At 36.7% G+C, this 123,266-nt stretch overlaps 6 protein-coding genes and 1 pseudogene across 7 annotated transcripts; 2 read left to right on the top strand and 5 right to left on the bottom strand.

The window, feature by feature from the left end:
- The first annotated feature begins 16,476 nt into the window (after positions 1 to 16,476).
- LOC102808434 (uncharacterized) lies at positions 16,477 to 17,675 on the top strand. The gene is made up of 2 exons (XM_078014136.1): positions 16,477 to 16,640; positions 17,348 to 17,675. Exons 1-2 carry the CDS (start codon positions 16,553 to 16,555, stop codon positions 17,599 to 17,601), a joined length of 342 nt encoding a protein of 113 aa, XP_077870262.1. The 5' UTR covers positions 16,477 to 16,552; the 3' UTR covers positions 17,602 to 17,675.
- A 15,048-nt stretch (positions 17,676 to 32,723) lies between these two features.
- On the bottom strand, positions 32,724 to 40,152 carry LOC146737911 (uncharacterized). 2 transcript variants are annotated; one of them, XM_085504315.1, is made up of 6 exons: positions 39,922 to 40,152; positions 36,027 to 39,803; positions 35,204 to 35,365; positions 35,011 to 35,078; positions 34,832 to 34,922; positions 32,724 to 34,729 (listed from the first exon to the last, which is right to left on the bottom strand). In XM_085504315.1, the coding sequence occupies exons 1-6, from the start codon at positions 40,076 to 40,078 to the stop codon at positions 34,632 to 34,634; spliced, it is 4,353 nt and encodes a 1,450-aa protein (XP_085360441.1). In that variant the 5' UTR covers positions 40,079 to 40,152; the 3' UTR covers positions 32,724 to 34,631. The 2 variants fall into 2 exon arrangements, with proteins under 2 accessions (XP_085360441.1, XP_085360442.1); XM_085504316.1 differs by lacking the exons at positions 32,724 to 34,729; positions 34,832 to 34,922; positions 35,011 to 35,078 and having other exon boundaries at positions 35,325 to 35,365; positions 36,005 to 39,803.
- On the bottom strand, positions 40,151 to 46,986 carry LOC146737910 (uncharacterized; the record flags this gene model as incomplete). Its single annotated transcript, XM_085504601.1, has 8 exons — positions 40,151 to 41,535; positions 41,752 to 41,871; positions 45,021 to 45,143; positions 45,493 to 45,615; positions 45,792 to 45,911; positions 46,064 to 46,186; positions 46,594 to 46,713; positions 46,860 to 46,986. Coding segments are annotated over 8 exons (2,241 nt in total), but the record flags the coding sequence as incomplete, so codon positions are not given.
- A 22,834-nt stretch (positions 46,987 to 69,820) lies between these two features.
- Positions 69,821 to 70,681, top strand: LOC102808544 (zinc finger X-chromosomal protein-like). The gene has a single exon (XM_006812460.1). It carries the CDS (start codon positions 69,821 to 69,823, stop codon positions 70,679 to 70,681), a length of 861 nt encoding a protein of 286 aa, XP_006812523.1.
- Positions 70,682 to 72,441: 1,760 nt separating this feature from the next.
- Positions 72,442 to 75,226, bottom strand: LOC144363530 (uncharacterized). Its single transcript, XM_085504730.1, has 4 exons — positions 74,568 to 75,226; positions 73,732 to 74,034; positions 73,232 to 73,352; positions 72,442 to 72,618 (listed from the first exon to the last, which is right to left on the bottom strand). The coding sequence occupies exons 1-4, from the start codon at positions 75,209 to 75,211 to the stop codon at positions 72,442 to 72,444; spliced, it is 1,245 nt and encodes a 414-aa protein (XP_085360856.1). The 5' UTR covers positions 75,212 to 75,226.
- Positions 75,227 to 75,329: 103 nt separating this feature from the next.
- On the bottom strand, positions 75,330 to 80,370 carry LOC146737909 (uncharacterized; annotated as a pseudogene).
- Positions 80,371 to 91,202: 10,832 nt separating this feature from the next.
- On the bottom strand, positions 91,203 to 93,246 carry LOC146737908 (uncharacterized). Its single transcript, XM_085504729.1, has 3 exons — positions 92,143 to 93,246; positions 91,884 to 92,040; positions 91,203 to 91,775 (listed from the first exon to the last, which is right to left on the bottom strand). Exons 1-3 carry the CDS (start codon positions 93,130 to 93,132, stop codon positions 91,690 to 91,692), a joined length of 1,233 nt encoding a protein of 410 aa, XP_085360855.1. The 5' UTR covers positions 93,133 to 93,246; the 3' UTR covers positions 91,203 to 91,689.
- Between the last annotated feature and the right edge of the window lie 30,020 nt (positions 93,247 to 123,266).

Genomic DNA, 123,266 nt, shown 5'->3' with positions numbered 1-123,266 from the left:
GGGCCAAACAAAGGAAAGAACATGTCACACTAACATGTTCGCGGGAAGTAATATGACCTTTATTAGGTTAAATTAATTGATATATGGTAACGTCATTGCTCAGTAAATTACTCGTAAAGAGCGCCCGTAATGGGACTATTTGCATTAAACTGATATTTCTATGCAAGCCATGTATGATAAATGTCCCGTGGGATAGGTAGTATATAGTGTAGAGAACTCATAAATAGTATAGATCGATAACAATAAAACACATTCAGTGTAATGCATATTCACTGTGAATGTATATTGTGGTCAAAAACATAATTTATGACATGGAGCTTGATTTAAACTAAAGAACCAAGATTTGTCAATTTGTCTTTAGTATTGTTCCACAAATGCCACTTAACGTTATACAACGCTGTGATAAAAATAATGAGTACATCTCATGGATATAACACGGACATGTCCGCGGTTAAAAACATAATGATATATATATATATACATTCACAAAAAATATTCCATTAAATGACTTTCGTCACATGTACATGTAAGAAAACATTCATCTAATCCGCATGCTGCAACTTTACATTGCAATACAAAGCCAGTAAGAAACACATTATAAATAGTATATAGAACGTTGGCACCATCAATCACTACTAAGAGAAATACAGGAACATATCAAAATACTGACAGGCGAGTAACGATAACACGAGAACTGTCAGATTATTTTTAAACGCTGATCTATGGGTTTGTTTATTACATTCGATTGACTTTGGAATTGGGGAAGGATGAACATTATTTAGCCAATTAACTACAGTTATACGTAGCACGTATTGATGATAACATATCGACATATATTGCAGGCATCTTTGTCAAAAAATCAAAATTATAATTACCTTGTCATGCTGCCTTGGCAATGGTTACATAGAAAACGATACATTCGATTAATGTGTAATTTATCTGACATTTGGTACGTGCATGCATAACTGCAGCATTTTCTTGAAATCATAATCGAGCACTTAGAAATGTAATAAAGTTAGTTGAATAACGTTAAACGAAATTTAATGTTGACTATAGAAAGATATGTGTATTCTCCTCATATATCAACATTCGACTGCATTTTGTAATAAGAATTGTTTAGGTTTAACTAATAACGCATAAGGTAATAACTGCTGTAATGTACACCGTTAAATTATTTAGTTTCATAAATCACTATGGATTATAAGTAATAATGCAAAATCCCGAAATAGACTCTAATATACATATAACACACACGGGCTGCTTTGGGGTATATCAAATATAGAACTTATTTCAAATAATGCCGCATTTGATCAGTCAGTTCGAATATCGAGAAAATGTCAATGAGATAAAGCAGTGAATATTACACATAATATATAATATTCTATGTTCTTTGTGTAATTAGATGTTTGTATGCAAGAGATTAATCCACACAAAAACACACATTCGACCAATGGATTGTTTGGCTGTGAAAGTTTGTTATATCCCTTGACTTGTAGGAATCTTGTAAGAATCAACTTGTTTCTTTATTTAGTTCCATGGCTTATCCAAGGTGGTTGCCCCATAAAGTAAATATCGGTAAATTGAACGCATTTAAGATGGTTATCGCTTGTACGCAAGCTGACACATGGCAAACATTTATTACATGTACAATAGGAAAGTTCTTCAGTGAATTATAATCACGGAGATAATTTTGAATGAAGAGCAAATATCCGTTTTCTTCAAATACCAACCCAGTTAGCATAATCCGGTTGTATAATATTGGTATAATGTAGGCATAATTTAGTGAAATCTGACAGCTCAAAATGACAGCCTGCTCGATCATTTGCACTTAGTTACATACGTTTATTTCAACCATATATTACAATGTTTCTGCATCCAATGTAAACAAAGAAATGTGTTTGAAAAAGACATAAATAATACGCACATGTTTCATAATGAGGAAGACATCCATCACACAGGAATTTATAGACGGGTAAATTCACTGTTGTCACTTCGAGATTTATAATATTACATTAATCCCAGTGTCACAGAAAATAGATTACTGAATAGTTATATATGCATTCAATGTTTTTATTTTATTAAACAAAAAAAAGTGTTCATGATAAACACTGATTCCCAGTATTAAGTTTTTTAAAATTCGTATACCAATAACATTACACTAAGTAAAATAAATGGAAACTAACATTCCTTCATTGAAAATCATTAAATATTTACTGCAATGTTGTCGTGTAATCTAAGATGATTGGCTTCCTGTGGTACTCTACAAGTATCTATTTGCCACACGGTGTTGTCAAGTGTACTTCATCAAATACACCATCTTGTTTGTCTTGGTTCAAAACTAGTTACACACTAATCACTTAAATAGTTCTCCAAGAATATCTTTATCACTTGTTGTCAGAGTATTTGATCAAATCCACCATCTTGTTTATCCTGAATCATTACTTGTTATGTAATACTCAATTAAATAGTTTTACAAGTATCTATTTACCACACAATTTTGTTGTCATGGTGTACTCCATCAAATACTCCATCTAGTCACGTAATAATTTAAACATTTTAAACGTCAGTGGTAATATTAACAAACACAGTAATGAGAACTATAACTTTTATATGCATACAAGGGCACACGCAGTGCGCTCTATTATTTACAGCGCCCTCTATAACCACCACGATTTTACTCAATATGTTAGTAAGTCTTTTCTACAACACTAAACAGGTTATCCAACAACTCACTAGAGACCTTCACACTACCAAAAATGTAATCCAACAACTCAAAATTTCCCTTTCAAGGCTGAATATTTGATCCAAAAACTCACAGCGCCCTCTACAATATCAGGCAATATCCAACAGCTTACAGCATCGTCTGCAATACCAGGCATGTGTTCCAACAACTTACAACGCCCTCTGCATTACCAGGCGTGTGTTCCAAAAACGTACAGCGCCTTCTACAATCCTCGGGGGCGGAGCTACGTCACAAGAAGTTCCACGTTGCTAAGACGCGCACTAATGTACATGCATTTCTTCTTTGTGCGCGCTGCTGTGGAACGCCGGTCGAGCCGGTGAAAATTCGAGAAAACAACACAAACTCAACTTTGAAGTAATCCTGAACAACCAAATTTATATAAGTTACACACATAGGGCCAATTTTGTTACACTGTTCTATGGAGTCTCAACACCCATCCCAAAGTACCATTTTCAGAGAGTTTTTGGCCTTTGTTTTCACCGCCAGGGTTGCCAAGCGGTGAAAATGCCCGGATGTCCGCCCTCGAGGATACCAGGCATGTGATCCAACAACTCACAGCGCCCTCTACAATACCAGGCATGTGATCCAACAATTTACAGCGTCCTCTGCATTACCAGGCGTGTGTTCCAAAAACGTACTGCGCCCTCTACAATACCAGGCATGTGATCCAACAACTTACAGCGTCCTCTACATTACCAAGCGTGTGTTCCAAAAACGTACAGCGCCTTCTACAATACCAGGCATGTAATCCAACAACTTACAGCGTCCTCTACATTACCAAGCGTGTGTTCCAAAAACGTACAGCGTCCTCTACATTACCAAGCGTGTGTTCCAAAAACGTACAGCGCCTTCTACAATACTAGGCATGTGATCCAACAACTTACAGCGTCCTCTACATTACCAAGCGTGTGTTCCAAAAACGTACAGCGCCTTCTACAAGACCAAGCATGTGATCCAACAACTTACAGCGTCCTCTACATTACCAAGCGTGTGTTCCAAAAAACGTACAGCGCCCTCTACAATATGAGGCATGTAATCCAACAACTTACAGCGTCCTCTACATTACCAAGCGTGTGTTCCGAAAAACGTACAGCGCCCTCTACAATACCAGGCATGTGATCCAACAACTTACAGCGTCCTCTACATGACCAAGCGCGTGTTCCAAATACGTACAGCGCCTTCTACAATACTAGGCATGTGATCCAACAACTTCCAGCGTCCTCTACATTACCAAGCGCGTGTTCCAAATACGTACAGTGCCTTCTACAATACTAGGCATGTGATCCAACAACTTACAGCGTCCTCTACATTACCAAGCGTGTGTTCCAAAAAACGTACAGCGCCTTCTACAATACTAGGCATGTGATCCAACAACTTACAGCGTCCTCTACATTACCAAGCGTGTGTTCCAAAAAACGTACAGCGCCTTCTACAATACTAGGCATGTGATCCAACAACTTAAAGCGTCCTCTACATTACCAAGCGTGTGTTCCAAAAAACGTACAGCGCCTTCTACAATACTGGGCATGTGATCCGACAACTTACAGCGTCCACGTCTAAATGCAGAAATTTTTTTTGCGATGAGGCATTTATTTTTGTACTAAAATATCTGAATTACTTTGAATACAACTGGAAATTATGTCCCTTAAAATAATTAAACAAATAAGGCACCAATGTTTTTGTAAGATATTTACATCTTACATTCGGTAGACTGATTCCCCACTGTTGGTTCAACCCAAAAACTTGTTTGTATTCAAAATTAATTATGACAATGCATATTTATATTGAAACAAACTGTGATAAAGGGAATTATATTATATAACAAAGGGCAAAGTCACCAGAGTTCAACTATGTTATTATATTGTGGTGGATATTCTTACGATTTTCGTTTTGTTCAACAATTTTTGTTATCACAGCTCTGACTGAAACTAGCGTAAATTTGTTATTTTACTAAAATTGTCATTTTTATTGTAAGCTGTAGATATTAGTTTATATTTTATTTGTTATGATTGAAATATCCCCAATTTTTTTCACAATTTGTTCATTAATATAAACAACTACTATTTTTTCATATTTGGAAATATTTTTTTATTTTTGATCATGGTTTGAACTTCATGGAGGTGAAATTAAACCTATCAAACATTTTGTAGGAGTTTTGGAATAAAAACAATTGTAGACAACTTAAGGGGATGTTTTAATAATTTTTTTTGAATAGAGCATGGAGCTAAATAAAAAAAAATAATTTGAATGGCATGCAATTAAATTAATGATAACATTAAGAGCTGTGTTATGCTAACTGGTTTAACTCCTGCATTAACTCAATTCTGTGTTGTAATGCTCCCTGGTTGTTGTTTGGGTCATTTAGATGATTTTCACCCATTTCTTCGTGGTATTTTTCAATAAGTTCATCATCATTGAGAATGCAGATGTTATGCATAACACAGGCACTCAATGCACTCAATGAATCATTCACAATTAATTGCATGTCATTAGCATGAAAATCTCTCAATTTTCGAAACCTACCCTTAAGTTGGCCAAAAGCTCGCTTAATGGTTTGTTGGGCTCTTGAGTGAGTTCATAATTAAATATTGTTTGTGCTCTACTCAATTTACCATAATCACGGAAAGGTGTAAGTAATCTAACTGAAAGAGGGTAGGCACTATCACCAACAAGATGTGTATTAGGTCGCATGATAACAGTAAGAGACCCAAAGGGTGGAGAATTTCTCCAGACTCTGGCGTCATGTGTGATTCCAGGCCATCCTGCATAAACATCAATAATAGTCCAGTCATTTTAGCAAAAAAAGGGGGCCAACCCGTCACAAATCGCAACAGAAATAATTTCTTCACAGTACTTTTCGGAAAGGTACCTAGATTGACATACTAAAAGTCTAGGAAAATCTAGACTTCCGAAATATACCTAATTTGCATATATTCAAAATGGCCGTTTTGCATATTTTTACAACATAGAAATATAACTATTTTGATATATCTTTAATTGTAAGATGAGGTATTTTAAAAATTCATGATGCTATGGTACTGTTTTGAGTCAGGGAAGGTATGAGAGTGCTAATTGTGTTGATTGGGTAACTGAAAATTTGCATAAATCTAATATGGCCGCGATAATATAGTTATTTAATGTAACTTCTCTTCCGGCTTCTCTTCTATGTGGCATAAGTAATAAGTTTAAGATGCTAGAATGCTAGAATATTTTAAACAGATCGTACAGTACAGAAAAGATGTAAAGATGTTTCCTGGGTAGACGGATGCTTCATCTGCATAAATCCAACATGGTCGTCCCATCTAAAAGAAAAACTAGAGGAATGAAACACCTTGTTGGATCTACAAATCTGCTATACTATATACACAATAGACCATTTAAACGTAAATTTTCAACTCTATAAACTATAGTTTTGATTTAACAAACTGTATTAAATAGTTATAATTCTGTCCAAAAGTTTATTGTTTGATTAATGTAATGGCTAATCATCATCGCTATTTTCATCAGATATCTGAACCACATTTGTCATCCAGATCTTCGATATTGACCACAAACTGCAGGACATTCAAGGTTGTGCTTTCTGCAGGTACATCTGAGAATGCGACAGCCTGAGGAGCAGTTGCATCTCACTATCCTCAAGAGAAATTCAGGGGCTGTCAGTCATTACAGGAATGACGATCGGTTGTGGGTCGTGTCCTGGGATTTGCTTCCTGGCGAGAAACACAATTCGTGTCTTTATCATGACTTGATTGTCCATTAAGACGACACACCTGTCCAAGAATGACAGGGCCCCTAGTTCAGCCCGACGCCTACCTGAGGCGAGGGTGAGTAGGAAGATTGTTTTCCACGTCAAAAGTTTGAGTGGTGCTGATCAGAGAGGTTCAATAGGCAGTCTGCTTAGAGCGCCCAGCACAACCGATAAGTTCCAATTGGTTGGTTCCCTCATTCGGGCTCTCGGTCTCTGATTAAACAGTAAACAGTCTCCTAATGGTAGGACAACCAGCTAGCCTAGTCCCCAGAGAATCCCAATGGTGGGTGACGAGGCTGACCTTTGCTAACAATCGCTGAAAGGACAAGTCCATTTCGTTCAATCGATAGACGAAAATTCAGCTGTCAGGCCAACAAAAGGATGACATGGATCTCCCTTCCACTACTCCAATCAGTGTACGCACGTCATCCCTATTCACCCTGGCCCGAACGTTGGCAGCCCACTGAGTGAGTCAACGAAGAGCATCGATGCATGTAAGTGGTACACCGCTGGGCTCAAAGGCAGAATGCCGTCCAATTGGGACAGCAGATTTGGAAGTCCTGATTCATCCCTGGTGTTTCGACTAACATTTCCAACAGTAGTGGAAACCAGACCTTGCTTGGCCCATTGGGCACCACCCGCGTCAAAGTGCAGATGCGCTCTTGTCGAAGTTTCTCCAGTACCCGTGAATAGCAGGAAGGGAGGAAGGGCTTACACATCCATGTGGCTTCACGGGGGTCGACAAAGGCTCCTGGAGTCGGCAGGAGTGTCGTGTACATCGGGAGCTTGGCGTTCTGGGGTGTGAGGAATAGGTCTAACATTGGACCGTCCCACCACCAAAACAGTTTGAAGGTTACCCATTGGGGTATCCGCCACTCCTTGTTCTGGAGATGGAGCCGTCATGAGAGGGCGTCCACTTGACAGTTTCCCACCCCTGTAAGGTAGTGTGCGGCTAGCTCCACATTGTATTCTAGGTACTAAAAGGGTATTTTCTCCGCTAGGACTGACAATGATGGGGATCTGGTCCCCCTTCTTGTAGCTATAGGAGACCACCACTATGTTGTCCGTGCGAAGCAAGACTCTGTGGTCTCGAACTAAGTGAAGTAGTACTAAGCACACTTCGTTCAGTTCAAGCCATTTGATATGGCAGTCCTGAATCTAATGCAGGGGCCATAATTTCCATTGGGCTTGTTTGTGCAATAGGTGCGCTCCCCAACATGTGAGAGAGGTATCCGTTTGCAGAGTCATAGCCGTGGCGAGCGGGTCCAAGGAAACCCCCTGACTGAGGTTGGCAATTGCCGAACACCAGGGCAAGGCATTCCTCGTTTGGTCCGAGAGTGTTACTCACCTCTCCAGTTTCCGGTGTTGCAACAAAAGTGCGCTGTAACTGGTGGCAGCATAACGCGGCCTGGGGAACTACGCTGCGAACTGCTGTCATCATTCTGATGATCCGCATTAGTTCTCGGAGAGACACAGAGGGAACGCTGACTAGGTCATTTAGGCAAGGCAATGAACCTGAGGTGATCGTACCAAGCCCACCTCCGTGTTGAACTCCCTGGCCAGGAACACCAACTGTTGTGTTGGCTAAGGGTGGGACTTGTTTGATTTACTAGGAAGCACAACTGGTCTAGAAAATCTGGTGTTAGCCTTACTATTTGACTAACCCCTTGTTGGGTTGTGTAGCAACCAGCCATCTAGTACACGTTGATGTGTATCGATGTGATGTGTACCGGCACAGCAGTAGCACCACCTGTTTCCACAATCTGGTGAATACGTATGAAGCCATGCAAAACCTCGAGGGGAGCACCCTGCACTCAACTACTTGGCCCAACTAGGCGAAGTATAGCTCTAATCTAGCGAGGCTAACCAGTAGAAACAGAGCACAGAGAATAATATGGTGCTTGGAGTTTCCAGGAAGCTCATACTTATTTGGTCTGCTTAAGTCCATGGGCACAGCCACCTGTAGTCTCAGTTATAGTCTTTGGAACCACCAATACTTGCGAGTAGAAGCCGGGACTTAACGCCGAGTTCCCTATCCTGTGTATAGCGCCCTTTGTAAGCAAACTATCTACCTCCTGTCGGAGTCCAGGGATCGATTATGCGCTGCCTCTAAACTGGAATACAGCATTGCAATGAGTGCGATAGAAATGTGTGGGTTCCACATTGGGGTGATCAGAGTGATCTCTCTTCCGCCGAGGCGAGACCCCGCGAGACATGTAGAAGTCGCTAGGTTCCACAAGCCGAAGCATCAAACCTGCTTCCCCTGTGAGCTGGGTAGGCCACCCCTAAGGAAGAAAGGGGGACCAACACCTGGTCCCTTCTCTCTGGGGCGCGTTGCCACTCATCCCTCCCCCAGAAGAGATGGGAACCTTGACTCCTGGCCACTTCTGGCCAGTGGGTGCCGAAGTTGGTCGTTTTGTTTTCTCAGCATGGGGTCATTACCGTTTGCCCTTGGCAGAAGCCAAACTGGCTCACAGGTCCCACCTGTACTAACTGGTCAGTGGATCTAGGAGGCTGGTGCGTTCCGCCATTGAGACTTCAGAATGCTGGTGGCGCAAAACAATTCATTTCAGTGTGCTGGCCACAACTCGAAGGTTGAGGGTCGCCACTCTGCATTCAGTTCATTGATTTTTCCGAATAACCGATCGAAATATTCGATAAACGCGGCCACCCATTTTGCCCGTCCCACCGAACCCAAAAAAATCGTACCAGGGTCGGGAGAGGAACCAAAGGATCCGATCAGAACGCCAGATTTGACTCCAGACTCTGCTGGCTCCTGTCTCAAACACTTCCCGATTGGGTAGCGCTTGGTCCAGTGGAAAAGGTTGAGCATAAAATTCACCTACCCTAAGGACTTAGGCCTCTACCCCGCGGGGGATCATGGTACGCCCATCAACACCGTCTATGCATTGCCCCTATGTCCATCACTCGGCGGGATCCAAAGCAAGACCGGAAGCAGGACTCTGGATCCCGGAAGTGACAGTCCTACCGAGAGTGATTGTTCCAGAATCGAGGGTGGGGTGGGGGGTTTGGTTCAATATCGGGTAACTAGGATCGATGTTCCCCCCTCACCCCACGGCGTGGCTTTCGGAGTCAATTCGAGGGGCCGCCCAAGGTTGCACATTTAAATGACACTATTTTGAAGGCCATATTGGATTTATGCAAATGGAATTGTTAATTCACACACACAAAACCATATCGCAGCAACTTGAATATCTAAAAAATGTCATCTAGAATTAAAGATGTGTCCTAATAGTTATATTTTCCATATATGCAAATTAGGTATATTTCCGAAGTCTAGATTTTCCTAGACTTTTAGTATGTCAATCTAGGCACCTCCCCGGAATGTATTGTGAAGAAATTATTTCTGTTGCAATTTGTGATGGGTCAAACCATAAATTGACTGGACTAATAAACAATAATCTAGAATTACATACTGCCTGTAGAATGATAGAGTGAAATTTCTTTCTATTTGTATATGAATCTGAATTCAAATGGGGGGCTTTGATTCTAATGTGTGCTCCATCAACAGCACCCAGGATTGAATGGAGCCTTGAAATGTGGCCATACCACTGTATGGTCCGGTTTCTGGTGTCTGTTGCATGTGGCCATTTGATGTAGCGTGGCATCAACTTCTCAACTTCTCAACAACTACCTTGTTTATCCTTTTCCAACATGTATGTATATTTGAAAGTGACACTCCAAATCTATCGGCTATGGATCTGAATGTTCCATTATTCCCTAAAAAAAATTTGGTAACTATAAATATGTTTATAAAAATTAGTAGAGGGGTTGTATTAAACAGGATATTGCAGATGGAGGGATAATGCTGCAGATATGTAATTTTCAGGAAAAATCTGTATATATAAAATCTTATAAACGGTTTGTGACTACAGTCGAAAACAACTATTTTTACTGGCATTTATTTTAATACTTTAATATATTGTGATCATGTTCACATATATTTCAAGTTCACATAACTGTATTTACTATTTTACATATTCATATTAATTTAATTATGGAGCTTCTATGAAAACACATTATTGAGCAAATTTCAATTAATTATATAATACTTGGACCAAACAACTAAAAAAATGATTGTGACTACAGTTCCTATGTATTACAAACTAGGCTATTTCGAATAGGATGTTGGGAGAGACTGATGTTAAAGATAAAAAAAGATGTACACATCAAAACTAGATGAATTTACATGTTTATCTGTTTCCTCGATTTATAATGCCTGTTCAAACACCGAAACACAATTTGGGACAATTACTAAAATAAAATAAACTTACCTAAATACCACAGAAAAATCAATAACTGTTTCTCTATGGTAACTGCCACTTTTCCCCGCATCCCAGGCAAGTCGGGTTCAGGCAATTCATAAGCAGCTATAACATAATAAAAGTGGGTCTGAGATGTTTACTTCCGCTTGGGTCATGAACTTGCTGTAAATTTACATAACAGCTGTAACCAATGAACGAATGAGTGCAAATAGAAAATTTGCATATGTAAACAAAAGTTTAACTCACGTTTAAAATAATATCAAAACTCGACCTTTCCAACCTAAAGTGGCTTTTAAAGTCATCTGGTTCATATCGCGGAACAACGGTTTCCGCGTATCCCTGGTTGCGCGGAACTGCTACTCTTCTCGCAAATAGCAGCCCAAATTTAAATGCATCGTCATTATTCATGATGAGAGCCAACATTAGCATCTCAGTTTGCTGCACAAATATTGGCACCAACACTCCTAAAATACGGCGAATATGTTCACGGTCTGCCATTTTGTTTAACTGACCTTAGTTCCTCGAGACAGTTTATTTCCTTGCCTCGAGGCACCTCGAGCTGACTCGAGGAATAGTTTCTACGTCACTCGGGCGCCCCAAGGCGAATAATCGAAAACGCTCCAGCGCCTTCTACAATACCAGGCATGTGATCCAACAACTTACAGCGTTCTCTACATTACCAAGCGTGTGTTCCAAAAACGTGCAGCGTCAATGCGTACAGCGATTTCTACAATCATCGGGGGCGGAGCTACGTCACAATAATACGCGCAACACTGTACATGTATTTCTATGGGTTCTTTTCGCGCTGCTGTGGAACGCCGGTCGAGCTGGTGAAAATTCGAGAAAACACCACAAACTTTGAAGTAATCCTGAACAACCAAATTTATATATGTTACACGCGTAGAGCTAATTTTGTTAAACTGTTCAGGGGAGTCTCAACAACCATCCCAAAGTACCGTTTTCTGCGTTTTTGGCCTTTGTTTTCACCGCCAGGGTTGTTAAGCGCTGAAAATGTCGGGATGTCCGCCCGAGGATACCAGGCATGTGATCCAACAATTTACAGCGCCCTCTACATTACCAGGTGTGTGTTCCCAAAACGTACAGCGCCTTCTACAATACCAGGCATGTGGTCCAACAACCCACAGCATCCTTTACAATACCAGGCATGTGATCCAACAATTTACAGCGCCCTCTACAATATCAGGCAATATCCAACAACTTACAGCATCCAACACAATACCAGGCATGTGCACGTTATCCAACAACTCACAGCGCTCTCTACATTACCAGGCGTGTATTCCAAAAACTTACAGCTCCCTATACAGCATGTGATCAAAAAACTCCTAGCGTCCTCTACAATACCAGGCATGTGACCAAACAACTTACAGCGCCCTCTTAAATATATAATCTAAGGAGGCGGACTGAATGGGCATGACATTATTGCAGTAGTACGAACTTATTAACGGAGAATGAAAATTGGATTGTTTTCAAATTACATCACTTAGTCAAATGTATTTTGGACGGAATCACGGCTGGTGGAACAATATGACAATTACTAGCTACGTTTGTTCTATTTGCAAGGAAGCCAGCAAAACAACTTACAGAGCCCAGTACAATGTCAACGAACCTTTTCAACACCCAATTGAACTCAATAGTCAACAGTGAAATTGTTGTTTACGAAATGAGCCAGCAATCCTGCAATGTTTTTCTACATCTTTATGCCAACAACTCCCCTTTGATCATTTATAGCTCATCTAAGATTAAGCCTTCAAAATGGAGTGGTATTTCAGAAAATCAAAATGAAAAAACCAAAACTAAAACCATCAATAAGATACTGAGTCTGAATAGGATCACGGACATGTAAGATTTAGTTGTAACTGCTCAATATTCATTGGGATGGGTGATGGGACAGGTTGTAAAAATTGTGATTAGTTGAGCTAAACCATTGGCTGGCCTTTTTCGAAAACCTAGTTTGTGGATTTTGCATTCCAAACCTTGGTGTGATCAGCACCAGCAAGGTAGGTACACATTGTTCCCCCTCGGTGCTTACAACATGTCTCTTTTGGGAGGAAGCCTTGCAAAAAAAAAAAAAAAACTGACCTCAAAGAAAAGCATTTTGTTCTTTAAAATATGCCATGATTGAGGCTAGCATTTTGAAAAAAAAAATCAAAAGTTGAAATAGCACTTGCTGCCACAACGAACTGTGAGTCAACCGATCGAGGAGCTCAAGAAACGCTTCCTATTGCACTGTACAAGGACTCAACGTATGAAATTTACAGGGTATTTATTCATGACAGTGTTGCTGTAATTGTTTTTCTTTGTGTGTGTGTGTGTGTGTGTGTGTGTGTGTGTGTGTGTGTGTGTACATTCACCCCTTAATTTGTGATATATATTTGTGATTCAGGAAATCATTATCAATATACAATAAATGAATCAGTTATGTATGCTTAAATTTGAAATTGTTTCTAGTCGTGAAGATACAATTTTTGTTTTTCTAGTGACAGATCTCTGCCAAAATATTCTGCCAAAAATAAATATTTTTTCATCCACTTAGAGAATAAGCTCTGTTCTACTCTTTTGTGCAAGATGCTCTAAACCAGGAAAGACAGAAGACTCGATGTGATTTTATAACAACCTCCTCCTCTGAACATATTGATAGTATTGTACTACCAGTAAAGAGTACCATTCTCCAAATTACAACTCTAACGGTAGTCCAAGGGTGGATGCAATGCGTTATTAGATGCAACAAACAAATATATTAATGGAATAGATTTGATGCTGGCCCACTTAAGTGAGTTATGCTTTTTTTTTACATTTACTAGATGAGCATTTACCACAAAATTTGTGAAATGTTATTTTCATAAATGCCATTAAAGCATCTTTCCATATAGTATCATGTTTCAATTATGTCATCACTGCACTAGCTATATTAAAGGTAAATCTCAACCAAGATGCATGTACACCAAGTCATGAAAACATAACTTATTTGACTATAGAAAAATCCTATGTAAGCATATGCGCTGCAAATAAAGCAAATACCGTACACCTGATTAGTAAAAGAAATACTGTTTTATTTTGACAATAGCGACACTTCAGTAGTAAATTATGTAAACAAGACTTGTACCAAAAGTACAAGTATAAGCAAAACAAAAGTAATGAGGGTGTGCACCCTACTGCTAGTACACGAACATGGTTATGAACTTTTTTATGAGGGTAAAAAAAAAATGTGTGTTCTACCCAATTGTCAAAACTGACCATTATGGTTTTAAATCATTATACCTAGTTGTGGATAAGTGTTGTTATGTTTATATGTAACATATTTATTTTTCTCTTAACTTATTTTGTAGACATGTACTAAAGAAAAGATTACATCATTGTTAGATTTTGGAGAAGCCTTGGCAGTTGTTGGGAGAAATCAAACCACGTTTTTAACATTGCCAATAGAAATACTTAGAGTGGTTATAGAAAAAGCAAAAGAAAGTGCGTGGCATATGACATTGTGTATATAAAGTCATCAGATAAAGCCAAAAAAAGTTAGTTATTATTTTTGTATTTATTTTGATAAGGGAAATTTTTTAGTTTGGATTTAAAAAAATGTTGAAGCAAGTCAACTGGAATGTATTAGTATAAATATACATTTAATGTACAATACATTTATAATGCACTGGCTTTATACCATGCTCTTGAAAATACAGAACGGACACCAATGCATCAAGAATAAAAATAACTTCTATATACCACAAAAATGCATACTAGACGATGCCAATAGCGCTCCATAGCAAATGACCAGGCAATTTTATACACCTCAAACTCAAAAAAACTGAGATAAAATATATCCAAACAGTACTCTACAGCCAAGTGTTTTTTTACTCCCATGTGCGAAGCACACAATGGAAGTCTTTGCAGTTAGTGTGTCTGTAAGTTTGTGTGTGTATATGTGTCTGTTCCACTGCTATCTCAAGAACCATACATCAGTTTTTGATGAAACATGGTGCATAGAGGCTCTGGGCTAATGCGCAGATTTGATTAGTTTTTGGTAAACATACGTGCATAATAATTACCTAATTTGCATGACAATTATCTAATTTTTAGCTGTTCCATGACTGTTCCACTGATATCTAAACAACCAATTATTGGATTGTGATAAAACTTGGTACATAGATGCTCTGAACTAATGCGCAAATGTGATAAGTTGTTGATAAAAATCTGCGCATATTAACTACCTAATTTGCATAATTAATATTTTTTTGTTTTTTTCACTGATATCTCAAGTACTAAACATCACATTTCAATGACACTTGGTAAATAGATGTCATAGGACATTGCACAGCCCTGATAGTTTTAAGGGTAATATATGTACATATTAATTACCTAATTTGCATAATTTATTAATTTTCAGCTTTTGATAATTTAAGTAGTAAGCATTACTTTTAAATGAAACTTGGTACATAAATACTCAAAGACTATGCAGAGATTGATTGTTTTGGGATAAATATTTGTGCATATTAATCACCTAATTTGCATAATTAGTTAATTTTCAGCTTTTTCACAGATATCTCAAGTACTAATCATCACATTTTAATGAAATTCGGTACATAGATCTTCTAGGACTATGCAGAGACCTGATTAGTGTTAGGGTAAATAATTGTGCATAATAATTACCTAATTTGCATAATTAATTTTCATCTTACCACTGATATCTCGAGTACTAATCATCACATTTCAATGAATCTAGGACTATACAGAGACCCAATTAATTTTCAACTTTCACACTGATATCTAATCATCACATTCAAATGAAACGTTGTACATGGATGCTGTAGAACAATAGACCGACCTAATTAATTGTGGGTGAAAATCTGTACATATTAATTACCATACCAATTTTAGGCTATCACACTGACATCTAAAGTACAAACTATTCCATTTCAATGAAACTTATTACATTTGTAAAAAGATGCTCTAGGACAATGTACAAACCTAATTAGTTTGGGGTTAAAAATCTGTTGATATTAATTCCCTAATTAACATTATAATTCATAATTTTGTGGTTCCAATCACATTTCAATAAAACTTGGTACATAGATGATTTGTTACATTGCGCAGACTTCATTAGTTTTACACTCAAATCTGTTTATATTAATTTTCTGATTTGCATAATTAGTTTTCAGCTTTTCCATCAATATCTCAAGTACAAGTAATTTCGAATTATGTTTAATGTATATTTAATGGGAGTTCTTTCACAGCTTTCTTTGATCTTTATTTAGAACTTGTCTGTCACTTTTACATCATATTCAAACACTTTCTTTTGTGGTGAAATAATGCAAATAGAATTTGTTCAAGGCAGTCATTTCAGGCTTATATATCTCATTAAATTATTGCTACAAGCAAACAAGAAGTGCATAATAATAAGGTTATCACAACATTACCGCTACCATAAGTGAGAAGGTGAACCACAATGCAGTGCTCCTGGCTACGCTGTCTCCGTTATATTTGTCGATATTATTGTAAAAAACTTACATATTATATGTATGTAATAATTCGATTTAACTACTTGACTTGTTCTAAGTTGTGGCCATATACAAAACTATCTTCTCAAATGTATCAGGTTATGCAATAATCAATGAAGAAATGAATACATGGTTGAATCATACAGTAATTTAATTTTTTATTTATTTTATTTTTTTTAGGTAGACCAGGCCATTTTAATGATAACATACAGCCTGGCATAATCATACACAAAGCCATCACCAAAAATGCAATGGAAACAAATTTATGGGAAGCAGAAGATATATATATGGTGGACTGGTGGAAAAATATACAAAAGCAGGTGGTTATGTTCTTTGTGTGAAAATTGAAGATGGTATGTACGGTTTATCACTACAATATATTCATGCTCAATTTTTTTTAGTATTTTTGGACAAAGAAAAGTACAAATCAACCATTAATATGCGGTTACAATGAGGATACCTCAAAGTATGAACGGTGACAGTACAGGGGGAGTAACTGCCGATGCGCAGCGGATGTCGATGCTATGGCATACTGTCTTAGTTCATTCTTTGAGGTATCTTTGTAATAATCTTTTCCTTCCAACGATTCATCATGGGAATGCCAAAATCCAAAAAGTTTATAACAGAAACAGTGTGGAGTCCAGTCGTGGTGGCAGCCGTGTTTGTTTTTATTATTAGTGGATGCTTACATACATCCAACTATATTTTGAATTCACATTTCTTATTATAGCAGGATGAAAATACCCTTTAAAATACCGCAAAATTAGGGCATGCTGCAACTCATGGCACTACGATGACAGATGTATAATAATACTATATATGCATTTATTTGTTTTGTACAGTTTGATTTTGAATTCAGTAGACCAATTTTTGAATAATTGTTTTTTTTAATGATTGCCTGATTTTAAATTTGGATTACTTCACCAGATTTTTTTTTGAATTCTTAATCCAGGTCTCTCTACAGAGTGAATTAATCATGTATCCTAAACAGTTAAGCTAATCTTCCAATAAGCTATATTTATCTCTACTATATATTACTTATTGTGTTATTCCCTTACAGAGTCTGTTGTTAAAACATGTTTGAATATGACAACAAATTGCATATATTTAGCGGAGAATGCAAAGTCCAAAATATACAAAGCCGTCAACGTCTTATCCAGTACAAACAAGAATGAGGGAGATGAAATAGAAAAAGATAATAAAGACCACAACAATATTACAGATAAAAAAGAAGATGCTATTAGTGATGGGGAGAAAATAAGAGAATATGAGTTTTATAACAGCGGCGACGATTTATTTGCAGAAAGTGTTTGAAAAAATACTGTAAAATACTTTATTTTAGCTGGAAGTATTGCATGTGATTGTACAATAAAAATTGATAAAATGATTATTCAACTTATTATTTCACTTTATTTTCTCCATTGATGGAGACATACCATTGAATAAAAACTGCAAAACCAAATTCATCAATTTGGAGCAGAGATAATGAGTTCGATTGTTGTTTCTACATGTTCATGTGCATTTAATTTAGTGAATTTATGCCAACATAAGAAGATACTGAGTGGTGCCAACATAAGAGGGAGATAATATTATCCCTTAGTAGTGCCAACATAAGAGGGAGATAATATTATCCCTGAGTGGTTCCAACATAAGAGGGAGATAATATTATTCCCCAGTGGTTCCAACATAAGAGGGAGATAATATTATCACTGAGTGGTGCCAACATAAGAGGAATATAATATTATCCCTTAGTGGTGCCAACATAAGAGGGAGATAATATTATCCCTGAGTGGCGCCAACAAAAGAGGGAGATAATATTATCCCTTAGTGGTGCCAACGTAAGAGGGAGATAATATTATCCCTTAGTGGTGCCAACATAAGAGAGAGATAATATTATTCCTGAGTGGTGCCAACATAAGGGGGAGATAATATTATCCCTAAGTGGTTCCAACATAAGAGAGAGATAATATTATTCCTGAGTGGTTCCATCATAAGAGGGAGATAATATTATCCCTGAGTGGTTCCAACATAAGAGAGAGATAATATTATCCCTGAGTGGTTCCAACGTAAGAGGGAGATAATATTATCCCTGAGTGGTTTCAACATAAGAGGGAGATAATATTATTCCTGAGTGGTTCCAACATAAGAGGGAGATAATATTATCCCTGAGTGGTTCCAACATAAGAGGGAGATAATATTATCCCTGAGTGGTTCCAACATAAGAGGGAGATAATATTATCCCTGAGTGGTTCCAACATAAGAGAGAGATAATATTATCCCTGAGTGGTTCCAACATAAGAGGGAGATAATATTATCCCTGAGTGGTTTCAACATAAGAGGGAGATAATATTATTCCTGAGTGGTTCCAACATAAGAGGGAGATAATATTATCCCTGAGTGGTTCCAACATAAGAGGGAGATAATATTATCCCCGAGTGGTTCCAACATAAGAGGGAGATAATATTATCCCTGAGTGGTTCCAACATAAGAGAGAGATAATATTATTCCTGAGTGGTGCCAACATAAGAGGGAGATAGTATTATCCCTAAGTGGTGTCAACAAGAGGGGGAGATAATATTAACCATGCATGAATCAACAAGAGAGGGAGATAATATTTTTTTTAAATAATTTTTGGTCTAATTAAACTGTTTTGTTTAGTAGAGCACATTTTGCTGGTAAAATGAACTATTCATGGTCATAATGATTCTATGTGAGTTCTTTCTAAGCTTTCTTTGATCTTTTTTTGTTATGAACAGTGATTTTTTTATTTTAACAAGTCTATTCAATATTCATTCACCGGAACCGCTATTCAACTGTAGTAGAAGATCTATTATCTCCAGTAGGTTAATCCCATTAATGCTTATAAATGGCAGACAACTGAAACCCATTTTAGTTGTTACCTTTTTACCTTTTTCATAAGTTATATGTGTTGTGCATTCCTGTTTTATAAGGTCTGTGCTAAAGCTAGACACAATACAAAGCATCAGAGCGGAGTTTCGTGTAATGTAAATTGTTACATATGGTGAATGGAGGTTATTCATTGCTGCCTTTCAATTACACTACATAACATAAGTGCAAGTAAATATTTAGTCTTACGCCATTAACAAAACACAGCCACAAATTCCTGACATTTTTGAGCTCTGTGCATTTTTACTACTTGAGCATGGAGTTAGTCATCTTTAATTTATTTTGTGTACAGCAGTCATGGTGTATGTTTGAAATGTTAATCAAATCAGGGCAAGCATTCCAGTGAATAGCGCTGGTCAACAAATGATAACACTTTGATACATACATTTTTCATTCTTTTTTTTAATTCCAATGATGATCAATGTATGTCCAAAATTTTTACAGTTGTTGCATTAAATCGAAGTGTGTGATGGGGCGATTGAGAAAATCTCTAGCCAGGATTTTGCCTGCAATGAACAACAGCGAGATTCCGCGATGATTGTCACAGGCTTGGTGATTTCTTTTAGGTTTGTAGAGGTGGATGATGGAGGCATCCTGGAAGTCCTGTGACCTTGTCTTGTGCTGGCAGATGAGTTAAAACATCTGGTGAGGCTTCTCAGCCAAAGCCACATCACCCTCCTTGCAAACTTCAGATGGAATTGAGTCCAAACCAGGTGATTTGCCACTGGAAAGTAGGCAGTCTGCTTTCTGAATTTCCTCTAAAGACTGTGGTCTTGAGGTAGTAGGGACTCAGATTTCCTCCAAGCTGTCACAGGAATTCTTCATGTCATTTTTATATGTCTGTTAATCACTATGTACACGTTCACGTTTGACTTATGCTTCGTTATTATTAACTAAAGTTTCTTAACTCGTTTCTTTGAAACACTGTTAGAAAGAACATCACGTACGCATGCACATGATACTCGAAACATGCAATTTACTTGAGTTTTGATACTATTGCATAAAGATGATAAAGTTTGTGACCATTACAAATTGATTGCAAATTTTGAATTTATTTAATAAATCTGATAGTAAATTATGATAGTAAATTACTATATTATTCATTCTCAATTACTTACACTGAAAATTTATTCAGATACAATTTATCTGGTCACATGACCAGTGCTTTGCATATCCAATTTGATCTCATATGTTATGCATGTAGCAATACCTGTAACAATTTGTTTGATTTGTTTGCAGCAATCAGATTTGTTAGATTACTTTATCGTATACATGAATAATATTTCCCCTAATTACAACAGGGACTGTGTCATTAAAATTTTAGGCTAATTGTACATGGCTCACTGTAACATAGTTCCATATTCGAAAGTAATACATACAAACCATTTGATATTATGACGTTAAAGGGACACGCTCCTGTAGGTTCAGGTGCATTGTTTATGGAACTGGTACACTAAAATATATTGCTTAGATACATACAGTCACATTTTATTTTTTACAAATGTTCTTTTTTGAAAGATATTGATGAATGTGTGGGGAGCCATAAGTGTGAACAGCTATGCAATAATACATTAGGCGCTTATTATAGTGATTGTCAACATGGTTTTGTTTTGGATAGCAATGGTTACACGTGTGTTGGTGAGTTATCTACATATTGCGTTATCAAGTATTTGAATTAGTGCATGAAACATTTGGATCAGCATTCAGTGAAGTTTGGTAACTGATGAATTGAAATTCAGATGGCTCATTACTGATATGACAATATATTCAATACAGAATTATGTATACATTAAAGTGTACATTCAATTGCAATATCTTAAATAGTCTAAATTATGTTAATTTCATCTTTCTCAGATATATGCAGGCCTGGCCTGTGTCTGTATTGTCGCAGCTGATAACTTCCCAGCATGCAACTGTGGTGACACCGGATATGACGGAGGGAAGTGCGAATATGGTGTCGTCCAATTACCACACTTTCCGCAACTGAGGATTGGAGAACCACATATCTTCAACATTTCAGCAACACCCAGTGATCTTATTCTAATATCGTTTATCTCTGATGAAGCTGTGTTCGAACCTGCAACTGTTTTAATTACTAATCAAAAAAACTATTGCTGAAGTTAAGATCACGCCAATAACATCTGTTATATTAAATACAAAGTTTGTACTTTCCGGCACCAATGCACATGATTTTGAACCTTTATCGAACTCAGTAGCAACGGTCATGTCTGCTTTTGAAAAACTTAAGATGCCCTTTGCAAGGCTCCCAACAGGCTGCTACGTGGAAAATATTTTCCAGTGTCCATTGACGACCAGTTTATCGTTATCATCCACATCTAAGTGGTATCAATTAAAAAGTAATTTGTTTGTTCATTACACATTCGGTGTTGTCTTTTTTGACGTTAACCAATTGTCTGTTCCAATCTCTCTAAATGGTGTCGCTGTCATCAATACTTTACCATTCTCTTTAGCCAGTATTTCGTCGCGTTATTCTCCAGAACTTGGGGACATAATTTCTGACTATGAAAACAATGATTGCATAGAAATTCCTCTGACTGTATATGATATTCAGGAATTCACAGAAAGCAATGCTTTTGTGAAATCCTTTTTAAACGGCATATCTCTCAATTTACCAAACTGGATTAGAATTACTGACAAAGAACATGTGTACACTGAATTTATTGGCATCAGTTCAATGCTTCTTCGTGGCGATGAAATTGGTAACTATGGTGCGTGTCTAGATGCCCCTGTGTTTCCTGACGATCTGTATTCTGTTTTTCTTTTAAAAAGCAAAATGCAGATGTCGATCCTTGGAGACACAATACAACTTCCATCATCTGTCAATGGAATGTGTATACTCATCGATACATGCGATACATGTATTTGGAACAAGTGTCATACTTCTGTTCCCAGAAGAGTTTTGGGACGAACTGCGTCAGCTGGAGGTGATTAAACCGTTAAATAGCACAGGATGGGTGATTAACCTGATAGGGGTTGGAATGTCAGTTAACAAGAAACTCAAACCTGTGACAACTAGTATTGAACTGTGGAATGGTGATCATATGTTTACCTACACGCTCTCTTCAGGATATAACATATGGATGTCTCTCTCAATATCAAATGATAACCTACTCGGAGATAGTGATACAATTGGGTTTTCACTTTCTGGTGATCTAGTGTTTATGCTGGCAGTCGATGACATTGACAAGGTGAAGTATTATCAGTAATTCACAGTGATGGAGGTATTTAACAGTGCGTAACATGAACACAAATTATTTGCATTTACTATTCTTTCCACAGATGTTAACTCATTTGTTTGCAACTCGTTGGGAGGCGATTGTATTATTCAGAACACAATTTGACATGCAGATATCATTCAAAGTACTCGGCGCAACCATCGTCATCCCAATTGAAGGAATAATAGATTCAAGTGCAAGTGCATTTCTCTCGATTGGTGGTAAATATAAAGACATTTTCACTTGTTTAGTTAATGAATAATCATTTGCCTAATGAAATTTGAATGCTGAATATGTATCAGCTGTAATAATTGTATTTTATATTTATTAAATCTCCAGGCACTGAAAGACAATGGTGTGGTTCTGGTACTGATCCACCTGGATTTTTTTTTCGGGGTCGAGTGTCTGCAAATCCCTTTGGTAACTCAATGATGGCAAGGTTGTTTGGAGTCACACTGGCGGTCAATATCAATGCATTCTTAACATATGACATTTCTGACGAAATCGCAGCACTTCCGAAACATGACATTATAGATCTTATTGGAGACATACTTCCCAGTATAGATGAGATGGTGTTACTAATAAATACCTTTATTGACATCGTTTACGAAAATACCCAATCAGCACTCAGAGAACTGACATTAGAACTAATTGGTATCAAAGAAGACTTAGAAACCATTATGACTGGAAATGAACTATTCAGTGATTTACCCAATATCATATCGCCTGTACCATCACGTGCCAAGAAAATAATGTATATATGCATCGATCTAGAACAACAACATGCTGATGAATCCACAAGATTATCTAGTAGTAGTGTCAACTCGCTTTTCAACTATGCACATCAGTTACAGAGTAATATTGAACGATGTGCACTGTTATATGTCGAAAACGTGCTGAAAATAAGAAAAGATTTCACAGGAGTGGGTCTGATGTTTCAAGCGAAACTCAATATTGCTGCATTGGACTTTGGATCAGTTCAGATTGACATTGTACAGTCAAACATATTAGGGGAATGCAGTAGATTCAGTGATATGTATGGTTTGTTTGAAGATGATAAGTCTACAAAGGGTTTAATTAAATTGTCTCACAGCATAAAATACAAAAGACTGACACTAGGCCCCAATTTGGGTGGTGCATTTGCTCTTGCACCAAATACAGACGAATTTTTGTTTCATTTTTTTGGTGGCGTCAATATTCTTCGCAATTTTGACGAAGTGAATGTGTTTATCACCAACGAGATAATTCGTTTTCAAGTTGATGGTTTTATTTGGATTGTATGTTATGCAAGTTTATATGCTCAAGCATCTGTTTTTTTCCTTGGTCTGAACAAAGGTGGACAGTACGAGGGGAATTTGGCTTTGGACACCAGTCTTTACCAATGAGAATGACTGATGCACTGATAAATGCAACCAATGAATTTGGTGAGAAGGCAAATTTGCGATTGACACAAGCCCAAGATTTGGTTACATATGCACAGGAAGGTGTCAATAGAGCTCAACAATGGTTACAAGACAAAAAAGAAGATCTTGATAAGGCAAACAACAAATTTGACGAAGCTGTAAATGCATTAGACAATACAGTAGCAGAGATTGACAATCTCCAAGGTGATGTGCAATCTGCAAAGGACTGGTTAACAGAAAGACGTCTTGACATTGATAACCTCTGTCGAATGCGAAATTGTCACAAAATATGCATTCCCTTCATAAAATGCCATTGGCGACGTACTCGGTTTTTAAGGATTCCATATATTTCATGTTATCTATCACACTGTGGAATTAAAATTAAAGGATCCATTATGCATTGCTGCAAATATTATATGTGCAGCTATACGAGCAGTGGCTTATGTAGCTTTGGGTATGGCTGAATTAGCGGTAGGAGTTGCATTGACAGCATTGGATGTTGCTAAAATTGCAGTTTACACTGTTCAGTTTGTCGTGGATGGGGCTAGAATCATTCTCGATTTAGCTAAACTTGCACTGGACCTGGTAACTATAACATTAGAAGGGGTCATATTGGTCTTGGAAACTGCAAAACATGCACTTGAATTGGTAAAGATTGCAGTTGCTGCTGGAATAGAAGTGTTCAATTTCATCGTTAGACATGGCCTAGGGTCAGTAGTAGATATACACAGAATTTGGTTTGAAGTTGAAGTGTCAACTGTTGATGTATTTGTGTTTGAGGTGGGAATTGAAGTTGACCTATTCCGAATTGGTATGAGAACAGTTAAAGTAGCAATTAATTTTCGAAATTTAGCTGAAAGTATCTGGAATGTAGCAGTTAGTGTGATTGAATTGTTGGCAGATACATTGATACCATTGAAGAAGAAACGCGCCATTGAGTATGTAGATCAACCTTATAATTCATCAGAACATGTGAATCAAACATTGCACGTTGAGACATTTGAAAGTGAATATATGAATGCTTCTTGGGTTACTGAGGGCAACGAAAATGATTTCAGAGTTTCTCTTTTCAAGAAGAAGTGTGACACATTTTTTTAAACATATACCACTTTCTGTTCCAATCAAGATCTCTCCTTAATGAGATTGCTGATGAATCGAAAAACAGTAGAGACAATGCATCCAAAGGACTCAATGATTTCAGCATGTTTCAAAATAATATAACTTTAATAGACGCAGATGGGAGTAGCGTGAACGTGACAGAAGCCTATGTGAACTATAATATTACAGAAGAAGACATTGAAGCTGAGATCTATAAATTAAATCTGACAGAAAATCCAGCCATTCGTGAGTCATTAAATTTGATTGTAGTAAGTATGTACCTTAAGATACCTTACATATTGATAAGCTTTATGGACTGCTTCCTTCTTCCAATTGAACATCGCTTTACTACAGACCTGAATTGTGTGTACTGCCTATGTGCTGGTCACTTGTATTTCTATTTGACAAATGTTGAAAGAATATATAGAATTACACTCCAGGAACCTACATGTGTATTTTCTTCAATATTTGTTCATTTTGTAGTTGACTGTGACTCTGGCTTTTATCAACAATCAATTGGTGACCTATTTAAGTGTTTGCCATGCCCAACTGGAGGCTATCAGCCTGACATTGGAAGTGCGACTTGTCTGCCTTGTCCTGATGGATATACCACTTATGAAGAAAATGCAGTTACCTTGGTGAATGTAAGGATGTGTTTATATAAGTACATTAACCGACGTATTTTGCAAGGACGGAGAACATTGTACAGCTGTGTTATTTCTGCATCTTTTATCCTTTCTCGATGTAACTTTCTGTCTACTTTTTCCAGGTAACTTGACGTTATTAGTAGATGGTGTTACAACATCTTACACAACAATCGACGTAGTTGATCTAAACGTAGGTATATTCTAGAACTGTTAATCATAGCTTTATTGACCCACTCATCTTTCATATTAGACATAACCATTTTTGTGGTTTAAAACAGGAATCTGATAGCGCTGTAGAAGCTGTAAACGTGGTCGTAATTATAGCAGTCAGCTGTTCCGTTGTTATGACAATAGTAATTGTGGCAGTAGGTACGTATAATTTAGGATAATATGTTCGGCAATGCACGAGGAACACAATAATAAAGTTATTATGTTTTAATTTAAATATTTTTCCGTGTTCGTTCATTTCAGTTCTTAGTATCGTTGCTTATTGTATCAGGAAGAGACAAAAAGTTGGAATATTTAAGCCTAAAGAAATCAAAGCATCGCATTGCACAACACTACGATAAAAACATTGTTTTAGACATTGTTATTTTGTTACGTTGTTGAACATTGTTCAGTCATAATGAAAAACAAATAAAGTGAAAAAGTATCAAGGATATAAAATATTATGTTTTGTTATTAATGCTAACATTATTATATTAAGTATTATATATTCTTGATATATTTCTGAATACACTTTCAAACTCATTTTTGTTGTATTTTTCTCAAGGGCGAACAATTTTCACAATGTTGGAATGGTATGTCTTAATCGTGGCATTTGCACACAGTTGTAATAACATGTGTATATGTCAATGTTTGCTTGACTGATTATGTGACAGTGTAAAACTGTAAAATTGTCACAGTTAGGAGGTAAAGCGGTAGGGCATGAATTGTGTGCCAGCAATATATTTTTGAAACACATGGAAATCTTAGACATTTGAATTGTTGTATTTCGCAACTTTCAATTTGAAAACGAGTGCACACAAATTCATGTCACACTGTTCCTTTTGTGAAACAGCTGTGGAAATGTAAACAATGTCGCTTTGTTATATACTCCACTAACAAACGTTGTTACAAAATATGTGTGTTATCTTATATCCAAGATTTCAATGTATGTATTCATTGTTATAGTATTCGTGTGTGACCTACTTGAACAGGATTCGTCATTTCTTTGGTCTCTACTATAAACTATATAATTAACCTTGATCTCATTCGAGTGTGAGATGAGAATATAATGGGCTAGGTCAAAATTGTCACCTGTGTGTAATTTGAGAACAACGAGTTCTTCGATAGAGAGTATAGTGTACTGGTTGTAATCGTTTCGATTTTCATATAATAATATTAACAGAACAACTTTTCAGCAGTTATCACCATATTTTTATCCGTGTCACTGTGTAGGTAGGACATAAGACGTAAGTTAATCAAGTAACATACCGTGACATCATATATTAATTATATTATGACACACGTTTTTTTTATGAGTTTTGGTCAGTTCTGTTAGTGTATACTCAATATGTAATGTAATATGTTATTTCAATGATACTTGATTTTTTGCAAAGATTTTTAGCAACAACCACACCTAATCCATATATTCAGAGGCAATGGCGAATGATGGGACCCAGTTCAAGGTTATTTATTTCATTAATGTTGTTTCTCAATATTTGGTGGCATATTCCTGTTATTTTCTTTTCGTTTGCATTTCTCTGCTCAAAAGAGCCAAACCAATTACTAATTGAAGTTTTCAAGCCAGAATTATCAACAGTTTATCAAAATGAAAAAGTTGACACATAGTGCCATGTTTGATTAGTAAAAAATGGGTAATGTGCATAAACGTTTGTTCTGACTTTGCCTATATTCAAAATTTATAATGGAAATGCCTTTACAATGGCCGCTTAGAAACAAGTGTAAAAAAACAAGATTAAAATAGAAACAACATGACGTGGCGACTTTTTTTATCTAACACCGATTTATATTGTTTACGGTTGTGTAGGTATAATGAAATGTGCTTCACATAGTCTTGTACACCATTGTAACAGTTAAGTATAAACACAAATATGTGTATTCAAATTTGTAGACAGCATTTCATTTTTACAACATGTTTTGCATGTCTGAATGTAATCAAGTCATCTTTAATCAAACATTGTTGAGCTAATATTACCAGGTAGTAAATCCAAAGCAGAACACAGACAGCAATGCACCAATAACCTGGGTCTCATCCGTAATTAGAACTAACTGATATTCTACAGAAAACAAAATCTAGTGATTTAACTAAAAAGTCAGATAATGTACTTTCTTTATGTTGTATAAGTATACAGAGTAATGCATTTTGGTTTCGGTCATTTTCACAGTAATGTATAATATTTTCTTTCAAGATTCATTTTTCTGGTTTGTCCTTCCTTTGTTTTTTCATTACACTTTTGTTCTTCCCTTGCGTAGCTTGGCTGTGTTGTTTAATTAGCCTGTACTATTATTATATGTAGGTCAACGTCTTCACATTCACAGCTGCGTCACGTGCTTTAACACAAAACAGCTCAATTTATAAACTACAGTCTGAACTCGATGTCATGTTCAATTATCATGTCCCACAGTACAGATTGAGAAAGTGGGCAAAAATAAGAACTCACTGTTTAAAATGAATATGTTTTTTTTTTAACTCATTTACAATATATTGGGCAGAATTGAACGATACTGGCCCTAAACATGAAATAAAAACTGACTAAAAATTTGAATCGCTTGCCCGCATTCATGCATGCAAGGCATGGAAATCTTGTGCAAGTTACTACTCTCCCAGGAAACACTAATTATATTCGAAGCAATAATACATATTTACATAGAAGACCGCCATGGTTTGATACACACTCTACACAAATCCACCAATCCGCCCAGGCCAATGACAGATTGAAAAGTAATAAAAGCATCCACCTCGTGATATTTCGATGCAGTCAACCCTCACATTATATACAGCTATTATGAAAAAACAAAACAATACAATTATAGATTATCCACATATTCCCTATAAAAACGAAAATATACAACATCGACACGGATAGTACATTGAGGGCAGCAGAATTGTTTATAGAGGCGCAAATAACAGGCATAGACCTCCCGCCATGCAATGGGACTATCTAATCTTTAATGGTGCACATCAATGGTATTACAATCAAAGGCCATCAGTGTATATATAATTTAGATTATAGAGTAACAAACAAACAAATATATTAAGTTAATTTGAAAAGACATAATACATGACTGACTGTTACTGCTTCAATAGAACCAGAACGGAATTGAAATAAAAGTACCCATGACCAGTAGCTCCAACATCAGCAAAATAAACATGTTCCATTTAAGACAATCGACACGATAATACATTAACAAAACCATATTTATGTCATTAAATTCAGGCGTAAAATATAGAATTGATTTAAACGATACTAGCCCTAAACATTATAAAATAATAAAATTGTAATAAGTCGGTAGGCTAGTTGGCGATCCGCTACGCTAGAAAAAACATTGTTCTGGTGTTACCATGGTAGGACATGAGTGTGAAGTAAACGTTGCTTTATATTTAACACCGAGGTCTCAAATACGACGTTTACAAGGAGAATTTCGTCTTCAGAAGTCTCTTAACTTTATTGCTAGAGCGTCTTTTGCTGTTATCATTATTATATATAGATTAACAACTTTTTTATTTTAGTAATAGCATTGCGAAATACGCATTTGTTTTACCTTGACACGGTTACTAAATTTTAATTACCGTGCCGTCCATCCCCTTTATGTTGAGTTTGGTTTTCTATACCGTGTCTCCTACACTACATACATACCACGTATCATTTTTTTGGAAATATTGCTGCCGCTGCCGTTATCTGGTAAGTTCTAAACATTTGTCTACGGACAATCGGTATTCTCGTTCCAGTATAACACAGCTAAGTTTTTTCTCGTAGGACCTGGAGTGAAACGGATTTGCTTGAAAAATGTTTGAAGTGTTCTTGAAACTCTAAACGTAACTTGTATCCAGTATCCAATAAGTAGATATAGTATGGGGAATGTTTAAAATAAACTACAGAACCATAAAATAAATTGGGTAAAATCTCTGCTACAGAGTTTGTGATAACTAGTTTGTCTGGTTCAAATCTTGGATTGGTTTTACAGCTTGAAGTTTCACTGCAGTTGTCTATATTGGTAAACGATGTCTAATGCTCAGATAGTTTGACAAACCTTATTATTCCGATATTGGTAAACGATGTCTAATGCTCAGATAGTTTGACAAACCTTATTATTCCGATATTGGTAAACGATGTCTAATGCTCAGATAGTTTGACAAACCTTATTATTCCGATATTGGTAAACGATGTCCAATGCTCAGATAGTTTGACAAATCTTATTATTCCGATATTGGTAAACAATGTCTAATGCTCAGATAGTTTGACAAACTTTATTATTTAAATGTCGTATGATTCTACCACTGGTTCATTTTTGACATATTACGGATAGCGTTCATCCGATTTTACCATATATTCTGTTCCTGGTTTTTAGTTTGACATATTATAAAAAGCCGAATCAAATTACAAATATTTCGTGCGCGACCGTTTTGCGATTGTATTTTCTTTCTTGCATTCTTTTACTGAACTGTGGGTCAGGGATTTACTAGAATTTACTAGAGGGAAGGTGTGACCTGATTACGTTGTCTGATATGCATACAATTATTTGACATATTTGATATTAGTCAACATAAAAATCCCCTTGAGGAAACTACATTCTGATTCACATATATTCAATTGGTATATACTACACTTATTTTTAATTTTCATATTTAATTTATTATTCGTTTTTTTGTTTTCTCTACTTGCCGTTATTATTTTTTTATGATCGTATCTCGGTGACCCTTCCCTCGTTGGTATCATTGACGCCAAAGATTTAGCAAAAACTCGTCTATATCTGTTAGTTATCCTGTTCAGACAATGCTGATGTCGACAGATGAACCAATATTCGAATAAAATTTGAAAGCCAACAAAACGTAACATCTTTTACAGAAGAATAATTTAACCCATAGTTGGATCTTCCGAAAATATCCAAGTCCCTGTTGCCTTACCATCGATCTTACACAGGACGTGTCATCTCTGTCACTGCACTATAGTTACGTATTTTAGGTGTCCTGTCACTTGTTGCCTATATTAGCTTATTTGTAACATCTTTTCCAAGGTATAATATTCCAGCAGCGGAATATCGAATATCCTGTCGACTAGTTTTTTTTGAGTAATACATACAAATTTACAAAACAATTTACGAATAAATACTGATAATGCTACAATATTCGGCAGAATACTGTAGAAAAAAACAAAAACGACAGACTCATACTAACATACTCATAATATATTTTTTATAGCTAAAAGATTAAAACAATGCATACTTACCAAGATTCGTAATCCCGGACTAATAACTGAATTAGTCTGAGAACAGGCAGAGATGAATTGATTTTTTTTTCACCAACCAAATGTGCATTTGAGTAACAAATTGCGTCACAAATCAAGCAAGTCCAAAAACAGTGAATGAAAAATGAAAATTGCTGATAATAGTGGGAAAGCACCACCGATACTTGCATTTCTTTCTATTTCAACTTAATTTTCCAGAATTTGTGAAGAACTAATAGTATCTTGTTTTCAATAAATAAAAATAAATAAATAAATAAATAAATAAATAAATAAATAAATAAATAAATAAATAAATAAATAAATAAATAAATAAATAAATAAATAAATAAATAAATAAATAAATAAATAAATAAATAAATAAATAAAAATCGTGACACGTTTCAGCCAAAGACACCACTTCATTTCTTGTATTTCAAGAAGTACGTGAGCTAGACCGTCGTTAATATTACTCTAATGTCAATACATTTTGCAAAAATGAAATATGTGCCACGTTTCTACTGTCAGTCTACCCGTTCTACTGTTTTTTTTATTGTAGCCACTGGTGGCGCTGTATACAATCGGAACATATTCAGGCTTACAAATGCTCACGCCGGCAACAGTGTAAACAGCGCAGACACTTGTTGAAGTCGGTTATTCGTATGATAGGAAGCATAAGCGTGTACACTCTTCATAACCACAATAAACAGAGTGGGTGTCAAGACCGAGTATACGTAATTCCGGCGTTTTATATTTTTTTCATTAATAATTGCACTTTAAAATAATATTCATAAGATACGTCTACACCATAGCCTCGTTTAAGTTAACAGCATAGTGTATGTGCAGTGCGCATGTTTCGGGTCTTTTTTCCGTATTCCATAACGCATGCGTCATCACAGTGAGGTCAATTGGATATAACCTTTTCAAATTAACTTAATATATTTGTTTGTTTGTTACTCTATAATCTAAATTATATATACACTGATGGCCTTTGATTGTAATACCATTGATGTGCACCATTAGAGATCAGATAGTCCCATTGCATGGCGGGAGGTCTATGCCTGTTATTTGCGCCTCTATAAACAATTCTGCTGCCCTCAATGTACTATCCGTGTCGATGTTGTGTATTTTCGTTTTTATAGGGAATATGTGGGTAATCTATAATTGTATTAGAGGGCATTGTTTTGTTTTTTCATAATAGCTGTATATAATGTGAGGGTTGACTGCATCGAAATATCACGAGGTGGATGCTTTTATTACTTTTCAATTTGTCATTGGCCTGGGCGGATTGGTGGATTTGTGTAGAGTGTGTATCAAAGCATGGCGGTCTTCTATGTAAATATGTATTATTGCTTCGAATATAATTAGTGTTTCCTGGGAGAGTAGTAACTTGCACAAGATTTCCATGCCTTGCATGCATGAATGCGGGCAAGCGATTCAAATTTTTAGTCAGTTTTTATTTCATGTTTAGGGCCAGTATCGTTCAATTCTGCCCAATATATTGTAAATGAGATGAATATGTTTTTGTTTTATTTTAAACAGTGAGTTCTTATTTTTGCCCACTTTCTCAATCGACTTCAGACTGTAGTTTATAAATTGAGCTGTTTTGTGTTATAACACGTGACGCAGCTGTGAATGTGAAGACGTTGACCTACATATAATAATAGTACAGGCTAATTAAACAACACAGCCAAGGTACGCAAGGGAAGAACAAAAGTGTAATGAAAAAACAAAGGAAGTACAAACCAGAAAAACGAATCTTGAAAGAAAATATTATACATTACAGTGAAAATGTCCGAAACCAAAATGCATTACTCTGTATACTTATACAATATAAAGAAAGTACATTATCTGACTTTTTAGTTATATCACTAGATTTTATTTTCTGTAGAATATCAGTTAGTTCTAATTAAGGATGAGACTCAGGTTCTTGGTGCATTGCTGTCTGTGTTCTGCTTTGGATTTACTACCTGGTAATATTAGCTCAACAATGTTTGATTAAAGATGACTTAATTACATTCAGACATGCAAAACATGTTGTAAAAATGAAATGCTGTCTACAAATTTGAATACATATATTTGTGTTTATACTTAACTGTTACAATGGTGTACAATACTATGTGAAGCACATTTCATTATACCTACACAACCGTAAACAATATAAATCGGTGTTAGATAAAAAAAAGTCGCCACGTCATGTTGTTTCTATTTTAATCTTGTTTTTTTACACTTGTTTCTAAGCGGCCATTGTAAAAGCCTTTCCATTATAAATTTTGAATATAGGCAAATTCAGAACAAACGTTTATGCACATTACCCATTTTTTACTAATCAAACATGGCACTATGTGTCAACTTTTTCATTTTGATAAACTGTTGATGATTCTGGCTTGAAAACTTCAATTAGTAATTGGTTTGGCTCTTTTGAGCAGAGAAATGCAAACAAAAAGAAAATAACAGGAATATGCCACCAAATATTGAGAAACAACATTAATGAAATAAATAACCTTGAACTGGGTCCCATCATTCATCATTGCCCCTGAATATGTGGATTAGGTGTAGTTGTTGCTAAAAATCTTTGCAAAAAATCAAGTATCATTGAAATAACATATTACATTACATATTGAGTATACACTAACAGAACTGACCAAAACTCATAAAAAAAAACGTGTGTCATAATATAATTAATATATGATGTCACGGTATGTTACTTGATTAACTTACGTCTTATGTCCTACCTACACAGTGACACGGACAAAAATATGGTGATAACTGCTGAAAAGTTGTTCTGTTAATATTATTATATGAAAATCGAAACGATTACAACCAGTACACTATACTCTCTATCGAAGAACTCGTTGTTCTCAAATTACACACAGGTGACAATTTTGACCTAGCCCATTATATTCTCATCTCACACTCGAATGAGATCAAGGTTAATTATATAGTTTATAGTAGAGACCAAAGAAATGACGAATCCTGTTCAAGTAGGTCACACACGAATATTATAACAATGAATACATACATTGAAATCTTGGTTACAGGATAACACACATATTTTGTAACAACGTTTGTTAGTGGAGTATATAACAGAGCGACATTGTTTACATTTCCACAACTGTTTCACAAAAGGAACAGTGTGACATGGATTTGTGTGCACTCTTTTTCAAATTGAAAGTTGCGAAATACAACAATTCAAATGTCTAAGATTTCCATGTGTTTCAAAAATATATTGCTGGCACACAATTCATGCCCTACCGCTTTACCTCCTAACTGTGACAATTTTACAGTTTTACACTGTCACATAATCAGTCAAGCAAACATTGACATATACACATGTTATTACAACTGTGTGCAAATGCCACGATTAAGACATACCATTCCAACATTGTGAAAATTGTTCGCCCTTGAGAAAAATACAACAAAAATGATTTTGAAAGTGTATTCAGAAATATATCAAGAATATATAATACTTAATATAATAATGTTAGCATTAATAACAAAACATAATATTTTATATCCTTGATACTTTTGCACTTTATTTGTTTTTCATTATGACTGAACAATGTTCAACAACGTAACAAAATAACAATGTCTAAAACAATATTTTTATCGTAGTGTTGTGCAATGCGATGCTTTGATTTCTTTAGGCTTAAATATTCCAACTTTTTGTCTCTTCCTGATACAATAAGCAACGATACTAAGAACTGAAATGAACGAACACGGAAAAATATTTAAATTAAAACATAATAACTTTATTATTGTGTTCCTCGTGCATTGCCGAACATATTATCCTAAATTATACGTACCTACTGCCACAATCACTATTGTCATAACAACGGAACAGCTGACTGCTATAATTACCACCACGTTTACAGCTTCTACAGCGCTATCAGATTCCTGTTTTAAACCACAAAAATGGTTATGTCTAATATGAAAGATGAGTGGGTCAATAAAGCTATGATTAACAGTTCTAGAATATACCTACGTTTAGATCAACTACGTCGATTGTTGTGTAAGATGTTGTAACACCATCTACTAATAACGACAAGTTACCTGGAAAAAGTAGACAGAAAGTTACATCGAGAAAGGATAAAAGATGCAGAAATAACACAGCTGTACAATGTTCTCCGTCCTTGCAGAATACGTCGGTTAATGTATTTATATAAACACATCCTTACATTCACCAAGGTCAACTGCATTTTCTTCATAAGTGGTATATCCATCAGGACAAGGCAGACAAGTCGCACTTCCAATGTCAGGCTGATAGCTTCCAGCTGGGCATGGAAAACACTTAAATAGGTCACCAATTGATTGTTGATAAAAGCCAGAGTCACAGTCAACTACAAAATGAACAAATATTGAAGAAAATATACATGTAGGTTCCTTGAGTGTAATTCTATATATTCTTTCAACATTTTTCAAATAGAAATACAAGTGGCCAGCACATAGGCAGTACACACAATTCAGGTCTGTAGTAAAGCGATGTTCAATTGGAAGAAGGAAGCAGTCCATAAAGCTTATCAATATGTAAGGTATCTTAAGGTACATACTTACTACAATCAAATTTTCATTCGTTGTTTGGGAAATACATAATAATGGTAAAATCGAATCTTTATTAGGTTGCACAATTATTGCACTTACCCCAAATTGGACAAATATCGCATATCATTTTTTTATTGATTAGCCACAAGATTAGCTGAGTAAGTACAAACAGAGTCAAAATCGCGAATAGCTTTGATGTAGATTATGTAAACAAAATTCCAGATTGGAAATCCAAGTCATGTTAGTTTTTGTCATTGAACTTTCTTCTCAAACGTTAACGCATGTTCAGTTGATTGAAATAAATAGTTATGAATAAACATATTTGCCGACTTTCAAATATATCATTAAACATAGTACTGGTTTTAAATGATCACTCTATCACTTTTCGAAAAACAAAAGAAAAAGAATAAGTAAGGAGAAAAATGACAACAATATACCTATATTAACTGTTCAACGTACCACATATAAATGGAAACTTGTCATATGACTCTCGTCCATGTAGACAGACTGGTTCAATATGTTGATATCGCATGCTACCACTCTTAATGTTGATGGGTATGTCGTTTATTGTGAACAGATATTTGTCTTCATATGAAGCATATCTCAGAATGTTGATGGTACGCTTCAAACTTTCTACCTGCTTGTCAAAGATTGCTTGTAGTTTTGAGTGCATCATTGTGTTATCACTGGTCTTAAACAAAGTAGTTCCTTTCACAGTCAAATGTACTTCACCATATATCAAGGTATCTTCCATTGTGACATTTACTACATCTACCATAAGTATCAATTCGATGGATCCTAGCATATATAGGATGGCATTAGAGAATTTATTTTCAAGGTTGACTAAAGAATCATAGACAACCTCTGGCTTGTTTCTAGAAATCATTGACTGGTAGAATTCAAAGTACACTTCGGTAGTGGGTGTAGCTAAAGACGTTTTCAAAACTATTAATTTCAGTGTATTTGATACTTGTTTACCAATTTCATTTATTGCTTCGCATCTGTACCATCCTTGTTCGACGTTTCGTGTTTCATCAAATACAAGATGTGTGCCCCAACTTGAAAGTTTAGTGAATGTTTGAGAATCATTAGAAAAATACCATGAAACATCAGGTTTAGGCCGCCCAGTGACATTGCAGCTCACTTGAAAAGGGGGTTCTTGTCCAGCAATAACAGTTTCGTCTTGGAAGAAATGTGTGACTGTCGGTGGTGTTAACACATCAATAAATATTTCATCAGATGTAACATTGATGACATGATTAATTGCTGTACATTTATACCAACCTATTGTTGACAGATTTGCATTAACAAGACTCAACTTTATGTCATCAGAAATAAAATTAGCATCTTTATACCAAGTGATGGTAGGTGTAGGGTCTCCAGTTGCATTACAAAACAATACTATTTCTTCATTCTCCATGAGTGTCATATTAACCAGTTCGTTTAGGATGACTGGTTGTTCAGCGCAGAATATTTTTAAATTCAGTGTTTCCTGCAAAACGTCTAAAAGTAATGAAGTGATATCAAGAGCATCGTCAAGTCGAAGTGAATCATTTCTCAGAATACCATAGAACTGTGCTTTACTTTCCACTATGAGATTCTTCATAGCCTCAACATATGGAAGATCAACATGTTCATAAAGTCTGTAAAATTTATCGAACGTAACCAACAGACAGTCTTCAAATGAAAAACACTCTTCTTCAGTAAACATTTCATGTGTGAAATTCTCCATGCCTGCTTTCCATGGTCCGACGATATGGTAACCTGCTGCAAGTTCCAATGATCTTAAGCTTGAAGCATGCGTTTCATTCATGACAGCTAATGACTCACGAATCGCTGGATTTTCTGTCAGATTTAATTTATAGATCTCAGCTTCAATGTCTTCTTCTGTAATATTATAGTTCACATAGGCTTCTGTCACGTTCACGCTACTCCCATCTACGTCTATAAAAGTTATATTATTTTGAAACATGCTGAAATCATTGAGTCCTTTGGATGCATTGTCTCTACTGTTTTTCGATTCATCAGCAATCTCATTAAGGAGAGATATTGATTGGAACAGAAAGTGGTATATGTTTAAAAATGTGTCACACTTCTTCTTGAAAAGAGAAACTCTGAAATCATTTTCGTTACCCTCAGTAACCCAAGAACCATTCATATATTCACTTTCAAATGTCTCAACGTGCAATGTTTGATTCACATGTTCTGATGAATTATAAGGTTGATCTACATACTCAATGGCGCGTTTCTTCTTCAATGGTATCAATGTATCTGCCAACAATTCAATCACACTAACTGCTGCATTCCAGATACTTTCAGCTAAATTTCGAAAATTAATTGCTACTTTAACTGTTCTCATACCAATTCGGAATAGGTCAACTTCAATTCCCACCTCAAACACAAATACATCAACAGTTGACACTTCAACTTCAAACCAAATTCGGTGTATATCTACTACTGACCCTAGGCCATGTCTAACGATGAAATTGAACACTTCTATTCCAGCAGCAACTGCAATCTTTACCAATTCAAGTGCATGTTGTGCAGTTTCCAAGACCAATATGACCCCTTCTAATGTTATAGTTACCAGGTCCAGTGCAAGTTTAGCTAAATCGAGAATGATTCTAGCTCTATCCACCACAAACTGAACAGTGTAAACTGCAATTTTAGCAACATCCAATGCTGTCAATGCAACTCCTACCGCTAATTCAGCCATCCCCAAAGCTACATAAGCCACTGCTCGTATAGCTGCACATATAATATTTGCAGCAATGCATAATGGATCCGTTATTTTAATTCCACAGCGTGATAGATAACATGAAATATATGGAATCCTTAAAAACCGAGTACGTCGCCAATGGCATTTTATGAAGGGAATGCATATTTTGTGACAATTTCGCATTCGACAGAGGTTATCAATGTCAAGACGTTTTTCTGTTAACCAGTCCTTTGCAGATTGCACATCATCTTGGAGACTGTCAATCTCTGCTACTGCATTGTCTAGTGCATTTACAGCTTCGTCAAATTTGTTGTTTGCCTTATCAACATCTTCTTTTTTGTCTTGTAACCATTGTTGAGCTCTATTGACACCTTCCTGTGCATATGTAACCAAATCTTGGGCTTGTGTCAATCGCAAATTTGCCTTCTCACCAAATTCATTGGTTGCATTTATCAGTGCATCTGTCATTCTCATTGGTAAAGACTGGTGTCCAAAGCCAAATTCCCCTCGTACTGTCCACCTTTGTTCAGACCAAGGAACAAAGACAGATGCTTGAGCATATAAACTTGCATAACACACATTCCAAATAAAACCATCAACTTGAAAACGAATTATCTCGTTGGTGATAAACACATTCACTTCGTCAAAAATGCGAAGAATATTGACGCCACCAAAAAAATGAAACAAAAATTCGTCTGTATTTGGTGCAAGAGCAAATGCACCACCCAAATTGGGGCCTAGTGTCAGTCTTTTGTATTTTATGCTGTGAGACAATTTAATTAAACCCTTTGTAGCCTTATCATCTTCAAACAAACCATACATATCACTGAATCTACTGCATTCCCGTAATATGTTTGACTGTACAATTTCAATCTGAACTGATCCAAAGTCCAATGCAGCAATATTGAGTTTCGCTTGAAACATCAGACCCACTCCTGTGAAATCTTTTCTTATTTTCAACACGTTTTCGACATATAACAGTGCACATCGTTCAATATTACTCTGTAACTGATGTGCATAGTTGAAAAGCGAGTTGACACTACTACTAGATAATCTTGTGGATTCATCAGCATGTTGTTGTTTTAGATCGATGCATATATACATTATTTTCTTGGCACGTGACCGTACAGGCGATATGATATTGGGTAAATCACTGAATAGTTCATTTCCAGTCATAATGGTTTCTAAGTCTTCTTTGATACCAATTAGTTCTAATGTCAGTTCTCTGAGTGCTGATTGGGTATTTTCGTAAACGCTGTCAATAAAGGTATTTATTATTAACACCATCTCATCTATACTGGGAAGTATGTCTCCAATAAGATCTATAATGTCATGTTTCGGAAGTGCTGCGATTTCGTCAGAAATGTCATATGTTAAGAATGCATTGATATTGACCGCCAGTGTGACTCCAAACAACCTTGCCATCATTGAGTTACCAAAGGGATTTGCAGACACTCGACCCCGAAAAAAAAATCCAGGTGGATCAGCACCAGAACCACACCATTGTCTTTCAGTGCCTGGAGATTTAATAAATATAAAATACAATTATTACAGCTGATACATATTCAGCATTCAGATTTCATTAGGCAAATAATTATTCATTAACTAAACAAGTGAAAATGTTTTTATATTTACCACCAATCGAGAGAAATGCACTTGCACTTGAATCTAGTATTCCTTCAATTGGGATGACGATGGTTGCGCCGAGTACTTTGAATGATATCTGCATGTCAACTTGTGTTCTGAATAATACAATCGCCTCCCAACGAGTTGCAAACAAATGAGTTAACATCTGTGGAAAGAATAGTAAATGCAAATAATTGCGTTCATGTTACGCACTGTTAAATACCTCCATCACTGTGAATTACTGATAATACTTCACCTTGTCAATGTCATCGACTGCCAGCATAAACACTAGATCACCAGAAAGTGAAAACCCAATTGTATCACTATCTCCGAGTAGGTTATCATTTGATATTGAGAGAGACATCCATATGTTATATCCTGAAGAGAGCGTGTAGGTAAACATATGATCACCATTCCACAGTTCAATACTAGTTGTCACAGGTTTGAGTTTCTTGCTAACTGACATTCCAACCCCTATCAGGTTAATCACCCATCCTGTGCTATTTAACGGTTTAATCACCTCCAGCTGACGCAGTTCGTCCCAAAACTCTTCTGGGAACAGAAGTATGACACTTGTTCCAAATACAGTGTCGCATGTATCGATCAGTATACACATTCCATTGACAGATGATGGAAGTTGTATTGTGTCTCCAAGGATCGACATCTGCATTTTGCTTTTTAAAAGAAAAACAGAATACAGATCGTCAGGAAACACAGGGGCATCTAGACACGCACCATAGTTACCAATTTCATCGCCACGAAGAAGCATTGAACTGATGCCAATAAATTCAGTGTACACATGTTCTTTGTCAGTAATCCTAATCCAGTTTGGTAAATTGAGAGATATGCCGTTTAAAAAGGATTTCACAAAAGCATTGCTTTCCGTGAATTCCTGAATATCATATACAGTCAGAGGAATTTCTATGCAATCATTGTTTTCATAGTCAGAAATTATGTCCCCAAGTTCTGGAGAATAACGTGACGAAATACTGGCTAAAGAGAATGGTGAAGTATTGATGACAGCGACACCATTTAGAGAGATTGGAACAGACAATTGGTTAACGTCAAAGAAGACGACACCGAATGTGTAATGAACAAACAAATTACTTTTTAATTGATACCACTTAGATGTGGATGATAACGATAAACTGGTCGTCAATGGACACTGGAAAATATTTTTCACGTAGCAGCCTGTTGGGAGCGTTGCAAAGGGCATCTTAAGCTTTTCAAAGGCCGACATGACCGTTGCTACTGAGTTCGATAAAGGTTCAAAATCATGTGCATTGGTGCCGGAAAGTACAAACATTGTATTTAATATACCAGATGTTATTGGCGTGATCTTAACTTCAGCAATAGTTTTTTGATTAGTAATTAAAACAGTTGCAGGTTCGAACACAGCTTCATCAGAGATAAACGATATTAGAATAAGATCACTGGGTGTTGCTGAAATGTTGAAGATATGTGGTTCTCCAATCCTCAGTTGCGGAAAGTGTGGTAATTGGACGACACCATATTCGCACTTTTCTCCGTCATATCCGGTGTCACCACAGTTGCATGCTGGGAAGTTATCAGCTGCGACAATACAAGAACCACCATTGAGACACAGGCCAGGCCTGCATATATCTGTGAAAGATGAAATTAACATAATTTAGACTATTTAAGATATTGCAATTGAATGTACACTTTAATGTATACATAATTCTGTATTGAATATATTGTCATATCAGTAATGAGCCATCTGAATTTCAATTCATCAGTTACCAAACTTCACTGAATGCTGATCCAAATGTTTCATGCACTAATTCAAATACTTGATAACGCAATATGTAGATAACTCACCAACACACGTGTAACCATTGCTATCCAAAACAAAACCATGTTGACAATCACAATAATAAGCGCCTAATGTATTATTGCATAGCTGTTCACACTTATGGCTCCCCACACATTCATCAATATCTTTCAAAAAAGAACATTTGTAGAAAATAAAATGTGATGGTATGTATCTAAGCAATATGTTTTAGTGTACCAGTTCCATAAACAATGCACCTGAACCTACAGGAGCGTGTGCCTTTAACGTCGTAATATCAAATGGTTTGTATGTATTACTTCTGAATATGGAACTATGTTACAGTGAGCCATGTACAATTAACCTAACATTTTAATGACACAGTCCCTGTTGTAATTAGGGGAAATATTATTCATGTATACGATAAAGTAATCTAACAAATCTGATTGCTGCAATGCTTTCGTATTTTATCTGAAGACAAATTGTTACAGGTATTGCTACATGCATAACATATGAAATCAAATTGGATATGCAAAGCACTGGTCATGTGACCAGATAAATTGTATCTGAATAAATTTTCAGTGTAAGTAATTGAGAATGAATAATATAGTAATTTACTATCATAATTTACTATCAGATTTATTAAATAAATTCAAAATTTGCAATCAATTTGTAATGGTCACAAACTTATCATCTTTATGCAATAGTATCAAAACTCAAGTAAATTGCATGTTTCGAGTATCATGTGCATGCGGGCGTGATGCTCTTTCTAACAGTGTTTCAAAGCAACGAGTTAAGAAACTTTAGTTAATAATAACGAAGCATAAGTCAAACGTGAACGTGTACATAGTGATTAACAGACATATAGAAATGACATGAAGAATTACTGTGACAGCTTGGAGGAAATCTGAGTCCCTACTACCTCAAGACCACAGTCTTTAGAGGAAATTCAGAAAGCAGACCGCCTACTTTCCAGTGGCAAATCACATGGTTTGGACTCGATTCCATCTGAAGTTTGCAAGGAGGGTGATGTGGCTTTGGCTGAGAAGCCTCACCAGATGTTTTAGCTCATCTGCCAGCACAAGGCAAGGTCACAGGACTTCCAGGATGCCTCCATCATCCACCTCTACAAACCTAAAAGAAATCACCAAACCTGTGACAATCACCGCAGAATCTCGCTGTTGTTCATTGCAGGCAAAATCCTGGCTAGAGATTTTCTCAATCGCCTCATCACACACTTCAGCAAGGCCTCCTACCTGTAAGCTAGTGTGGCTTCAGGAATGACCTCTGATCATTACCTGTTTCCAACAGAGTAAAACAAGGCTGTATCCTTGCTCCTACATTGTTCAGCGCATGTTCTCAGCCATGCTGACAGATGACTTCAGGCATGCTGATGTGAGCATCAGCTCAAAATACAAACCTGATGGTTCAATCTTCAACATCAGGAGGCTACAAGCTGAAACCAAGGTTTCAACTGACACAATCAACAACTTCCTGTTTGCTGATGATTGCGCCCTCAATGCTGCCACTGAGGCTGAAATGCAACACAGCATTGACCTGCTCTCTGACGCCTGCAACAACTTTGGCCTTACCATTAGAATTAATAAGACTGAGGTAATGCATCAGCTAGCCCCAGGTAAGCCCTATGTTGAACCTATCATCACCATCAGCAGACAGTGACTTGAGCACAGTGGACAATGTCATATACCTTGGTCAAAATCAATGCCAGACTCGCTAAAGTGAGGATGAGGGATTACCACAGACACAAAGATGTATTGTGTATTGGTTTGTTGTTCGCACTATGTTGTTCTACAGCTGTGAAGCCTGGACTATCAGCATTATGCCAGGAAGCTAAACCTTTTTCACCACCCATCTCAGAAAACTCCTTGGCATAAAGAGGCAAGACAGGATGTCAGACTTTGAAGTTCTAACACGTGCTGACCTGCCTAGTATTCACATCATCTTGATGCAGTATCAGCTTCGCTGGGCAGGACAAGTAGCTCGCATGTCAGACGAGTGTCTCCTAAAAAAGACTTCTGTTTGGCGAGCTACAGCAAAGAAAACGCTCCCAAGGTCACCATAAGAAGCGTTTCAGGGACACGCACATCAGTCACGGCACATGGAAGCAGTTGGCCCAAGACAGAGGAACGTGGCGATCAGCTGTTCCAAGAGAGCTAAAGCATGCGAGGCCAATAGGATTGCTGCTGCTGAATACCGCAGACAGGCCTGGAAGAACAGGGCCAACAACCTTGTAGCAGCAGCTACCATTCCCTATCCGCACTGCCAGATACTCTTCCGGGTGCAGATTGAGCTCAACAGCACCTGCGGACCCACAGAACAAGATCACCCCCATCCCTGGATGACTAGATCATTCTCATCGCATCGATGGAGGAACAACATTTTACTCTAAATTATCTATATTTTTTTTATTTCATTTTTTATTTTGATTTTTTGACAATGAACATTCAATACAAGTTTTAGAACATATTCCTACAAATAAACATACGTGTATATTATGATGTATGTGACAAACAAATATGATAAATATTACGATTTCAAAATATACAGTCCACCATTTTGAAATTAATCACAATAGAGATCATCATCTCATGTGAAATGTGTGTACAAAATTTGAATGAAATACTATATTTTCAAAAAACAAGATTGCTGCCAGTGGATTATAAAAAATATGGCATGGACATGTTATCCAACATGTGTGATGTATGTGTCAAATATGAAAGAAAATGGTTCACTAGACCTAAGAAATATAGTATTATGTCCAATAAGCAACATGACCGAACACGAAACGACATGAACATGTATTCTAATATGTATTATGTTAGAGCAAAAACTTTCAAAGTATGTCCAAGATACCACTTTTTCAAATCGAATTGCTCTCCATCGAATCACTAAACCACAGCGTATTCATATGTTCAACGTAAAGTACCAGGCACATACAAAGAATGAACGCGTTTGGTTCAGAAGGTTCTGAAATATGACTTCGGACGGGAAGCAAAATATAAGTGCCTCGTTGGAAAAGGGACTAATAATGCAGCACATTTCATGACAGAAATTTATGAACAAAACCAAATTATTGAAATGAATAAAATATTACGAGTCAATATTATGCCCTTGAATTCCAAATTGTCTATATCTCCAAATAAATTTGATAACAATCCCGACAATCTAGTTGATCCATGTTATTAGGATGGAGCCAAAAACGGCGGAAAAGATAATTTGGCATGCAAATTAATAAATTAATGTAAATACAATAGAGTGCAAGTGTTTTGTTTTAAAGGTTTACATTACGCAGACTTACCTAAACAACTGGTTGAATCAACGTCAAGTTGGTAGCCAGTAAAGCAGGAGCATACAGCATTTCCACTTATGCTTTGGCACAGATGACTGCAACGTGGATTATGAGTCTCGCATCCATCGTGATCTGAAAATAGACATTCATCATACATTTCAGTGAATGACCTGCAAATATTTGAGATATAATGATTTTTATATTATTATATAACATTGAATCTTGTTGTCCAATTGACCCCAACTGTAGAGACTAATGATGGACGGTTGTTGTGTGTATTCTTCCACGATGTGTGATGATCAGGTCAAGTCAGTAGCTCAATAAAAAAAAAACGTAAAAATCGAATCGTAGGTGAAATACAGATCTTTCCAAAGATGCATGAATACACTTGTGGTTCCACTAAATCGTCAGGCCTATTGACTAATTGGTGTGATACTCGAATAGTTTTATTTTAAAATAAAATACACAAAAGTGTTTTTACCAGAGCACGTTTTACCATTGGTGTCCAAAGTATAATTGGCATTACATGCACAGTAAAAGCTTCCTTCCGTGTTGATGCAGTTATGTTCACACCCATCAGTACCAGTGTCGCACTCATTGATATCTAGAGAAGAGATATGTTTGTTAGTGAATAAAGTTACATTTAACTAATAAACGAATCCCTGCACAATCGAACTCAAAAATAAAAAAAATACGGTAACAAATCTCGTTTATAAAGAGGCAAGGACGGATTGAACGCACTAATGAGCAAGACGCAGGGGATTCCAATGTTTATATTACCTTGACATTCTGTTGCACTATTTGATGCATATCCTTCAAAACAGTGGCATTCATAGGAACCAGGCATATTAAAGCATTGTTGTGGACACTGGTGGGTATCATAATCACATTCATCAATGTCTAATAGTACATAGACAATGCAAATAAAAAAGTATGTTAGTATTAACATGAGAAAAATGTATTCGACGGAATATCAAACACAAATAATTTCGTATTTTATGTATATATAATTCGTTATTATGCCAGCATGTGGTGAATGTTTTCATACTTACCATTACATGTTTCACCGTTTGAATCTAATACAAACCCGGCTCTACAAGAGCAAACGAAACTTCCCTGTGTGTTTTGACAGACTTGATCACATCCACCATTATGCGCAATGCACTCGTCTCTATCTGGGATATTAAATTATATAAACATATACGACTGGCAAAACTTCAAGTAAAATACATAACATTTCCGACCTATATTTCAACATAATTGCATCAATGTCACTTCTCTAACGTACATTTTAGAATTCTTAAAAGAGACATTTGATTTTATAGATCCAGCTACCTTAATTTCAGACAGGACATTTTTTTAAGAACAATGACACATACATTAACGTACACATGTATCACATTCACGCATTGAGTAATAAACACTTTGGAACATAGGAGCATTGCCTAACAACAAATGTCGTGTATAACTTTTAGCAGTACTAATGACTCAAAAAATGTGAGAATACAATATAAACCAGAAAAGACCATCGAACTCTTGTGGACTCGGTTTTTATAATTGTTTCATATAAAATGACTCTTACCATTACAGCGACCAAAATAGTCACTTTGGTATCCTTCATAGCAAATACATAGATATGAACCAATAGTATTAACACATATTTGGTCACAAAACATCGTAGTAATAGCGCACTCATCAATATCTGTTGAAATTTTCACATTAAGTTAATGAACGCCAAAACAATACAACTGTTTTAAATAGATTTATAGTTGAATTGTAATAATTACATTGTAATACTATACACAGTGAATAATGTATAACAAATAAAAAATACACTATATGTATTACCATCACACGTTTTCCCGTCGGATGACAATGCGCTACCAACTCTACAGTCGCACTCATAACTGCCTATCGTATTGAGACAAAGTTGGTCACAACCACCATTGTGGTGTAGACATTCATTAACATCTGAAATAAAAAAATATATATAAGAAATGCTATGTAGTATTGATTTATTAAATACTATAAACACGATAATGTAAAATATTTGCTCTGGAATAAATATTGCAACTTGTATAACTCTAATGAATATAAAATGATATTACCTTCACATGTCTGACCATTAAATCCTATAGTGAAACCAGTAAAACAAGAGCAGAAAAAACTACCAATTGTGTTGTTACAAATCTGATAACAATCTCCATTATTTGAAAGACATTCGTTGACGTCTTCGGGATAATAGATAAGGGTACTCGTGAATTCATTTAAAGAATAGAAATGATGTATGGTACTCTGTAGAGTTCATTGTAATATGAATATATGATAACGTTTTTTAGACCTCGGAAAACATGTTGTTACAAGGAGTTACAGTTCTAGAATTTCATTGTTGATCAAGACCCCGTTTTAAGATCGCACTTGATATTGAAGGCACGTTTAAATGCACACATTAATTTTGTAGGATAATACCTTCACAACTTCTATCATCATTAGCTATCAGATAACCATGCCCACATGAACATAAGTAACTTCCTATTGTGTTGTGACAGTTTTGTTGACAGGCATTTCCATAGGTGCATTCATCCATATCTATATAGAAACGATTTGGATCAAAATAAATTTCATGCCATAAAAGCTAGAGTCACAAAATAAATCATTGATGAAACAATATCTGAAAATATATGTATTTTTTTCTGGCTCTTACAGCAATATAAACCATATTGTACGACAAGTCGCGCATATTAATCTATTAGTTCAAATGTTGGTACTAATTATGTATGACATATTTGACACGTTTCTTGTGTGTATCTTTTAGAAATGGGTGATGATCGGGGGGAATCGGCCGTTTATTCAAAATTGTTAATTGGAGTGTAAGGAGTTTTGCATGTAGTAAGAAAAAAAAGTTTTGCTAAGTTTGAAAATATGTGCACACATATAATCAAAGTAAATTCAATGTAAATTGGTTGACATTAATATTATCTCATTCGGATGATAATACTGACTTTTCTAAAAAAAATAGCATGAATGATTACCCATACCTTGTGGAATATAAGCTTGTCATGCTCACGTCAAATATGGCGGACGTATGATATGCTTGATGTATAAATACGAGATACACATGTTGTACAACTGAGATATTCACATGGTGTACAACTGTTCACTAGTCCCATTTAAAACGCTACTTATATTAGAATGTGTTACTGTATTGAGATTGCATATAGATACCTGTGCACGTCTTCTGATCATCTGAAAGCTCATAACCGTGTTCACAGGAACAAAAGTAACTTCCATGTGTATTATGACAGGTCTGCTGGCAATTGCTTGCGATACATTCGTTGACATCTAAATAGAAATACCAACATTCACCATTGACATCATAACCAGAGACACTAAGAAAAGAACCCATTTTCGGGGCACATTTTGGCAGACATATGAACTATTAATGTTTCAGACATTTTGTACTGAAATGCAATATATAAGAACCTGTGTTATAAGGTTCACATTCACCAATCCAGGTTCACAAACACCATTTAACAGTAGACACAATATTAATTAAAATTGTATTTCTAATACACGATGATGTCTACGTTATGTTGCATATAGCAAAGCCAAAACATTCCTTAAATGCAATTATTGTAAGTAATGTATAAAAAAATTAAAAAAATACACACACCATAGTACTGTTGATTATGTAAGTAACACTATATACCTTCACATGTTCCGTTTATTCCTAGTACATAACCATCTCTACATGAACAAATGTAGCTTCCAATTGTGTTATGACAGTCATGTTGACACTCGTTGCTATATTGAATGCATTCATTCTCGTCTATATTGAAATGTATAAATTTCCATTTACATTATATGTAAGTTATTACTAATCCAACTGGCTTTGATACAAAAAACATGTTACAGCAAGGTTATAATGAAAGATTAAGCCATACCTTTACAAGACTTTCCATCAATAGCCAGAATGTAACCATTCACACACGAACAATAATAACCCCCTTCAGTGTTGTTACACGTTTGTTGACAATCATGTTCATTTAATGCACATTCGTTTACATCTAAAAACATGAAGCTACATTATATCGTATTTCCAAAAAAATGTATGTCACATTAAGAGTTAGCCGTCAGTATGGAAGGATATTTCATACTATGCTACAGTCTGCAATATCAGAACGCTGACTATGTGTTTAAAAAATAAAACCTTCAAAAATGGTATTAAACTTTGTTGTTAATGATAAGAATTAGTATTTAGAAGTGGATTGGATTTAGTACGTTATTTTTTTAAATAAATCTGTTGAAATTATTCATGATATATTGTTTTTAGTTTTGTGACGATCATTGACCTTCATTATCAAACAACAATGTTACAAAATACATCCTGTTTCCATCCATATTGCATCATTTTTGTGAATAATTATTTGCATCACATTTTGAATTTTGCTCCTTTTACCAACAACTGTTCCAGATCATGCAAATTGCATGCGAAACGTATGCGAAGTTAAAATCGCCATTGAAGCTCAATACTGAAGATACATACACATACTGTGATATTGACATTAGACCATGTTTCCGGAAATAGTAGACATCTCATTTGGATGGCATGAGGAATATGAATGATAATTTAGAAGATGATGGTTATTTTAGTTATATTTCAAAACAATATAAAAACAATCTGTGACTTTGATCTTTGTACCACTATGAGACAAGGTTTGCAAGTCACATGAAGACATATATGACTAGTTTGGAAGGCCTAGCTAATTTCCTGTTATACATATACTTATATACACACACGGGCTCTGCAAGGGCGAAGACAATATGTTCAACAATTATAAAAATAGAGAACATCAAAATAACGTGCACACAGTTTGATAGCAGTGTTTAATCTATATAGAATAATAACACTATATACCTTCACAATTTGTTCCGTTTATTCCTAGAGTATATCCATCTCTACATGAACAATAGTAGCTTCCTACTGTGTTGTGACAGTCATGTTCACAGTCGTTGCTAAGTTGAATGCATTCATTCTCGTCTATATTACAGCGTAAAATACATGTATAATTTCTTATTCACATTATATGTAAATTATGACTAATCCAACTGTCTTTGATACAAAAACAAAAAAACTGTTACAGCAAGCTTACAGGAAAAGATTAAGCCATACCTTCACATGACATTCCATCAATAGCAAGGGTGTAACCATTCATACACGAACAATAATAACTTCCTACAGTGTTGTTACACGTTTGTTGACAACCATGTCCACTCAGTGCACATTCGTTTATATCTAAAAACATGAGAGTACATTATATCGTATTATGAAAGTTTTAGTTCGGAGGAAAGCATTCATGGACGTTAGCATTGTTGCACTTACATTCACAGGTTCCCGTTGCACTTACCTTCACATGTTCTGTTATCATAAAGTAGACTGTATCCTGTAGACTGTAGACTGCGTTTACTCACTTTTTTAAACACCTGATATGAATTCTCTGTTATATATACTTACCAATCGAAATTTATTGTATAATAATACCATTTGCTATTTGTTTTATGTCTTTGGGTTAATTAAAAAGTCCAAGGAACGCAAAACAAACGATATAGAACGATTGATAAAACAATTGACAAGAACAAAACTGACATGTAACACCACACTACATAGTGAAATCAGTAAGAAGAATAAACTATACATTTTTATACTGTTTGGATTGTAATTTAGGTGAAATAATTGTAAAAATATATAATAAAAACCTTAAATGCAGTCTAATATGTTAAACTTCATGTTACTTAAAGTTTTGTAATTAAAAATGATATTTTGGTATGCAATTCAATTTACTTCTCAACTTACTTTTTTTGAGAAATATTAAGCAAACAACAATTTTCAAAAGCTTTTTTTGGTATTTAAATAAAATTTTCTGTAAAAAATATCACCTAAACAATTATTCACGCATTTATGTATACGTCCACCTTATTGCAACACATTGCACATTGTGTATAAGTATGACAGCGTATCTCTCGCCAGTTTAGAGAGAATAAATAATAACAATCATCACATTTTGCACTCCGCTGGAAAGCAGTTCAGGTAGTTTCAAGGATTTAACTCACTCTTGACAAAAGTTCCTGAATACCACATATTATTGAGCGTCAATTAAAATTTTGAAAACAACATTTAAAACACAATTAGGTAAATTTGTCTTTGGCAAAACTCAAAGTTTTACATTGATGAGAAAGTGTACATCTTAGTACACTTAGGCAGGTGATAAATCACTACTTATTACGGAATTAAACAAGACATTGTTAATGACATAGACCATGTTATTTAATTTGCAGACACAAATAAAGAAAAGGATAGCATGACGAAAATCGACCAAATGCTTGATTCTTGATAAAATGGTTATTTTTGTTTGGCCACCGTGAATCTGATCGACAAACGAAAACACACACATGTTTGATATGACGTATATGTAATATTTGAGTATGATCGAAGAATGTCAGCATTCAACAAAACAAAATGTCCACGGTCATGCTAAATCCAATATAAAAAACGAACAAGTTTGAAAACATTTATTCATACGCGACTAAAATGTTGATAGTCGCTTGATTTCGATGAATGTTCAAAATTAAAATTTCTGCCAATCCACTACACTGGCAACTTCGAGACTTCTTTTTTGTTTTTAAAAAAAATATAACGTGATCGCGAAATCCCAAGTGGACGCATTTGCAGACGACCCCCTGCGTTGTAGTGAAAACCGGAGCGGAATCACTCCGGTGATTATGCTAATTAAAGGGTGTTGAATAGCATTGACAGCGAATCAGAGTGCAGCTGTATACGTCATATCTTATTTATGTCAATGTACGTGACATTTCTCTACTGAACGACTACTTATATACATTGGACATTTAAATCGATTTGTTTTCAATACATATGAATGAAAATATATATGCCTTCACACTTAAAAAGTTAAAGTATCCTCCTCTGCGATCGAATCGAATCAACCTTTAAAAGGTCATGTATACTTTCACACACCTACTCATTAATGATCAATGACATCATGAATAATTAATAGTAGTCAAATGCCCGCAGATGCGCCCAGTCGGGATTTCTTTAGTTTTGGTGATCACGCTAATAGGACTAAATGAACAAATGACCCAAAAGAAGTCCCGACTTTGCCAGTCTACCAATCCAACATCTTAAATCTAATCGTCACATAAGTATAAGTAATTATGTGTGATAAAATGTATGATGTACATATTAATTTTGAATATGATTGGATAAAGCATGTCAGCGATATGTTTCTTGAACACAAACTGAACATCAATCAGTTGTTTTTAATTCGAAATGAAAAACAGGAAGACCTGTTTCATGATGACAAATAAATTTAATGACAACAAAATAATATCAATACGATCGAGATCCAGATGCCGAATGACAGTTGTCCGATTTTAAGTAATCAGTCCATGGATGCCCGACAAGGATGAACTCATGCACTGAATATAAGTTCCATTTTGAAGAATTCATTCAAACGAGAACTAATAATGTACATTAGTAACCGACAATAGGTGATGGATGCCCAGGTATGTCTGATAAACAGATAATGGTGTTATACATAAACTTATATATATTTGTACCACACCAAACCTACCTTCACATCTTTAATTATTACAGTGTCCATTACACACTCCAGTAGTATATTCATAGTAATACTCCGTCATATAACTTGATAACGTCCGATATGACGTTCTTAAAAGTTGGAAAAAAAAGTATTTTATAATGTGAAAATAAAATATATAGTATTCGCCAATATATAACAAATAGTATTGATATTTGTTGTAGCTGGAGAAAAAGATCCATATTACTTCCACTAACACGACGCGTTAGACGTGAACGTTATGTTATCCTTATATGCAGACTGCATCAACAACAAACCCATGAAACGAATCACAAAAAAATAGTACATGGTGAGAAGAAGAAACAAAGCAGTGTTAAGACCAGTGCAGTTTCCGTTGTCATACCCAAGAACGTGCACGCATCAATATTTCATATTATATATTCCTTTTTGTCAGCATCCTTTATTTTATGCTTTTTGCCATATTACCACAAACCCTGCAAATGGAAGTGTGCATGGCATCATAGAAAGAAACGGTGTGCATTGTGATAACTGTCATAAAGGTGACAGGTCATACTTGTTTTCAACTCTGGAAGGACAGTGGGTTTTACCAGATGTGCTTGTAATTTACATAACAAAGGGTGTTTACAACTTTGAAGGAAAATTGGAATCTACCAGGTGTGCTGTTATTTGAATAACAAAGGATGTTTATGATCTACTGGGTTGCCTACGTTACACAGCTGCTAGCAAGATTACATTCCGATTGGCTCATGTGGAAACCCAGGTGGTGTCACTAAATCATAAATTGGACAGACTCGAGACAGTTTTGGTACGTCATTTCAACTTGCTTTCCTGTGTGTTTTGCTACGATATTTTTTGACAAGTGATACAGGCCACAACAATCATTCTGTGAGACTTGTGTGAACTGCTCTGTGATCTCCTGCTTTCAGCGGTGCCCTCCGGAATACCAGCGTTCCTCTGCAAGCAAGACTCCTTTATTTCCTCGTTTTTGTGTTGCAGAAGGCATTGACTGTTGTCGATACATCCTGGAACTGTGAGTTATCACCAATGCACACTTCCCTAAGCAATCCCCTATTTTAGTGACTTTATTCATTGAATTTTCTGTGCTTTATTTCTTGTAATTATTTTGAGGGGTATTAAAGCCAGAAGCTTTAACTCGATATTTTGGTGTATGTGTATTTCATTTCCAGTACTATAGTCTTGTCTACCCCATACTAGCAGTGAAAGAACCCCCTATCTAGTGTGAGTTCTGTGGGTGAACCTCTCAATTGCGATAAGCAGGCTTTACACCGTGACACTTTTGGATATCATATTATTTGATTTTCACATTTACTTAACCTGAAAGTCGAAAAAAAAGAATTTCACACGAAGATATTTGTTCAACATAGATGTATTGTTACTGACCTATATCGAGTACATCGTCCCCAGTTGAATATTCCGCATTCTGTTGTATAACGAGAACTGTAGCTTGTGATTGTTGTGTAAAACACAGCTCTTGTCTTTACTTCACGTAATATACAATCTGTGGTCCTATTAAACCTAACAAAACATTTATATTTTACACAAATGTGTAGATTTGGGTTACACTTCGCAATGTGAAATATGACAGTAAACATGTAAACATGATGGCATGAACAGTTCACTTTACCGCCTAAGATGAAAGTGACTAGTTTTGTTTATCATAAGATATTACAAGATTGGTGACATAAATGTTACAATGACACTCTGTGGCAAACAGTTATAACTTGTGCTCATATTGACTCACGATAGTGACTTTGAATTTACCAACGCTACTAAGATTAAGCGAAAACATAATATTCAGGAAGGAGATAGTACTTATATAAAAATAGCTGTGGTAGAATATTCATTATAAAAACATAATTTGGCTGGCCTCTTGCCTCATATGCAAATCCATGTATTGTATATAAACATTAAACTATATAAAATTGTTCAAAAACTAAATGTACCATATCTGAATGTGAATGATCCCTGTAGATAGTCTAACAGAGAAGATATTCTACAATATGCACTAACTTATTGTTTGTTCACCAAATAACTACTGCAGAAACCATAGCTACATAGATGTACATTCAACAACTGTAACAAATCTCTATCTATCTCTAGTGTTTATGATTATTCCTAGATAGTAACAAATAGTGTCTTTTACTGTAGCTAAGATATATAGAATAGAATAATATATATATACGAGGGGCGTTCAATAAGTAATGTCCCTGACACATTACCCATAGCAGAAGATTAATGAAACTGGGCACATTTATTAGTCTTTCTTTACATAGGAACCACCCAGAGTTATGCGTTTCTCCTATCATTTGATGTAGCTCTGAATACCGTTTTTGTAGAACACTTCAGGTTGATCCTCCAACCACGTTGTAACTTCGGAAATCAAGGCTGCATCATCTGGGAAACGTCTTTCTTTCAAAAACAACTTTAAGACTGTGAAGAGATGAATGTCAGAGGTCAGAGAGTAAGAAGGATGGGGGAGGATTTATAGCCACACGCCCGTGCTTCTGATCTGGCGTCATGCGAGTTGTGGACTGGAGTGTTGTCCTGTAGGAGGATACCTTTGCTGATCTTGGCCTGCCTCTTGATTTTGATAGCTTCATTAATTTCATCAAAATCGAAGCGTAATAGGCTCCTATAATTGTGGTGCCCTTTGCCAGGATATCTGTGATCACTACTCCGTCCTGGTCCCAGAAAACTGTGAGCGTGATCTTGCCAGCGGAAGAATGCACCCTTGCCTTCTTTGGAGGTGGTGAGTCCAAGTGCTTCCACTGAATTGACTGGGCTTTGGTCTCTGCATCATAGTGATGGACTCAAGTTTCATCCTGTGTAATCAGTCTTTTGAAAAACATCTTCAAATTTATCCTCGAGCGCTTGAGGCGTTTTTGCTTCTGGAAAGGTGTGAGTAACCTGGGAATCCATCTGGCAAATATGCTTATGCAAATGGTCATGAATGATTGTTTGACACACACCGAATGCATCGAACTTCAAAAATGGCTGCCTCAACCTGACGGACAGATGCCTCATAAATGGCAGAAGAGGGATGACCAGACCTGGGTGTTGTTTCCACAGACTTCCGGTCATGTTTGAATTCACGATGCCAGCGTTTTACAAGGTCATATGATGGGGCATCATCACCATAAGTTTCTTTCATTTCCTCCAAAGTCTCCTTTGGTGTGCGTACTTAAAAAAATACAAAAAACGGATCACTGCGCGCCACTAAACTGGCTCCATTTCACATCAGAATCAGTTCAAACATATGTAAATCAGAAACCACAATTAGTTCCGAGCTTCAGAGTTTTTGCAACATAACCCATAGAGATGTAAATCATTACACATGCAAATTTTCATTTAAATCACACAACTGGAAGTGGGTCAGGGGCATTACTTATTGAACACCTCTCGTATTATATATAATAACTATAAAATATAATATAATGTCACTGTAACGCCATATGTTACAGCGTACTGTAAATTTGTGACATTTTACAGGGTATTTTCATCCTACCATATTAGGAAATGCGAATTCCAAATATGGAATGATTACGCGCGTAAGCGTCCTCTAGGAATAAAAACAAACATGGCTGCCCTCAGGGTTTGACCGGACCCCACACAAAGAAGTTCGCTACATCTGTTCTAAACGTTTTGAATTTCCTTTACGTATTCCTGGGGAAAGGATATGATAATATTATACATAAGTTATTATGAGAAGAAACATAAGGTTATTACGAGGATACTGCGAAGTATGCACTCAGATACTTTGCTGTATATTCGCAATAACCTCATATTATATTATACCACTACATTGATGGTGTTAATATCTCAATTTGATTGGTACAAACACAAAATATGTGTATGCCATTAAGGGTATATTAGCTGATAATGCACAGCTACGCTGAACCAAAGTGCTCCTGGAACATGAATTGATACAGGTTTAATTCGAAAATACATAAAACCAGTAGTATTTGATTTTAAGGGAAATATAGTGGTTGAATTTTGAAAAGTTATATAACCATTATGATAATATTGCTTTTTGTTAATGCCGGGATCTAAGTTGTGAGCGTCGGTCGTTGTGTGATCGTCGTTTGCCACACAAACCTAAACGAACGCCAAACCGCTGTGTTTGCTGGTAAAACAAGCCAAGTCCTCCGTATTGTAACTTTGAAATTGCGAACCTCTAACTGATAAAACACGATTTGTTTGTTTAACTGGTGTCAGCATGTCAGCATCCTTTATCCTATGTTTTTGTCATTACCATATAATCATTGGGACAAACGGTGTGCATTGCCGTCTGATAACTGTCATAAAGATGATTGACAGGTCATACTTCTTTTCAACTCTGGAAGGACAGTTGGTATCTACCAAGTGTGCTTATCATTTACATAACAAAGGGTGTTCACATGAAAGACAATTGGAATCTACCAGGTGTGCTGTTATTCGAATAACAAATGATGTCTATGATCTACTGAGTTGCCTGTGTGACACAGCTGCTAGCAAGATCACATTCTTATTGGCTCATGTGGAAACCCAGGTGGTGTCACTGAATCTGGGCCATTTATGCCTATAAATTGAACAGACTGAGGACAGTCAGGGGCCATCATTTCATCCAAGTATCCTGTGTGTTGCTGCTACGATATTGTGTGACAGGTGATAAAGGTTGCAACCATCATTCTGTGAGACTTGCATGAACTGCTCTGCGATATCCTGTTTTCAGCAGTGCCCTCCAGAATACCAGCGTTCCTCTGCAAGCAAGACTCCTGCATTTATTCATTGTTGTGTTGCAGAAGCCATTGAATGTCGTCCATTTCAACATCCTGAATTGAAGGTATTCATTGTATTTTTCTGTGCTTAGTTTCTTGTGATTATTTTGAGAGGTATTAAAGCCAGGGAATTTAACTCGATATGTTGGTGTATGTGTATTTCACCCGTATAATTGCCATCTGTTTCAAAGATCACGGGATGACGCAGAATTAGACGACGATACATGGTTTTGTAATACTCCACAAGGGGTAAATTAGGGGAGATAATGAAGATAATTTTGAAAGCTGCAGACTTGTCCCCACCACTGTATTATAACGATGGCATGCACAGTCGGTCGGAGTTGAGACAAGGCATATCATGTACGTGTCCAGTCACTAAAACGAGGAGAGCATTCGATCTTACACCAACAAACATACCTCAGGACAATGACAAAACTTGTCAGAGGTACTGTCACCATTTATATACGGTTATTTTTAGAGCCACTTTGCGAGTTCTGCGAGTCGCCAAAAGTCAAATTAAGGCATTCTTCGAGTCGAGTTGGGCTACTTTGCGAGTTTTCTTGCGCGTCGTAAAAAATCGACTGAAGGCATACTTCGAGTCAAGTCAAGCCACTTTTTTACACGTGTTACTGTAACTGGCAGACAGGAGAATCAAGATACTTCGTAAGGGGCGATATCATATTCAAATACTTGGTTCAAACCAAAGACATTAGAAAACATAGTTGAACTCTGGTGACCTTGCCCTTTGTTATATAATATAATTCCCTTTACCATAGTTTATTTCAATATGAATATGCATTGTCATAATTAATTTTGAATACAAACAAGTTTTGGGGTTGAACCAACAGTGGGGAATCAGTCTACCGAATGTCCTTAAAAGATGTAAATATGTTACAAAAACATTGGTGCCTTATTTGTTTAATTATTTTAAGGGACATAATTTTATAGCTTTATTCAAAGTAATTCAGATATTTTAGTATAAAAACAAATGTCTCATTGCAAAAAAAGTGCTGCATTTAGATGTGAATAGATTCATAAAACATGCAAGATAACAGAACATTTTAGCTGGCTTTGGTACTTGTATTTTGTACAGGTGTCTGTCAAAAATTAATGATTCACTGTGACATATATGAACTGCCTCATTGTGTGACTACTGTATTATATGAAAAGTAAAAAAAACAGCCTTTATGAATAGCTATCGTGTTGCAAGCTCTACTTTGTATGCAAATCAACTTAAATAGTTAGTTGGTGTCCAGTGGAGGGAGAAGTCAACAGTACTGTTGCCTCCTGAGAATCTACATCTTCAAACACTGCAATCTTTGAAATGCGTTTTTAAACTAGTATTATAAAAAGTCTATCATTCTGTTCTAATAGCTGAAAGATATTCCTGTGAGTTTTCATTTGTCGAATGAACTGTTTGTCAAATACAGAATACATATATTTTAGAATAATTTTCTTTTTAAAATGTGGATGAAATGTTTTGCTTTTAATGTATTTTTATGTATTGTTTTTGATTTGATAACTTTGAACTAAACAGATTTTCTATTAGCTTCAGATCTTGATCAAAGTTAGGCACCCATCTCATAGGAGTGCTTATATTGATTTTCTGACATCTTGTTTTCTGTAAAGATTTTATTGGTAGGTTTGCAAATGTGTGTCAGACTGTGCAATCTCTCCATAAGTTGGTTTTGAAACCCAGTATGGGATTCTGAAATACATTACCAAGGATATTATTACAAGATAAATCATTTGCTTCATTGAACACATACAACAATGCATATTTCCACTGAGATCAGTGACCTTTGATGTGTATTACCAGTGATCAGTCAAGTAGAAACAGTCAAAATATTTTATCAGATTTTCTCAATTTTTGCATGATATTTTCATACAGGACATCTGTTGTTCAAACTCAGGGAAGATTTTATACTGATGAATAAGGTGACCAAGTTTGATAAAGTTTGGAATAGAATTAGTAAAGTTATTATGCACACAATAACAATTATTAACGACGACGATGACGACGACAACAACAACGACAACGCCGGACAATTTTTTTCCCTTAATATACCTTTCCCTTCCATCTTTGATGGTACGGGCAAGGTAAAAATATACTGCAGTATACGCTGTTTTCTAATGTTTTTGATCAAACCTAAGTGAACCCAATTTGCTCGGATCTTCATTTTACAGTGCGCCCTGCCTAAAAAAACACTCTTACAAATATCAGTGAAAAGAGTGCTGAAGGAGTACTGTTCTGAATTAATTGTTTTGTTCTGATACACCGTTACGCTTGAGTCGCAATTGAACGGAGCCTCCGGGGACGTGAATCGAGACTTTTTATTGGGCTAGATAATTGATATCTATCACTGCCAGTATCTGAAGACGAACTTTTGTTTACCCCAAGTTGCACTTCAGACTACGCAACGCAACGGCGTCCAAGCCGTTAACAACTGTTTAGCGTTAGTGTTTAGCAATTGTTTTAGGAGTGAGGCATCCGAAAACACATATTAGAGTACTAGACTATTTGCAGTTTTTTTATTATTCAAGTGCCGGTGAAGTATCAAAACAAATTAAATGGGCTCGCGCTGAAAAAAAGAACTTCTGTAAACGTTTATTTAAAGCAAGATTTATTCAACTGTAGAAGAGACTTCTTATGAAAACTAACCCTGACCTTTGGAAATACCTTATTCATAGTGCCATTTACCGAGGATCGCCGCCCATGGCGACACATTGCACGTAGCCCATCGCGAGCGCTGCATCCTGAGTAATAAGTAGGAATTCCGAATGAGGTAACCAAGATGGCGGCGCAGAGTGCATGATTTTCTGCGGTGTTTAAAAACAGCACCTCGTTGCCTACTTCGATGCCCTTTCTGAAAATAGTCGTTTGTTTTTATTTTATAATTAACCGGGGATTCAAAATGTATGCAATTTAGTCACCAAAAAGTCATATATCCAGCTGACAATGTTACGGCGGTCGTAGCATTACCGTCGACTTAAGTTTTGACACAGTCGATCACTGGATAGAGGAGTCCTACTAATTAACGCACGGGCACGTTTTTGTGTAAGAAACATGATAATTAAAAGGGATTTCCCGATTTCTCCAGAGCATAATTCACTGTAACCATACGCAGCACAAAAACTATGAGGGTTCCAGGAAAACAAGATGGTACATAAAAAAACTAGGTGTATATCAATCCATTAATTTATGCAAGACTATTGTTATCTGCACCAGCTCCAAACCGCATGCAAATTTAATGCATTGTCTGTTGTCGCAACTCGCCATGGCTATGTAAATATTTCCCATTATCGTTACATCCAGCTCCGAACTAAAATAAATGACAACATCTTTTTCAGAATTACACAATTTACTATATTTATTTAAAAAAAATTGGTTTGGCTGAACTAAATTCTGGACAGTGTTCTTTTTCTTTTAACAACCTCCTTTGTTGTAGAGCTGAATATTTGTCGCCGCGTCAACTCTGGACGAAGCAAATATATACGTACACTATACTGTGCACGAGATTCCACAAACTCTGTACTTACGACAAGAGACATACACGGATTTCATTACACGTGTACAGCCATGTATGTAATGGCAATGTCCTATTTTTGAACGCGAACCAACACTAGTGAACAAAATGGACTCGACTCGCCGAAATTCCGGGTTGTGGATCAGAAAAAGTGCAGATAACTGCTGAAATTCACGACTCAGTTTCAAATTTTAAGCATAAACGAACATTATACAGTACAAGGATTGCTACCGCTAACCCATGCATTAATTAGATGGATATAGGGACCCTGATAGAGGGACTGTGGTTTTGAGATTCCCTCGCAGAAAACAATGTTGTCATTGTCGATTTATTATTTTCATCGTATTGTGATAACCCGCAGTCTCACAGACTTTACATATTGAAAAAATGTTTTCTCTGATTTTAAGGGATTGGTCAGTTACTTCGGTCTAGGGGGGTCGGTGGATCAGTAGGGGTTATATGTTTTTATTTTGCGAATAGGGGGGTCACCCTGTTTTTAATATCATGAATAGGGGGTCACCATGTTTTACAGAATTCACACACGCGCTTATGCATATATTTTTAAAAAAATATTTCAGAACAAAATATAAAAAATTTAATCGTACAAATATGTTCTTAATAATAACTATTACCTATCTTGCCTATAAATTTGATAATGCAAAAAATGTTATAGGCTAAATATTTTGAGGTTGAAGTTGCCGAATAACTAACAGATTATGCAATGCGGCTAGAACCCCAATTATACAGTTAAGTTTTAAACACATCCCAAGTCCATGTGCTGCTTATATTAGATTATTTTATTTAAAGTCTGAAGTCACCATGGTGATATTTTCAATGCACATATAATACATTTTGTAATCATGTCAGAGCCGAAACTGTTAATGTTTCTTTGTTTTTCAGGGAAGGTCAGCACGTTTTAAAATATAATGTTGGGATGGGTCACCCACTTTTTTTATTTGATAGGGGTGGGTCAATAGAGATTTACAGCTTGCAAAATGGAATCTGTCGACCCCCCTAGGCCGAAGTGACTGACAAATCCCTTATGAACAGACAAGTTTACTAAACTGACTGTACTTGTTGCAGACAAAATGTACCAGTTAGCGCACCGTACCACCGTTGACTCGTAGGAAAACTCGCAAAGAGGCTTGACTCAATTCGCAGAATCCCTTCATTCGACTTTTGGCGACTCGTAGGAAAAACCCGCCCCTAGAGATATCCACACAGTAAAAGTTCAGAAAGGTCATCTCTTGTTATGCTATTTTTTGTGTATACGCTATTATATTCACTGTGGCTCCGTTTCGTTTTCACGCGGTTTGTATTTAATTTGAATTTGTGAGCATTCAGTGTACAACTACATACTGTTTTTATAAATATTCATGTTCAAGGGCCATAATCACAATCTTATAGTAGATGCGGGTAAACGTTGCTTTACTTGTTTTATCGAATTATTAATATACTGGTATATTATAATTGCAATAAATTCCACTCGATATTGCATAATTCTCCCTTATATGTTGTAACTTGTAAAAATTACCTGAACAGGAAACACGAGGATTTGCATATGTCTACGAAAGTGACGTTGGTTTGTCCACGGGGAAAGGTCAGCCTTGAGTAGAGAAAACTAACTTTATTTACAGCATAAGGGCGACTCGGTTCGTAATATGTAACTCAGAAACCTAACAATTATGAGTTCAATAAATCAGCAGACAAATAAATTGTTGATGTGAAGAAAACGAGCCGGGCGGGGTGAAATTTTATATATCAGAAGAACACGGTACGAGTCAGTACGAGTTAAAATTTAAAGCCTGTCTGCACAAAATATGAATATAAATATACATTTCATTGTTTTAAAGGCTGTGTGTGTCCTGTCAACAGCCCCACACGAACTTTTTTCCAGAGCAAAGAGACCATGCCCTGTTTTTAAATGGTGTGTGCTGCAACAGACCTAGGCCTGTTATTACACAATGCATGTGCGAGTCGTGGACGTTTCGGAATGTATTGTGATTGCTCTCTTAAATTGTACATAATAAATTGTAGCAAGGGAGAGCTATTACTCCACAGTCGCATAAAGATTAATGTATGCGTATTGAAGATATAATTTATCTGGCTCTAAAGTCAGATCCACTGGAAGCTTAAGGTATTTAAATTGTAGGGTTTATTTGCTTTGACCAAATAAAAAACGAAAATTGTTAGATTGAATAATTCGTGTTATTCATCTGGTGTATATGTCACTAACACTTATATGTAACCAGAGGTGTATAATGTATGAGCTTCATTCACATAAGTTTGGCAATACAAGTCGTGGATAAATAAGACTAAAATGATAGGCGTCGTTCTGTACAGTCATGCACGTATTAGTATAACCATTGGATAGTAAAATATCAGTAAAATAATCGCACCGGGGCATAAACTCTATTTACTCATGCTCATCCATATGTTTGCATGGACTCGGAAAATGAAATATTTATGATTTCAATAAACCACACCCAACAGTACACTTAAAGTATAGTTGTTATTATTTTCCCGTTTTTATTCTTCACGTACTTCTGAGCAAAACCAGAAAAAGGCGGTAATATGTCAGGTCACGACATCTGTATTTATATAGACTAATGTAGCCCACTGTTGTTTGCTTGGCTTCATCTTATCTAAATGTTTGTTCAGCACGAGATCACGTCGTTGAGTAGATAGGGGTTGGATGATATATAAGGTGGAGTACGAGTTACAATTTAAAATCTGCCGACACAAAATATAAATAAGGAGATCATGCCCTATTTTGAAATGGTATGTGCTATTATAATAGATCTAGACCTGTTATTACAGGTGCAAGTCGTGAACATTTCGGAATGTATTGTGCTTGCTCTCATAAATTGTACATAATAAATTGTGGCAAGCGAAAGCTATCACTCGATCAATATTAGTTTGACATCGAAATTGGTGTCAAAATACTTGCAGCATTAGACGTCGTTTTTGTGCATGCACATTAATATGTATAATCAGTGAACCGCGTCAGTTTTTATTACACGCCTTCATGTTCACACAAATTGAAATTATGGCTTTGAATATGAACATCAAGGATAACTTTACAATTCATTAAAAAGTATATTGTCAGTTGCCACTTGACCGTTCTGACCGCGTTGCTATGTACTGAATGTTTGTTTATGACAACGGCGCTCTCAAATCTCTGGCAAATGATTTTTGCTCGATTTCAAACACCACTATATTTAAATGTACACACCATTTTTGTGCGTGCTTTTTATACACGATTTGTTTTTATGTAAGCTAAGTTTGTGTGTTGTTGACTAAACTTAAAGTATAGTTTCTAATGGTCGTATTTCATATTCAGACTACGGCTATGATTTAAGCAAACCTCGGATATTTGTATATCGATTAGACCCAATTGTTATTATGCATGCGAGGAAACATCGGTTAGATTGGGACAATATACGCCTAAACGTGAATGAAAATCTCCAGTCCTTTTAACTATGATTACTCAGTACAGTAGATGGGAGACCTCAATTCTACGGTATTATAACAATACTAAAGCAAATTCAGAATCTGCACATTGCAGAATAACAGGAAGTAGTAGCCCTATTCCAAAATTACGTTGGGGTAAATATTTTGAAAAGGTATGTGCTCTAATAGATCTGGTATTGTTAATGCAAAATACATGTGTGCGAGTCGTAGACGTTTCGGAATTTATTGTGATTGCTCTCATAAATTGTACATAATGAATTGTGGCACGCGAAAACTATTACTCAACATGGCTTTAACAACAAAAATGGTGTCAAACTTCTTGTTGCATCAGGTGTCGTTCTTCGCATACACGTCTTAGTATAATCTTTGATTCGTAAATAAACCGTGTAAATAAACCAGGTATACAGAAATTCTACTACGATAAAACAATACCAAAGCAAATTCAGAATCTGCAGACTGCAAAATAAAAGAAAGTAGTAGCCCTATTCTAAAATCGTATGTGCTATAACAGACCTATTAAAAATAAATGTAAACATATTTAAGATCTAACTAATCTAGCTCTAAGGTAAATTAGCCGGAAGATATTTGAGTTGTAGCCTTTCTGTCCAAATACAAACGCAAATGAATATATTCCATATTTTTTTTCATCCACCTGGTGTATATTTTGCTGACACTTATAAATAATCAGGTGTAAAGGTGTAAGAAGTATAATCTACGTTCACATTTGACATTAAACGTCGTACCTAAGACCTAAAGTGACAGGCATCGTTTTATGCTTGAGCGTATTAGTATAATCATTAGATAATAACATATTGCATAACCAATTACGACGTACTACAAAGCACAATACCAGCAAAATGTGTTCAAGAAATCCCAAATGTGTACGCAATATTTACCTCCGTTACACGACATTGCATGAGCATTGTATCAGAGCCCAACAACAATTCCATATACACATGTTTCGAACAGAGTTTGGATCTAATATACCGTCGAAGTTGAACTCCCATAGGACTGATACTCACGATATTGCCCGACCGTAGGAACTGTTTCAGCTCCTCTGACATATTGGCCAAGCTTCAAACCACGTTCGACCACAACGGTATCAACACACAAGAGATCTTTTGTTGATTTGTCACAGAAGCATTTGGTGTCTGAATTTAATTTTACTAAATAACATGTCTACCAAGCAAATATTTACGTCACCAAAGATATGAATATTGTCCTTGCATTGGAATGTAATAAGAAACCTGAACACAAATTATAACCATAACAAAATTATTTGCAATGTACCAGTATTTTGCTAAAATCAGACTCGAAGTGAGCAGATACATTACAATTTTATGTGATACTCTTTTTATGTGAAACATATTTATCATGACTTACCCTCCATTCTCGGCAGAAACCTCTCTAGGAAAAGTGGTGGACAAGGTGACGAGTATAATGCAGATGTGTAACTGTACTCGGACGAATATAGCCCACTGTTGATTGTCTGGCTTCATCTTACCAATGTGACCTGTCTGTAAGTCCGGTACAAGATCACATCATTTGCACGCTGGGGGTCATTTTTTTATATCTCAAAAGATTTTAAGTACGAGTTAAAGCTAAAAACAAAATATGAATATACATATATTTAAAAGAAAGTCTCATAATTTTAAAGCCATTGCATTGAGACATGCCAACGGCCTCGCACTAATTTTGTTTTTGTGCTAATGAGACCATGCCCTATTTTGAAATGGTATGTGCTATAACAGACCTAGACTTGTTTGCGAAGTCGAGAACAGGTGAAAGCTATTATAATAAATCAACCGTCGTATAAAAACAATGTGTGCATATTTAAAATGTAATTAATCTAGCTCTAAAGCCAAATCCTCTGGAAGGTATTCAAGTATTCGGCTTTATTTGCTTTGGACAAATAAAAAAGCAAATTCACAGAATGAATAAATCGTCTTTTACCGGTGTACATTTCACTCACACATACATACATTGTATGAGCTCTATTCACCTAAGTTTGACAATACAAGTTGTGGCTAAGACTGAAGTTGATCGGAGTTGTTCTGTATATGCACGAAATTGTATACTCATTGGATAGTGAAATAACAGTAAAATAATCGCAGTATTGTAAAGATTTACAATATAAATATGCGGTGTATTCTGTGATTCAGTTAGGCGTATCTTGACCGGACCGTTGCCACTTGTAGGAACCACGATGCTACGTGCTAGAAAACGCTTGTTTAACATGACGGCGCTCTCAAACACCGGCAAATGATTTACAACGCATCGGCGCAAAAGCTCATATTCTATCGGTAATATATACTTTTCGGCCCTTTAATCATGCTCATTTATAAGTTTGCATGAACCCGGAAAGTGAAATAATTCCGAGTTCAGTAAACCACACTAACCACTAAAACAAGTACACTTAAAATATAGTTGCTATTATTTTCACATTTTTCAACTTCATGTAATCCTGAGCAAAACTTGTCTTTAAGCCCCAGAAAATGGCGGTGATATGTCATGTCACGCCATCTATATTTATAAATATAGACTAACGTAGCCCACTGTTGTTTGTTCGGCTTCGTGTTACCAATGGCAACACCATTCTGTTTGTCCGGCACGAGATCACATCACTGAATAGGTAGGGGTGTGGTGAGATATCTCAGTAGATTCTGAGTACGAGTAACAATTTAATACCTGCCTGCACAACATATTAACATAAGTGTACATTTTATAGAAAGTCTCAAACTTTTAGAGGCATAATGCGAGTCATGTCAACAGCCTGCAACAAATTTGTAAGGAGGCCATGTCCCATTTTGAAATGGTATGTACTATAACATACCTGGTCCTGTTATTACATCAATCAACGTTTTGGAATGTGTTGTGATTGTTCGACTCGTAGGAAAAGTGCCTCTAGTGATACACGTATACAAATGGGCTGGCTAAAGCTAAATAACCTAATTGCGTTCATGCATGGGAAGAAACAGCGTGTACCTCGAGCTAGTGTACGTGCAAACTTGTTAAGAATATAATAATTTTCAGTCTTTTTAACTATGATTGCTTATCACAGTATCCAGGAATGTATACATATTAGTTGTACGGTAATAAAATAATATCAAAGCAAATTCAGAATGTGCAGATTGCAGATTAACAGGAAGTAATACAGAGTCTCATTGTCAGTCCACTTTTCTTTCTAGAGAGCAATGTCCATGTTTAAAATGGCATACCAAAATGAATAGACCATGACCCACTAATAGTCTGTGATGTAATGTGCCCTATCTGGATCGATTTTGCTTCAGTCACGACCCACACTGTTTACAGTGTCATGGTTTATGGGGTCGATCAATAGATGTGCTCTATTATGCATGGTTGAATTTAAGTAGTGAATGTTGAATTACATAGGATTTATACCGGTGACATTCTCACTTTGTCAGTAATAGTCATTGATGCCACTTGTTTTTGAAATAGTTGCTGTTAGTAAATCCTGAAAAACTCTTGATTTAGATGTTTTGGCTATTTTAGAAATGAAACATGTCTTATAATAGTTTGTTAAAATTATTGTTTTAAATTACTGTTATGATATGATATGACATGTAAAAATACTGAAAATTATATTATGATATTACATTAAAACTCCGGGGTTCTGAGATGGGGGTGGCATGAACAATCTTTTAAAAATGGTTGAATTGTTTTCTTTTTTTATACCTCGCATTTTTGTTGGATTGAAGACATAAAAATAAATTCAGTGTTTATATTACAGGAAAGTTCAAGTAGGTAATTGTTTGTTATAGAAGTTTGTAAAACGTTTCAAAAATATTTAGCCTAATAAATAAACACATTGTCTCAATATAAGTACAGATGCGCTATGAAAGGATGCAACACCACCTTCCAAGATAGCACTAATGTTTGCAGCATATTCACCCTCACCAGGGGTACCAATGAAAGTGTAGCTTTTTAATGAAAATCACAGCTTTGACACCGTGCAGCATAGCTTGGTCAGGAAAAGCTTAGCTGCAGGAATGAAATCCGCTAGTTTTGACATCGAGAACTCAAGCTTTGAACATATTTTGATGTTGAGGGCGTACACAACATGGCTGCCTCCAAAAGCAGTGTTAGCGCCGGTAAGTATTTTACTCGTTTTCTCAACAAAATCACCAAGTTATGCTGTGTAATATGCCGCGATCAGTGAGGTTCAGGTTCAATTTCATTTCTAGAAAGTTTCAGCCACCATTTTACGAAACTTGCAGAGAAATCGAAATTCCAATTTTCGAAGCGAACAAGCTAGCAGGACCACAGGCGATCGGAACGTTTCTTGGCTAATAAAAATGACCTAAAGTGGGATCGGAATAGTTAGTCAGTCGCCGGTAAATTCCCCTACTACTCATATAATAACACAAGGTAGGAAAGCGTTGACACCATGACATCGAAACCGTCTACGGGATATTTTGAAGCAGAGGCTCGTGCATGCGCAAGCTCCACCCATGCGCAGTTCCAAACATTTACGCATGCTCGGGCCTCTGCTTCAAAATATCCGCGTAGACGGGTTGATTCATATTGCTCTGGTGTTTCGATTTTCACAGGATTTAACCCATTTTAGTTCGAATAAAGGAAATGTAAGTCGATCGATAGTTTCTACCGATATCATGCTTGAGTTGTGTGAAGCGGATCGAAATATAATTTGGAAAATCGTGTTATTTTCGGGAAGTTTCGATGTCATGGTGTCAACGCTTTCCTACCTTGTGTTATTATATGAGTAGTAGGGAAATTTACCGGCGACTGACTAACTATGCCGATCCCACTTTAGGTCATTTTATATTATCCAGGAAACGTTCCGAGCGCCTGTGAGCAGGACGTCCTATTCTTATACATGTACTGTTGTAAATGGCCGTTGTTCATGTATCTGGTATACAGTCCGTCACCGAGCATCAGGAAATCAGCCAATCAGTTGCCGATCCCCCATCCCCACCCCCAAAATTTTAATACATGGGATTTGAAAATCATTCTCATGAAATTTTCAACTTGACTCATCCCCTGGTGCAGGAAAAAAATCCCAAAACATGAGGACCAGAGTATTTCATCCACGATAGCCTCAACAGGGGAATTGTACCTTTACCAGAATATTTTGGGACATTAAACCAGTTCATGTGTTCTATCTCATGTCCAAGGTGTGACTGACCTCATTTCACCATCTGCTCGTCAAATTGCTCGGGGTGCCAACATGTCAACGGGGGGGGGGGGGGGGTGAGTACAATAGGCTGGGGATACTAAATGGGGTTATTGCCCCACCCCCGGACCAAATTTCACTTTGTTTGTCTGGCTGTATTGCTCAGGAGATTACATTAATTGCTGCATTGATAAATTCTCTGGATACAATTATAATACTATAACTAGTGCCTAAAATTATGATTGATGGTTTTCTGTATGTTCCCATGGTTTTAGGAGCTTTGCAGTTACTGGAGAGTATTGAAGCTGGTGGGCTGACATTAAAAAGTTCTGAAACAGAAGTAGCGACTGATTCAGACCCAGAGAATGTGGCGACTGGTGAAGTTGCGAATGATGCAGCAGTTGCAACTGGGACGGATACTGAAAGGGTATACCAAGGAAATGAATCAAATGCTGACCAGGCTTTGTCAAAGAAACCCCCTGAATATATCTGCAAGGTATGTGACAGGGTTTATAAGTCAAAGACTGGACTGAGGAAACACTCCAGGAGTCATACTGGGCAATATCCTTACAAGTGTCATTGTGGCAAAAGTTTTTCCGAGAGAAGGAAACTTATTGAACATGGCTGTAGCCACACAAACAAGGGTATAAAGACATGCAACATTTGTGGTTTTCAACCAAAGACATTTTTGGGCATGAAATGGCATGAATCCTCACACATGCATGAAGTTCATGTATGTGATCAGTGCTCAAAGCATTTCAACTCAAAGTTGTCCCTTAAGCAACACAAAAAGGGCTGTCATGAGGCCAACTACACATGCACTTGTGGAAAGATGTTTGGATTTAAATATGTATACACCGCTCACTTAAAGACCCATTCAGATGAGAAACAATTTCAGTGTACACTGTGTAACTATAAAACTTCACGCAAAGGTGACTTAAAGAGTCATCAGCTTTTCAAACATAGTGATTCAGCACCTTTTTTGTGTTCTGTGTGCGGTAAAGGTTTTAAAAGAAGAAATTTATTAGAAAAACATGAATCTCGAAAATATCCTTGTTGTAATCCAGCTGACACTGCACATGTATGGGATGACAACTAAGCGATGGGTGCAAATTATGTTATGCTGCCATTTCAAATGCATATCAATGTTTTCTTTTGTACTGGAAATAGAGTTAACAAAATCTATGTTCTTAGGCCATACAAACAACTTAGTTTGATGTCATTTTGAAATTGTCAATCAAGGAGGGAAGTTGCATTACAAAACAAATTACAAATTCCAAAACATACAAATAAGGTCCAATCCAATTTGTTCACCAAAATGTTATTTACCTGTTATAGAGTAGAAGAATATGAAGTTATCAAAGTTGTTACATTCATGAAAATAACAGACTTTCCTTCAGCTCTACAAACTTCATGACACCATGTTGGGTTCATTTTGGAAACTGATACCAATGACAAAACATACAAGCTAATTATCATAGCATTTTAGTGTTGTTATTCCAAAATTATTCATAAAGGTGAACTTCACAAAATAATAGTGGGTTTGTATGGCCTTTTTGTTTCTGTAGTCACATACAGTGCATAAATACTGAAATGGACATTAGCTGTAACTTTTAGCAAATTTGTTAGTATTTTCAGTTCAATGTATTAGCCACAGTTTGTTCTACTTTTGCACAGCATGCTAGAATATACAATCTTCTACTTGGTAACATATTCTGTATATGTGTACTAACAAATGTTATTGCCGACAAATGAATTCCATTCAACACTTGAAATAAATTGTCAACAATAACAATTCTGGTTTATCTTGTATAGGCTGTGGTTGATAAGCATAATAGGAACAGGGAGTAGAACAAGAAACCACAGCTGATACACAAAACAAAACTATTGAAAAACTTTCCAAAAGTTACAGCTAATAAGCTTTAAAAATCAGCTTACCAAACGTAAAACAAATATTCATTGAAATACTTTATTTTAATATATTTTTGTTAAACTTAAATTTCCTGCCATTTTTAAAACCTTCAAATATTACAATGAAAATAAAGAATACCATTACAGAGATATGTGGATAGATGACTAATTATGTTCTCAGTCTGTCATCTCAAAAGCTTGAGAAAAGTAACATGTCATCCATACAATATTGTAACAGTGTACAAACATTGAAATAAAAGCTTTAAGGCCAAGAAAAAATAAGTTTGTTTCTCCTCCCCACACTTGTCAATTCCGACCTGCTGTGTCAACCGTTTTTTTCCCATCTCATTGACTCATCAAAAGTGAAGAAAACAAATAAATAGAAGCCCACCAAAAGGAGTGACAATAATGCAGTGCACATGGTAGAAAATTTGAGTAACTGTAGGAATGGGCAGTGTACATTTCTGAATGACACGTGTTGTGTGTAGAGGATCCGTTATGCTTATTTGCACACAAGTGATGGCAGAGTAAAACTGCAGAACTTTTGATATACAAGAATCCCACCCAGAAGCACTGCTTTGAATTTATCTCTGTGTACATTCTGTTTGCATTTTGTTTTTGGCTGAAGAATAACAAAAATGAAAAAAAGTCTAATTGCTGTGTCAATTTTGCAAGATGTCTAGAATGAGAAACAAACTTCTTTATTTTCTTGGCCTAAGATATTGCAAGTTATCATCGATATCACTTGTGCTTGAAAAATGTACCTACTTTTATCAGGTTAAGTAGTCCTATAAAGTTCATTGTTATTTACAGTTTATGAACATTGTGTACTGTTTTCATATATTTTAATAAATTTTCATTTTTCCTGTTAAAATAATTCAGCATTTTAATTGCATTATTTTTCTGAACAGACATGCTGACATCAACAGTTGACTGAGAATTTGCACTTCACAAATTTGTTTTTGCACTCTTTCCCAGTCTCACAAGTCCACTGAGCCTTCCTTCATTAACTTTATGGAATCCTTTGACTCCAGTGACCCCCTTGCCTGGTTCATGTGACTTTGTGAGTCCCTGTAATCTGTGTCTGGCCGTGCGTCGTCTATCTGGCTTGTCGAATGGGTGATCCTAGAAAATAAACACTTTAATAAATACTTTAAAACATTCTTTCCACAAAGTATTGAAGCACATTTTGTATAAACTTTGAAATTCTAGTAGCTATCACAGTCAAACATTAAACACATCCCTGTCCCTTTTCATAGTTTGAACACTGGAATAGTAAAATGTAGTACAAATGTACTGAAATGCATGCAAAGTTGGCATAGAATCGAAAAAATCACAACATGGAAACAGAGCATTGAGTAAACACAGAGCTTGACAGAATTTATCCACCAGGGTCAGGGACATAGTGTGGCATGTTACAATTAATTCAAGAACAATCTACTCCCAAGTTCCCACACCCAGGCATGTTTCTAGAGCACAAGTCCAGACACATGCAAGCTCATTTAAAAATTAGAAAAGGAGAAGGGACTGGGTTACAATAGATATACAGAAAGTTTAAAGATGACATGAGGCTTGACCAAACTACAGATGACAAGTCACTATCTGTACAATTCTGTACTGGGGTTTCCTCAGTATGACACAAGCCCATTGCACCGAAGTACATCAAAAGCATGAACAATACCTTTATTAGCAATACAGCATGCCCTTGAGATGGGCTTTCAATTAACTGGTGCGTTACCTTAAGTTTTATCTCTGAAATGTAAGTTGGTGGATCCATCGGCTGAGAACTTGGAGAAGATGCAATCTTTAGCTCCTGATGGGGATAAATAGAAGCTGATGACAATCTTATTGGAAAACCTCTGAAATGGAAAATGTAAGCAAATATTATATGTGACATGGTATCAAACTGTACTGCTATTTAAGTAAATACAACATGCACATGTCAAGGTAGAGTCAACAGACATAATACGCTGTTATCTTGGTTAAAAATATGAAGTCTTACTTGGTATAATATTAACATTTCATTGCTTGTACAAATTGCATATCACATTTGTGACAGTATCAGTGTAATACAAAAATTCGTTAAACATTTTTTTCTCAATTAAAGATAGTCTAATAATAGTAGCTCATAATAAATAAAATATTAGGTATTTCTTTGCAAGTGAAAATCGAATCTGCAAGTTGTTCATTTAAAGACAACTTTTGTTTTGTTAGTGGAAAGATATGCATTACATGTACCTGCGAAGATCGTAACGTACAACCATTTCTCCACATATTTTAGCAAAATTGGTCTCCAAGTCGACGCAGATGGGGGCACCATTTCTTGAACTTGAAAGTGAAGCCAGACTTCCAAACAGACTTTCACACAGCTGACTACTTATAGCACGTTGATTGTATGTCCGCCTTTTAACAAGTCCACACAGTATCAGCTCAGCATCAATGCTGGCAATGGTAGATTCCCAGAGTGCTTTAGGATAGCCCTTCACAAACATTCCAGGAGGTGGAAAGCAATTCATATCAACCATAGGCAGCAGAGTTTCCCTGTATGTACAAGTAAACAAAAAATAAAAACATACAAAACATGTGAACAAACAATAATAATAATTTATTGTACAGAGACCACTACACAATCTTGTATCAGCAGTCTGTACATTACAGTAAAAGATAAAAATACTAAAAAAATATAACTCCTCGATGAGTGTAAATAAAACCAATAAAATTAATCAAGCTAAAAAGGAAAAACCAAAATCTCACTTAAAATAAAAAAAAGTATAATATTAAAATACAGATTATAAAAATGTCTGAATTAGCATTAGCATAAACATAGAATACATATCTTGGATTCTTCTGAAGAAGAATGAAATTCGTGATTATCTGAAGCTAGGGTGGCAAACTACTCCACAATGATGGGACAGAAACGCTAAACGCTCTCTCATCATGTGTTTTAGAAAGTTGTTTTCTATGATCTTTAATAAATTGGCATTTAAACTAAATTTTTACTAAAACATCTGTAATCAGCGGATGACAAGAAATGATTTTTCTGACAAAAAACTACAAAATGTACATTTCTTTACACCAACCTCATTTTCATTTTGAATCTTTCAACTGCAGGGATTCCTGGTTCATCCATTGAGTGAAACCATTCACGAATAAGCTGGCACCACCTGGCAGAAGCATTGTACCCTTTAAGTTCCAATTGAGTCTGAACTTCCTCAGAAAAAGTGATGAGAGCAAAGTCAGTACTCTGCATATCCAAACTTTCTTCTAGCATGCCTAGTTTGAGAGGGGTGGTATTGTCAGCTGCTACTTCCAAGAAATGTTTCCTTTCAGCATCACCAATGTTCCTTTTACATAAAGCAGACCTATGCCGGGTTAACAAGTGATGGGGGTCAATTTTCCTAACAAGGAGTTCTTCTCTGTCTGTTGAATATTCTGGAATATAGAACCAATTTATTGGCATTCTTCCATCCAGTTCAGGAATTACCATATTGTGTTTGATCCTGGATTCATTTTTCCACTTTTCTACTCTTTCTGGAAATTTCCAATTGGCGTAAGAGACACAGAGAGCTTGCTTTGGGTACATTTTGCTGCACAGAATTCTTACACAAAGAATAGAAAGATTGGGTGGTGACTTGGAACCTGTTAGTATATTTATATCACCAGAAAGATTCAGGACATTCTTCATACTACTCACCAAACAATGTTTGCGACCTGCCATGATAACACTTTGGTCCTTGTGATCTTTCAAGTATTTCAGAATTACTTTTGGTTCTGGAATTGTCATCTTGCAAAGACTTTGACAGTTTTCTATTGTTTCAACATCTTTGCCATTCCATTTAAATATTGTTAACGTCAGTTTCATCCAACAAAGAACTGTTTTCTGTATCACTCTCCCTACTTTGTGAAGATGATAAATTGTCTGCACTTTGTATATCTGAAGCTAAATCATTGTTGTTCACATCACCCTCCACATCCTCTCGAACAGCTGCTTCACCTTGGTCATTTTCATTTTCTTTCTGTTCATATTCTTCTTGTTCGTTTGTCTCACTCCCTGTTTCCAAGTCATTTGTGTCTTCAAGTGAAATCACACACTCTGGAATTTCTCCAATTATCTGCTGAACATCTGTATGAGTACCAACCTCTCCTTCTGGTACATGTACTGGTAGTTGGTAGTCATCGCTTTGAGTTAACTTCAAATATGGCAAAGGCTGTCTGTGGAAGTTTACCACTTTGCAAAACTGTTATTTACTCCAGCTATTTTTTCAAAGACGGTCCCTAATATTTGCTATTTTATTAATACTCTTCATTTCAGAGACCATTTCGGTTTTTGTCTTGGAACAGACTTCCTTCCAAAACAACTTATGTAACTCTGGAATAGTTTGTGGGTTCCCATTGTTACTGGTCTGCAAAAGTGGTAGGTACTGTCCATCGAAACTCTGCACAGGGCAGTGAATACCTTTGCTGTGACAATAATTCAAGACATCTTCCAAAATACTTCTTACAACACTTGTTGGCAAGCTGTAACCCTTAAGGAAATAACAAATGGGTGTCCCGTGGGTTAGTGCTGATGACCACAATCTGTCAGTATTGCATGCTACAAATGCAATCACTTCTGTTGCTTTCTTCCTTGATAATAGGTAGTGTTTCTTACGATAACAGACCACTTCATCTAGAGTACCATTAAGTTTTAGCAGTAGTAGGTCTTGCATCTTTGGGGTTGAGCATGTTACAAGGTTATCATGCATCACATCCGTCGTGTATGGGTTTGGATTCTCTTCTGATATGGTCACAGTATTGTCTATATTAAAGCAACAAGCATGCACAGAGGACAATTCAGCAATAATGCTGCAATATTCACGGCTCTTTGTTTGGATGATCTTCCTGATTTCTTTTGCTGTGACAGAAAGCTTAGTGGGACACCTGGTTACACCATCTCCGAAAACATGGTTCAATTCCTGCTGAACAAGTGACCAGATTTCATCATCTTTCTCTACTCTGAATACTTTTGTTGTTTGCTCTGTCCAGACGCAAAACAGACACCACTGAATGCCAGGCTTGCACCTTATGTGTGCTTGTACTTGTAGGTAATAGCGTGGTGGTATGGAATTTGGCACTCTTCCACTTTTTGGGCACTTACACTCAACAGCTGCAATGTCATTATGGTTCAGGTTATTGTGAATGAATCCATCAGGCAATATGATCATATCAACATTTCCAACTCGTATTGGAAAGGCACCAACTTCAATAAGACAACATTCAGGATAAAATGCAGGTAAGACCTTGGATGCCAAAGTAGCCAATGAACACACTTCATGTTTTGAGCCCCAGTCCATTGCTTCCTGGACAGATGTATCAGGAGGTGGCCTTTCAAAACCAAGAACATCTTGCTGATAAAGTTTTCTTTGACCTTTCAATCCTGCACAGCCTACAGCATTGTACAGTGTGCTTGCAGTTACCCTTACTTGTTTACGTGCTTGAAACCATAGAGAAGATCTGTTTTATATATGGGAGTCCTTGGTCAATAACATATTCAGCAAACTTCTCGAGGGGTTCTTCACCACAACCCAAAAAGAGATCAATATCATGCAAGGCATGATATCTCCCACAGTGATCTATAGGGATAGTTGTCATTGTTGTCCATGTATTTCTATCAGAGAACAGTGCAGCACACATTTCAGCAATACTGTCTCGAAGCCTGTCACCAATGGCACTTGATTCTTTTAATTCCAGTATATTGGCCATCACTAAACTTATTGGATATTGAAATTTTGTTGATGTTTGGTCAACTGCTGCACGAGCTTTGAGCTTTTCTAACGCATAGTTCTTCTTTTCAAGAGCATCCCTTGTTTCAGCTTTCTTCTCTGATAGCATTGTCAGCAATGCCCGTAAAAGTTCCAAAACTACATTCGTATTTACTTGGTCAATAGTTGATTCTGTATCAGCAGACAACTTCTTGATGGTTCTACAGATTGTACTTCCTGTTGGTGTTGTTGTTTTTGAACTGCAGGTGGCAAACATCCAATTTCACTCTCTTTACCTAGAAGATTTATGTCTCCCTTGTCACCTTTAAGATCTGGAACCACCTTTTTCCCATCCAGGAAAATACAGATACTGGTATCTTCATGTGCAACAGCAAGTTTGTTGATAATATTGGTACAAATTCCTGGAGGAATACGTCTAGGCCACTCACCATTATAAGGATCAAATGATTTCAGAATATTTTCATCCGGAATTGCAAAAATGATATCTGCTTCCTCTCCAGAAAAAGCAGCCTTTTTCTCCTCTGTTGAGTAAAATTGATCCTGCATGTTTCCATCCAGATAGAAAGCGAAGTGGAGCCCCACCAAACTTATTGATAAATGTTTTCCAGAAAATCTTACTTTGGAAACTAAACCTCATCTCAGTAAGAGAAGATTAATTAAGAGCCTTCATTGTGTCTAAGAAAATATAGTAAGTTAAACTCCCTGGTTTAAATGAACCATTACTTATGGCGGATATAAGCTCAAGGACCAGATTGTCCCCATTCTTTTCATTGAATACATTCACACAAGATTTTATCAGGTCATCTACAGAGTCATCACTGTCAATACCACTTTCTGTTGAGTTTTCTTTGCAAAAGCCTTTGTTGCTGTAATCTTGAGAAAGGTGCACAATGTCATCCTCACCAGCAGTATTTCTTAAAGGTGGTGAACTCATGACAGTCATTTCTTCTGTGTCCTTACGCCTGGAGTTTACATCATTATGCAATGACATGTTATTTTTGCAATTTGAGAAGTTACACTTAGAAACGCCAATGCCACATTTATCACATATTTCACCCCCAGAGAAATGAGAATGAGTATGACTCAGATCATCATTATGCAATTGAATATTTTCACAATGTGAGAAGGTAAAGTTAGAAACACCACAGCCACACATTTCACCACCAGAGAGATGGGAATGTGTATGACTCAGATCATCATTATGTGATTGAATATTTTTACAATGTGAGAAGGTAAAGTTCGAAACACCACAGCCACACTTTTCACACATTTCACCACCAGAGAGATGGGAATGTGTATGACTCAGATCATCATTATGTGATTGAATATTTTTACAATGTGAGAAGGTAAAGTTAGAAACACCACAGCCACACTTTTCACACATTTCATCACCAGAGAGATGGGAATGTGTATGTGTAACATCTCTGATATTGTTTTCCTTAAAAGAGCCACAGATGTCACATAATTCATATGCAACTAGTATAGAATGATGACATATACTTCCAGATCCACATCCAATTCTGTTCACAGTTTCACATTGAGAACAAAGTATCCCATAAATGTTATCACCACAAGCCTGCAAAACATCTGGCTTCCTGATTCTTATCTGACATGATGTACAAATCAAACTGTGCTCAAGGTTGGCCTCTTCAGAATTTATCTCTATCCCACTAATATTTTCAAATGAAGTAGCATGTAACTCTCCACTGTTGATACATTTTCTTACATCATTAAATTTTACAGGTGTACTGCAGTATAATGGCATATCATGGACATCTGATAGTTCAGCCAGTTCTTGCTCTGAAAATTAACAAATAGTAAATATGTACCATATAATATGCTGATGGACAAAGTGTAGTATTTAAACTACTATATAGTGGGTGTTTATATATATATATATCTGTATTGTTTAAAACTTGATTAATTTGTTAATCACTGTTACTAATATTTTAATTAACCAACTGAATATAATAAATAATACATTGATATTAAAACTTAATATAAACTTAGGCCATGGTATATAGCAATACAAGAGGACAGAAACTGTTGGTTATGTCAGGTAGAGGGGCTAGTCCATACCTGTGCATTAAATACTTGGTCTCTTGATGAAACATAAACTACTAGTATCTATAAAACTATTAATGACAACAAAATCTACTTCAATATACTTACACCCTAATAACACTCTAATGTATAATGCTACAGCTTACCAAAATCATCATCCATTTTTTCTTTTTGCGTCTGTCCAGAGAAAGGAAAAGTTTTGATTTTCTTTATCTTGGCTGCTTGGCAAATTGCTCTGTAATAGATAGAGAATACATTTTACACTTCAGGCATTCTTTCTTGTCCTGAACCCAGGGATGTGGCAAATTTCATGACAATGATTTCAAAATCCCCAATTAAATTCAGAGGTGGGACCGGGGGGGGGGGTACTTCCACATTAAGTGTTAAGACATTTTTTTCTAGTTATATACCCACTTCAAAACACAAGTGTTTTCAGTGAAAAAAACACCCAGCTGACAACTTTCGCAACCAGCGAGTGCATTTTATTCAGCCTTTTCCAGTATTTGGCTTTGAATATAAGGACCTGTGTAAAAGTAAATAAATGCTACACACTTCTAAACCAAAACATTGATAAATGATTACTCACTTCTAAACAAAATAACGTGAAATAACACCCCAGTCGGGCGGGACATACCCGTAGTAGCCACCCCCTCCCCGATGTGGGATGAGTACATGAGTTGGCTGTATACAACAAAATGCGAGTGCATAAATGAAAGGAAGAGAAGCTAAATATTCATCTCATATGATGTTAACTTTTAAATCTTTGTGAGCTTTTACAAACTCTGGAAAACAGACATTGCCAACACTAGCCACCACGTCTTTACACTGTCATAACATCCATACACATGTATAAGAATAGGACGTCCTGCTAGCTTGTTCGCTTCGAAAATTGGAATTGCGATTTCTCTGCAAGTTTCGTAAAATGGTGGCTGAAACTTTCTAGAAATGAAATTGAACCTGAACCTCACTGATCGCGGCATAACTTGGTGATTTTGTTGAGAAAACGAGTAAAATACTTACCGTCGCTAACACTGCTTTTGGAGGCAGCCATGTTGTGTACGCCCTCAACATCAAAATATGTTCAAAGCTTGAGTTCTCGATGTCAAAACTAGCGGATTTCATTCCTGCAGCTAAGCTTTTCCTGACCAAGCTATGCTGCACGGTGTCAAAGCTGTGATTTTCATTAAAAAGCTACACTTTCATTGGTACCCCTGCTCACAGTAATTTGTTCTATTTGTGCAAAATAGGCGAAAATGAAGCAAAAATGGCACAGCATAAAAATTGGAGAAGATTCTGTTCAGTGATTTACTCAAACGAGCTCATGATTTATGGGAGCCAATCCTTCTAATTAACAAGAACTTAGATCGAACTCTGTGAATTATGTATTTCTCCTGATTGTTTTGTATGGTTGACTGAAACAGTTTGAGGATCAGAAACATGACATTATTTACACGTTTTTTGAGGATATAGTTTTGTATGTTACAAAAATACATTATATTTGTTAAAATATAAACAGTGTCTTTGTTTTTGTCTGGATGCACACAAATAGAATTGTGGATACGCTCTCACTTCTGAATAAACTGCATGTAAACAGCAACATTTGGAAATATTGTGAGCATTGAATCTCGACAGGAGCAGTATATATTTATATTTATGATGACAAACTAATAATACATATGCATCTAGACACTATACATGAAGTAATTAATTGTATTATATATTTGAAACTGCTATGTTTGCAGCCGAAATTGTAACTTGACCATGATGATTTTTTTTTATCTAAAAAAATGTACAACCAAATATTATCCACTTCCCCTATTTGATTTATGGGCAAATGTATCATGTTCTTTGAATAAATTCGGATTACACACTTAATTTTGTTGACACGTCTGAAACTCTAAGCTTTTGGCTTCTTACTTCTGATTTCTGAAAATTCAACTCTGCCGTACGGTATATTTCGTTTCGTCCACGTATTTCAAATAGTTTACGCCACGACATATATTCAGCTCTACAAAAAAGGAGGTTGTTACAGGAAAAAGTACACTGTTCATAATTCAGTTCTACTTAACCAAAGCAAGTTTTTTATAATAAATATGACATATCATACAGGGTGAACTTTTGTAATTCTGAAAAGATGTTGTCATTTGTTTTAGTTAAGGGAAAATATTGACATGGCCATGCCGAGTTGCGTCTAAAAACAATGCATTTGATTTGCATGCCGTTTTGAGCTGTTGCAGATAACAACAGGTCTTGAATAAATAAATTAATAACTTGAAGCCCTCGTAGTTTGTATGTGCTGTGTATTGTTACAGTAGATTATTTACTAGCTGATAACAGTAATCCCAAGATCAACTTGTATAGCTGCCCAGGCTTGCTTCCATGTAACACGGGCTACAGTATATTCTGTGTGGGCTACTATAGGGAACGAACTTGCTCTGGAGAAATTGAGAAATCCATTTGAATTATGTTTATTTCTCAAATGCGTGCCCGCGCATTGATTAGTAGTACCCCTCTATCACGGGACTGTGTCAAAACTAAAGTCGGCGGTAACGCTACGACTGCCGTAACATTGTCAGCTGACGACACTGCTGTGACTTTACGGGTATTTGCCGCTACTGTTGCGATATCTGACTTTTCGATGACAAAATGCACACATTCTAAATTAATTAAAAATAAAAATAAGCGATTATTTTCAGATAAAACATCATAGTAGGCAATAAGGTATTGTTTTTAAACACAGCGGAAAATCGTTTATTCTGCGCCGCCATCTTGGTTATCTCAATCGGAAATCCTACTTGTAACCCAGCGTGCATCGGTCGCGATGACGATACGTGTATTGTATCCTCTCATGGGCGGCGGTCCTCGGTACATGGCAATCTATGAATAAGGTATTTCCTGAGGTCACGGTTCGTTTTTATAGCGAGTCTTGTCTGCAGTTGAATAAATCCTATCTTGGATAAAAGTTCTTTCTTTCAGCACGAGTCCATTTAATTTGTTTGAATTGACAATTGAATAATAAGAACTGCAAATAGTCTAGTACTCTAGTATTTCGGCTTAGGCGCCCTTGTGTACATCTGAAGTGCAACTTCGTATCAACAACGTTCGTCATCTGATACTGATTAGTTGTGAATTAAAGTCTGGACTCGCGTCTCGCAGGCTGCGCTCAATTCTTGACTCAAGCGTAATAGTGTATCAAATTAAACAATTTATTCAGAAATAAAACGGCGCTGCATTTATTTACCCAGTTTACCATCATTTGTTATGCCAACGTTGCAGACTGTCTGTGGCATATTTCGTCAGCAAAGTTACAACTCTGTATGTCGACCATGTTTTAACAAAATTATGAAACTGCCAACTCGACAGATCATTCAAGAACTGTTGCACAATTTCCGTTGTTTGCCACTCCCTGTCCTCCTTGCAAAAAACTCTTTTTTAGCTAGTAATGCATCAATTGCATGGTTTTGGCGATCGGTGAGGCTTTTTATCATGAAAAACTGCGTGATCTATTTGAGTCGCGTGCTAAAAAAAACGCTCTACTGTATTTTGATACAAGATAGCTGATGATGGCTGTTTATTGTTGTCGCATATTCCTTCCTTGTCGTCAAGGGTGCCTATTAATAAATATTGTAGTGGTTCAAGCTGCCAGGCGTTAGTTTGGACAACTGCAGTGAAACTTCAAGCTGTAAAACCAATCCAAGATTTGAGATAGACAAACTAGTTATCACGAATTTCGTAGAAGAGAATTTAATCAATTCATTTCCTAGTTCTGTAGTTTATTATAAAGATTCCCCATACGAGCAAATTTGTTTCACTCCAAGTATTACGGGAACAAATTTAGCTGTGTTACACTGGAATGAAAATACCGATTGTCCGTAGACAAGTATTTAGAACTCACCTAATAACGGCAGCGGCAGCAAAATTATACGCTGTACATACCGGGAATAAACGGCACAGTAACTACAATTTAGTAACTGAGTCAAAGTAAAACAAAATGTATAGTTTCGTATTTCAAAATGATAACGGAATATTACGGAAATAAAATAAACACTGGTGGCCTTAGATTGTAATAACATTGAAGCATCATGAGACATTAGATGGTGTCATTGCAAGATGGGAGTTCTATGGCTGTTAATTAAACAATAATGAACGACCCACCAGACCACAATGGGCGAAAGCTCACTTTGTGAGTCCATTACGGGTTGCCGGGGAGTTCATTATTATTATTATTTTGTAGCGTTGTCAAAAAGCGGAAAAATTTGGAGAAAAATCCACAGTGAACAGAATAGTTTCACAGGGGTTTCACAGTCACTGGCCCGTGAATCTGAATAATTTAAAATGTCTTTCTGGAAATTTATTCCACAATCTTATATAACAATCTATGAAAGAAAATGTTTTTAATCCATCAAATAGTATTGTATTGAACTCATTTACATTGTGAGTGGATGATTAACTGATGTGTGGAGTAGCATTGCAGTGATCACCCGAGCGACCGGCACACCGTAACTATTACGCCGTATCGGTACTTGTCGCGGCCTTGCATTACGCTATGCAAGATCGCTGCAGTGGTCCAGCTGGATCGACTGTGCGTGGGGGTGGGTACCTGGGGTACATGTACGTAGTTGCACCGTTACCCTATCCCACTAGTATGTTCAAACCATCAAGGTAAATGTTATTGACAACTGTCCTGTCTGTGTAATAGTTATTTTAAATTCCACGGGAGGGCGGTGATTTGACGAATACTGAGCTGGAAAGCTAACCAACAGTGAATTTAATCTGACTGTATAAATAACAAAATACACACCTGAAAACACGGATACTTTTTTTTGCTTATGTAAACTGTGCCCGGACTGTGACATTTACCAAGAGCCGACGCTGAAGAAATACAAGTTACGTCTGTCATCGTCGATCTCGTTTCGCAAATTGCGTGGTACTACTCACTACAAAAACAGAACAAATTCATCTCTATGTACTCGTAGACATACATTGTAGCCTTATTTCGTTTATCGCATTAGCTTGGATAAATCATCCTCGGTTAACCGCACTTCATCAACACGATAGGGCGAACTAATCAGGAGGCCACCAGGACAGCGGCATCTGGGCGCGTACTAGATGGAACGCTTCGACCGATAATGTAATAGTGTAATACATTATCGCGAATAATCTGCTGCAATGACGTCATAAAATCCACTCGTATTGATAACGCTATAATGTAATTGCGCTTATTCGGGAGAATTTCTCAAGAATATAAACAATTCTGCTGCCCTCAATGTACTATTCGTGTCGTTGTTGTGTACTTTCGTTTTTATAGAGAATATGTGGATAATCTATAGTTGCATTAGAGGGCATTGTTTTTTTTCATAATACCTGTATGTAATGTGAGGATTTACTGCATCGAAATATCACGAGGTGGATGCTTTAATTACTTTTCAATTTGTCAATTTGCCTGGGCGGATTGGCGGATTTTTTGCAGAGTAGGTGTGTATCAAACTATGGTGGCCTACTATGTAAATATGTATTTCATATGATTTCCATGCCCTGCTTGTGTTCATGCCTTCAGGCATGGGGGCAAGCGATTCAAATATTCAGTTAAATCTTATTTCATGTTTCAATCAAATCTGCCCCATATTTTTTAAATGAGATAAATATTTTTTTTTGTTATTTTATACAGGGAGTTATACTCATTTTCCATACTGTGGAAGTTCAGACAATACTTTGAAAATTGAACTGATTTGTGTTATAACACGTGACACAGATGTTAATGTGAAGACGATGGCCTACATATGTGATAATAGTACAGGCTAAATATTGACAGTTTTATTCATCGAAACAACACAGCCAAGGTACGCAAGGAAATAACAAAAGTGCAATAAAAAAAACAAAGGATGTACAAACCAGAAACAAATAATCTTGAAAGACAATATTAAACATTACAGTGAAAGTGAATATGTCCGAAACCGAAATGCATTAAAGAAAGTACATTATCTGACATTTTTGTTAATTTTTTTTTCAAAATTCAAACATCATTAGAATTGTTTTCCTGTAGAATATCAGTTCTAATTATAGATGGGATCTAGGTGCTGGGTTCATTGTCGGCTGTGTTATATTATGGACGGATTTACTACCTGGTGATATTAGCTCAACATTGTTTGATAAAATATGACTTAATTCAGAAATGCGAAACATTGTAAAAATGAAACGCTGTCAACAAGTTTGATTACATATGTTTGTGTTTTTACTTAACTGTTAAACTTAACTGAAATAAACTCATTTTTAAGAAAAGATCAAGAGAAAGAGAAACAACATTAATGAAATAAGTGACATTGAAAAATGAACTGGGTCCCATCATTGCCTCTAAATCTTTGCAAAAAGTCAAATATCACTGAATAATATATTACATTACATATTGAGTATACACTAACAGAACCGAGCAAAAATCATAAAAAATAAACTTGTGTCAGATTATAACTAGTATCTGATGTCACGGTATGCTACTTGATTAACTTATGTCTTAACTACACACGGACAAGAATATGGTGATAACTTCTCGTGTTTGAATAACGATAGTACAGTGTGAAAAGTCGCCCTGTTAATATTATTAGATGAAAATCGAAACGAGTACAACCAGTACACGATACTCACTGTTGAAGAATTCGTTGTTTTCAATTACACACAGGTGACAATCTAGAACTAGCCCATAATATTCTCAACTCATCTCACACTCTAATGAGATCTAGGTTAATTAGGTTTATAATAGCGAGCAAAGAAATGTTAATAAGGAATCATGTTTCAGTAGGTCGCGCACAAATAATTCTTCTTGTACTATAACAATGGATACATACTTGAAATCTTGGATATAAGATAACACACATATTTTGTAACAACGTTTGTTAGTGGAGTATATAACGGAGCGACATTGTTTACATTTTCACAGCTATTTCACAAAAGGAAATGTGATACATGGATTTGTGTACACTCGTATTCAAATTGAAAGTTGTGAAATATAACAATTCAAATGTCTACGATTTCCATGTGTTTCAACAATATATTGCTGGCACACAAATAATTTCTTTCCGCTTTACCTCCTAACTGTGACAATTTTACACAGGTTTACACTTAGTGAATATAGTGAACAATGAAAAAAAAAATATTTTTAAACCATTGAATACAGGCATACCGTCACATAATCAGTCAAGCAAACCTTGTTACGAAATATACAAAAGTTAGTACACACTTTGCCAACGCTACGATAAAGACACCGGCTTTTCGTTTCGAGATTATGGAAATCGCCTTTGAGAAAAATACAGCAACAATGATTTTGAAAAATGAATTAAGTATATCAAGAATATTTTATAATTGAATTCAACGTACAAAAGGATATAGATTTTCACAATTACAGATTAAATGTGAACATTATTTAAAGACAATGCATAATCCGTTATATTCTCGATACATTTTGCATTTCATTTGTCTTGAATTATGACTGAAAGCAACTGAATAAAATTACAATGTATGTAACGTGTTCAAAAACTGTGTTCTTCAATAAAAACGAAACAAAATCACAACGTATACAACAGAAAGTGTTTATCGCAGTGTTGTGCAATGCGATGCTATTGTAAATATCATCACACGATTGAGGTTATTTTACTCAAAACCTATGATTTCCTTGGGCTTAAATATTCCAACTTTTTGTCTCTTCCTAGTAAAGTAAGCAATGGTGGTAAGAACTGAAATGAACGAACACGGAAAAATATTTAAATTAAAACATAACTCAATTTATTGTGCTCCTCGTGCCTTGCCGAACATATTATTCTAAAGTATACGTACCAACTACCACAATAACTATTGTTATAACCACGGAACAGCTGGCTGTTATAATTACCACCATGTTTACAGCTGTCCCACCACTATCAGATTCCTGTTATGAACCATAAAAATGGTTATGTCCAACATGACAGATAAGTGGGTGTACAAACATATGATTAACAGTTCTAGAATATACCTACGTTTAGATAAACTATGTCGATGGTTGTGTAAGATGTTGTTGTAACACCGTCTACTAATAACGACAAGTTACCTGAAAAAGTAGACAGAAAGTTACATCGAGAAAGGATGAAAGACGCAGATGCAGAAATCACACAACTATACAATGCTATCCGTCTATGCAATGTTTGAAATACATGGATTAATGTAATTATATGAACACATCCTTACATTCGTCAAGCTTAATTGCATTTTCTTTATACGTGGTATATCCATCAGGACAAGGCAGACAAGTCTCACTTCCAATACCAGGCTGATAACTTCCAGTTGGGCATAGTAAACACTTAAACGGAGCATCACTTGATTGTTGATAAAAACCAGATTCACAATCAACTACAAGATGAACAAATATTGAAGAAAATACACATGGCAATGTAACTATATATCTTCTTTCATTTGTCAGAGAGAAATACAAGTGGCAAGCAGCACCACAGAGAACCAAGCAAGCGGCGAACTACATACATTATGCAAGACTTAATTGGCTCAGTTATTCAGGGTTGTCTTTTTAGTCACAATAAGCATATGCAGTACACAGGTTCTGGTCTGCAGTAAAGCGATGTTCAATTAGAAGAATGTTCAGTTGATTGAAAAAAATAGTTGCATCACTTGACCAATGAATATTTACGTAGGTATAGTATGTCATCACCTTTCGAAAAAAAACCAACAAAGAGACTAAGTGAGGACAATATAGCTATATTACTATTCAACCTACCGCATATGAATGACAACTTGCTGTATGATTCTTGTCCATATGGACAGACTGGTTCAATAAGTTGATATCGCACTCTACCACTCTTAATGTTGATGGGTATGTCGTTTATTGTAAACAGATATTTACTTCATAGTGCATCATTGTGTTATCAGCGGCCTTTAACAAAGTAGTCGCTTTCACAGTCAAATGTACATCACCATATATTAATGCATCCTCTATTGTGATATTTACTACATCTACCATAAGTATCAATTCAGTGGACCCTATCATATTTAGGATGGCATTTAAGAATTTGTTTTCAAGGTTGACTGAAGAATCATAGACAACCTCTGGCTTGTTTGTAGAAATCATTGACTGGTAGAATCCAAAGTACACTTCAGTAGTGAGTGTAGCTAAAGACGTTCTCAGAACTATTAATTTCAGTGTACTTGATACTTGTTTACCAATTTCATTTATTGCTTCGCATCTGTACCATCCTTGTTCAACGTTGCGTGTTTCATCAAATACAAGATGTGTGCCCCAACTTGAAAGTTTAGTGAATGTTTGAGAATCATTAGAAAAATACCAAAAAACATCAGGTGTAGGCCGTCCAGTGACATTGCAGCTCATTTGAAAAGGGGGTTCTTGTCCAGCAATAACAGTTTCGTCTTGGAGGAAATTTGTGACTGTCGGTGGTGTTAACACATTAATAAATATTTCATCAGATGTAACACTGATGACATGATTCTTGCCACACATTTATACCAGCCTATTGCTGACAGATTTGCATTACCAAGACTCAACTTTATGTCATCAGAAATCAAATTGTCATCTTTATACCAAGTGATGGTAGGTGTAGGGTCTCCAGTTGCATTACAAAACAATACTATTTCCTCATTCTCCACGAGTGTCATATTAACCAGTTCGTTTAGGATTATTGGTTGTTCAGCACAGAATATTTTCAAATTCAGTGTTTTCTGCAAAACGTTTAAAAGTGAAGAACTGATATCGAGAGCATCGTCAAGTCGGAGTGAATCATTTCGAAGAATACCATAGAACTGTGCTTTACTTTCCAATATGAGATTTTTCATGGAGTTGACATATGGAAGATCAACATGTTCATAAAGTCTGTAAAATTTATCGAACGTAATCAACAGACAGTCTTCAAATGAAGCACACTCTTCTTCAGTAAACATTTCATGTGTGAAATTCTCCATGCCTGCTTTCCATGGTCCGACGACTTGGTAACCTGCTGCAAGTTCCAATGATCTTAAGCTTGAAGCATGCGTTTCATTCATGACAGCTAATGACTCACGAATCGCTGGATTTTCTGTCAGATTTAATTTATAGATCTCAGCTTCAATGTCTTCTTCTGTAATATTATAGTTCACATAGGCTTCTGTCACGTTCACGCTACTCCTATCTACGTCTATTAAAGTTATATTATTCTGAAACATGCTGAAGTCATCGAGTTCTTCAGATGAATTGTCCCTACTGTTTTTCGATTCATCAGCAATCTCATTAAGGAGAAATATTGATTGAAACAGAAAGTCATATATGTTTAAAAATGTGTCACACTTCTTCTTGAAAAGAGAAACTCGGAAATCATTTTCGTTTCCCTCAGTAACCCAAGAAGCATTCATATATTCACTTTCAAATGTCTCAACGTGCAATGTTTGATTCACATGTTCTGATGAATTATAAGGTTGGTCTACATACTCAATGGCGCGTTTCTTCTTGAATGGTGTCAACATATCTGCCAACAGTTCAATCACACTAACTGCTACATTCCAGATACTTTCAGCTAAATTTCGAAAATTAATTACTACTTTAACTGTTCTCATACCTATTCGGAATAGATCAACTTCAATTCCAACCTCAAACACAAATACATCAACAGTTGACACTTCAACTTCAAACCAAATCCGCTGTATATCGACTACTGACCCTAGACCATGTCTAACGATGAAATTGAACACTTCTATTCCAGCAGCAACTGCAAGCTTTACCAATTCCAGTGCATATTTTGCAGTTTCAAAGACCAATTTGACCCCTTCCAATGTTACAGTTACCAAGTCCAGTGCAAGTTTTGCTAAATCGAGAATGATTCTAGCTCTATCCACCACAAACTGAACAGTGTAAACTGCAATTTTAGCAACATCCAATGCTGTCAATGCAACTCCTACCGCTAGTTCAGCCATACCCAAAGCCACATAAGCCACTGCTCGTATAGCTGCACATATAATATTTGCAGCAATGCATAATGGATCCGTTATTTTAATTCCACAGCGTGATAGATAACATGAAGGATATGGAATCCTTAAAATCCGAGTGTGACGCCAACAGCATTTTATGAAAGGAATGCATATTTTGTGACAATTTCGCATTTGACAGAGGTTATCAATGTCAAGACGTTTTTCCCTTAACCAGTCTTTTGCAGATTGCACATCATCTTGGAGACTGTCAATCTCTGCTACTGCATTGTCTAATGCATTTACAGCTTCGTCAAATTTGTTGTTTGCCTTATCAACATCTTCTGTTTTGTCTTGTAACCATTGTTGAGCTCTACTGACACCATCCTGGGCATCTGTAACCAAATCTTGGGCTTGTGTCAATCGTAAATTCGCCTTTTCTCCAAATTCATTGGCTGCATTTATCAGTGCATCTGTCATTCTCATTGGTAAAGACTGAGGTCCAAAGCCAAATTCTCCCCCTACTTTCCATGTTTGTTCAGACCATGGAACAAAAACAGATGCCTGAGCATATACAGTTGCATAACACACATCCCAAATATGGCCATCAACTTGAAAATGAATTACCTTGTTGGTGATAAACACATTCGCTTCGGCCATAATGCCAAGGATATTGACGCCACCAAAGAAACGAAACAAAAAATCATCTGTATTTGATGCAAGAGCAAATGCCCCACCCAAATACTTATGGCCTATTGCCAGTATTTTATATTTTATGCCGCGAGACAATTTAATTAAACCCTTTGTAGCCTTATCATCTTCAAACAAACCATACAGATCACTGAATCTGCTGCATTCACCTAACATGTTTGACTGAACGATTTCAATCTGAACTGACCCAAAGCCCAAGGCAACAATATTGAGTTTTGCTTGAAACATCAGACCCACTCCTGTGAAATCTTTCCTTATTTTCAGCACGTTTTCCACATATAACAGTGCACATCGTTCAACATTGCTCTGTAACTTGTGTGTATAGTTTAAAAGTGAGTCAACATTGCTATTAACTAATCTTACAGATTCATTTGTAAATTGCTGCTGTAGATCAACACATATGTACTTTATTTTCTGGACACGTGACCTTATAGGCGATAAGATATCTGGTAAATCATTGAACAGTTCGTTTCCAGTCATAATGGTTTCTAAGTCTTCTTTGAAACCAATTAGTTCTAATGTCAGTTCTCTGAGTGTTGATTGGGTAATTTTGGAAACATTGCCAATGAAGGTATTTATCAGTAACACCATCTCATCTATACTGGGAAGTATTTCTCCGATAATATCTATAATGGCACGTTTAGGAAGTGCTGCGATTTCATCAGAAATGTCATATGTAATGAAGGCATTGATATTGGTAACCAGTGTGACTCCAAACAACCTTGCCATCATTGAGTTACCAAAAGGATTTGCAGACAGTTGACCACGGAAAAAAAAATCCAGGACGGTCCGCACCAGAACCACACCATTGTCTTTCAGCGCCTGGAGATTTCATAAATATAAAATACAATTACTACGTATTTATTATTCAAATTTCATTAAGCAAATCATTCTTATATATTAAACAGGTGGAAATGTCTTTATAATTACCACCAATCGAGAGAAATGCACTTGCACTTGAATCTATTACTCCTTCAATTGGGATGATGATGGTTGCGCTGAATACTTTGAATGATATCTGCATGTCAACTTGTGTTGTGAATAAAACAATCGCTTCCCAACGAGTTGCAAACAAATGAGTTAACATCTGTGAAAAGAAAAGTAAATGCAAATTAATTGCGTTTCATATTGGTGTTAAGCACTATTAAATACCACCATTACTGTGAATTACTAATTAACAATTCATTACCTTGTCAATGTCATCGACTGCCAGCATGAACACTAGATCACCAGAAAGTGAAAAACCAATTGTATCACTATCTCCGAGTAGGTTATCATTTGATATTGAGAGAGACATCCATATGTTATATCCTGAAGAGAGCGTGTAGGTAAACATATGGTCACCATTCCACAGTTCAATACTAGCTGTCGCAGGTTTGAGTTTCTTGCTGACTGACATTCCAATTCCTATCAGGTTGATCACCCATCCTGTGCCATTTAACGGTGTAAGTACCTCCAGCTGACGCAGTTCGTCCCAAAACTCTTCTGGGAACATAAATATGACACTTGTTCCTAAGACAGTGTCGCATATATCGATCAGTATACACATTCCATTGGCTGATGATGGAAGTTGTATTGTGTCTCCGAGGATCGATATCTCTGTCTCGCTTTTTAAAAGAAAAACAGAATACAGATCGTCAGCAAACACAGGGGCATCTAGACACGCACCATAGTTACCAATTTCATTGCCACGAAGAAGCATTGAACTGATGCCACTAAATTCAATGTACACATGTTCTTTGTCAGTAATTCTAATCCAATTTGGTAAATTGAGAGATATGCCGTTTAAAAAGGATTTAACAAAAGCGTTGCTTTCCGTGAATTCCTGAATATCATATACAGTCAGAGGAATTTCTATGCAATCATTGTTTTCATAGTCAGAAATTATGTCCCCAAGTTCTGGAGAATAACGCGACGAAATACTGGCTAAAGAGAATGGTGAAGTATTGATGACAGCGACACCATTTAGAGAGATTGGAACAGACAATCGGTTAACGTCAAAGAAGACGACATCGAATGTGTAATGAACTAACGAATTACTTTTTAATTGATACCACTTAGCTGTGGATGATAATGATAACTTTAAACTGGTCGTCAATGGACACTGGAAAATATTTTTCACATAGCAGCCTGTTGGGAGCGTTGCAAAGGGCATCTTAAGCTTTTCAAAGGCCGACATGACCGATGCTACTGACGTCGATAAAGGTTCGAAATCTTGTGCACTGGTTCCGGAAAGTGCAAATTTAGTATTTAATATACCAGATGTTATTGGCGTGATCGTAACTTCAGCAATAGTTTTTGATTAGTAATTAAAACAGTTGCAGGTTCGAACACAGCTTCATCAGAGATAAACGATATTAGAATAAGATCACTGGGTGTTGCTGAAATGTTGAAGATATGTGGTTCTCCAATCCTCAGTTGCGGAAAGTGTGGTAATTGGACGACACCATATTCGCACATCTCTCCGTCATATCCGGTGTCACCACAGTTGCATGCTGGGAAATTATCAGCTGTGACAATACAAGAGCCACCATTGAGACACAGGCCAGGCCTGCATATATCTGTGAAGGATTAAATTTACGTAATTTAGAATACTTAAGCTAAGACGGTAGGCAAAAGTGCCTGGGTTAATACTAGAAATAATACATGAATACCTTTCGTCTTGGGAAAATAAGTTATTAGTACTATTCTGGAAATGAAAAAAAAAGCACAATGAGCATTGCCGTGGTGACATGTTTTGACCCGTACATATATTGGTTTTGTGTCTTGCTCAGACTGATTCACTCATCTGGGCTAAATATTGAATGCTTGCTGTGAAAAATTACGTACTATTTTACACTAAAACAAGCTATGCATGGCACAGTCCCCGTTAGTTATCGAATTCAAGATATATAATTTTGTTTATAGTAATATAATTGGAATATAAGCATGTCAGAAGTATGGATCCAGAAAATGATGCTTGATTATGATGATTTGTAACTCAAATATTTTTGACATTTTGTTATTTTGTATCTGACCGTCAAACGAGTACTTGTCCATATTGAGAGATATTGCTCTGGAACAGCATTAATTAAACGAAAATCGGCCATTTTGATTACATCTATATATCTATAACATAATGTATAATGAATATATAAAATTTTAACATAATCAGTCAAAGCATGTCGGAGATATGGCTTTAGAATCGCATTCATTAAAACAAAATAGCCGCCAGTCAGCTATTTTGAATCTGATCTGAAAATATATGACATGCATCAGGAACCCATAAAGTCTAATGTATGTACCAAGTATGTACCAAGTTTGAACAAAATCAATCACAAATGCTTGATTTTTGAGGATTTTTATACCACAAATATGGCCGCCATTTGAACATAATGAGTCAAAGAAGTGCAGTGATATGCATTCATTGAAACAAAATTTTAAATCCGATCTGAAATATTATGGGTTCCTGGTGCACATCATTTTATATCTAATTTATGTACAATCAGAACGAGAAACAAATGTATGTGCATATGTCTAATATTTTATATGATGTATGTGCGAAATTTGAATGTAATTGATCCATGCATGTCTAAGATATAGGTCCGGACGCACGGACGCACGCACACACGAACGCATGGACACAGGGACACACGTACGCACAGAGGTCAAACCAGGAGTCACCGTTTTCGGACTGCTGATATTGTTATTTGGCACCCGATCGTCAACCATGAATACCACAAATAATGTTCGCGAACATTATTTGTATAGTCCTTTAGCAGAATTTCGCATTTTCAGTGGAACACCAATATGCACGCAATCGTGCAGTAGAAGTGCGTGCAATTCATCGAATATTTGTTTACAACTCTCATCATGTACCCCGCTATTGATAACTTACAACTTTCTCAATTTATCAAATATGTGTCAAATCGGTAAAGCAATTAATGACTTCGGATATTGCAATTGAATGTACACTTTAATGTATACACAATTCCGTATTGTATATATTGCTCATATCAGTAATGAGCTATCTGAATTTCAATTTGCCAGTTGACAAACATCACTAAATGCTGACCGAAAATTTTCAAGCACTAATTCAAAAATCAAGTTAAAGCCCAAAGAATTTATCCCGATGTTGCATTTTTAAATAAAACACCAGTACACAGAGATATATGAAGTACATATATATCCACTTAGAAATAATAAAAAAAAACATTCCACCATGTAAATACATTCAACGATGACTGCACTCTCAGCCGAATAAAAAAACCTAGTCATAATGAACAGTTTTTGACATTGCACTAGTCTTAAACACACTTTCAAAAATAGTTTAACCTGTTCAGAATACTACTCACCCCAACGAAAACAAGAGTTTTGAAGTAAAAATCCACACTTGAGTCTGAAATTATGTTTGTTCTACTGGCATATTTATTTAAAACAGTTACAGAATTACATAGATGCCATCCTATGCTAAGAATGGGTACCTCAAATGTGACCCTCCTCCAAGTATTCCTACATGGTTATATAGTCAAACAAGAATCACTAGTACTTATATTGTACTACCATTGCAATATTTAATCTGTAGGGTTGGGATGCACATAATTTCAAGGATTGAGCACAGAAGGCAACACAACCCACAAATATATACCACTCCAATTGATATTGAATTGATAATAAATTATTTTACCTATTTTCAATTTTACATGGTAAATAGCAAAAAATTATATAATTATTCAGTTACTTGATAACGCAATATGTAGATAACTTACCAATACACGTGTAACCATTGCTATCCAAAACAAAACCACGTTGACAATCACAATAATAAGCGCCTAATGTATTATTGCATAGCTGTTTACACTTATGGCTCCCCACACATTCATCAATATCTTTTAAAAAAGAACATTTATAAGAATAAAATGTGATGGTATGTTGCTTTCCCATTATCGCTAAGCAAGACGTTTTATTGTACATAATAGATAACGTAAACAATTTCCATAAACAATATACCTGAACCAACAGGAGCGTGTCTCTTTAAAGTCATAAGATCAAATGATTTGTATGTATTACTTCCGAATATGGAACAATGTTACAGTGAGCCATATACAAATAGCCTAAAATAAATACAAGTCATTTTAATGACACAGTCCCCCTCTATTAACTTTAAAAATTGTTTTTTGACATATATTGCTACATGCATAACATATGCAATCAAATTGGATATATAAATCACTGGTCATGTGGCCACATAAATTGTTTCTGAATGATTTTGCAGTGCAAGTAATTGAGATTGAATAATACACTAATCAACTATCATAAAAATCCGGCATTCCAAAATTTCAAATTTGTATCACAACTGAAGTACATGTTTCCAGTATCGTGGGCATGCAGGCATGACACTCTTTCTAACAACGTTTCAAAGCATGTGTCAGTTACAGTTTACCCACACCCATAATCGTAATATGCGTCCCAGGTGGAAATATTAACATTGTTTCATTTTGCAACCACACTCACACATTATATCTTAAATTATCTATTTACTTTTTTAATTTATTATTTTTTTTTATTATTTATAATTTTCGACTCTGGACATTCAATAATGCTTTATAGTCCACCATGGAATGAAAGCATGTCCAAATACATTTTCAACAAACAAGATGGCTGCCAGTCGATAATAAATAAATGGCACGGACATGTAATCGAAATGTGTTGATGTACGTGCCAAATGTTCAAGAAAATAGTCCGTTAGTATTATGACCAAAAATCAATATGGCCGAACGCGAAACGAATTGTCATGGACATGTATTCTAACATGTATAAGGTTTGAGCAAAAACAAAGCATGTTTAATAACAATCCTGACAATATAGTTGATACATGTTATTAGGATGGAGCAAAAATACGACGGAAAAGATTAATTGGCAATTGGCAAATTAGTTAAATAATGTGAATATAATAAAGTGTTTTGTTTTAACGGTTTACATTACGCAGACTTACCTACACAACTGGTTGAGTCAACGTCAAGTTGGTAGCCAGTAAAGCAGGAGCATACAGCATTTCCACTTACGCTTTGGCACAGATGACTGCAACCTGGATTATGAGTCTCGCATCCATCATGATCTGAAAATTAGTAAAGACATAAATCATATATTTCAGTGGATGACCTGAAATTATTTGAGATATATGATTTTTATATTATAACATTAAATTATGTAGTATGGACTACCAACTGTGGGGAATAATGGGCGTTTTTGTGTGCATTCTATCGAAACGTTTGATGATCATGTCAAATCAAAGTAGCCTGTTGGTTGAGATAGCTCTACTGTTAGCAATGTACATTTAAATTAATTAAATAACTGAAGATATCATTTGAAAATGAACAATATATATAGTATCAAAGCAATCGGACTTGCTGTTTTCAACAATTCGAGAATATCACTTTTTACCAAAAAAGACAAAATATTCATCAGAATTAGATGATTGAAGATATCACCACGAAATGAACAAATATGCGAAAGGTATACATGAGGTACTTATATTTATAGTATCAAAGCAATCAGACTTGCGGATTTTAACAAGAAGTCGAAAATGTCACTTTTTACCAAAACTTTTCACACAAATTAGAGAATTGAAGATATCATCATGCCAATGCGAGAGGTCCACATGGATATTTGGTTTTTAACAAGAAGTCAAACATATATCACTTTTTACCAAAAAGTACAGAATATTCACCAAAATTAGAGATATCATGAAATAAACAAATCTGAGAGAGGTCTACTTGTAGTACTGCTTGACTAAGTCGACAGCGAAGCTAAAAAAAACGTAATTATCAAATCGTAACCAAAAATTTATAAATACTTGGTTTACTGGTTCTACTGAATCTTCAGGCTTATTGACTAATTGATTCGATATTCGAATAGATTTTTTTGGCAAAATTCACAAAAATATTTTTACCTGAGCAGGTTTTACCATTGGCATCCAAGGTATAATTGGAATTACACGCACAGTAAAAGCTTCCATCTGTGTTGATGCAGTGTTGTTCACAGCCATCAGTACCAGTGTCGCACTCATTAATATCTAGAGAAGAGATAAGTTTGTCAGTGAGTAGAGGAACATGTAATAAACAAACAACTTTACAATCGAAATCTGGTTTTAGTTTTTATCATAATTGCTAAAAAAATTACGTAACAAATTTAGTGCATAACGAACGACGGGTTGTACGCACTAATGCACAAGACGCATGGGAGTCCAATATTTATATTACCTTGACACTCTGTTGCAGTATTTGATGCATAGCCTTCAAAACAGTGGCATTCATATGAACCAGGAGTATTAAAGCATTGTTGTGGACACTGGTGGGTATCATAATCACATTCATCAATGTCTGATAGTGCATAGACAATGCAAATGAAAAACGTATGTTAGTATTAACATGAGAAAAATTTATTCGACGGAATATCAAACACAAATAATTTTGCACAACACACGTATTTTATGTATAACTCGTTATTATATTCTAGCATGTCGTGATTGTGTTCATACTTACCATTACATGTTTTACCGTTTGAATCTAATACAAACCCGGCTTCACATGAGCAAACGAAACTCCCCAGTGTGTTTTGACAGACTTGATTACATCCACCATTATGCACAGTGCACTCGTCTCTATCTGGGATAAGATACATGTTGAATGAGATTGTAGGTAAATATGATTGCGTCAATGTCACTTCTCTCTTTCAGGTTTTTTAGATGAGACAGTTTTGGAGTCTAACTACCACAACTTCAGTATCTATATTTTTTTTAACAACAATGACTACACATACACTAACGTACACATGTATAACATTCACACACTGAGTAATAACGCTCTAAGGCTCAAATTCTATTTGAAAATAGAGGCATGGCCCAACATTCATAACATTTAACATATTATATAAATCAGATAAAACCCTCATGTACTCCAGGTCGGACTTTACACCGAAAATATTGTATACTATAGAATAAACTCTTACCATTACAGTGACCAGAAGAATCACTTTGGTACCCTTCATAGCAAATATATATATATGAACCAACGGTATCAACACATAACTGGTCACAAGGCTGTATAACAGTAGAGCACTCATCTATATCTGTTAAAGTTTTCGGATTAAAATTAATGAATTTATAAAACAATACCATTGTTTCAAATAGATTTACAGTAGAATTGTAATAATTGAATATTATACTCAGATACTACAATTTATTACCATTACATATTTTCCCGTCGGATGACAATACGCTACCGACTTTACAGTCGCACTCATAACTGCCTATTGTATTTAGACAAAGTTGTTCACAACCACCATTGTGGTATAGACATTCATTGACATCTGAAAAAAAAAATATATATATATATATAAGAAATGCTATGTAGTATTGATTTATTAAATACTATAAACACGATAATGTAAAATATTTGCTCTGGAATAAATATTGTAACTTGTAGAACTCTAGTAAATATAAAATGATATTACCTTCACATGTCTGACCATTAAATCCTATAGTGAAACCAGTAAAACAAGAGCAGAAGAAACTACCAATTGTGTTGTTACAAATCTGATAACAATCTCCATTATTTGAAAGACATTCGTTGACGTCTTCGGGATAATAGATAAGGGTACTCGTGAATTCATTTAAAGAATAGAAATGATGTATGGTACTCTGTAGAGTTCATTGTAATATGAATATATGATAACGTTTTTTAGACCTCGGAAAACATGTTGTTACAAGGAGTTACAGTTCTAGAATTTCATTGTTGATCAAGACCCCGTTTTAAGATCGCACTTGATATTGAAGGCACGTTTAAATGCACACATTAATTTTGTAGGATAATACCTTCACAACTTCTATCATCATTAGCTATCAGATAACCATGCCCACATGAACATAAGTAACTTCCTATTGTGTTGTGACAGTTTTGTTGACAGTCATTTCCATAGGTGCATTCATCCATATCTATATAGAAACGATTTGGATCAAAATAAATTTCATGCCATAAAAGCTAGAGTCACAAAATAAATCATTGATGAAACAATATCTGAAAATATATGTATTTTTTTCTGGCTCATACAGCAATATAAACCATATTGTACGACAAGTCGCGCATATTAATCTATTAGTTCAAATGTTGGTACTAATTATGTATGACATATTTGACACGTTTCTTGTGTGTATCTTTTAGAAACGGGTGATGATCGGGGGGAATCGGCCGTTTATTCAAAATTGTTAATTGGAGTGTAAGGAGTTTTGCATGTAGTAAGAAAAAAAAGTTTTGCTAAGTTTGAAAATATGTGCACACATATAATCAAAGTAAATTCAATGTAAATTGGTTGACATTAATATTATCTCATTCGGATGATAATACTGACTTTTCTAAAAAAAATAGCATGAATGATTACCCATACCTTGTGGAATATAAGCTTGTCATAATCACGTCAAATATGGCGGACGTATGATATGCTTGAGGTATAAATACGAGATACACATGTTGTACAACTGAGATATTCACATGGTGTACAACTGTTCACTAGTCCCATTTAAAACGCTACTTATATTAGAATGTGTTACTGTATTGAGATTGCATATAGATACCTGTGCACGTCTTCTGATCATCTGAAAGCTCATAACCGTGTTCACAGGAACAAAAGTAACTTCCATGTGTATTATGACAGGTCTGCTGGCAATTGCTTGCGATACATTCGTTGACATCAAAATAGAAATACCAACATTCACCATTGACATCATAACCAGAGACACTAAGAAAAGAACCCATTTTCGGGGCACATTTTGGCAGACATATGAACTATTAATGTTTCAGACATTTTGTACTGAAATGCAATATATAAGAACCTGTGTTATAAGGTTCACATTCACCAATCCAGGTTCACAAACACCATTTAACAGTAGACACAATATTAATTAAAATTGTATTTCTAATACACGATGATGTCTACGTTATGTTGCATATAGCAAAGCCAAAACATTCCTTAAATGCAATTATTGTAAGTAATGTATACAAAAATAAAAAAATACACACACCATAGTACTGTTGATTATGTAAGTAACACTATATACCTTCACATGTTCCGTTTATTCCTAGTACATATCCATCTCTACATGAACAAATGTAGCTTCCAATTGTGTTATGACAGTCATGTTGACACTCGTTGCTATGTTGAATGCATTCATTCTCGTCTATATTGAAATGTATAAATTTCCATTTACATTATATGTAAGTTATTACTAATCCAACTGGCTTTGATACAAAAAACCTGTTACAGCAAGGTTATAATGAAAGATTAAGCCATACCTTTACAAGACTTTCCATCAATAGCCAGAATGTAACCATTCACACACGAACAATAATAACCCCCTTCAGTGTTGTTACACGTTTGTTGACAATCATGTTCATTTAATGCACATTCGTTTACATCTAAAAACATGAAGCTACATTATATCGTATTTCCGAAAAAATGTATGTCACATTAAGAGTTAGCCGTCAGTATGGAAGGATATTTCATACTATGCTACAGTCTGTAATATCAGAACGCTGACTATGTGTTTAAAAAATAAAACCTTCAAAAATGGTATTAAACTTTGTTGTTAATGATAAGAATTAGTATTTAGAAGTGGATTGGATTTATTACGTTATTTTTTTAAATAAATCTGTTGAAATTATTCAAGATATATTTTTTTAGTTTTGTGACGATCATTGACCTTCATTATCAAACAACAATGTTACAAAATACATCCTGTTTCCATCATATTGCATCATTTTTGTGAATAATTATTTGCATCACATTTTGAATTTTGCTCCTTTTACCAAAAACTGTTCCAGATCATGCAAATTGCATGCGAAACGTATGCGAAGTTAAAATCGCCATTGAAGCTCAATACTGAAGATACATACACATACTGTGATATTGACATTAGACCATGTTTCCGGAAATAGTAGACATCTCATTTGGATGGCATGAGGAATATGAATGATAATTTAGAAGATGATGGTTATTTTAGTTATATTTCAAAACAATATAAAAACAATCTGTGACTTTGATCTTTGTACCACTATGAGACAAGGTTTGCAAGTCACATGAAGACATATATGGCTAGTTTGGAAGCCCTAGCTAATTTCCTGTTATACATATACTTATATACACACACGGGCTCTGCAAGGGCGAAGACAATATGTTCAACAATTATAAAAATAGAGAACATCAAAATAACGTGCACACAGTTTGATAGCAGTGTTTAATCTATATAGAATAATAACACTATATATAGTATATCCATCTCTACATGAACAATAGTAGCTTCCTACTGTGTTGTGACAGTCATGTTCACAGTCGTTGCTAAGTTGAATGCATTCATTCTCGTCTATATTACAGCGTAAAAATACATGTATAATTTCTTATTCACATTATATGTAAATTATGACTAATCCAACTGTCTTTGATACAAAAACAAAAAAACTGTTACAGCAAGCTTACAGGGAAAGATTAAGCCATACCTTCACATGACATTCCATCAATAGCAAGGGTGTAACCATTCATACACGAACAATAATAACTTCCTACAGTGTTGTTACACGTTTGTTGACAACCATGTCCACTCAGTGCACATTCGTTTATATCTAAAAACATGAGGGTACATTATATCGTATTATGAAAGTTTTAGTTCGGAGGAAAGCATTCATGGACGTTAGCATTGTTGCACTTACATTCACAGGTTCCTGTTGCACTTACCTTCACAGGTTCTGTTATCATAAAGTAGACTGTATCCTGTGTAGCATGTACAGTAATACGTTCCATTTGTGATGTGACAGTTATGATCGCAATCACCAACGGCACATGCGCCTATGTCTGTAAGATAATTTTATTAGGACATTCTAAATACATTTATTAAGTAACCGACTGATCTACGGCGAGCTTGGAAAAGCGTTTACTCACTTTTTTAAACACCTGATATGAATTCTCTGTTATATATACTTGCCAAGCGAAATTTATTGTATAATAATACCATTTGCTATTTGTTTTATGTCTTTGGGTTAATTAAAAAGTCCAAGGAACGCAAAACAAACGATATAGAACGATTGATAAAACAATTGACAAGAACAAAACTGACATGTAACACCACACTACATAGTGAAATCAGTAAGAAGAATAAACTATACATTTTTATACTGTTTGGATTTTAATTTAGGTGAAATAATTGTAAAAATATATAATAAAAACCTTAAATGCAGTCTAATATGTTAAACTTCATGTTACTTAAAGTTTTGTAATTAAAAATGATATTTTGGTATGCAATTCAATTTACTTCTCAACTTACTTTTTTTTAAGAAATATTAAGCAAACAACAATTTTCAAAAGCTTTTTTTGGTATTTAAATAAAATTTTCTGTAAAAAATATGACCTAAACAATTATTCACGCATTTATGTATACGTCCACCTTATTGCAACACATTGCACATTGTGTATAAGTATGACAGCGTATCTCTCGCCAGTTTAGAGAGAATAAATAATAACAATCATCACATTATGCACTCCGCTAGAAAGCAGTTCAGGTAGTTTCAAGGATTTAACTCACTCTTGACAAAAGTTCCTGAATACCACATATTATTGAGCGTCAATTAAAATTTTGAAAACAACATTTAAAACACAATTAGGTAAATTTGTCTTCGGCAAAACTCAAAGTTTTACATTGATGAGAAAGTGTACATCTTAGTACACTTAGGCAGGTGATAAATCACTACTTATTACGCAATTAAACAAGACATTGTTAATGACATAGACCATGTTATTTAATTTGCAGACACAAATAAAGAAAAGGATAGCATGACGAAAATCGACCAAATGCTTGATTCTTGATAAAATGGTTATTTTTGTTTGGCCACCGTGAATCTGATCGACAAACGAAAACACACACGTTTGATATGACGTATATGTAATATTTGAGTATGATCGAAGAATGTCAGCATTCAACAAAACAAAATGTCCACGGTCATGCTAAATCCAATATAAAAAACGAGGTCAAAACAAGTTTGAAAACATTTATTCATACGCGACTAAAATGTTGATAGCAAATAACACCGAATAAACGGCAAGGTAAAGACTATGTCTAATTATAGTAAACACGTACTGCGTGCGTGACTCGAACCGGCGCTCGCGTACGGCACCTAATCGCCTAGCTACACGCCACTACACGTCTTCCCCTCGGCCACCGGGCATCCCCAAAAAAGGATGCTTAATAACCGAGCTTATTACGTGCAGAGAACGTGAAACCCGTCCACGCGATACGCGCCACACAGCATGGCCAGAATGCGGCAAAGGCCTTCAGATCTGGCTGTAGTAGGATGGTGAAAGTAATGGTACAGCATTTTAACAGTGAATAAGTACTGAGAAATAATTTTTAAACTCATAGTTGCTGTCGACATAGGAAGTAAAGTAAGCAAATAACACCGAATAAACGGCAAGGTAAAGACTATGTCTAATTATAGTAAACACGTACTGCGTGCGTGACTCGAACCGGCGCTCGCGTACGGCACCTAATCGCCTAGCTACACGCCACTACACGTCTTCCCCTCGGCCACCGGGCATCCCCAAAAAAGGATGCTTAATAACCGAGCTTATTACGTGCAGAGAACGTGAAACCCGTCCACGCGATACGCGCCACACAGCATGGCCAGAATGCGGCAAAGGCCTTCAGATCTGGCTGTAGTAGGATGGTGAAAGTAATGGTACAGCATTTTAACAGTGAATAAGTACTGAGAAATAATTTTTAAACTCATAGTTGCTGTCGACATAGGAAGTAAAGTAAGCAAATAACACCGAATAAACGGCAAGGTAAAGACTATGTCTAATTATAGTAAACACGTACTGCGTGCGTGACTCGAACCGGCGCTCGCGTACGGCACCTAATCGCCTAGCTACACGCCACTACACATCTTCCCCTCGGCCACCGGGCATCCCCAAAAAAGGATGCTTAATAACCGAGCTTATTACGTGCAGAGAACGTGAAACCCGTCCACGCGATACGCGCCACACAGCATGGCCAGAATGCGGCAAAGGCCTTCAGATCTGGCTGTAGTAGGATGGTGAAAGTAATGGTACAGCATTTTAACAGTGAATAAGTACTGAGAAATAATTTTTAAACTCATAGTTGCTGTCGACATAGGAAGTAAAGTAAGCAAATAACACCGAATAAACGGCAAGGTAAAGACTATGTCTAATTATAGTAAACACGTACTGCGTGCGTGACTCGAACCGGCGCTCGCGTACGGCACCTAATCGCCTAGCTACACGCCACTACACGTCTTCCCCTCGGCCACCGGGCATCCCCAAAAAAGGATGCTTAATAACCGAGCTTATTACGTGCAGAGAACGTGAAACCCGTCCACGCGATACGCGCCACACAGCATGGCCAGAATGCGGCAAAGGCCTTCAGATCTGGCTGTAGTAGGATGGTGAAAGTAATGGTACAGCATTTTAACAGTGAATAAGTACTGAGAAATAATTTTTAAACTCATAGTTGCTGTCGACATAGGAAGTAAAGTAAGCAAATAACACCGAATAAACGGCAAGGTAAAGACTATGTCTAATTATAGTAAACACGTACTGCGTGCGTGACTCGAACCGGCGCTCGCGTACGGCACCTAATCGCCTAGCTACACGCCACTACACGTCTTCCCCTCGGCCACCGGGCATCCCCAAAAAAGGATGCTTAATAACCGAGCTTATTACGTGCAGAGAACGTGAAACCCGTCCACGCGATACGCGCCACACAGCATGGCCAGAATGCGGCAAAGGCCTTCAGATCTGGCTGTAGTAGGATGGTGAAAGTAATGGTACAGCATTTTAACAGTGAATAAGTACTGAGAAATAATTTTTAAACTCATAGTTGCTGTCGACATAGGAAGTAAAGTAAGCAAATAACACCGAATAAACGGCAAGGTAAAGACTATGTCTAATTATAGTAAACACGTACTGCGTGCGTGACTCGAACCGGCGCTCGCGTACGGCACCTAATCGCCTAGCTACACGCCACTACACGTCTTCCCCTCGGCCACCGGGCATCCCCAAAAAAGGATGCTTAATAACCGAGCTTATTACGTGCAGAGAACGTGAAACCCGTCCACGCGATACGCGCCACACAGCATGGCCAGAATGCGGCAAAGGCCTTCAGATCTGGCTGTAGTAGGATGGTGAAAGTAATGGTACAGCATTTTAACAGTGAATAAGTACTGAGAAATAATTTTTAAACTCATAGTTGCTGTCGACATAGGAAGTAAAGTAAGCAAATAACACCGAATAAACGGCAAGGTAAAGACTATGTCTAATTATAGTAAACACGTACTGCGTGCGTGACTCGAACCGGCGCTCGCGTACGGCACCTAATCGCCTAGCTACACGCCACTACACGTCTTCCCCTCGGCCACCGGGCATCCCCAAAAAAGGATGCTTAATAACCGAGCTTATTACGTGCAGAGAACGTGAAACCCGTCCACGCGATACGCGCCACACAGCATGGCCAGAATGCGGCAAAGGCCTTCAGATCTGGCTGTAGTAGGATGGTGAAAGTAATGGTACAGCATTTTAACAGTGAATAAGTACTGAGAAATAATTTTTAAACTCATAGTTGCTGTCGACATAGGAAGTAAAGTAAGCAAATAACACCGAATAAACGGCAAGGTAAAGACTATGTCTAATTATAGTAAACACGTACTGCGTGCGTGACTCGAACCGGCGCTCGCGTACGGCACCTAATCGCCTAGCTAAACGCCACTACACGTCTTCCCCCACGGCCACCGGGCATCCCCAAAAAAGGATGCTTAATAACCGAGCTTATTACGTGCAGAGAACGTGAAACCCGTCCACGCGATACGCGCCACACAGCATGGCCAGAATGCGGCAAAGGCCTTCAGATCTGGCTGTAGTAGGATGGTGAAAGTAATGGTACAGCATTTTAACAGTGAATAAGTACTGAGAAATAATTTTTAAACTCATAGTTGCTGTCGACATAGGAAGTAAAGTAAGCAAATAACACCGAATAAACGGCAAGGTAAAGACTATGTCTAATTATAGTAAACACGTACTGCGTGCGTGACTCGAACCGGCGCTCGCGTACGGCACCTAATCGCCTAGCTACACGCCACTACACGTCTTCCCCTCGGCCACCGGGCATCCCCAAAAAAGGATGCTTAATAACCGAGCTTATTACGTGCAGAGAACGTGAAACCCGTCCACGCGATACGCGCCACACAGCATGGCCAGAATGCGGCAAAGGCCTTCAGATCTGGCTGTAGTAGGATGGTGAAAGTAATGGTACAGCATTTTAACAGTGAATAAGTACTGAGAAATAATTTTTAAACTCATAGTTGCTGTCGACATAGGAAGTAAAGTAAGCAAATAACACCGAATAAACGGCAAGGTAAAGACTATGTCTAATTATAGTAAACACGTACTGCGTGCGTGACTCGAACCGGCGCTCGCGTACGGCACCTAATCGCCTAGCTACACGCCACTACACGTCTTCCCCTCGGCCACCGGGCATCCCCAAAAAAGGATGCTTAATAACCGAGCTTATTACGTGCAGAGAACGTGAAACCCGTCCACGCGATACGCGCCACACAGCATGGCCAGAATGCGGCAAAGGCCTTCAGATCTGGCTGTAGTAGGATGGTGAAAGTAATGGTACAGCATTTTAACAGTGAATAAGTACTGAGAAATAATTTTTAAACTCATAGTTGCTGTCGACATAGGAAGTAAAGTAAGCAAATAACACCGAATAAACGGCAAGGTAAAGACTATGTCTAATTATAGTAAACACGTACTGCGTGCGTGACTCGAACCGGCGCTCGCGTACGGCACCTAATCGCCTAGCTACACGCCACTACACGTCTTCCCCTCGGCCACCGGGCATCCCCAAAAAAGGATGCTTAATAACCGAGCTTATTACGTGCAGAGAACGTGAAACCCGTCCACGCGATACGCGCCACACAGCATGGCCAGAATGCGGCAAAGGCCTTCAGATCTGGCTGTAGTAGGATGGTGAAAGTAATGGTACAGCATTTTAACAGTGAATAAGTACTGAGAAATAATTTTTAAACTCATAGTTGCTGTCGACATAGGAAGTAAAGTAAGCAAATAACACCGAATAAACGGCAAGGTAAAGACTATGTCTAATTATAGTAAACACGTACTGCGTGCGTGACTCGAACCGGCGCTCGCGTACGGCACCTAATCGCCTAGCTACACGCCACTACACGTCTTCCCCTCGGCCACCGGGCATCCCCAAAAAAGGATGCTTAATAACCGAGCTTATTACGTGCAGAGAACGTGAAACCCGTCCACGCGATACGCGCCACACAGCATGGCCAGAATGCGGCAAAGGCCTTCAGATCTGGCTGTAGTAGGATGGTGAAAGTAATGGTACAGCATTTTAACAGTGAATAAGTACTGAGAAATAATTTTTAAACTCATAGTTGCTGTCGACATAGGAAGTAAAGTAAGCAAATAACACCGAATAAACGGCAAGGTAAAGACTATGTCTAATTATAGTAAACACGTACTGCGTGCGTGACTCGAACCGGCGCTCGCGTACGGCACCTAATCGCCTAGCTACACGCCACTACACGTCTTCCCCTCGGCCACCGGGCATCCCCAAAAAAGGATGCTTAATAACCGAGCTTATTACGTGCAGAGAACGTGAAACCCGTCCACGCGATACGCGCCACACAGCATGGCCAGAATGCGGCAAAGGCCTTCAGATCTGGCTGTAGTAGGATGGTGAAAGTAATGGTACAGCATTTTAACAGTGAATAAGTACTGAGAAATAATTTTTAAACTCATAGTTGCTGTCGACATAGGAAGTAAAGTAAGCAAATAACACCGAATAAACGGCAAGGTAAAGACTATGTCTAATTATAGTAAACACGTACTGCGTGCGTGACTCGAACCGGCGCTCGCGTACGGCACCTAATCGCCTAGCTACACGCCACTACACGTCTTCCCCTCGGCCACCGGGCATCCCCAAAAAAGGATGCTTAATAACCGAGCTTATTACGTGCAGAGAACGTGAAACCCGTCCACGCGATACGCGCCACACAGCATGGCCAGAATGCGGCAAAGGCCTTCAGATCTGGCTGTAGTAGGATGGTGAAAGTAATGGTACAGCATTTTAACAGTGAATAAGTACTGAGAAATAATTTTTAAACTCATAGTTGCTGTCGACATAGGAAGTAAAGTAAGCAAATAACACCGAATAAACGGCAAGGTAAAGACTATGTCTAATTATAGTAAACACGTACTGCGTGCGTGACTCGAACCGGCGCTCGCGTACGGCACCTAATCGCCTAGCTAAACGCCACTACACGTCTTCCCCTCGGCCACCGGGCATCCCCAAAAAAGGATGCTTAATAACCGAGCTTATTACGTGCAGAGAACGTGAAACCCGTCCACGCGATACGCGCCACACAGCATGGCCAGAATGCGGCAAAGGCCTTCAGATCTGGCTGTAGTAGGATGGTGAAAGTAATGGTACAGCATTTTAACAGTGAATAAGTACTGAGAAATAATTTTTAAACTCATAGTTGCTGTCGACATAGGAAGTAAAGTAAGCAAATAACACCGAATAAACGGCAAGGTAAAGACTATGTCTAATTATAGTAAACACGTACTGCGTGCGTGACTCGAACCGGCGCTCGCGTACGGCACCTAATCGCCTAGCTACACGCCACTACACGTCTTCCCCTCGGCCACCGGGCATCCCCAAAAAAGGATGCTTAATAACCGAGCTTATTACGTGCAGAGAACGTGAAACCCGTCCACGCGATACGCGCCACACAGCATGGCCAGAATGCGGCAAAGGCCTTCAGATCTGGCTGTAGTAGGATGGTGAAAGTAATGGTACAGCATTTTAACAGTGAATAAGTACTGAGAAATAATTTTTAAACTCATAGTTGCTGTCGACATAGGAAGTAAAGTAAGCAAATAACACCGAATAAACGGCAAGGTAAAGACTATGTCTAATTATAGTAAACACGTACTGCGTGCGTGACTCGAACCGGCGCTCGCGTACGGCACCTAATCGCCTAGCTACACGCCACTACACGTCTTCCCCTCGGCCACCGGGCATCCCCAAAAAAGGATGCTTAATAACCGAGCTTATTACGTGCAGAGAACGTGAAACCCGTCCACGCGATACGCGCCACACAGCATGGCCAGAATGCGGCAAAGGCCTTCAGATCTGGCTGTAGTAGGATGGTGAAAGTAATGGTACAGCATTTTAACAGTGAATAAGTACTGAGAAATAATTTTTAAACTCATAGTTGCTGTCGACATAGGAAGTAAAGTAAGCAAATAACACCGAATAAACGGCAAGGTAAAGACTATGTCTAATTATAGTAAACACGTACTGCGTGCGTGACTCGAACCGGCGCTCGCGTACGGCACCTAATCGCCTAGCTACACGCCACTACACGTCTTCCCCTCGGCCACCGGGCATCCCCAAAAAAGGATGCTTAATAACCGAGCTTATTACGTGCAGAGAACGTGAAACCCGTCCACGCGATACGCGCCACACAGCATGGCCAGAATGCGGCAAAGGCCTTCAGATCTGGCTGTAGTAGGATGGTGAAAGTAATGGTACAGCATTTTAACAGTGAATAAGTACTGAGAAATAATTTTTAAACTCATAGTTGCTGTCGACATAGGAAGTAAAGTAAGCAAATAACACCGAATAAACGGCAAGGTAAAGACTATGTCTAATTATAGTAAACACGTACTGCGTGCGTGACTCGAACCGGCGCTCGCGTACGGCACCTAATCGCCTAGCTACACGCCACTACACGTCTTCCCCTCGGCCACCGGGCATCCCCAAAAAAGGATGCTTAATAACCGAGCTTATTACGTGCAGAGAACGTGAAACCCGTCCACGCGATACGCGCCACACAGCATGGCCAGAATGCGGCAAAGGCCTTCAGATCTGGCTGTAGTAGGATGGTGAAAGTAATGGTACAGCATTTTAACAGTGAATAAGTACTGAGAAATAATTTTTAAACTCATAGTTGCTGTCGACATAGGAAGTAAAGTAAGCAAATAACACCGAATAAACGGCAAGGTAAAGACTATGTCTAATTATAGTAAACACGTACTGCGTGCGTGACTCGAACCGGCGCTCGCGTACGGCACCTAATCGCCTAGCTACACGCCACTACACGTCTTCCCCTCGGCCACCGGGCATCCCCAAAAAAAGGATGCTTAATAACCGAGCTTATTACGTGCAGAGAACGTGAAACCCATCCACGCGATACGCGCCACACAGCATGGCCAGAATGCGGCAAAGGCCTTCAGATCTGGCTGTAGTAGGATGGTGAAAGTAATGGTACAGCATTTTAACAGTGAATAAGTACTGAGAAATAATTTTTAAACTCATAGTTGCTGTCGACATAGGAAGTAAAGTAAGCAAATAACACCGAATAAACGGCAAGGTAAAGACTATGTCTAATTATAGTAAACACGTACTGCGTGCGTGACTCGAACCGGCGCTCGCGTACGGCACCTAATCGCCTAGCTACACGCCACTACACGTCTTCCCCTCGGCCACCGGGCATCCCCAAAAAAGGATGCTTAATAACCGAGCTTATTACGTGCAGAGAACGTGAAACCCGTCCACGCGATACGCGCCACACAGCATGGCCAGAATGCGGCAAAGGCCTTCAGATCTGGCTGTAGTAGGATGGTGAAAGTAATGGTACAGCATTTTAACAGTGAATAAGTACTGAGAAATAATTTTTAAACTCATAGTTGCTGTCGACATAGGAAGTAAAGTAAGCAAATAACACCGAATAAACGGCAAGGTAAAGACTATGTCTAATTATAGTAAACACGTACTGCGTGCGTGACTCGAACCGGCGCTCGCGTACGGCACCTAATCGCCTAGCTACACGCCACTACACGTCTTCCCCTCGGCCACCGGGCATCCCCAAAAAAAGGATGCACCACAATTACCTTGCCGTTTATTCTCAGTACTTATTCACTGTTAAAATGCTGTACCATTACTTTCACCATCCTACTACAGCCAGATCTGAAGGCCTTTGCCGCATTTTGGCCATGCTGTGTGGCGCGTATCGCGTGGACGGGTTTCACGTTCTCTGCACGTAATAAGCTCGGTTATTAAGCAGACTGCCAACAACAAACCCATGAAACGAATCACAAAAAATAGTACATGGTGAGAAGAAGAAACAAAGCAGTGTTAAGACCAGTGCAGTTTCCGTTGTCATACCCAAGAACGTGCACGCATCAATATTTCATATTATATATTCCTTTTTTGTCAGCATCCTTTATTTTATGCTTTTTGCCATATTACCACAAACCCTGCAAATGGAAGTGTGCATGGCATCATAGAAAGAAACGGTGTGCATTGTGATAACTGTCATAAAGGTGACAGGTCATACTTGTTTTCAACTCTGGAAGGACAGTGGGTTTTACCAGATGTGCTTGTAATTTACATAACAAAGGGTGTTTACAACTTTGGAAGGAAAATTGGAATCTACCAGGTGTGCTGTTATTTGAATAACAAAGGATGTTTATGATCTACTGGGTTGCCTACGTTACACAGCTGCTAGCAAGATTACATTCCGATTGGCTCATGTGGAAACCCAGGTGGTGTCACTAAATCATAAATTGGACAGACTCATTTCAACTTGCTTTCCTGTGTGTTTTGCTACGATATTTTTTGACAAGTGATACAGGCCACAACAATCATTCTGTGAGACTTGTGTGAACTGCTCTGCGATCTCCTGCTTTCAGCGGTGCCCTCCGGAATACCAGCGTTCCTCTGCAAGCAAGACTCCTTTATTTCCTCGTTTTTGTGTTGCAGAAGGCATTGACTGTTGTCGATACATCCTGGAACTGTGAGTTATCACCAATGCACACTTCTCTAAGCAATCCCTTATTATAGTGACTTTATTCATTGAATTTTCTGTGCTTTATTTCTTGTAATTATTTTGAGGGGTATTAAAGCCAGAAGCTTTAACTCGATATTTTGGTGTATGTGTATTTCATTTCCAGTACTATTGTCTTGTCTACCCCATACTAGCAGTGAAATAACCCCCTGTCTAGTGTGAGTTCTGTGGGTGAACCTCTCAATTGCGATAAGCAGGCTTTACACCGTGACACTTTTGGATATCATATTATTTGATTTTCACATTTACTTAACCTGAAAGTCGAAAAAAAAAATTTCACACGAAGATATTTGTTCAACATAGATGTATTGTTACTGACCTATATCGAGTACATCGTCCCCAGTTGAATATTCCGCATTTTGTTGTATAACGAGAACTGTAGCTTGTGCTTGTTGTGTAAAACACAGCTCTTGTCTTTACTTCACGTAATATACAATCTGTGGTCCTATTAAACCTAACAAAACATTTATTTTTTACACAAATGTGTAGATTTGGGTTACACTTCGCAATGTGAAATATGACAGTAAACATGTAAACATGATGGCATGAACAGTTCACTTTACCGCCTAAGATGAAAGTGACTAGTTTTGTTTATCATAAGATATTACAAGATTGGTGACATAAATGTTACAATGACACTCTGTGGCAAACAGTTATAACTTGTGCTCATATTGACTCACGATAGTGACTTTGAATTTACCAACGCTACTAAGATTAAGCGAAAACATAATATTCAGGAAGGAGATAGTACTTATATCAAAATATCTGTGGTAGAATATTCATTATAAAAACATAATTTGGCTGGCCTCTTGCCTCATATGCAAATCCATGTATTGTATATAAACATTAAACTATATAAAATTGTTCAAAAACTAAATGTACCATATCTGAATGTGAATGATCCCTGTAGATAGTCTAACAGAGAAGATATTCTACAATATGCACTAACTTATTGTTTGTTCACCAAATAACTACTGCAGAAACCATAGCTACATAGATGTACATTCAACAACTGTAACAAATCTCTATCTGTCTCTAGTGTTTATGATTATTCCTAGATAGTAACAAATAGTGTCTTTTACTGTAGCTAAGATATATAGAATATAATAATATATATATACGAGGGGCGTTCAATAAGTAATGTCCCTGACACATTACCCATAGCAGAAGATTAATGAAACTAGGCACATTTATTAGTCTTTCTTTACATAGGAACCACCCAGAGTTATGCGTTTCTCCTATCATTTGATGTAGCTCTGAATACCGTTTTTGTAGAACACTTCAGGTTGATCCTCCAACCACGTTGTAACTTCGGAAATCAAGGCTGCATCATCTGGGAAACGCCTTTCTTTCAAAAACAACTTTAAGACTGTGAAGAGATGAATGTCAGAGGTCAGAGAGTAAGAAGGATGGGGGAGGATTTATAGCCACACGCCCGTGCTTCTGATCTGGCGTCATGCGAGTTGTGGACTGGAGTGTTGTCCTGTAGGAGGATACCTTTGCTGATCTTGGCCTGCCTCTTGATTTTGATAGCTTCATTAATTTCATCAAAATTGAAGCGTAATAGGCTCCTATAATTGTGGTGCCCTTTGCCAGGATATCTGTGATCACTACTCCGTCCTAGTCCCAGAAAACTGTGAGCGTGATCTTGCCAGCGGAAGAATGCACCCTTGCCTTATTTGGAGGTGGTGAGTCCAAGTGCTTCCACTGAATTGACTGGGCTTTGGTCTCTGCATCATAGTGATGGACTCAAGTTTCATCCTGTGTAATCAGTCTTTTGAAAAACATCTTCAAATTTATCCTCGAGCGCTTGAGGCGTTTTTGCTTCTGGAAAGGTGTGAGTAACCTGGGAATCCATCTGGCAAATATGCTTATGCAAATGGTCATGAATGATTGTTTGACACACACCGAATGCATCGAACTTCAAAAATGGCTGCCTCAACCTGACGGACAGATGCCTCATAAATGGCAGAAGAGGGATGACCAGATCTGGGTGTTGTTTCCACAGACTTCCGGTCATGTTTGAATTCACGATGCCAGCGTTTTACAAGGTCATATGATGGGGCATCATCACCATAAGTTTCTTTCATTTCCTCCAAAGTCTCCTTTGGTGTGCGTACTTAAAAAAATACAAAAACCGGATCACTGCGCGCCACTAAACTGGCTCCATTTCACATCAGAATCAGTTCAAACATATGTAAATCAGAAACCACAATTAGTTCCGAGCTTCAGAGTTTTTGCAACATAACCCATACAACTGGAAGTGGGTCAGGGGCATTACTTATTGAACACCTCTCGTATTATATATAATAACTATAAAATATAATATAATGTCACTGTAACGCCATATGTTACAGCGTACTGTAAATTTGTGACATTTTACAGGGTATTTTCATCCTACCATATTAGGAAATGCGAATTCCAAATATGGAATGATTACGCGCGTAAGCGTCCTCTAGGAATAAAAACAAACATGGCTGCCCTCAGGGTTTGACCGGACCCCACACAAAGAAGTTCGCTACATCTGTTCTAAACGTTTTGAATTTCCTTTACGTATTCCTGGGGAAAGGATATAATAATATTATACATAAGGTTATTATGAGAAGAAACATAAGGTTATTACGAGGATACTGCGAAGTATGCACTCAGATACTTTGCTGTATATTCGCAATAACCTCATATTATATTATACCACTACATTGATGGTGTTAATATCTCAATTTGATTGGTTCAAACACAAAATATGTGTATGCCATTAAGGGTATATTAGCTGATAATGCACAGCTACGCTGAACCAAAGTGCTCCTGGAACATGAATTGATACAGGTTTAATTCGAAAATACATAAAACCAGTAGTATTTGATTTTAAGGGAAATATAGTGGTTGAATTTTGAAAAGTTATATAACCATTATGATAATATTGCCTTTTGTTAATGCCGGGATCTAAGTTGTGAGCGTTGGTCGTTGTGTGATCGTCGTTTGCCACACAAACCTAAACGAACGCCAAACCGCTGTGTTTGCTGGTAAAACAAGCCAAGTCCTCCGTATTGTAACTTTGAAATTGCGAACCTCCAACTGATAAAACACGATTTGTTTGTTTAACTGGTGTCAGCATGTCAGCATCCTTTATCCTATGTTTTTGTCATTACCATATAATCATTGGGACAAACGGTGTGCATTGCCATATGATAACTGTCATAAAGATGATTGACAGGTCATACTTCTTTTCAACTCTGGAAGGACAGTTGGTATCTACCAAGTGTGCTTATCATTTACATAACAAAGGGTGTTCACATGAAAGACAATTGGAATCTACCAGGTGTGCTGTTATTCGAATAACAAATGATGTCTATGATCTACTGAGTTGCCTGTGTGACACAGCTGCTAGCAAGATCACATTCTTATTGGCTCATGTGGAAACCCAGGTGGTGTCACTGAATCTGGGCCATTTATGCCTATAAATTGAACAGACTGAGGACAGTCAGGGGCCATCATTTCATCCAAGTATCCTGTGTGTTGCTGCTACGATATTGTGTGACAGGTGATAAAGGTTGCAACCATCATTCTGTGAGACTTGCATGAACTGCTCTGCGATATCCTGTTTTCAGCAGTGCCCTCCAGATTACCAGCGTTCCTCTGCAAGCAAGACTCCTGCATTTATTCATTGTTGTGTTGCAGAAGCCATTGAATGTCGTCCATTTCAACATCCTGAATTGAAGGTATTCATTGTATTTTTCTGTGCTTAGTTTCTTGTGATTATTTTGAGATGTATTAAAGCCAGGGAATTTAACTCGATATGTTGGTGTATGTGTATTTCACCCGTATAATTGCCATCTGTTTCAAAGATCACGGGATGACGCAGAATTAGACGACGATACATGGTTTTGTAATACTCCACAAGGGGTAAATTAGGGGAGATAATGAAGATAATTTTGAAAGCTGCAAACTTGTCCCCACCACTGTATTATAACGATGGCATGCACAGTCGGTCGGAGTTGAGACAAGGCATATCATGTACGTGTCCAGTCACTAAAACGAGGAGAGCATTCGATCTTACACCAACAAACATACCTCAGGACAATGACAAAACTTGAGGTACTGTCACCATTTCTATACGGTTATTTTTAGAGCCACTTTGCGAGTTCTGCGAGTCGCCAAAAGTCAAATGAAGGCATTCTTCGAGTCGAGTTGGGCTACTTTGCGAGTTTTCTTACGTGTTGTAAAAAATCGACTGAAGGCATACTTCGAGTCAAGTCAAGCTACTTTTTTACACGTGTTACTGTAACTGGCAGACAGGAGAATCAAGATACTTCGTAAGGGGCGTTATCATATTCAAATACTTGGTTCAAACCAAAGACATTAGAAAACATAGTTGAACTCTGGTGACCTTGCCCTTTGTTATATAATATAATTCCCTTTACCATACTTTATTTCAATATGAATATGCATTGTCATAATTAATTTTGAATACAAACAAGTTTTGGGGTTGAACCAACAGTGGGGAATCAGTCTACCGAATGTCCTTAAAAGATGTAAATATGTTACAAAAACATTGGTGCCTTATTTGTTTAATTATTTTAAGGGACATAATTTTATAGCTTTATTCAAAGTAATTCAGATATTTTAGTATAAAAACAAATGTCTCATTGCAAAAAAAGTGCTGCATTTAGATGTGAATAGATTCATAAAACATGCAAGATAACAGAACATTTTAGCTGGTTTTGGTACTAGTATTTTGTACAGGTGTCTGTCAAAAATTAATGATTCACTGAGACAAATATGAACTGCCTCATTGTGTGACTACTGTATTATATGAAAAGTAAAAAAAAAACACCCTTTATGAATAGCTATCATGTTGCAAGCTCTACTTTGTATGCAAATCAACTTAAATAGTTAGTTGGTGTCCAGTGGAGGGAGAGGTCAACAGTACTGTTGCCTCCTGAGAATCTACATCTTCAAACACTGCAATCTTTGAAATGCGTTTTTAAACTAGTATTATAAAAAGTCTATCATTCTGTTCTAATAGCTGAAACATATTCCTGTGAGTTTTCATTTGTCGAATGAACTGTTTGTCAAATACAGAATACATATATTTTAGAATAATTTTCTTTTTAAAATGTGGATGAAATGTTTTGCTTTTAATGTATTTTTATGTTTTGTTTTTGATTTGATAACTTTGAACTAAACAGATTTTCTATTAGCTTCAGATCTTGATCAAAGTTAGGCACCCATTTCATAGGAGTGCTTATATTGATTTTCTGACATCTTGTTTTCTGTAAAGATTTTATTGGTAGGTTTGCAAATGTGTGTCAGACTGTGCAATCTCTCCATAAGTTGGTTTTGAAACCCAGTATGGGATTCTGAGATACATTACCAAAGCTATTATTACAAGATAAATCATTTGCTTCATTGAACACATACAACAATGCATATTTCCACTGAGATCAGTGACCTTTGATGTGTATCACCAGTGATCAGTCAAGTAGAAACAGTGAAAATATTTTATCAGATTTTCTCAATGTTTGCATGATATTTTCATACAGGACATCTGTTGTTCAAACTCAGGGAAGATTTTATACTGATGAATAAGGTGACCAAGTTTGATAAAGTTTGGAATAGAATTAGTAAAGTTATTATGCACACAATAACAATTATTAACGACGACGATGACGACGACGACAACGACAACGCCGGACAAAAATTTTCCCTTAATATACCTTTCCCTTCCATCTTTGATGGTACGGGCAAGGTAAAAATATACTGCAGTATACGCTGTTTTCTAATGTTTTTGATCAAACCTAAGTGAACCCAATTTGCTCGGATCTTCATTTTACAGTGCGCCCTGCCTAAAAAAACACTCTTACAAATATCAGTGAAAAGAGTGCTGAAGGAGTACTGTTCTGAATTAATTGTTTTGTTTTAATACACTGTTACGCTTGAGTCGCAATTGAACGGAGCCTCCGGGGACGTGAATCGAGACCTTTTATTGGGCTAGATAATTGATATCTATCACTGCCAGTATCTGAAGACGAACTTTTGTTTACCCCAAGTTGCACTTCAGACTACGCAACGCAACGGCGTTCAAGCCGTTAACAACTGTTTAGCGTTAGTGTTTAGCAATTGTTTTAGGAGTGAGGCATCCGAAAACAAATATTAGAGTACTAGACTATTTGCAGTTTTTTTATTATTCAAGTGCCGGTGAAGTATCAAAACAAATTAAATGGGCTCGCGCTGAAAAAAAGAACTTCTGTAAACGTTTATTTAAAGCAAGATTTATTCAACTGTAGAAGAGACTTCTTATGAAAACTAACCCTGACCTTTGGAAATACCTTATTCATAGTGCCATTTACCGAGGATCGCCGCCCATGGCGACACATTGCACGTAGCCCATCGCGAGCGCTGCATCCTGAGTAATAAGTAGGAATTCCGAATGAGGTAACCAAGATGGCGGCGCAGAGTGCATGAATTTCTGCGGTGTTTAAAAACAGCACCTCGTTGCCTACTTCGATGCCCTTTCTGAAAATAGTCGTTTGTTTTTATTTTATAATTAACCGGGGATTCAAAATGTATGCAATTTAGTCACCAAAAAGTCATATATCCAGCTGACAATGTTACGGCGGTCGTAGCATTACCGTCGACTTAATCACGGTCTTATAGTAGATGCGGGTAAACTTTGCTTTACTTGTTTTATCGAATTATTAATATACTGGTATATCATAATATCAATAAATTCCACTCGATATTGCATAATTCTCCCTTACATGTTGTAACTTAAGAATTGTGCAATATGGAGCGGTTTTCCCCCACCGTTGGCGGGGGGGGGGGGGGGGTTATTAATTGAATATATAATAGTAACAGTGACACTACGAGTTAAAAATTACCTGAACAGGAAACACGAGGATTTGCATATGACTACGAAAGTGACGTTGGTTTGTCCACGGGGAAAGGTCAGCCTTGAGTAGTGAAAACTAACTTTATTTACAGCATATGGGCGACTCGGTTCGTAATATGTAACTCAGAAACCTAACAATTATGAGTTCGATAAATCAGCAGACAAAGAAATTGTTGATGTGAAGAAAACGAGCCGGGCGGGGTGAAATTTTATATATCAGAAGAACACGGTACGAGTCAGTACGAGTTAAAATTTAAAGCCTGTCTGCACAAAATATGAATATAAATATACATTTCATGGAAAGTCTCATTGTTTTAAAGGCTTTGTGTGTCCTGTCAACAGCCGCACACGAACTTTTTTCCAGGGCAAAGAGACCATGCCCTGTTTTTAAATGGTGTGTGCTGCAACAGACCTAGGCCTGTTATTACACAATGCATGTGCGAGTCGTGGACGTTTCGGAATGTATTGTGATTGCTCTCTTAAATTGTACATAATAAATTGTAGCAAGGGAAAGCTATTACTCAACAGTCGCATAAAGATTAATGTATGCGTATTGAAGATATAATTTATCTAGCTCTAAAGCCAGATCCACTGGAAGCTTAAGGTATTTAAATTGTAGGGTTTATTTGCTTTGACCAAATAAAAAACGAAAATTGTTAGATTGAATAATTCGTGTTATTCATCTGGTGTATATGTCACTAACACTTATATGTAACCAGAGGTGTATAATGTATGAGCTTCATTCACATAAGTTTGGCAATAAAAGTCGTGGATAAATAAGACTAAAATGATAGGCGTCGTTCTGTACAGTCATGCACGTATTAGTATAACCATTGGATAGTAAAATATCAGTAAAATAATCGCACCGGGGCATAAACTCTATTTACTCATGCTCATCCATATGTTTGCATGGACTTGGGAAAATGAAATATTTCTGATTTCAATAAACCACACCCAACAGTACACTTAAAGTATAGTTGTTATTATTTTCCCATTTTTATTCTTCACGTACTCCTGAGCAAAACCAGAAAAAGGCGGTAATATGTCAGGTCACGACATCTGTATTTATATAGACTAATGTAGCCCACTGTTGTTTGCTTGGCTTCATCTTATCTAAATGTTTGTTCAGCACGAGATCACGTCGTTGAGTAGGTAGGGGTTGGATGATATATGAGGTGGAGTACGAGTTACAATTTAAAATCTGCCGACACAAAATATAAATAAGGAGATCATGCCCTATTTTGAAATGGTATGTGCTATTATAATAGATCTAGACCTGTTATTACAGGTGCAAGTCGTGAACATTTCGGAATGTATTGTGCTTGCTATCATGAATTGTACATAATAAATTGTGGCAAGCGAAAGCTATCACTCGATCAACATTAGTTTGACATCGAAATTGGTGTCAAAATACTTGCAGCATTAGACGTCGTTTTTGTGCATGCACATTATGTATAATCAGTGAAAATGTGAAATAGTCACCTTTTTTGAACCGCGTCAGTTTTTATTACACGCCTTCATGTTCACACAAATTGAAATTATGGCTTTGAATATGAACATCAAGGATAACTTTACAATTCATTAAAAAGTATATTGTCAGTTGCCACTTGAACGTTCTGACCGCGTTGCTATGTACTGAATGTTTGTTTATGACAACGGCACTCTCAAATCTCGGGCAAATGATCTTTGCTCGATTTCAAACACCACTATATTTAAATGTACACACCATTTTTGTGCGTGTTTTTTATACACGAGTTTTTTTTTATGTAAGCTAAGTTTGTGTGTTGTTGAATAAACTTAAAGTATAGTTTCTAATGGTCGTATTTCATATTCAGACTACGGCTATGATTTAAGCAAACCTCGGATATTTGTATATCGACTAGACCCAATTGTTATTATGCATGCGAGGATACAGCGGTTAGATTGGGACAATATACGCCTAAACGTGAATGAAAATCTCCAGTCCTTTTAACTATGATTACTCAGTACAGTAGATGGTATACCTCAATTCTACGGTATTATAACAATACTAAAGCAAATTCGGAATCTGCACGTTGCAGAATAACAGGAAGTAGTAGCCCTATTCCAAAATTACGTTCTTGGGGTAAGTATTTTGAAAAGGTATGTGCTCTAATAGATCTGGTATTGTTAATGCAAAATACATGTGTGCGAGTCGTAGACGTTTCGGAATGTATTGTGATTGCTCTCATAAATTGTACATAATGAATTGTGGCACGCGAAAACTATTACTCAACATGGCTTTAACAACAAAAATGGTGTCAAACTTCTTGTTGCATTAGGTGTCGTTCTTCGCATACACGTCTTAGTATAATCTTTGATTCGTAAATAAACCGTGTAAATAAACCAGGTATACAGGAATTCTACTACGATAAAACAATACCAAAGCAAATTCAGAATCTGCAGACTGCAAAATAAAAGAAAGTAGTAGCCCTATTCTAAAATCATATGTGCTATAACAGACCTATTAAAAATAAATGTAAACATATTTAAGATCAAACTAATCTAGCTCTAAGGTAAATTAGCCGGAAGATATTTGAGTTGTAGCCTTTCTGTCCAAATAAAAACGCAAATGAATATATTCCATATTTTTTTTTTCATCCACCTGGTGTATATTTTGCTGACACTTATAAATAATCAGGTGTAAAGGTGTAAGAAGTATAATCAACGTTCACATTTGACATTAAACGTCGTACCTAAGACCTAAAGTGACAGGCATCGTTTTATGCTTGAGCGTATTAGTATAATCATTAGATAATAACATATTGCATAACCAATTACAACGTACTACAAAGCACAATACCAGCAAAATGTGTTCAAGAAATCCCAAATGTGTACGCAATATTTACCTCCGTTACACGACATTGCATGAGCATTGTATCAGAGCCCAACAACAATTCCATATACACATGTTTCGAACAGAGTTTGGATCTAATATACCGTCGAAGTTGAACTCCCATAGGACTGATACCCACGATATTGCCCGACCGTAGGAGCTGTTTCAGCTCTTCTGACATATTGGCCAAGCTTCAAACCACGTTCGACCACAACGGTATCAACACACAAGAGATCTTTTGTTGATTTGTCACAGAAGCATTGGGTGTCTGAATTTAATTTTACTAAATAACATGTCTACCAAGCAAATATTTACGTCACCAAAGATATGAATATTGTCCTTGCATTGGAATGTAATAAGAAACCTGAACACAAATTATAACCATAACAAAATTATTTGCAATGTACCAGTATTTTGCTAAAATCAGACTCGAAGTGAGCAGATACATTACAATTTTATGTGATACTCTTTTTATGTGAAACATATTTATCATGACTTACCCTCCATTCTCGGCAGAAACCTCTCTAGGAAAAGTGGTGGACAAGGTGACGAGTATAATGCAGATGTGTAACTGTACTCGGACG

The sequence above is a fragment of the Saccoglossus kowalevskii genome, chromosome 10 (genome assembly GCF_978046115.1).
Source record: "Saccoglossus kowalevskii chromosome 10, keSacKowa6.1, whole genome shotgun sequence".
NCBI lineage: Eukaryota > Metazoa > Hemichordata > Enteropneusta > Harrimaniidae > Saccoglossus > Saccoglossus kowalevskii.
This window is presented reverse-complemented; position numbering and strand designations above follow the sequence as displayed.

Bases quoted from the DNA above. Each gene is read 5' to 3' on its own strand.
- LOC102808434 (XM_078014136.1), top strand. From the start codon at position 16,553: ATGGGAAGCAGAAGATATATATATGGTGGACTGGTGGAAAAATATACA. The intron at 16,641-17,347 runs GTATGTACGGTT...ATTCCCTTACAG, and splicing joins TTGTGTGAAAATTGAAGATG to AGTCTGTTGTTAAAACATGT.
- LOC146737911 (XM_085504315.1), bottom strand. From the start codon at position 40,078: ATGTTAACTCATTTGTTTGCAACTCGTTGGGAGGCGATTGTATTATTC. The intron at 35,079-35,203 runs GTAAGGATGTGT...TACTTTTTCCAG, and splicing joins TGCAGTTGACCTTGGTGAAT to GTAACTTGTCGTTATTAGTA. The intron at 34,730-34,831 runs GTACGTATAATT...CGTTCATTTCAG, and splicing joins AATAGTGATTGTGGCAGTAG to TTCTTAGTATCGTTGCTTAT.
- LOC102808544 (XM_006812460.1), top strand. From the start codon at position 69,821: ATGATTGATGGTTTTCTGTATGTTCCCATGGTTTTAGGAGCTTTGCAG.
- LOC144363530 (XM_085504730.1), bottom strand. From the start codon at position 75,211: ATGGCAGGTCGCAAACATTGTTTGGTGAGTAGTATGAAGAATGTCCTG. The intron at 73,353-73,731 runs GTACATGTAATG...TTTCCATTTCAG, and splicing joins GTACGTTACGATCTTCGCAG to AGGTTTTCCAATAAGATTGT. The intron at 72,619-73,231 runs GTAACGCACCAG...TTTATTTTCTAG, and splicing joins TTTCAGAGATAAAACTTAAG to GATCACCCATTCGACAAGCC.
- LOC146737908 (XM_085504729.1), bottom strand. From the start codon at position 93,132: ATGTCGGCCTTTGAAAAGCTTAAGATGCCCTTTGCAACGCTCCCAACA. The intron at 92,041-92,142 runs GTAATGAATTGT...TTCTTTTCACAG, and splicing joins CAGTCGATGACATTGACAAG to ATGTTAACTCATTTGTTTGC. The intron at 91,776-91,883 runs GTAATTATAAAG...TGAAATCTCCAG, and splicing joins TGCATTTCTCTCGATTGGTG to GCGCTGAAAGACAATGGTGT.